Source organism: Gorilla gorilla, chromosome 1, assembly GCF_029281585.2.
Source record: "Gorilla gorilla gorilla isolate KB3781 chromosome 1, NHGRI_mGorGor1-v2.1_pri, whole genome shotgun sequence".
NCBI lineage: Eukaryota > Metazoa > Chordata > Mammalia > Primates > Hominidae > Gorilla > Gorilla gorilla.
The window spans coordinates 49,675,326-49,784,569 of record NC_073224.2 but is presented as its reverse complement, the minus strand read 5'-3'; the positions used below and the strand labels follow the sequence as shown (position 1 = coordinate 49,784,569).

General features: G+C 43.2%; 3 protein-coding genes and 1 non-coding gene across 17 annotated transcripts; 1 reads left to right on the top strand and 3 right to left on the bottom strand.

Annotated features, from left to right (window-relative positions):
- Window positions 1-48,766: 48,766 nt before the first annotated feature.
- C1H1orf116 (chromosome 1 C1orf116 homolog) lies at window positions 48,767-60,841 on the bottom strand. 2 transcript variants are annotated; one of them, XM_004028299.5, is made up of 4 exons: window positions 60,664-60,841; window positions 55,585-55,770; window positions 52,967-53,144; window positions 48,767-51,575 (listed from the first exon to the last, which is right to left on the bottom strand). In XM_004028299.5, exons 2-4 carry the CDS (start codon window positions 55,687-55,689, stop codon window positions 50,050-50,052), a joined length of 1,809 nt encoding a protein of 602 aa, XP_004028348.5. In that variant the 5' UTR covers window positions 55,690-55,770; window positions 60,664-60,841; the 3' UTR covers window positions 48,767-50,049. The 2 variants fall into 2 exon arrangements, with proteins under 2 accessions (XP_004028348.5, XP_018885414.4); XM_019029869.4 differs by lacking the exon at window positions 55,585-55,770.
- A 1,667-nt stretch (window positions 60,842-62,508) lies between these two features.
- On the top strand, window positions 62,509-108,942 carry PFKFB2 (6-phosphofructo-2-kinase/fructose-2,6-biphosphatase 2). 11 transcript variants are annotated; one of them, XM_055370237.2, is made up of 17 exons: window positions 62,509-62,557; window positions 63,031-63,165; window positions 70,244-70,287; window positions 82,777-82,878; window positions 89,891-90,016; window positions 90,558-90,654; window positions 91,081-91,147; window positions 91,285-91,359; window positions 91,711-91,767; window positions 92,988-93,112; window positions 95,465-95,672; window positions 96,125-96,271; window positions 97,406-97,510; window positions 98,253-98,382; window positions 99,161-99,223; window positions 99,482-99,546; window positions 106,927-108,942. In XM_055370237.2, exons 4-17 carry the CDS (start codon window positions 82,794-82,796, stop codon window positions 106,990-106,992), a joined length of 1,416 nt encoding a protein of 471 aa, XP_055226212.1. In that variant the 5' UTR covers window positions 62,509-62,557; window positions 63,031-63,165; window positions 70,244-70,287; window positions 82,777-82,793; the 3' UTR covers window positions 106,993-108,942. The 11 variants fall into 11 exon arrangements, with proteins under 11 accessions (XP_055226212.1, XP_055226187.1, XP_055226191.1 ...); XM_055370212.2 differs by lacking the exon at window positions 106,927-108,942 and adding an exon at window positions 100,177-105,790; XM_055370216.2 differs by lacking the exons at window positions 63,031-63,165; window positions 106,927-108,942 and adding an exon at window positions 100,177-105,790 and having other exon boundaries at window positions 62,525-62,557.
- On the bottom strand, window positions 66,769-66,875 carry LOC115932424 (small nucleolar RNA U13). The gene has a single exon (XR_004068707.1). It is a non-coding gene; the product is annotated as a small nucleolar RNA U13 (small nucleolar RNA).
- YOD1 (YOD1 deubiquitinase) lies at window positions 74,757-81,234 on the bottom strand. Of its 3 annotated transcripts, none has more exons than XM_019029915.4 (4): window positions 81,116-81,234; window positions 80,258-80,396; window positions 78,764-78,923; window positions 74,757-77,795 (listed from the first exon to the last, which is right to left on the bottom strand). In XM_019029915.4, the coding sequence occupies exons 2-4, from the start codon at window positions 80,306-80,308 to the stop codon at window positions 77,092-77,094; spliced, it is 915 nt and encodes a 304-aa protein (XP_018885460.1). In that variant the 5' UTR covers window positions 80,309-80,396; window positions 81,116-81,234; the 3' UTR covers window positions 74,757-77,091. The 3 variants fall into 3 exon arrangements, with proteins under 3 accessions (XP_018885460.1, XP_055226233.1, XP_018885455.1); XM_055370258.2 differs by lacking the exon at window positions 81,116-81,234 and adding an exon at window positions 80,934-81,106; XM_019029910.4 differs by lacking the exons at window positions 80,258-80,396; window positions 81,116-81,234 and having other exon boundaries at window positions 78,764-79,284.
- Window positions 108,943-109,244: the final 302 nt, after the last annotated feature.

Here is a 109,244-nt window from a genome sequence, read left to right as displayed (position 1 = left end):
GACGGTTTTCTTCTATTCAAGTGTCCCCTCCCTCCCTCGCTTCCTTTTCCTTTCCATTATTTTGGCATTTGAAAGATAAAAAATTCATCAATTTGTCTAGGGACACTTCTGAATTAAATTTATATTCTTAAGTAAACATTTGTCAAATTTTCACTATTTTGTAAATGTTGCTGCCATTTGCATCCTTAAGGTCATATTTTTCTGTTTTACCTACTTCTGAACACTTTGAAGACTTTTTGATTACAGAAACCAAAAATTATAGTAAAGTATAATTAATTGTAATGCACTGGTCCAGTTTCCAGGGCACTTTCTCAGAGCCATGAAGTCCCTTCTCTGAAGCTTTATGGAGGAGAAAACTCCATACTGGCTGCTTCTCTTGGGGGTACAATTGAATTTGCTTATCCAGCACAAAGCCCCAGGGGCTCCCTTACATATATATATGACACTATAACCTGATTTTAGGCCCTAGACTCTGGAGTCAGGCTTTGACCAGACATCATATCTGGGAAGAGCTTTGTCTATTCCCTGTCCTCCAGCTCCCACCTCCAATCCCCCAGTTTGCAAATGACTTTTTTTGTTAAACATACACACATGAGAGTAAAAACCAGTAAACAGAAAGCTAACCCAAGAAAGAAAAGCTACTTGTGCTGTAAAACAGTCCATATGGATCTCTTTCTTCTCCAAAATGTGCTTTCTAATGTGTAATGAAGAGCAGTGGACAGAGGTGCTTTAGGTTCCCACGTGGCTCACCCAATCCTGTCCCTTTCCTTGGTAGTCAAGACTTATCCTCCTTATATGTTGTGGTAGCTTTCTGCTCGCTCGACCCACTTTGTAAGCTTTTTCTACCCTTGTTGGCTGCTGGAAAGGCACATTTTCCCTCCTAGCTCAGGTAGAATACCAAGTATTGAAGAAAACATTATTTAAAAACATCTGCCTTCGTACAAGTCCTCGATTACTTACTTAGAAACTCACAAAGGAAGGTGAACTATTAGACTTGTCAGTCCTCCAAATGACAACGGAAGACAGTATTTGTATAGCACAAATAATCATTTTATAATGGCATTTAGCAAGCTTTTATAACCTCAACCACCATTTACCTGATAGCAAAGCTTGCCGTTCAAAAATATTCAACCCCTAAACACAGGAGGCACTCCAAAGGCAGTTAGTTGAGTGCTGAGACAGTTTAAGTTCATGTACAGACTATTGGCAAAAGCACAGAGTAAAGAATCCCAGGAGATTATTTCATAGATGGGAGCATATTAGCCTAAGACTTTAGCTGTAGCTCATTCTAGAATGTTGGTATGAATTGCTGTTGGAAAACATGATCAGCACCTCTTAGCATAATCTTTCTGGAGTGACTTGAGTCTGGAAATGGAAATGAATATGTTTCTTACTGGTTAAGATTATTTGGTTAGGATGCTATTTTGAATACACATTCTCCTGTGATAATGAATCTCTGGTCCTTGCAGGATGGAGGGGCCCCAAAAAAGTTAACTTGCCACTGAGGAGGCTATTGGTCTCTGTCTCCTCAAAGAATGGTGCTAATTGCTGGGGCTCAGTGTTCATCTCTGTTGCTGGTAGGCTGAATGTTTGATAGCAACAGTAACTAACTCAGCGTTGATTAGTGGGAGCCTATACTGCTTGCTGGGCCCATGCATAGCCTCTATCCTTCTGACAATGCACCTTCCTTAATGTGTCCACTGCATTAGCACCAGGGAGGCCGATGGCTGAAGCTGGCTGATGTCAGAAAGCCAATCCATTCTGTCAACTTGGCAGTTAGTGGTTCTTCCATGGTGGATTCTCTCTGCTGAGCTTTAGCACATGATACAAAGATCTTCACACTTCCTGCCCGCTCCCTTGTCCCTCCATGTTCCACTACCCCCACCTTTCACTCTGTATGTATTCTAACATCAGGCCATTTTTCCTTTCACACAAAATAGATGACCAGGTGCACTGTCCAAGCTCTGTCCCTTGGATGGACTTTCTCCTGACTCTGTCTTTTAAGATCATTCCTTGTAGTACACCTGCTATCCACTTTCGAGTTGAACCAAACCAACTCATCTATAAACCAAGCTTGGGTTTTTCACCTGTCTGCCATTAGCTATCAAGTATGCTCTTCTGTGGCCCTTATGAGCCTGGGGAGGGGCACTTGTGCAACAGTGGTAGTTATTATGAGGGTCCGGGCTGGCTGCTTATGCAGCTTGCTGTGCTTTCAGGTTCTTGTGCTTGATCCCAGCTAAAGCACTTATAAGTCATGATGAATTGCCTGACCTTATGACTTGGTGGGTGTAATAACTCTTAGCTCATGATGGGTAGTTCCAGATGCATACTCATTTGGTATCCTGTGTTCAGGTACTGTGTCTCAACTAGGACTCAGTATCACACCAGGAGTTATTTTTCAAAAGGCACCTGATGCTCCTCTGCAGATGCCATGGCCTTGCAAAAGAGTCTTAGGGGACCACGTGACTAGGTAGTGATTTTTCCACTAGGGCTTGCCATAAGCTCTGCACAGCATCTTTTCCCACCACCTAGACCTCTAACACTAGTGAGTGCAGGGCTGCCTACAGCTAAGCCTGGACCTGCTGCAGAGGCTTTTCCTGCTCTGGGCCCCACTCAAAGCTAGAAGCCTTTCATGCCGCTAGGTGTATGGGCCACAGCAGTATTTCCAGCTGTGGAATATGCTGCCTCCAGAACCAAAGAGGTCTATCAGATGTGTTGCTTCCTTCACTGTGGTAGGAGGTGCAAGGTGTAATGCCTTGTCTTTTACTTTGGATGGGGTTTCTTGGCAGGCTCTTTATCACTGGACTCCTAAAAATATTACCATGTGACAGGTCCCTGAATCTTCACAGGTTCGCCTCCATCCTCTGATCCACAAGTCTTACGAAGGCCTCCAAAATATAGCCACTTCTTGTTCATGTAGCCTAACATGAAAGCATCAAATAATGGGTCAATGTGACATTTTTTAGGATATCTAGATGATGTTGATTCCTTTGGACTATATTATGACAGACGACAGGGAACTTAACATAGCCCTGGGGCGAAACTATAAATATGTATTGTTATTTGCCTGTATAGATGCGGATGGTTTCTAACTCTCTTCTCTGAAGGGAATAGCAAAGAATGCATTCACCAAATCAAGGCTGCATGCCATGTACCTGAGGCTTTGCCAATCTGCTTGTAGCAGGTAGACAGACACAGTGGCTGAAAATGGGGTTACTCTTTGGTTGAGTGTGTGGTTCTTTACTGTCATCCTGCAGGGTCCACTTGGTTTCTGCAGGGGACAACTATTGAATTAAATTGAGATATCATGGGAACTGCCATTCTTGTATCCTTTCGATTCTTATGGGTGATACTAATATACAGAATTACCCCCAACACACGATATTGTTTTATATTCGCTATCTTGGCTGGGGATGGGGCAGTTTCAGATGCTTCACTTGGTCCTACTGTGATAGTTCTGAGCCCACAGGCCTAGGATCCAATGATCCAAGTAGCAAGTATATGAATCCCAATTACGCATTCAGAGACTGGAGAAATTACCACTGGGTGTAAGCTGGACCTTGGCCAGGACTTTACTTATTACCTCGCTCCCACATGCCCCACTAGTTAGAACAGTAGCCATGAGGATGCTTTGATTCTCTGGGCAACATGCCAGCTTGGTACAGTTATCTGGGTAAACGATCCTGGGTCCCTTTGGGAAGGGCTTATGGAATCTTTACTTTGTATGTTTGCTGGGGTGTTGCAGGGTTCTTTCTCCCAGAGACCTGACTGAGTTAAAGTCTGAAAACTGGTTCAGATCCAGAAAAGGCCAAAGGATCATGACATTGTATTGGGGCTACTGCTTTCAGACTCCTCGTTATCCATCCTTGACTTCTTCTAGTGGTCTAAACTAAGAAACACTCTTGTTGGTTGAGTATCTATTTTGCCTCTAGGGGAACAGTGTTCCTTTAATCATCTCCGTAACTCTGTGGGTCAGGCCTTCTTGGCTGCCAATCCAACCCCATTGCTCATTGTAATAACTTCATCCACCTGGCTTCTGCAGTTAAGTGCCACCACCTGGCTTCTTTAGCTCTGGGCCTATCATCACCATTGGTATTATTGAGTCAAATTCTCTACCTGGTTGGGTGCGGTGGCTCATGCCTGTAATCCCAGCACTTTGGTAGGCCGAGAGGGGCGGATTGCCTGAGGTCAGGAGTTCAAGACCAGTCTGGCCAATGTGGTAAAACCCCATCTCTACTAAAAATACAAAAAAAATTAGCCAGGCATGGTGGCGTGCACCTGTAATCCCAGCTACTCAGGAGGCTGAGGCAGGGGAATCACTTGAACCAGAGAGGTGGAGGTTGCAGTGAGCTGAGATTGCACCACTGCACTCCAGCCTGGGTGACAGAGCAAGACTCTGTCTCAAAAAAAAAAAAAAAAAAAAATTCTCTACCTACCTTTCTAATCATCAATCCTGGCTTACCGAGGAGATTCCCAACTGATCTTTTCAGTCATGCTATTGTCCTTCTCACTAGATCATTCCTTTTGGGTTTTGTAAATGGTATAGTCTCTGGCCCTTCTCATAGAACGGAATCATCTGGTAGGCCTTCCAGCCTCATGGTGTGTCCACTCTAGCATGCTGACTTCCCTGAGATTTTTTATTTCTATGTCTACTCTCTGCTGGGGTAGTGCTGGCATTTCAATCACATCAAGCTTGGGCCATCACTTCCTCCCTGCTTTCAGGAGCCATTTGAGCAGGAAGGCCACATCACCTCCTGGGGTCCTTGCTAGGATGTCAAATCCTGTATCTCTGGAGAGTGATCCCAAATCAGTAAACTCTTCCCTGTCCTACCTGATGCTCCCAGCTGCTTGATCCAGCATCTTCAGGATCCAGTCCTGCATGAACTCCTCTGACTTTTGCTGGTGTAGGCTGGCTAGGACTAGCAGCTCATTTGAGGTCTTTTCTTCCATTATCAGACCCAGCACATACTCAATTGGGTTATGCTATGACATACCCCTAGTTATAAACCTAGTTACAAGGAGCAGAGATGGTGGAGAGAGGCCTGTGTATTGTCTTCAAGTAAGGTGGGGGAGGGAGAGTTGGGAAGGGAGAGAGTAGTTAGCTCTTAATAGGAACAGGTGGGCAAATCCTGCAGGATCAGAAGATTTAAAAGAATCTGGGAGTACAACATTTGGGCTTCGTCTGCTCAGATGTTCCCACGCAAGTTCCAGAGTCCGAGTGCCCTCCAAATGTCTCCATTATCTTTAGACTTAAGCCTGTAAGTGTCCATGAAATAGAAAGGGCAGAGCCAACCTCTCTTTATAGAGAGATTGTTGTGTGCCTTGCCCAACTTGCCTGAAATCACACAGAAGCCAGTAACAAGGGGGTACTCAAGGACCATTTTCCTACCAAATACTGAAAGAAGCAAATCTCCAGATTTGCTGCAATGGGACAGGCTCCATAATGATGAAGAATTTCATCTTGATTTAAGTTTAAGTTATAAATAAGTGCGTTTAAGCACTACATTGACAAAATTGCTTAATTTAAGAAGGCAAAATATCTTACTATCTTCAGAGATCATTACCCTTAATCTTTCACTCACTTTTTAAAATGGATCCTACACAAGAATGCCCTAGGAAATGATGAAGTTCCACTCTATATTTCAAAAGCTGACACATAGGATCCCCAGTGTTCCTGGGGTCATCTCCTTCCTAACTGTTCAATTCATGGAGCTGAGCTTCATATTGAAAGAGAGAAGAGAAAGGGATCTTGCAGTTCCACCTACTTTGGCATGGGAGTTTTCCTCTGTAAAAGGAAGACCTTCCTTTCTCTTTAACAAATCTTTATCAGGCACCCACAGACTACAATGCTAGGAATGTTAGGGAGTGTAGTAAGACATATATACACGGTTACTGTCCTCAAAAAATTTAGTACTTAATTGGGAAGGAATAGGAAAACTCAAATATCAAAGCAGGTCTCACATATTCAAAAAAATAAAATCTCCAAAGAGTGAGAGAAATTAATGGCCCAAAGACATTAGGAAAGGGTTCTCACGGAATCGTAAATTCTCATAGAATCACAAAGTAGGAGACCTTAGAAGTGACCTAATTCAAGTCTCTACTGAATACACAGTATCTTCAGAGACTTCTTTTAAAAGTAGGCATTCAGTCTTAGTTTGGTTATCTCCAGGGACAGGGAACTCACTCAAGTTAATTTCATTTTCAAATATTTCTAATTTTTAGGAAATTCTAATTGAGAAAAATCTAATTTCTTTTAATTCCTGCCTATTGGCACTACTTACATCTTCTGAAAGGAGAAATACAGGATTAAATCTACTCCCGCTTCTCTCAGTAGCCTTTGAAATAGTTCTCCAGAGTCTTCTGTTTGTTCACCTTGTTAAATCAAGTTTAGCCTAAAGCTGCCTCCTTACATATTTTAAGTTTGGCCTAAGGGTTTCTCTGTACATTGTGAACTCTAACAAGTGGAAGTGTAAACAGACAGTAGCCTACACTTGTGCTAATTACTGATTTTGGCCAATTAAATGTAGCCAACTGTTTGAACCGCGTTCAAATAAGGCAAACGCTGAGCTGTAACCAATCCAGTTGTTTCTGTAACTCACTTCCGTTTCCTTGTATGTCACTTTTCCTTTTCTGTCCATAAACCTTCCACCATGTGGCTGTGCTGGAATCTCTGAGCCTATTCTGGCTCAGGAGGTTGCTCGATTCACAAATCGTTCATTGCTCAATGAAACTCCTTCAAATTTAATTCAGCTAAAGTTTTTATTTTATCAACCTAAACATTTCTCATACCTTTGAACTAAAATCATAGAATATCATTGATGCAAATAGCCATCCTTTATTACATTTTCTATTTTCTGCCAATGCCCATGCCTGCCATGATCTCATTTAGGCATTACAATGACCCCGTAAGTCAGACGGTATTACTATCCCTATCATATGGATAAGAATTCTGGAGCCTCAGGGAAGTTCAGCCTCCTCTCACCATCTGAGTTGTTCCTTCTAGATGAATTTGTCAATGTGTCTTGAAAGCATCTGGGAACTGAGCCTGTAGGTAATGGTTTTTTGAGCAGAATGGTGGCGGTAGACAAAATGTACTGGAAGGAAAACATTTGGAAAAATGAAAACCTTTTAAGAAACAGTGAAAATAACCAAAGGTGATAAGGTTGGGATGGCAGTGATAAGTAGCACAAGGTCAGGTTGATTACTCTAGTGTTGGGGAGCAAGCAGATGGTGGGGTAGAGAATGAGAAAAGATAGGGGGATTAATTTAATGAGTCTTCAAGTATTTATCAAGAAGGTACTATGCACCAGGCACTTTGCTGGGTGCTGGAAAGGGATAGTGAACAAAGCAGACACATCCCTTGATTGATAGTCTGCTGGGGGAGAGGAACATTAAGCCAATTAGCATAGCAAGAACTATATACAATATAAGTGATTTAGAAGTATTGGCAGGTATTAGGAAGGGAAAGAATAGGGCTCTAAGGAAGCAATCTGGGATCATTCTGGAATAGGAGAATGTGCTATGTGACCTTAAGGTTAGTTGGCCATTCTGATGGTGAGAAACCCATCTCCCAGTTCTAAGTGATACACTCCAAGTTTGGCCAACTGTCCAGCACTCACCAGCTTCTGACTGGACTCAGAGTGAGAATCTGGTTTTAGATGGCGCCTGACTTGAAGCACCCTCTAGTGTTAAGGAAAGGAAGGTAACAGCCTGAAAGAGAGGGAATTGGGGAAAGACAAAAGAAATGAAATTGAGACTTGTTTTGGGAACAGGTGGGCTGAGGAGAAGCCCCAGAGGCCTGTGTTAACAGTGTTGGAGTTGGGCTTTACAGAGTGTGTCCCTGCACCCCAGCTGAGAAAGCAATGATGAGCCAGGAATAATTCCACTGATCTACGTGGTTTTACTCATTTACTCTTATGAGAAATTACTAGTAGAACCCTATACTACAGGTCTGGAAACTGTGACACAGAGGCTAAATAATTTCTCTAAGGTCACATAGCATGTAAGGGGGTAAAGAACAGAGCCAAGAACCAGTGTCACTATGAAAAATGGCCCTGGCAGATCTCTCTATCCCAGTGCAGGTTTGAGATGATTTAGATGTGCTTAGCTGAGCTTTTCTTTTGCAACAGCTTGCCTGGGGGCTGATAAAGAAATTCAAACAGGTGTGATAAGCTGTGCTACCTGTTGCTGGGCTGATGCTGTAGACAAATCCTAACGTCTCAATGGAGTAGCACCGCAGACTTTATTTCTCACTCACATGAAGTCCCATGAGGCGGGGGAAAAGGGCTCTCCAAACCACCTCTCAGGGACCAAGCTTCCTCTGTCTTGTGGCACTGCCCTCTCAACACTTGGCCTCCAAATTTACTGAGTCAGGGAAGGAAGGGAGGGAGGAGGTACACTGGCTTCATCCCAGAATTGTCACACCAAACTTCCACTGTTAATTAGCCTGAATTAGTCACATGGACCCAACTTAACTGCAAAGGATGGTGGGGAAATGGAGAGACATGGATTATTAGGAGAGCACTAAGGGTTCCCTAAAATGGGGCTGACTCCAGAGCCCAGCAGCAGACCAGCAGAGGCAAGGAAAAAGTGGATGAGCATAAGCAGTGGTTCATTCCCTCCCCCACCCTGGAAAGCAAGATAACACTCGTCGGACTGTGGGAGAACACAGCCTGTCCTTGCCTTGGGTCAGCCTGTTTTAGCTTTTCCACTTCGCCCCTGTCCCAGGGAAAAAGGAGGAAAGTTGGGAAAAGGGTCACTCCACAGAGCAATGAGAAGTTGCACTTAGTTTCTGAAAGGAGAAGAAAAAATAATCTTTCATCTCTTGGATGTGTGGGGAGACAGTGACTGGGGAGAGACCAGAGACACTTGAGCCCCTGGAAGTTCAGTCTGAAAATCTAATCCCTGAGGAATTTGCTGTCCTTCCTCCTTGTGGGGTATGGCTCCTGTGGTCCCCACTTTCTGGTGTTTATGCCCCTGTGTAGTCCCTTTCTTGGGTGTTGGTGAGACCTGTGACTTACATTTAACCAGTAGAATACAGCAAAGGTGATGAGAAGTCACTTCTGTGGTTAAATACAGAATGAGAAGATTGTAACGCCCATCTCTTGCAAGGAGATTCTGTCCCTTGCTGGCTTTGTTGAAGCTGGCTGTCATGTTGTGAGCTGCTCAGTGGAGAGAGTCATGTGGCAAGGAATGGAGGGCAGACTTTGGCCCACAGGCAACAAGAAACTGAGGCTTTCAGTCTGGTCACCCACTAGGACCTGAATCCTACCAATCATCACGTGAACTTGGAAGTGGATTTTTCCCCAGTTGAGCTCTCAGATGCAAACCCAGACCTGGCTGACACCTTGACTGAAGGCTTGCAGAGGACCCAAAGCTGTGCCAGGACTGTTGACCAAAAGAAAGCAGGAGAGAAATGTGTGTTGTCCTAGGCTGCTGACTCTATGGTAGTCTTGGTATGCAGCAATAGATAAGTAATGCATGGGGGTCAGAAAGTGTGAGAGGGAAGCACATTGGTTTCCTAGGGCTGTCATAACTAAGCACTATAAACTGGGTGGCTTAAAACAGCAGAAATCTATTCTCACAGCTCTGGAGCTAGAAGTCTGAAATCAAGGTACTGGCAAGGCCATGGTTCCTCTGAAGCATCTAGGGGAGGGTCCATCCTTGCCTCTTCCACCATCTGGTATCTCCAGGCATTCCTTGGCTTATGGCAACATCACTCCAGTCTCTGCCCCTGGCTTCACATGGCCATCTTCCCCGTGTGTCTCTGTCTTCTCCTTTTCTTATAAGGATATCATATGGATTAAGGGCCTGCCGTACTCCATGTCACCTTATCTTAATTACGTCTTCAATGATCCTATTTCCAAATAAGGTCATTCTGAGGGACTAAGGGTTAGGACTTCATCGTATCTTTTTTGGGACATTTCAACCCATAACAAGAAAAAAAAATAGAGAGAAGAGCTGACAATTGAAGAATCATCTGGAAAACAAGCACCTTCTTGATGGGCCAGGTAAACATATCCAAGCAGCCTGCACATTCAGCGCAAGGATGAGGGTCTTTTCAGGTGAGGATCTCAGAAACTGCAGGGAGCGGACCCTTCCCTTCTCTCCAGGAGCTGCTTGAAATTTGTGAACAGAAGCCTAACTTCACCAGCTGAGAGAATACCCATCCAGAGAATGGCTTCCCCACAGCTGCCAAAAGGGTTGTGTGGCCTGCCTCATGGCAGGGGGTGGCCAGATGATCCTGTATTCTAAGTCCTTGCATTCTAAGGTACTCTCATTCCATAGTTTGGTGCTGTATTTGGAAGCCTGTCCTGGGTTAATGAATGGACCCTTTTCTCTGTCTCAGATACTGGAAGGGCCCAAAAGCTACAATACGTTTTCCACTATGGGCAGCTGCTGCCACCTTGTGCCAGAAAGACTCCATGGCTAGAGTGACCAGGGACCTCAGATCAGGACACTATGAAGGGGCACTTCTAATAATTGTTCTGGGGCAGCAGGTGTAAATCGGGATTGTCCCAGGCAAACATATGGTCACCCCTGGGGAATGCAAGGGAACAACAGGATTTGCAAGGATTTTCCCAAGAATAAATCTGAGTTTTCCAAAATGTTCTACTTTTCTACATTTACTCTCAGCATGAAGCTTCCTATGTCACCTATGGTGGCCATCACACCTCATGCGAGGTTAACAATACATGAAAGAGTTCTGAATTCCTCTGGCACAAAGAAGAATGAATTTCCAACTATGCCTACTAAGAGAAAAAAGTCTCTTTCTACATTGCTTTTGAACACAACGTACCCCAAACACATGTAAAGCTTTGTTCTGACTTTAAGGATGCATTTTAAATCAATAAAGGAACAAAAAGCCCAGAAAAGGCCTAACTCTCTCTCTCTCTCTCTCTCTCTTTGTGTGTGTGTGTGTGTGTTTGGTGCTTTCAAAATTGACATATTACTCAGATATGGAAAAATAAAAGTAAAATTTTTGTCTTATAATTGTTTAGTGTGGGTGTTAATTTCTGTTGGTAGCAGGGATGAGGTGACATTGCCAAGATATTTTAAATGTACCAATTAATAGAAAGTTAATCTCCATTGCTCAGATCTGTTTTAGGTAAAGCAGCTAATTCAAAGCTCAGACTCTAGACAGCTTGAAGGGATCTCTCCTACCCCTTCTCAAGATGGTGTCTGGGTGCAGTGGTATTGCTCAGATGTCCTTGATTCTCCCTACCCTCTGCTGAAATGCCCCTCATTCTTCTTGGTGATGAAGATGCCACTGGTTTGATCTGGTCCATGGGCATCATAGTGGCATCTGCCCCCCACTATGCACACACATGGGTCCTTGCCATTGCCTCTGGTGACAAGAGCTCCATACTCTGAGCTTCCTTAGGAACTTGGGTCTTTTCTGCTCTCCCAGCTATCATGCATCTCAGTGGGGTGCCGGAAAACTCTAGATTGCTTTCTCTCCAATATGCTGTTGTGTGTGGACCCTTGAAGTCTGCCCTCAGCATGTGCCTGTATTTGCTAGTTCCCCTTTCTTGGATCATGTTGGATGCAGCATCCCCTGCGGTGGAGGGTTTCTCCACAAAGTCTATGGTTTCCCCAAGCTCTGCCCAGTCTGTGAAGGACAGCAGCTCCTGAAGTTCTTAGACTGTCCCAAATTTATCTTGGGGGTGGTTTTATCCAAGATGCACCATCCTGCCCTATAACACCTCTTGTTAATGTTCCATCCTGGGGTGAGAAAGGGAGCCAGAACATTTCAGGTCACCCTTTGCCCCCTTTTTCCCCCTCACCCACCCAGATCCTAATCCCAGCATTAGAAGGAACTTCTTCCTTCCTCAATGGTGAGGGCTTCACTAACATCATATTTCATGTTCTTCTCTGATCAATGGTCAATAATCTGTTCTGTGATTAGTTCTCTAGCTAGCTGAAAATCCTCTCACTTTTTTTTTTCAACGTTCTCAAGATAGCCTAGAAAATGAAATAGGAGCTCCCCTATATTTGATGGTTCTCCCCTCCCCACGAAGCTCTGGATGCCATCAGTTCAACATTTGGGGGTCACAGGTTAATCAGAGTCTAGGATTTACCAGGTTAATATCTGAAAACATATTATTATTTTACAGTGAGAATTGTGTATTTGATAAATGTCATCAGATAATATTAAAGGAAAAATAGTCTTAGCTAGCAATTTAGAAGATAAATTGCTCTGATTAATTGCTAAAAAAATTCCAGATGGATTAAACAATTGAAGAAAAACCAAATTATTTTTAAAAACTAGCAGAAAATGGAAGTAAATATGTATCCTATCTCTAAAGGAGTAATTTTCTAAGTTTTAAAATAATATAAGAAAGAACATAGGAAAAGAGAAATTAAAATACTTTTTAAAAATTTGCCCCTCAACAATATATAAAAAGGAAAACAAAAGACTTGGAAAATATTTCCAGCACATATGAGTCAAGGAATGTTACATGGTTATATAACAGAAACTGTTATTCATTGCAGATTAAACTGATGCCTTAAGAAAGCAATTTGTCATCTGAGCACGGTGGCTCACGCCTGTAATCCCAGCACTTTGGGAGACCCAAGCAGGTGGATCATGAGGTCAGGAGTTTGAGACCAGCCTGAACAACATGGTGAAACCCTGTCTCTACTAAAAATACAAAAATTAGCCGGGCGTGGTGGCGCACGCCTGTAATCCCAGCTACTCAGGAGGCTGAGGCAGGAGAATCACTTGAACCCTGGAAGTGGAGGTTGCAGTGAGCCGAGATCGCGCCACTGCACTCCAGCCTGGGCGACGGAGTGAGACTCCATCTCAAATACAATACAATACAATACAATACAATACAATACAATACAATACAATACAATACAATACAATACAATACAATAGAAAAGAAAGCAATTTGTCAATATAATCCAAGAATCTCACTATTTGGAATTTATCCTAAGGAAATAATTTTAAAATAGGCACAAGTTAGCTATGCTTTTTATAATCACATTCATGTGACATTGTGATGATCATTAGACACATTTGACTCTCCCACCAGACAATGGGACATTGTGTTTTTTTCACCTCTGAATCAGCATGCTTAGTCTGGAGTCTGGCATAATTGTAGGTGGCAAATAAATGTTGCAGAATAATTATTTTGTTGTAGTATTTATATTATACTTAACTATTGAAACAATCTTAATTTTCAACAATAGGAGAATGACTAAATAAAATAGTGTTGTCACTTGATGGAGATATTGTCAACTAAAATAATAATGAGTTCTCAGACATGGAAAACATTTTATATAATTGTAGCAAGTACGAATCTTAGAGTACATACTCAGTTGCAGCAAAAACGTAACTTTCTTTGATTTTCTATAGTAACATTTACATTCCTTTTCAAGCCCCGTTTTGACTAGTGGTCCACCCCGGTGTGTGTCCTGTTATGCTGATTCTGGGTAATCTCAGGCAATTCAAAGTCCTGTTGCCATGCCCTATTCCCAACTGCTTGCATTTTCCCTGGGGTAGTACCTAGTAGTTTGTCATTACCTGCTCCGATGGGCATCCACCAGGATGGGATGTCTATTGACTTCTTTCTCTTTGACCGTTGATCCATGCAGGACCTGGATTGTCCTCCGTTCCCTAATACAGAAGTTTTTGAGGCCAGCCTCTGACTTAGCCACATTCCATCTGCATCATCACATCACCCTGGCACTGTGGGGAGTTCTGAGAGGTTGTCTTGGGTCCTCAGGTCCTAGCTAGGTCACCTGTAGCCTTTGCTGCTCTCATATGGTGCTAAGTAGAAGGACCTCTGTGACACATGTCATTTCCCTAGGCTCTTTTCATGGTGGGAGTTTAGGCCATATCCATGGGGTTCTGGGGGTGCAGGCCGGGTGGGGAATGGACCCCAGGATATGCTCTTGCTCTTCTTTCTGATTCTCTGCAGCTCTGCCCTAGTTGGCAACTTTATCAAGGCTTTAGGGGTGAGGAAAGCTGGCTCTGACTGTCCATTTACTTCCAGATGCCTTTGTCTTTGGCCTGAATCTCAACTGTGAAATTCATAACCCAACATTTGACTGCTTTAATATTTGGTTCTGTTGTGACAACCCTTCAGAGACAGTCTAGGCAGAGCTAAGATGTGAAACACAACAGCAGAAGCCAAAATAAAAATGGAAGCCTTGATTAATGTATCAAAATATTAGTCTACTATAAAATGCAAAAATAAACAGAACCTCAGAACTTTGTTATAACTGTGTGAACGTTAGGTATACGTATGGGCAAATACATGCAACAGGGAAAATCTTAAGCTAATTGTGTTAATCAAGAGAGAACGTGGATTTTTTTTCTTTAGCAAATTTCCTTCATATTAGTTATGTGTAAATACCAGCCATGTTGTTTGTGAAAAAGCTTAATCTATTTTACCTCCAATAATATAGCACCTTCTTAGCCCCCTTATTTCCCGTCTAATCTCCCATCAATCCCTGATGTGGCTTTTTCCTTCTAGTAAGGCCACTTCCCTTACCCACAACCTGCTTACACCATCTTCCAAGACTTTGTTTAACCCAGTGGTTCTCAAACTTTAGCTACATCAGAATCCCCTGGAGCATTTGTTGAAATACAAATGGCTGGGCCCTGCCACCAGTTTTTCTGATTCAGTAGGTCTGGGATGGAGCCCAAGAATTTGCATTTCTAACAAGTTCCCAGGTGATGCCAATGTTGCCAGTTCAGGGACCACACTTTGCAAACCACTGGCTTAGCCACACCTTTTACCTGAAATGTTCCTTCTATTTGCCTTCTTCTTTCCTCTCTCCCTTGCTTTTATAAACACGTCATGATAACCTAACATGCATAACCGGCTTGAAGCACACCTTGAGGAGCTTTGGATAGTATTAACCGATTTATTCACGTATTTCATCCTACCTTTTTCTCAACAAAGTCTCAGAACTCTGATTATTTACTCTGCACCACCCCTACTACATATATAATACAGTCAGTGCTGTATTATTTTGGATTTATTAATGCATACCTTTGCAATTATTTCATGCAATTTTTCTCTCCCTAATCAGCCCTTTGAGGCTCAAACAGGCTATCGTTCTTTTCCTCCGTAGCAGGCACAGAACCAATGTTTGCTGATGGGGCTCACTGAAGGACGGGCATATCATTTATTAATAGAGCACTGGCTACAAAACCTGTCCCATCCAGCTGCTCTGCTCCACCCTTACTAGTCTTATGGAGTTTCCCCTCACCCTGTCCTTGTCGGGCAGTTTGCCTGTTCTCCTTTTGCAGTGAGTGAGTACCTCTCCCAATATATCCAAACCAATTCCCAGAGACAGCTGTACAGAGATAGGTGCAAACTACCATTTTAAAATGCATTTCATTATAAAAGTAATAATATCATTTCACAGTTGTATATTCAAAAATACACAAAAACCAAAGAAGTAAATTTAAATGTACCCATAACTCCACCACATCAACACACACAGTTTTAATATCTCAAGGTTTATGTCTCACACATATTTTCCCACTAAATTAGACCAATCTGTAAGTACTGTTTTTCAACCCATGTTTTTTCATTTCCCAATATATCAAAGCTTATTTACTGATGTCATTAACCTTCTTTAATATCACTTTTAGTGGTTACAAAGCATTACATCATATACAGAGACTATAAGTTATTTAACAAACTCCTTAGTGGTTAATAACCGATCACTTGCTAATATAAATAATAATTCAGTGAATATCCTTATTCATTCCTCTTTGTATACCTGCCAGTGTTTTTCCCAAAATCACATTTCAATGGCTTTGATGCATATTGAAAAATTGCCAGCCAAAAACTTTACACTGCTCTCAGAGGTATATATAAAAGGCCTCGGCAAACCCTCACACGGTGCTCTCAAACTGTGGGACCTTGCCAATCTTATCAGTGAAGATGGCGTCTTCTTTTAATCTGAATATATTTCATCACTTGGGGAATGAATTTCAAATGACTGTTAATCATTTGTATTTCTTCCTCTGTGAATTGCCTGTTTTGGGTCATCTGCTTGGTTTTCTATTTTTTGTTTTTGTGACAGCAGACTAAGTTATATATTTCAATATGATCACCAAGACACAAGAGATAAATGACCCAGAGTGAGATGAGAGGCAGATGTGCAGAAAATTCTACAAAGAGAGCCAGTGAGGTGACTCTCTGCACTGAGGATGAGAGAGGGTGGTGGGTGGAGATGGGAGGTGGTAAGGCAGATTTCTTTGCAGAGAGCTGTGCTGAGACTGGCCTCCCTACCCCATTGAAGGAGGGGTGGTGCTTGCCCCTTGCCTCAAGTCTAGTGAGATGGGCTTCAGTTGACTGCTTAGAGAGTGTGTGTTCCCTGCCGCTAGGACAATAGCTGACTCCCCACTATGGTCATTAGGGAGGAGATGAGGCAGGTTACCTAGCTGCTTTGGGAGTAGAGTGAGCCAACCAGAGTTGCTGTTACTCTGAGATTGGCCTGCATCTCAGATTCTATCCAGGCAGAGAAAGTGAGCTTCCTGTGGACCAGAAGTGGAGGTGACTGATTCAGGAAGGGGAAACACACTGGAGCCATTTTCAATCCCACCCCAAACAACTTCTGCAGTAGGCAGTAGGAACGCCCCCAAAGATGTTCCCATCCCAATTCCTGGAACCTGTTGATATGTTACCTTACCTGGCAAAAAAGACTTCCCAGATGTGATTAAGAATCTTGAGATGGGGATATTGTCCTATTATTGGGGTGGTCCTGATGTACTCACAAAGGTCCTTAAATGTGGAAGAAGGAGGTAGAAGGATCAGAGAAGATTTTCCCATAACTTTATTTTATAAATATTATATGATATATACTTACAAATTTCTGCTATCATATTGTATTTTACAAGAACTTTGTCTTGTTTTCTAAATCTCCCTTTAAAAACATGTAACATTCTATTCTTGATTCATAGTTGCAGTATCTCCATATGTTTCCAAGGATATTAATTATAGATTTTTAAAAAATTATACAGTTTTCTTATAATTCCTGCATCATCTCTATTTTCTCTGAGTTCCTTCTTCTGGATTCTTTATTTTGATCTCTGGCTTTCATTTTGGAGGCTTTCCGCAAATGTCTAGTGTTCCTAGTATGTGTGTTCGTATTTCGGACCAAGGCACCTAAATTTTGCTTGGGTTGTGCATATATGCAGAACTTGTCAATTAGCAGGCTTCACTGTTGGGCTTTTGGTTTTGGTGCTTTGGCATTTTTTCAGCAAGAACCCAAGCCATTTCATCAGAGGAAACCCCCAAATTTAGTACCAGCAGTCATTTTCTCTGGGGTTAATTGGTTTCCCTAGAGAAGCTTCCAAAATCTTCCAATATCCTGCCTGGGGGTGTTTCAGAGGTTGGGCGTTGGGGGTGTCTGAGCCTCTCTGCTAACATTTTTGAAACCAAATGGAGAAAGAAGCTGGAGATTTCACTATTCAGTGTAGACTACCCACGAATCCTCCAGTTCTCAGCTGAGGCCAATGTTTCTGAGTTTGGAGTTTGAAGTTTATCTGTTGTAAATTCCCCTTGGGTAGAAAACGACTTCCTCCTGAGGTGAAAGGGAGGTAATCTTAGTGCACAGACTCGTAGTCAGTGGTCTTATTTTAAGCTGTGTCCCTCATGCTCACCTCTGCGTACCATGGTCCTCTAATCCCAGAGCCTTCCATGGCTTTAGCAGCTCAAACGCTTGCTTCTCACTGAATTCCTCTCCCTGCAGGCCTGGGTTTCCACATCTCCGCCCTGCTTGGTCAGTTACCCCTCATTTCACCTGCTTCTCATTTTCCAGTATTTGCCAGTTCTCCTTTTGCAGTGAGTGAGAACCTTTCCCATCTCTCATCTGCTATCATCCGCTTTTCTGTTTCCTCTGTCCTTGTGAATTTCTCCCTTTTTTATAAAAAATTTTGGGACTTTTTAATGGGATTTGAGGACAAAGTAAAGATAAAATATTGTATCTAATACACCATGTTTAAGTAGAACTTGAGATTTTTCTAGATAAGAACAGTTTTATTATTATCTTGCCATGCCATGGCTAGTGATGAAGAATTCTTGCTGTCTCTCTAGGCCAGTGTTGGGGCTCATACACCAATACCCCAAAATGCGGTGCTTTGGCGTGCTGGACTAAAGAGGCAGCCTCAACGCGTCTTTGACCTTCCACCTCGCCTCATCTTCTGTCTCTCCCAAAGCGCAGAATCAAGTTGTTCTCTGAAGTCTCTTTATCTACCTAAAAGCCAAACCTGCCAAAGAACACGTCTACCTTCCCTGAGTTTTTATGAACTTAACTCATATAGTAGGAAAAAAACCCAAAGTCTGTTGATACTTGGATAGATGTTTGTCGCAAACAACAGTTTCTTTCGAGGGCCCAAAAGACTTTGTCCTGGGCTACTGTATCTTCTTCAAGTCCATTCATTTTCCCTTAAAAATCATTTTTTACTGTCTCTCAAAATACCACGTTTCCTCCATCTCTCCTTCCCCTGTGAAGAAAGGTTATATAAACATCTGTACCTCAGTGGGTTATTGGGTAATCATTCTCCTGCCATTCCCGCATGCTATGCAGCTTGAAATAAAGTTGTGTATACCTTTTCTCCTGTTAATCTACCATTTGTCAGTTGATTTTCAGTGAACCTTCAGAAGGCAAAGGAGAAATTCCCCTTCACCCCTGCACCAGCAATCATTGTTAGCTGTGGGGTTTGCTCCTGGGATCCAAGAGCATGTGCTTTCCTAGACATTAGAGGAGGCAGGGTCCCAGGTTATCACCTTCTGCAGAAATGGTACTTAGCTGCCACACTTTATAGTTGCAGGTTGTTCTAGAATTTAGTAAATAAAATAATTCACTTCTGGTCATTTATTTAATCTCAGGATTAGCCTTTGTTTTGTGAGTCTTTGAGAAGATTTAGTAATATACTTAGGGCACTTAAAAAGAAGACTAGGGAATCATTGTCCAATAAGTCACTTGCATTCAAAAACACACTGATGAGCAGTTAAATTTTATTTCCTAATCCAAACATTCAGTTTAACCTCATTTACAAATAAGTTAATAACTGGTATATTCGTTTGCCTAAGTTGCCATAACAAAGCACCACCAACTGGATAGCTTAAACAATGGAAATGTATTTTCTCACAGTTCTGGAGGCTGGAAATCCAAAATCAAGCTGTCGGCAGGGCTCTGTTTCTTCTGAAGATGTCAGGGAAGGATCTGTTCCAGGCCCTTCTCCTAGCTCTGGTGGTTCCTTGGTTAGTGGCAGCTAACTCCAACCTTCACGTGAGATTCTCCCGATATGCATAGCTACCTGTTCAATGGGTGTTCTTTTTTTTTTTTTTTAATAAGAGCATCAGTTATATTGGATAGGTGTCCAGCCTATTCCAATATGATCTCATCTTAACTAATTACATCTCCAGTTACCCTATTTCCAAGTAAGGTCACATTCTGAGGTACTGGGTGTTAGGACTTCAGTATATGAATTTCAGGCATGCACAATTCAATGTATAACAAGTAGAAATGTTGAAATTTTAAAAAAGAACATCTGGCTAATAGAAAATAGCATGCACCCTGGAGACCAACTGGATTGGAATTCTGGATATGACACTTATTATGTGTGTTTAAGCAAGTTGCCTAACTTCTCTGTGCCTTGGTTTTCTCACCTATTCAGGAAGAAAAGCGGTATTCCTCCTGAAAGGTTGTTTTGAGGATTAGCTGAAATAATCAATTAAAAGCATCTCCAGAGCACCTGGCACACAATCACTGTGCAGCAATTGTTGCTATCATTATTTTTCTACCTAACTTTGGAAGAGTATCTGAGTGTTTCTCCCCTACATAACTATTGTTTACTAGGGGTCTCCAAGTATTTATAATTATGCACCTCATGACCTAAAAATTTCTGAATATGCATGTGCTTTGTGTATGTACACAGAGATATACACACATACATATATATACACTTTCTACTTTCCTAATGTATTACATGCATTAGAATATACATACAAAGCAAATAAAAAGAATGAGATAAATGGAATTTTGGACATTTTCTCCCATCACTCCAGTGGCTCTTTCTGTGAACCCCAGTGGGTTGACCACTCTTGACAAGGATAGAGAGGCCAGCACCTATCTGTGTGATCTCTGCTCTAGTTAGACACCAAGTGATGACTGGTCAGCTTCCCCACAGTCCATGCAATCTCAACCCAGTTCACTCTACAGAGGCAAGCCCAGCAGCCTGGGCCATGATCTCTGGATGTCCTGATAAACTCAAAGCTCCCAATTTTTTTTTTTTTTTTTCCTGCAGTGGCGCCGTCTCAGCTCACTGCAACCTCTGCCTCCCAGGTTCAAGTGATTCTCCTGCTTCAGGATCCCGAGTAGCTGGGACTTGACAGGTGAGTGCCACCATGCCCGACTAATTTTTTGTATTTTTAGTAGAGATGGACTTTCACCATGTTGGCCAGGCTGGTCTTGAACTGCTGACCTCAGGTGATCCGCCCGCCTTGGCCTCCCAAAGTGTTGAGATTACAGGCGTGAGCCACAGCGCCAGGCCTTTCTTCTCCTTTTTCATTTTCATTTTATTTTTTTTCTTCAACTTTTATTTTAAGTTCTGGGGTACGTGTGCAGGATGTACAGCTTTGTTACATAGGTAAACATGTACCATGGTGGTTTGCTGTACAGATAAACCCATCACCTAGCTATTAAGCCCAGCATCCATTAGCTATTCTTCTTGATAGGCTTCGACAGGCCCCAGTAAGTGTTGTTCCCCTCCATGTGTCCATGGTGTTCTCATCGTTTAGCTCCCACTTATAAATGAGAACATACAGTGTTTGGTTTTCTGTTCCTGCATTAGTTTGCTGAGGATAACTCAAGCCCCCAACTCTAACGGACTGTAGCTTTGGCATAACAGTGGGTAGGACTTTGTCCTGGGTCACATTTTCCCAAAGTCTTAAGGATAATATTAGACTGCTTGAATCCTGCTTTTTGCTGCACACCTTCCTCCTGGAGCCCTGGAATGTCTTGCTCCAGTAGGTATTATTAACTCACAAGACCTGCTGCATAGCTGTCACCTGGGGCACCACTGTTTTTCTGAGTGAGGGCCACTGTTTCCTGGGTCCCATGTTTTCCTTGCCTTGCCTCTCACCCATATTTGCTGTAGCACATTGTTAATGATTTACTAACCAAAGAAGTTTTGATAAATACATTTCTCCAGTCTTTGCATTTCTAAAAATATCTTTATGACTAAAACAAGGTTGACCTAATGGACATATATTAAATATTTTACTTCACTAAAAACAAAAGAAACAAACAAAAAAACCACACACTCTTTTAAAGAAAAACTCCAAATTTTCAAGAATTGACCACCATCATATGCCATAAATCAACTTTCAACAAATTTCAAAGAATCAGTATCAAACACATCTCGTTATCTATTGCAAAACAATTATGTTAAAATTCAATAACAAAAACCTATTTTTAAATAGTGACATATTTGGGAGTTTTAAAAAAGACCTCTAGATATATCGAGGATTAAAATATAAATAATAATATAAATTAGAAAAGTATTTAAATTAAAAAAATACTGTTTCAAAACTGAAGTAGAAATTTGTGGGAAATTTATAACTTTATATTGCTTGTATTAGAAGAGGAGAAAGGCTGAACATTAAGTAATTAAGTTGGATTAAGTATCCAAATAAATGGTGGCTCATGCTTGTAATCCCAGCACTTTGGGAGGCTGAGGTGGGCGGATCATGAGGTCAGGAGTTCGAGACTAGTTTGGGCAACACAGTGAAACCCCGTCTCTACTAAAAATACAAAAATTAGCTGGGCGTGGTGGTGGGCTCCTGTAATCCCAGCTGCTCAGGAGGCTGAGGCAGGAGAATCGCTTGAACTTGGCAGGCAGAGGTTGCAGTGAGCCGAGATTGTGTCACTGCACTCCAGCCTGGGCGACAGAGCTAGACTCTGTCATAAAAAAAAAAAAAAAAAAGTATCCAAATAAAGATGTTAGAAAAAGAATCACAGAGGAAACCCAAGGGAAGGAGAAGAATGAAAATATGCGACAATGCTATAAAAAATGTCTTAGATAAGATATGTAAGACAAGAACAACATTTATGGAATAGAAAAAAATGTAAAATGAGAGACCCAACAACATCAAAGTAATTAATAAAACTTTGACAAAATCATTCAAATAAGGAAAGCAAAGGTACCCACAAAAAGTGTCAGGAATGAAAAAAGGGGCTAACTAATGAGATAAAAGATAATAGGGGAATGTTATAAATAACTTTACACCAGTAAACTTGTATTCTTAGGTGAAATGGAGAAACTTCTAGGAAAAAAACCTGGCAACAATTGCTTCTATGTGAAATAGAAAACTGGAATGGTTTTATAGCTACTAAAGACGTTGAATCATAAGGAAAACCCTGTGCCCAAGCAATTATACAAGTGAGTTCTACCAGGTGTTCAAGAGACAGAGGTAGAAACTCCAAATTTACTCAAATTCTTACAGAAGATAGTGGGAGGGGTAATATTCCCAAATTTATTTTATGAGGCTAATGGAACATGGATCCCTAAACTGTACAAAGGCTGTCTGAAAAAGAAAAATTACAGATCAGTCACGTTCATGAATATAGAAGAAAAAAAAAGAACCTAAAACATTCTGGATATAATCCAGCCATGTTTTAAAAAATTAATATATGAGCTGGGCAGGGTGGCTCACACTTGTAATCCTAGCACTTTGGGAGGCTGAGGTGGGAGGATTGCCTAAGCTCAGGAGTTCAAGACCAACCTGGGAAACATGGTGAAACCCCATCTCTAAAGAAAATACAAAAATTAGCCGAGTGTGGTGGTGCACACCCATAGTCCCAACTACTCAGGAGGCTGAGGTGGGAGGATCGTATGAGCCTGGGAGGTTGAGGCTGCTGTGAGGTATATTTGCACCACTGCACTCCAGCCTGCATGACAAAGCGAGACCCTGTCTCAAAACAAAATTAATATATAGGTCTATTCTTGAAAGTTATATTGAAAACTGTATTAGTGTAATTTATCCCATTAAGAGATTTAAAGAGATAATCATCTCAGTAGGTTTATAAAAAGCATTAGGTGACATTTAACATTTATTTATTGTTAATAAAAAGCAACTTCTTAGTAAACTAGACGTAGAAAGTAATTTCCTTGACCTCAGCAAGGAACTCTGCTTTTAAAAATCTACAGTGAAACATCAAAAGTATTCTCATTAAAGTCAGGAACAAAATAAAAATTGCAGTGGAGGCTTTAGCCAGCTCAACAAAGCAAGAAAAATAAGAGAAACGGTATAAGAATTAAAAAGGATAAGATAAAACTCCCATTATTTGCCAATGATGTGAATACCCACATAAGAGACCACAAATGATCTACAGATTTATTATTAGAATTGTTAAGGTAGTTTAGCAAAGCCCACAAATATAAAATCAATATACAAATGTTAATTTCGTTTCTACACCAAAAATAAGCAGAAAAATACCATTTTAAAGTTTTTTAATTATAAAGAAAATGGTATCTAGGAATGACTCTACCAAGAGATATGCAGGTCTTTCACATGGAAAACAATACAAATTTTGGAAATTTATTAGTGAATCTTTCTAAATAAATAGAAAGACATAATATATTTGTGGGAAAGGAAGATCAATTTGGTGAATATGTATGTTTTCTCTGTCTTAGTTCTACAACATTACAGAAATTCCATTCAAAAGCTTAACATGGTTTTCTATGGAATGAGACAAGCTTACTGTGAAGTATGCTTAGAGGAGCAAAGGGCCAAGAACATCCAAAACCCTCCTGAGGAAGAACAAGATTGGTGGTGACTGTAGGACAGCATGTTCTCTATGACATCAAGATTATTGTAAAATTGGCCGGGCGCAGTGGCTCATGCCTGTAATCCCAACACTTTTGGAGGCCAAGTCGGGTGGATCACCTGAGGCCAGGGGTTCAAGACCAGCCTGGCCAACATGGTGAGACCCTGTCTCTACTAAAAATGCAAAATTTAGCCAGGCGCGGTGGTGCGCACCTGCAGTCCACGCTACTCAGGAAGCTGAGGAAGGAGAATCACCTGAATCCGGGAGGTAGAAGTTGCAGTGAGCCGAGATTATGCCACTGCACTACAGCCTGGGTGACAGAGCAAGACTCCATCTCAAAAAAAAAAAAAAAAGATTATTGTAAAACTAGAATAATTAAGACAATGCGATATTAGAAGAGGGTGGAAAAATGAACAATGGAAAGGATAAGAGAGCCCAGAAACAGCCCACATCACATATGGATGGAAACTGTATATGAGAGGGGTGACATTGATGATATTTTTGCCCACAGAGGAAAAAAAATTAAGTCCCTAATCCACACCATACACAAACACAAAATTCAGGCCCCTTCCATCATGTGAAGACAAAGTGAGAAGGGACCATCTATGAACAAGGAAATGAGCCCTCAACCCACACTAAATCTGCTGACATCTTGATGTTGAACTTCACAGAGCTGTAAGAGGTACATTTTATTGTTTATAAGCTAAAAAAAAATCCAGATGAATTAAGAACTCAAATATAAAAGACAATAAAATTAAACATTTAGAAGAAAATATGGAAGAAGTTTATGGCTTCAAGGCAAAGAAAGTTTTCTTTAAAAGGATAAGACACAAATCACAAACTAAAGGAAAAGTTGGATACATTTTAATACGTTAATACATTGTATATTTTTGAGTACATTGAATAGTTTTATACTGATTCTGAAAGTATACCATGAAGAGAAGGGGAAGAAAAGCCACAAATTGGGAGAATATGTTTGTAACACATACAACTGACAAAGGATTTAGATCCAGAGTATAAGAAAAATACCCACAAATCAATAAGAAAAATAAAAATAAACCAAGAAGAAGATTGGTAAAAGACATCTCACATTTCACTGAAGAAGAAACCTAAATGACCCAGGATCATAGGAAAAGATGGTCAGTGAAAAGAATAATCAGGAGAACACCAGTTTAAAAACCACAGTGAAGTTAATGCAGGAACAGAACACCAAACACTGTATGTTCTCACTGACAAATGGGAGCTGAACGCAGAGTACATGTGGACACAAAAAAGTGAACAATAGACACCCGGGTCTGCTTGAGGGTGCAGCATGGGAAGGAGGCGAGGATCCAGAACTACCTATCAGGTGCTATGCTTATTATCTGGGTGATGAAATAATCTGTATACCAAACTCCCTTGACACGCAATTTACTCACATGACAAACTTGCACGTATACCCCCTGAACCTAAAATAAAAGTTGGAAAGAAAAAAAAAAAGCAGATTTAAAAATAAAATAAAATAAAAAACAAGAAAACAATTCTTTAAAATGCTACTTAATTCCTTAAAATAAACAATTGTTTAGAAAAATATAGCAGAAGATAACATGGAGCTTGGTGTATATTTTTGAAGGGTTAATGAAAAGAATATATGCAAATTTCCATTTAACCCTGTATTGATCATGTATAAATCTACTGTTGTATAGGGATTCAAATCACGAAAAGGATCCTATTGAGGCTATATCTAACTAGATGGAAGAACAGAGTGTTGGCCATAAAAGTTAAAAACTTGCTAATGTATTTCTTTATCTCCTTCAGTAAAGTGTATAAAATATTCAAGAATGTATCCAAACCTTGCACGGACTTGCTTATGTTTCTGGTTTTACCACTTATTAGAGTGTAATTTGGGTAATAGGCAATATAAGGAAAGGACCACAATAGTAAAATCAGAAGATTCAAATTCTGGTCTGAGATCTGCATATTGTTTGTCTAACCTTTGGTAGTAACACCACACTCCGTGCCTCAACTGCAAAGTTGTAAAGAAGTAACTACCTTATTTAATTCATGAGGCTTTCTGAAGATCTAGTAAGATAATACAGGTAAAAATAAATAAATTAGCAAACAAATACCACAATGACAGAATATTGCATACTATTACATTAGCCAAGATTTTAAGAAATTTGATAATGTCTCCAGTTGGAGATTTAGAGAAACAAAAACTCTTAAACACTAAGGTTAGAAGTGACTAAGAATGAGACTTTGAGAAACAATTCCGCATTCACTAAGAAAGTTTAAAATGTGTTTATTTTATGACCTAGCAATCCCGCCTCTGAAGAAGCTCTTTTTTTTTTCTTTTTTGAGATGGGGTCTCACTCTGTCACCCAGGCTGGAGTGCAGTGGCACTATCTTGGCTCACTGCAACCTTCACTTCCCAGGCTCAAGCAATCCTTCACCTCAGCCCCTCCGAATAGCTGGGACTACAGGAACATACCACCATGCCTGGCTAATTTTTTTTTTTTTTGGTATACTTTGGTAAAGACAGGGTTTTGACATGTTGCCTGGGCTGGTCACAAACCCCTGAGCTCAGGCGTTCCACATGCCTAGATCTCCAAAAGTGTTGGGATTACAGGCATGAGCCACTGTGCTCAGCCTAAAGAAGTGCTTGATCCTCTATACCAGATGACCTGTAGAAGAATATTCGCAGAAGCATTGTGTATAACAGCCCAAAACTGGAGATAAACTGATGTCCATCAATCATAGAATGCATTTTTAAAATGTGGTATATACTTAAAATGGGTAAACAATAGTCACAGGCATCCACGTGAATGGATCTCAGTGGGTAAACAATAGTCACAGGCATCCACATGAGTGGCTCTCAAAACAACATTTGAACCCTCTTATGTTGCTGGTGGGAATGTAAAATGTTGTAGCCCTTTGGAAAACAGTCTGGCAAGTCCTCAAAAAGTTACACATAGAGTTAATAATTGGCCCAGCAATTCTATTTCTAGGTATTCTCCAAGAGAATCAAAATATATATTCATGCAAGAGACTGTAATGTTCATAGCAGCATTATTCATAATAGTTCAAGAGAGAAAACAACTCAATTGTCCATTAGCTGAAGAATGGATAAACAAAAATATAGTATATCCATATAATGGAGTATTATTTGGCTATAAAAATGAAGTACTGATACATACTCAGTATGACTGAACCTTGAAAACAAGCCAAGTGAAAGAAGCCAGACACAAGAAGCTACACATTGCATGGTTCCATTTACAGTCATATATTGCTTAACCGTGGGTATATGTTCTAAGAATTGTGTTCGTAGGCAATTTCATCATTATGTGAACATCATAGAGTGCACTTACACAGCCTAAATGGTATAGCTTACTACATACCTAGGTTGCATGGTATAGCCTATTACTCTGAGGCTACAAACCTGTACAGCATGTTACTGTACTGAGTACTGTAGGCAACTGTAACACAATGGTAAATATTTGTATATCTAAACATAGAAAAGGTGTAGTAAAAATACAGTATTAAAATCTTATGGGACCAATGTTGTGTATGTGGTCCATTGTTGACCAAAATGTTGTTATATGGGTACATGACCACATGCAAAATGTCCAGAATAAGCAAGTCCATAGACCCAGGAAGTAGATCAGTGGTTGTCAGGAGTTAGGCTGAGTGGGAGTTAGGGAGTGACTGTTAATAAGTTTCTATTTGGGGGTAATGAAAGTATTCTGGAATTAAATGGTGGTGATGGCTGCACGATTTTGTGAATATACCAAAAACCATTGAGTTGTATGCTTTAAAACAGTGAATTTGGGGCTGGTGGTGGCTCACGCCTGTAATCCCAGCACTTTGGGAGGCTGAGGTGGGCAGATCACAAGGTCAAGAAATCAAGACCATCCTGGCCAACATGGTGAAACCCTGTCTCTACTAAAAATACAAAAATTAGCTGTGTATGGTGGCGCGTGCCTATAGTCCCAGCTATTCAGGAGGCTGAGGCAGGAGAATCACTCGAACCCAGGAGGTGGAGGTTGCAGTGAGCCAATATCGCGCCACTGCACTCCAGCCTGGTGACAGAGCAAGACTCCGCCTCAAAAAACAAACAAACAAAAAAACAAAAAGGTGAATTTGATGTTATGTAAATTACATCTTAATAAAACTGTTATTTATAAACAATGTTGAGTGAAAAAACATGACACAAAATAATACACAAAGCGTGGTTTCATTTATATAAAGATCAAAAATAGAGAAAATCTAAACAATGCAGGGCTAGCTACATATGTGAATGAGTATAAAGAAAATCGAGGGAATAAATAACACAAAATTTGGGATAGTGGTTACCTTAGGAGGAGGGAGAGATGTGGTCAGGAAGGGCCACAGGAGAGTCACAAAGATGGCACAGGATCTGCTAATATTCTATCTTACGCTTGGTGGTGGATGGATCAACCAGTTTTCGTGGCGTTTTCTAACAGTACATATTATTCTTTAAAGTGAGTTTAAACTCTCTCTCTCTCCCTACACACACACACACACACACACACACACACACACACACACACACACACACGATGTATATATACAGTGAGTCTATCATCTATCTATTTGGATATACACATACTTATTTATGTGTATATTTCTTAATTTCTAAAAATTAAATCTCCTTCTTCATTTGGGTTTCTGTTCTTTGTTCATCCGTTGTCACTCCTCCATCGGTTTCATTCCTTTCAAGCATTTGTTGACCTCTCCTGTCTGCTGATAACCTCTTTACTGGTCTCTTCATTGCTTGGAGTTGATATATTTTAATCCTGTTTATTATTTGGAGGGAATCTTTGAAGGGAGAGGAGAAAATGTGTACAGCAAATCCATCATTTTAAATCAGAAATTAGGTTATCTTTCAAATAAAATTAATAAGAAAAAGAACCAAGGCTTATTGAATACTAACTAAGGGCGGTTCTAAGAACTTTGCATGTCTTATTCTGTTAATCTTCACAACAACCCTATGAGGTAAGAGCTTTTATTTTTTCCTGTTTTACAGATGAGGAAACTAAGAGACTGAGATGGAAATAATTTGTCCAAGATATCAGAGATAAGCAGGTGGTGGAACCGGAGTGTGAATACAGTCAGTCTCAATCTAGGAAATATGCTCTTAACCATCAGGTGACATATGTATGTGGAGAGAGTCATTCAGCCCAAAGGTCCTACAAGCAATGGTGGTAGGTGAAAGAGCATAAAACCTGTACCCAACTGAAGAGTGAAAAATCAGCTCAGAATGAAGATATAAAGAGCAGCCCTGCTGTTAATCAAGCTGGAAGGACAGACACAGATAAAGCCAGCTGCAACATTAACAGAAAACATTGTTTCTCCTAAAGTCACGCAGCAGCTGCAAAATGTCATGAAGCCTCCCTTTTTGAGTGATGACTACTGCTGTCTTAGCAATGACGCTTGTAGGCCCACTTTGCTCAAATGGGTCCTATTATTGGGGATATCCAATTGCTAAACTGCCCTAGCTTCGTGACAGCATCCAATCCCTAGTAATTTCCATATATACTAATCCTGTGTCAGAAATGGCAATGAATTCAGAACGGATCCCCACTTCCCTGAGACTCTCCTCAAAAACCTACAGCAGGACACCAAACCTTACATGAGATGTGTCCCTGCCTTACTCCTGCTGAGCATCATTCTACCGTTCCTTTGGAATGCCATCCCTTGCTGCATTGAGGCAATATATCTGATTTTGTTGGATTTGAGGTGTGTGCCTGGTGGTCTTATCTCAGGAGCACTGGGCTGGTGGAAGAGATGGTGATTGTTATCAGATGGCGTGATGGTGACAGTGAGGGGGAGGCAGACCCAGGGCTTGAGGAGGACAGAGGACAGGTGAGCATTTCCTCACCCAAGACAGGCCAGACATGCTCCCTGAACTGTTGCCTGTGCTGGGTGTTTGCCATCAGCCATTTTTCCCTCTGATTTTGTCACTTCCAATATAGGTATGTGCATTAATGTAGGTATGTGCATTCTTAGAAATTCATTCCTTTGGCTTACACTAACGACTTTTCTTACACAAAAGACCTCAATGAACCTTGGGAGAGAAGGCAGTCCTTGGGGAGGAGAAAGATTGAGACTGGGAAGGCACATGTAGCTGCTTTGTATTTTACCCTCTGGTTGGCCTTAGTACCCTCTTTTTGCTTGGTGTCTGGGCACTGAATCCTTCTAGGAATCTTCTCAGTTTTAGGCACTGGTTTTAATCCTGCCTGAGGCAGTTGCAACAACCTTTTCTGAGCTAAAAATCTCCACCCCCTTACCTAGGAAGCACCTGCAACTTTAGTCAGATGGAACTTCCGGGTGTCTCACCTGGGAGAGAGAGCTATGTAGCCCTTAGGAGGAATTCAGTGTTGTTAACCTAGTGCAGCAGAATTGTGAGCGGGGCTGAGCCTCTGCCTCAGCCTCAACTCCATTGGGGCTGTGGACAGGAGGGAAAATTGGGAGTGGGGAACTCAGCCTTGCTTGTTGGAGCACTATTTTCTAGTTAAAGAGTTCTCAGGGCTTTGATGGCCACGGATGAGTCACTATGGATATAAGGTTTATTTTTATTATTATTATTATTCATATTATTATTAATGCTCTTTTACATTGGTATTGTGTTTTTAGCTTTTCTGAGAACCTTCATCTTGATTTTCTTTGTCTCCTGTGAGGTCTACATAACAGGAGTGATGATTTCCCCATCTCATAGTCGAGGAAACCAAAGCCCAGGGAAGTTATGGGATTTGCCCACATTGGTGACAAAGTGAAAGTCCAAACCAAAGTATCTTGACCCTAGCAATGAGTAAGTCCAATTTCTCACACCAGAAGAGGAGAGTGTTGAATAGTGAGTGTTGGGAATCCATCTGATCCTAGTATGTTTGAACTGTGAATATGGCCAAAGTTTAGACCATTGGGTCTTAGTGGGTGGAACTAGAGGAACTGGAAACTGGTTCTTGTTTCTCCATCTATCACACAGAACCTACCTATTAATCCCATCCCCAGAAGCCACCCAGCCCCAAAGAAGCAAATGGAGCAATGCCTGGGCTCAGGTTATGTAAGCAGAGGCTGGGCTGCTGCCAGCCCTTTGGGCAGGAAGGGGTGGAGGAGGGCCTTGCCTCTGCCCTTCAAAGGGTGAGTGTGAGACAAGAATGTGGAGAGGCCACTCTCAGCCAGGCCAGGTGGGTCTTGGCCTTGGAGCCAGCTCTGAACTGACAGGTTCAAACCAATCTGTGGCTTAGCCTGCACTTCAGAATGGGGTGGTGGTTGAAGGTTTATTTGTTTTGGCCTCATCCCCACACCAAACCAGAATGTCCCATTGAGAAGGCATAGAGTGGATAAGACAGGATGCAGTGGGTCAGGACCAGCGTGCATCAGGAAGTCAGGAAGAGAGGGTGCTCAGAACTGGAGGCTGCTTCTGCCCATTGGAGCACAGGCCCCTGAAGTCATTTTCAGGCCCACACTCTGGAGTCTTTATCGGGAGAGTTTCAGGCATCAGTTTCCTGTAACTCCATTCTGTTCTCCTGCATCACCCTTGCTCTTTCATTTTTCTTCACACAGCAGCCAGAGTGAGCCTCCAAAAACACAGACCTGATCATGTCACTCCCAGGCCTAAGATCCCTAACGGCACCCCACTGTGCATCAAATCTGGATTCCTCAGCAAGGCCAGCAAGGCTCGAAGCAGCCCGCCTTCAGCCCCACCTTGCCCCCTCTCCTGGCTGCTTGTTAAGTTCCAGTTTCTGAACAGGGCCCTCTGTTCTCTCACCCAGGACTTTTGCACCCTGCTGTTTCCACTGCCTGCCATTCCCATTGTCCCCTTCCTTAAGCTCTTTCCCCTCTCTATTCTCACTTAGGTTATTCAGATCCCGAGATCTGAGCTCAGGATCTTCTGCAGAGAAATCTACTCTGACACGGTAGCCTGCATTAGGTTCCCTCATGGGCTCTCAGAGTACACCATGCTTTCCCTATATTGCATGTATCACAAGTGTAATTTACAATTACTGTTGTTACTGTCTGTCTCATTTGCTGGACTGAATGTTCTATGAGGACAGAAGCATTTTGTAGTTCTTTTTTTTTTTTTTTGAGACGGAGTCTCGCTCTGTCATCAGGCTGGAGTGCAGTGGCGCGATCTCGGCTCATGCAACCTCTGCCTCCCGGGTTCAAGCGATTCTCCTCCCTCAGCCTCCCAAGTAGCTGGGGCTACAGGTGTGCGCCACAACGCCCAGCTAATTTTTTGTATTTTTAGTAGAGACGAGGTTTCACCATGTTGGCCAGGATTGTCTCTATCTCTTGATCTCGTGATCTGCCCACCTTCGCCTCCCAAAGTGCTGGGATTACAGGCATGAGCCACTGTACCCAGCTTGTAGTTTTATTCACTATAATATCTTCAGTACTGTGGATGAGTGAGTCAATTTGATTCAATTTAATAACTAACACTCGGATTCAGCAAAGACTTGCTGGGCACCTACTATGTGTCCAGCATGGTACACTTCCATATGAACTCTTAATTAATTTAATTTCCACAAATTTGATGCTAGAGTTTGGAGTCCCAGGGCTAAAGTTATCACATTAGATTATGAGGATTAGATGAGCTCACATATGTTGAAAAGCATAGGCCTGGCACAAGTAGGTAATCAACAAATATTTATTCAATGGACAAATATGTTAACAAAGCAACCTTCTGATAAAGAAGTTAAATAATTTCTTTTCTTTCTTTCTTTCTTTCTTTTTCTTTTGAGACAGAGTCTTGTTCTGTCACCCAGGCTGGAGTGCAGTGGCGCAATCTCAGCTCACTGTAACCTCTGCCTCCTGGGTTCAAGTGATTCTCATGCCTCAGCCTCCTGAGTAACTGGGATTACAGGTGTGTGCCACTATGCCCAGCTAATTTTTGTATTTTCAGTAGAGACCGGGCTTCACCATGTTAGCCAGGCTGGTCTCAAATTCCTAGCCTCAAGTGACCCACCCACCTCGGCCCCCCAAAGTGCTGGCATTACAGATGTGAGCCACCATGCCTGGTCAAATAATTTCTTTTAAAGCTGAAAAACATAGGATTCCCCAAATCACATAGGTTATAAGCGCTAGACCTGGGATTTGAACCCAGGCCTAGAGGTGTGAGTCCAGATCTCATCCCGTTACCACTGAGCTCTCCTGGCCTGATGGGGAACTCAAAGAGGTAAAAGACCTTGGTTTGTTTTCAAGGAACAGGCCGTACCGTTGAAGAAGATAGGCACATAGGAAACAACCTGAAGACATAGTTTCCTCTGATTTCATGCCAAGGAAATTGATATGGACAGTGAGTGAAATTGGAAATCAGAGAAGAGAGAGATCCAAGGAGTAGTGAGGGAAGCCTCCAGGGAAAGAGAGGTGGGAAAGGACATTCCCGGAGGATGAGATGACAGAAGCAAGAACAGAAAGGAGCAAGTCAGTACGGATGGGTACGCCACCTACTGGACGATGCATGTTCCGAGTTAGGAGGAGAGGAAGCCTGGGGAGGAGAGGTGGTGCCAGGAGCCACAGGACCTGCATGGCAAAGAGAGATGCCATTGGGCTTGGCAATGGGAAATCATTCCAGATTTCTGACCAAGGGAGCAGTCTGGTGTGAGTAAAGTTCAGGGAAGATCAGCCTGCGAGTGTTGTGTGGGATAAACTGTAAGAAGGAGGAAAGAAAAGGAAGGCAGGGGAAGTGAAGAGGGAGGAAGAATAGAAGAATGGAGGGAAAGAATAGTAGCATTTGTTGTCCACCTTGCAGGTCCTTTCCAAAAGACAGCTTGTTTAATCTTCTCAACTACACTGCATGGTATGTATTATTATCCCAGTTTTGCAGATAAAGAAGCTGGAGTTAAAAGAGTTGATTAACTCGCCCAGGGTTACTTACCTAGATAGAAACCAGAACTAATGCTTGAGTGTTTTGCCTCCAGATCCAGCAACCTTTCCTCTATATTTCAAGATACAGCTGGCAGGGAGCCTAGTTAGGAAGTACCCTGCAGCAGCAGGGAAGTCATAGGGTGGTGGATTTGGGTACAGAGACTTTCCTGAGCTAAAGTAAGTATGCCCACCTCCAGGGCCCAGCTCTAAAAGCCCGATGGTGGGCACGTTGAGGTAGGCTTTGCTCTAACAAGTCCAGCAATGAAGTCAGGAGCAGTGAAGGGTCCATCCTAGGAAAAGTGTCCAGTGTGGAGCCACGTGGAGAGGAGAATCCAAAGCAGAGTCTCAGGAGATGCAGTTAGAGCCGGGGAAGCAGCCTGGGCGGGAAGTCAGGGCAGCTAGGTTTTAGCCCTGGAAGTACCACTCTGGGACTTTGGGTCAGTCACTTAGCCTCCAGGAACCTCAGTCTCCTCATCTGTAAAATAACATTTAAAATCTAATCTTCCTTATCTTTTTCGTTTTGAGACCCAAATGAGATTGTGACTATGGAGGTGGTTTTTTTACTCAGGAGTTCTGGGCTTGTGGAAGAGATGGTGATTGCTATCAGGTGGCAGGATGGTGACAGTGAGGGGCAGGCGGACCCAGGGATGGAGGAGGACAGAGGACAGGCAGACATTTCCCCACCCAGGACAGGCCAGATGTGCTCCCTGAGCTGTTGCCTGTGCTGGGTGTTTGCCATCAGCCATTTCTCCCTCTGACTTTATCACTTCCAATTAATTCGTTGCTCACTTACGAAGTTCCCACTCTCCTTAAATCACTGAGATGAGCAATTCTTATTCCAATCTTCTGAATACCCTTCCTTTTACCTTTCCTCTTCACTGAATATCCAAAGAGCTAGTGAGATAAATCCATTGTGCCTTTGGCAAAAAGTGAGTTACCAATATCCAAATATGAAGACATATTAAAATTCTTTCACATTTCCCCCAGCCCCCAGCCTATTTCTCTTCTCCACCGAATTCATCATCTGTGACACATTTGTGTCATCAATTATAGGTGTAGCTCATCCGATTCAGTTGTAGAAAGAAGAAAAAGGCACAAAAATGTTTATGCTGCCGGTTAAGTTAATGTGAAGCATTTTACATGTTGTGGGGGAGGGAGTACATGCTATGCATTGGCCAACATAATGGCTCATAAATTTACTTATTGCAGAAAATGCATTAGTGGGTATAGCTATTTTCATTTATTTGTACCAAAGTCTCTAAAGAAAAATAAAAGAGCCAGTGTATTGCTCAAGTGCATGTGCCATTCTTACAAAACACAATGACCCCAAGGTGTCTGGATGTACCAAATCCATCCTAGGCATAAATGCCATCTAAGGCAATAGTGCTCACAGGTGTCTTTGGGACATGTGTCCCTACAGATGAGCTGGGGATGTTCACCTTCCACCTCACTGTCTGTTGCCTGTGCACACTTGTTCAGCTCTGAACACTTAGGAAATACTATGAGTTTCTCTGGAGATCAGGGCCAGAGAGGCCAGTGTGGGGCGGATCCTAGACAGAAGATTAGGCCCATGATATGGGGGAAGATAGAGGGGAGGCAGAGAGGTTGAAACACTGAGGGCTGAGAGAGAGGTGGGAGAGCAGCCCACATGGAAAGACAGCCCCAGGGGAAGATCAAAAGGGACGTTACCCTGGGCCCAGAGAGGAGGGTTTTACTTTGTTGAAAATGAAACACACTCCAGGAGAGCATTCTAAATACCCTTGACTCTCCCATTACTGTAGCCGAGTTGCGTACTGTCAGTTTGTTTGGGATATTCTCTATTCCTTGAAGGTGGGGACTCTGGGAGATGACAGAAAAGCTGAGTTCTCCCAGGGCAGCCAGACATTTGGACAAGTGGCTTATGAGTAAAGCCACTCCTTACCCTTGTATGCTAGGAATTCGCTCTTGGATTAATCCCACATGAATTTACTGAATTCCTGAGCAGAGAACAATGAACCCAGTCATTTGTGATGAAGCCACAGAAGGGATCACTGGGACTCCTGCCAGCCAAGTCTATCTGGGGCTGGACTTGAGTGATGAATTGGGGCTCGGAAGACTTCTGTTTCATGGATTCTGCATTTGTTTTGTTTGTTTATGAGTGTATCAGTCCGTTTTCATGCTGCTGATAAAGACATACCCAAGACTGGGCAATTTTCAAAAGAAAGAGGTTTATTGGACTCACAGTTCCATGTGGCTTGGGTGGTCTCTCAATCATGGTGGAAGGTGAAAGGCACATCTCACTTGGTGGCAGACAAGAGAAGAGAATGAGGAAGAAGTGAAAGAAGAAACCCTTTAAAAAACCATCAGATCTTATGATACTTATTTACTACCATGAGTACAGTATGGGGGAAACTGCCCCCATGATTCAGTTATCTCCCACTGGGTCCCTCCCACAACATGTGAGAATTATGGGAGTACAATTCAAGATGAGATTTGAGTGGGGACAGGGAGTCAAACTATATCAAGGGGCTTTGCCTTTTTAAATAGTTTTCTATATAATTCTCTGGAAATAATTCTCTGGAAATTCTAGCCTTAGCTCAGCTAAACCAATGAGGAAATAGGTATAGTCTACACTTGGTCTGGGGCCCCTAGAGGGCAGGATGGGCAGAGGCCAGGCATGAAAGTGATGGTAGCCATCCCAGAGTACCAGAACAGAGGTCAGGTGAGGAGCTGGGACCATTAGCCCTGGCTGGCCTGGAGTCTTTTGCTACACCTCCTGGGTTTGTACCTCCATGCTTTGGATGTTTATACCTCCATGCTTTGTACCTCTGGATGCTTTGTCCAATGGTTGGCAACAGCCCAGAGGGTTGGAACTGGACATAACAGAATGCTGAGTGGTCGTCAAGGACCCCCAGACTCTCTCTGCCTTCAGCGAGACCATCCCTCTCCCAGGCAACACAAGGCTTCCCTATCTCCCATCTGGGATTGGCCACCTTGTCTAAATCCAGGCACATGTGCTGAGTCCTGATGCCTCTGTATCCAGAAGGAAGCTGGGCACAGGGCAGTGCTGAGGCAAAGGAAGGGGGCTGGTGCTGACACCAAAGGGGCAGGGAAAGGAGCACATTCATTTGTTCCTATACGACTGAGAGATTTCCCCTGTGGCCCTCCTTCCTATATCCTTGGCCCCTGCGGTGGCAGTTCTTCCCTAACTCCTCTTGACTATACTTGACTTTAGCCCCTAAATATTCCTCTGCACCCCGTTAATAAAATCCAAATTGCCCGAACAATGGCTGATAATCTGCAATACAGTTTCTCCCTCTTCCCAGAGCCATTCTTGACCAATTACTCCTGAAACTAGCTGAACTTGGCTGACCCCCTCTCCTGCTAAAGCCTAGTAGGAAATTCTTCTCTCCTGCCCCAAGTGAGAAGGGAATAAAGGCTCTGCCAACAGTGCTCTGGAAGATTTTCTTCTGCAACGGACTCTGCTGACATGGTGGGTGCAGCATTGCTGTGAGGGTCCATGACTGGCCCTGCTGGCTTCCTTGGGATAACATGGCCCAATCCTGGAGATTGTTCTATCTATCCCAAGAAAAATATCCAGGGGGAGAGGTTGGGTGGAAAACATGAAGAGAGAGAAAGGGGAGATCCTTCTGGAACTCTTAGAGGGATCTGAAAGATGTCAGGGAGGGCAATTCTAGAATCGTGGGAGATGGTCCTGCAGTACCACATCCAGGAGCTGCCCAGGATCCTCTCGCAGCTTCCCACCGCTGTGTCCTCACCAGCCTTCTTCAGCCATCCATACGGAGGTGGCTTCATCTTCAGCATATTGTGCCCGTGTCTCAAGCCAGCGCGCCTTACTCAATGCCACCATTTTTCTGTAGAGCTGCCCAACATCTGTGTCATTTTCTCTCCTACCTTCTACCTTGGTAAGGCATCTGAAAAAACAAAGGGTTCCCTATTAACTACTGCTTCCTGTTCTTGCTTTCCCTGAATGGAATCCAAGCTTATCTGCACAGAGGAAGAGTGTGCCAAGGCCAAGGTCCTATCAAAGGGACTCTGTTCCCTGAGTTACACATTGGTCCTTTGTTACCTCCCTGCCTGGATGCTTCCAGAGGTGGGAGGCCTCCTAGAGCCTCCAGTTTTCGGTTTGAGGCCTCTGAGTGCAATGGTTCAGGAAAAAGGAAAGGCCCAATTAATGGGCAAGAAAAAACCCAGGGACAGGTTGATGTGATGCATTTGCTCCGGGCTTCCTGCCCGGGAATGAAGGATTTTACATTTTCCTTCCTCCCTTGTACACTGAAGCCTGTTGAAGAATGCTTTCCCCCTGCTTCCCAGATTAAGCACACCATCCTTCAAAATGGAGTTCAACATCCTTTGCTTTCCATCAGCTTCCTTTGATCAGCTCCTTCAGCACTCTATTCCTCATCCCCTCAGTGATTATGCAGCCATCTGCAGTGCGTTCATTTGCCCTCGTCTTTCCGTGGCGTTTCTTCTGCGTGCTCACCTCTGGCACTGGAATGCTTTCCAAGGGCGCAATGCCTGTCTTCTCCATTTGACTGAGAGCTCCCTTCTTTTCTACTCAAAGCCTGAATACACAGCACACCCTGTTCTTTAAATGTTTGCTGCACAGTGATTCTAGCCAAGCCTCTCCCAAGGGTAGTGTTTGAAAGGTCTCTCTGCAGGAGATATTAACTCAGCAAAAGGAAGAGAAGTTAGAAAGTTAGAGAGGCAACTCCCACTTTCTCTCTCTCTCTTTTCTTTTCTCTCTCACTTTCAGGATTGGAATAAGTAGCATGCTATTTCACATATATATATGTCACCTATAGTTCTGCCTTGGCTATAGTAAATGATAGAAAATGAGTTTGGTTGGATTCCTCCAAGCCCCGAAGGCTATTGCCTGTTGCAGTAAGGAGGAAGGGTTTTTGAACCTAATTAACCACCTCCTCTCCTGACATCCCAACTCCTGTTACTGAGAAGTGAACACGTGGGAGGAAGAGTTTACCCTCGGCCTGTATACTGCTGTCCAAGCCCCAGACTAGTTTAACACTGACTCCACCGAGGAAGGACAGCCTGTGCCCAAATGCAGGCCCCTCTACATTCCTTTGTGTCCTTTCTCCATTTCCCATGTTTTCTACTAGGTACAAAACTCCCACATATCCTCAGCATTTCACAGAGTGTGCCTTCTACCTCCCATCCTGATTGAAACACACCTCCCCAGCCCTCCCACCCCACCTATGTCAAGGGGCTGGGCTGACACTGGAAGGCAGTGTCAGCTCTCCCTACCCCAGGCCATTCCAGAACATGCCTTTTCTGCCCCTGTAAGTGTAGCAGTGCTCCTCAGTGCTTTGAGAGAGTATCCTAGAGTTCCTTTTGAGCATCCTTCAGGTATTGCCAGCTCTCTCAAGTATTGTCTGGATACTGGAGTGGTTCTCACAGGTTCGGGGAATTAGCAAGGATGCAGCAAGAGCTGTAGGTTAGCTTAATCAGGCAAAAACTGGGGCAATTGTTCAGAGCAATTACTTTCTGTTGGGGATGTTTTCATATAGTAGCTGTAGAATGGTGGATGAGGCAGCCCTGGTTGAAGGACCAGGGACTGAGATAACTTTGCACTCCTCTGAACCTGAATCAACTCAACCTTCCTTTTTCTGAACCTGCACTTTCCTGAAGAACACATAGGTGTCTTTGACCTCACTGGGGCTCTCAGCATCACCACATATTTTTTCTGTCATTGTTCCAAATTAACTTTATTTCTCATCCCTTCCCACAATGGCTCTTCTGTACCTTCTCTTATTAAGCTCCTTACCCTACCCTACTCTCCTTGCTTTCACACTGCCTCCAAATTAAAAGGGAAGATGCAATCTATTAGGAGGGAACTTCCTCCATTTCCCACCCTTTTCCCACAAAGGTTTGTTTTTTGGGTTTTTTTTTGTTTGTTTTTTTACATCTCTCCATCCTTTCCTTCCTTTTGTCTTTTTGTTTTAATTTTTTTCTTTTTTTTTTTTTGAGATGGAGTCTCACTCTTTCACCCAGGCTGCAGTGCAGTTGTACATCTCAGCTCACTGAAACCTCTAGTCCCTGGGTTCAGGCAATTCTCCTGTCTCAGCCTCCCCAGTAGCTGGGATTACAGGTGTGCGCTACCATGCCGAGCTAATTTTTGTGTTTTTAGTATAGACGGGATTTTGCCATGTTGGCCGGACTGGTCTCAAACTCCTGACCTCAGGTGATCTGCCCGCCTCAGCCTCCCAAAGTGCTGGGATTACAGGCATGAGTCACTGCGCCCGGCCCATCCTTTCCTTCTTCTCCCCTGACCTGGAAAAGTTGCTGACCCTCTTTCCCCAGAAGAATTTATTCTTGTTCATTAGATCTTGTCTCTTCTACTTTTCCTTAGGAGCCTTCCTCTATATGATCACTTTTCCTATATATTTAACTTTTTCTCTATGGATGCTTTCCTTCTAACATATAGTCATGCTCGAATCTATTCCATCTTAAAGCAAACAGTAAAAAAAACCCTTCTGTACTCTTGATCACATTTTTTTATTCAATTTCCCTAGCTTTCTTCCCTAGCTAAGCTATAAAGGGAGGGAAGTAGATTTAACTACACTCACTTCCATTGACTCTACAACTGGCTAAAGTTGGTTTTCACACTCGGTTCTTCCCTGAAATTGTTTTTGCTGAAATTATTAGTGACCTCTTAATTTCAAAATCCAATAGAAATGTTTTAGTGCCATCATATTTGATGTGTCTGGAGTACTTGGTATTGTTGACCAGGTTCTTTTCTAGAAACTCTTTTTTCCCCTTAGCTTTCAAAATCTCTCTCTGAATAGTGGTGAGTACTATGCAGAGAATTCAAGAGTGGTACTTCATAGTACCACATAGGAAAGATCAAGTGTCATCTTTAGCTTGACCATTCAGCAAAGGCCTCTCAGAAAATCTGAAATTTAATCTAAAACGTAAAGGATGAGAAGGAGCTAGCTACGTAAAGACGAGGAGAAAAGAACTCCAGGAGAAGGAACAGCCAAGGTAGAGTGCCAGAGCTGGGACAAGCTTGATGCATTTAAAGGAGAACATGAAGACAGATCTGAGAAGGGGGCACAGGAGAGAGCCCTGAGGCCCAAGAGGATGAGAAGGCAAAAGATCCTGAGGAGGAGTACACAGTACCCAGGAGTCAGTGTTTCAAAATGAAGGGAGTCGTCAATTGTGTCAAATGTGCAGAGAAATAAAGTAAATGCGAGTAAAGCAGACTACTGGATCTGCCAACATGGATGCCATTGGTAACTCTGACAACATGGTCTTGGGGGCATGGAGGGGAAAGATGCTTGGTTGAAGCAGGAGGAGGAGTGAGGTTCAGGTGAGAAAGGAGAGGTTGTGTTTATTTCAAGGAACATTTCCAGAGGGGAGCAGAGAGATGGCTAGGGTGCTAGAGCAGTGCTGTCCAACACCACAGCCACTTGCCTAATTAAAAAATGTAAGTTTATGTTAATTAAAATTAAATAAAATTAGACATTTAGTTCTTTGTCACACTAGCCAAATATCAAGTGCTTGAGGGCCACATGTGAGGAGCAGCTACTCAATTGGGCAGAGCAGATAGAGCATAGTTTTATCATTGCTGAAATTTCTGATGGACAACTCTGCTCTAGAAGATGTGGGGTTAAGGAAGGTTTTAATTTTGTTGTTGTTGTTATTGTTAATTTTTTAATTTGAGAGATACTAGACAGAACAGTGATCAAGTAGAAATTGGAGGTGCAGTTTTCTCATTGGACTTCTCTTTATTTACCTCCCTTTAGATGTCAGTGTGCCCCAGAGATCCATCCATGAGCTCTGTTCTTCTTATTCTACCCATCCTCCCTAGACAGCCTTATCCATGCTCATGATCAACTGTCACCTACATTTACTGGCTCTGTTATCGCTTCTCCCCCATGAACTGCAGACCCGCAGTCTACCTGCCAGGGGCCATGTCAACTTAGAAGTCCCACAGCAACCTCAAACTCCGTATGCCCCAAACCAAACCTCCCTTCTTCCTGGTCCTACCCCTATAGCACATTCATGAATTCTGTCTACTTGTTCAGACCAGCAATGTGGGCATCATTTTGAGCTCCTCTTTCTCCTTTAGTCTTTACATCCAGTCAGTCACTAAGCTGCTGGTTGGTTTGTGGGCACATTTAGAATTGTGCACCACCTCCATCTTCACTGATTTATTTAAATTCTCACTTGGACTGTTGGGAGCATTGTGGATTAGCTAGCAGAAGACTCACATCCACCCCCTTCTCCCAGGCTGGCCTCTATTAGAGAGGACAAGACAGGCTTTCTTACAGCTAGAGATGGCTTGTGACGTAATTCTGGTCAATGAGACAGAAAAGAAAGTCTGTTCAGAAGTTTCTGGGAAAGACTTTGCTTTCTTATTTAAAAAGCAGATACGGATGCTCCCAGTATTTTTTCCCTTCTTAATCCTTTGAATGTCAGCAATATGACTGGAGCCACCATCTTGCAATTGCAGAAGGAAGGCAAAGAGAATTCCTGTGCCTCTGCCCTGAACAATGCCCATAGCCACCTACCCTCATATTTCCCAGTATGGGAGAAAAAGATAAATCCCCTTTTATTTAAGCCACAGAGGGTTCTGTTACTTGCAGCCAAAAGCATCTTTGACTGATAAAGGCTTCTAGCTGGTTTCTTTGTTGTAGTATCATTGCAGTATGTTCCATTCTCCACAGCCTTGGCCAGAGCCTTTACAAAATGCAATTTTGACCTTGCTACTTCCCTGCTTTAAATCTTCCATTGACTCTCCACTGCTCACAGGATAGAGATCAGACTGTTTTGCATGGCACATAGACCCTCCACAGTCTCCTGTTGCCTGCTCCTCTGGCCTCATCCCTGGGCACTGTACATCACAGACAGTTCTCCAGATACACCACACTTCTTTGTGCTTTCTTGGCACATGCTGTTTCCTCTGTCTGGAACACCTCTTCTTTCCAGGTCTTTCCCCTCCTCTTTTAGAGCCCTACCTTCTATGGTTCTATATCTTTATATCTTGAATATAATCATACATTATTGTCTCTTTCTCTTGCTAGACTATGAGCTCCTTCATTTTCTGGATATGTCTTATTTATCTTTGTTTTCCTAATATTGGATAGAGGGTTTGAACTCAGGAAACTGAGAAATGAATGAGTGTGCTGAACCAGGGGCCGTGATTCTGTCTCTAGTTTTACTTCTTGTAACCCCATGAGCTCTCTGAAACTCATGTTCCTCATGTGTAAAACACAGGTAATTCTATCTTTGTTGTTTGAGGTGCCAGTGAAATTATTTTTATATGGCAGATTTGTAATAGCAAAACAGCACTGGCCTTGGTGAGAGGTCAACCCAAGTTCAAATCCATGACTCTAATAATTACTAACTTATGAACTTGGGCAAGTTGAGTAAACTGTCTGTGTCTTGGTTCCCTAATTGACAGAGAGTTAGATAGAAATGCGTGGGGCTGTTATGAAGCTTACTTGAGATACTGAATATGAGAATTCTTGGTTCATAAGAGGGACTCAATAAATGTTTAGTTGAAGTGGACATGAAAAGAGGGGATCTTCAGTCTTGATAAGATCCTACTTGGGATGCCCAGTTCCTGGACAAGAGCTGTGGTCCCCATGCTGCTGGGCAGCCAAAGCCCAAAACTGTGCCTGCCTCCTTTCACTATGCAGACAGTAGGCACCATGCCAGCAGCTCCATGCAGAGCTGCACTGGGTCTCCGTCCCTAGGCTGGAGGAATAAGAAGAGTCATGACCATCTGCACAGCACTCAAAAGATTTCCCGATGCGTCCATAAATATATATCTCATGTACGTCTCGAGCATTCAGCAAAGGCTTCTCAGAAAATCTGAAATTTAATCTGAGACTTAAAGGGTGAGAAGGAACTAGCTATGTAAAGATGAGGAGCGGAGAACTCCAGCAGAAGGAACAGCCAAGGTAGAGTCTCAGAGCTGGGACCGGCTTGATGCTTTTAATAAGAGAACACGAAGACAGATCCTTCAGGAGCCCCTGCCTAAAAGATGGGGGCAGGAGAGTCACTCAAAGAGGAGATGACAAATATTTCCTCAGATCCAAGCAACTGAACAGAGCCGGGAACTAATCCAAAGCAGGCCTTCACAGAGTCCTGCCTACCCACTAAAGCAGAGTGTGGCAGGGTTGGTGTGAGCTGGAGGAGGTGTTGATGTTGCAAGTCAACTTGTGCTGCAGCCTCAGTCCTACTTTCAGGCATGAAGGCCCAGGAGGTAGAGAGCGCTGTACTCTCAACATGTCCAAACACAGACCCATGCAGGGGACCCCCAGATCTGAGCCTCTCGCCATGGTCTATGTCTCAGTGAGTGGTATTAGTATCCATCCAATCACTAAGGAATGAAACCAAAACATGACTCATGACCTCACCCTCTTCCTCACCCTCAGTAATAGGTCCACCAAATCATGTCAGTGATGAACATCTTCAGACCTTCTTTCTTTTCTTCTTTCTGCCACCACCACAGCTGCACAGTGCCCCACTGCCTCCCTTCCAGACTACAGCAGTAGCTTTCTAACTGTTCCCTTCACACCCATCCCAGCCTGTCTCGGTCCCCTCCCAACCCAGCCACCAGAATGATCTTTCCATCTGTAGAGATGTACAGAGTTTGGCGCAGCAACTCTCTTCATGTAAGAGGAATTTTTTGAAAAGTCTCTGGGGGTTGACGCTCAGATCCTAAGAGCCCTCAAGTGTCAGGTGGAGGTGAGAAGGATTTGCTGGTTGTGCTATAAGTTGGAAAAGAAAAGGAAAGGGTGGAAGGGGAGGTGATGTGAGGCCATGTGGTTGTGATAGGTCCCTCAGCATCCCCCACACTGACCTTCAGTAAAAAACTCAGAAAATAACAAAACGCTTAACGAAACCTGATTTCCCATGGGAATCAGTGAAAGGCCTGGGCTTTGGGTCTAGACCAATAGTGAGCGGAGACAGAGACGGTGGCTTGGGGATGGCAGAGTGTGGATTGGGAAGGAGGCAGGTGTGGGGAGGCTCCGAAGCAGCACACACAGATGCAGATAGGACAGAACTGTAGGAGGCTCTTAAAACTGGAGGAGGGCTTTGACTGTTTCAGTTCTGAGGAATCTAGGTGCAGGCTAAGATTAACCAGTCCTGATGGGGGTCCCAGTTGGCATCTGAATTACACGTCTATATGATAATAATATGAATAGACACCATTTATTCAGCAGTGTGCTATGGTTTTTTTTTATATGTAGTATCTCATTTGATTCTATTTTCATAACAACTGCAAGGGGTAAGTATTATTATTGCCTTACTTTACGAGGTTCCATCCTGTTATAATCTAAGTTCGTTTTTTCTCCATTTTTAAGATAAACAATAACTGTAGGGCAGCATAAAGTTCCCTGAACCACACAACAAAGAAAGTTAAAAGATGCAAAAGGTAATCACCGAAAAGGAAACTGAAGTGCAGAGACCCTGGCAGCCTGGCTCCTGAGCCTATGCTCTTGGCCACTGTATGTTCTCAATCTCTCTTCCCTCCCCTCCTCTTCCCTCCTTTCCTATCTTCTTCCATCTATCCACTCATCCATCCATCCATCCATTCATCCATTAAGCCTCCATCCATCTATCCAACTATATTTCTGACCATATCTCTCTCTATATATGCATAGTTGGAGGTAGATATAGATATAGATATCTAAGTTGACATGCCAGAGGCCATGTCAGCTTAGAAGTCCCACAGCAACCTCAAACTCAGCATGCCCCAAACCGAACCTCCCTTCTTCCCGGTCCTACATGTATATATATATACATATATATATATATGTGTGTGTGTTTATTTCTGACCATAGATATAGATAGGTAGATAGAAAGAAAGGAAGAAACATATGTATCTCCAACTATAGAGATAATTCCTCTTTAGGTGGGAGGTTGAATTACAGAACCTAAAAGTTTCCTTTCCGTTCTCAAGTTCTCCGAGGTTTAGTTTATTTTAGACTATATTTTGATTATTTTTGGCAGGTGTTGATCTTCCTAACTTGTTTGGATTTACCGAAACATACCTTTCAGGGCTAGCATGGATCTAGGAGAAAGACCAAGTCCCTCATGTTGAGAGTGAGAAGAAGTGATCCACTAAATCTCACCTGGTCCAGGCCTCTGCCTGTTTCACATTATTTTGAATTCTGGATACGTGGCAAGTGGTGATAAGGACAACAATCCAACTAGGTAATGGGTAAGAGAGAATGACAGCCTGGAATTAGAGTGTAATCTGTTTTTACCACATGTGTATGCTAACAGTCAGTGATGATTGTGACAGTGGTCATGACCACTGACCATGACCAGCAATTCACAGGTCCCTATACCTGAAGAGATTTAGAGACCTCATCCAATGCACTTCTTGCCTCCTGATAACTAATGCCTGATTCATTTCAGAGATGAACAAATTTAAAAGAACATGCTATTTAAAAGAAAAAAAAGGAATTTTAAAACCTTTTCTAGCTTTTATTTATTTCTGAGGAGTTCCCTCCTGTTATATGCTTATTTTTTTACCTTCATTTTAAAAATAAATAACTGTAGAACAGCATATAGTTCTCTGAACCACACAGCAAAAGAAAGTAAAAGGAAGCAAAAAGAAGCTTGCTCTATGGTCATGGGCAGTAGGAGACTGATGATACAGGAGAAGTTGGATTTGAGGATATGAAAGCTGGAAACAGCTGGTTCAGGCTGCACCAGAACACACACATTACACCCATGCCAATTGCTGTCTTTTCAAACTCCAGGAAGCCTGGCGTGGGTGAAGTTGAGTCACCTGGAGGCTGTGCCGAAGCCTGGTTGTGCCATAAGTTTTGTGTGCAGCGGGCTCTATCTTTCTCTCAGAAGTGAGTTGGGTGAGCCCTTGGTATCCAACCCTCCCTACAGTCACCTCCTTTGAGAAGAAAAAAATAAGACCCAGAAGGTAGTATTATCATTTATTGAGTAGCTACACTGTGTCCAGAACTAAGCTTTACATGTTTTATATCACTTATTTATCTCAACAATCTTGAAAGGATGGTATTATTTTCCCCGTCTTATAGGTGAAGACTCTGAGGTTCAGAAAGTTAAAGTGATATCGCCAGGGTTCCTGACTGGTAAGTGATGGAGGCTGAATTTGAGCCAGATCTATATGCTCCATCATCACTCTCCTGGGGAAAAGAGCCTAGATGTGTTCTATCTGCATTCCTGCTTAGATTCTGCATGACTTCTCCTGTCCATCCCCTTGGCCCCCTCTCCTCTAGTCCATGAGATTACAGCTTTGCACACTGACAGGAGGGTCCTTCTTAGCCTACACATACAACCAGGTGTCAAAGGATGGAAGGGTTCATCTCACACACTCACAGACCATGTAGACTATTCAATCTACACCTCCAGCTCGAACTCAGAACATTGACGGGAACCTGCTCTTCAATCTTTCACCTCCCCTTTCTCCATGAAACGAACGTCAACATTCACACAGCAGCCCATCCCCAGCCTACAGAGCGGCCCCTGCCAGATCATGCTTCCCACTGTGGAAGAAGGCACGTATGAGTGAGTGGGCTCATCGGTTGACCTCTGTGTGAGATGGCACGTGGTCCTACCCTGCAGAGTCAGAGCACAGAATTCCAAGTGTAGCACAGGTGTGGCAATTCAGAAGAGCAGCTGTCAACACATCTGAGGGCACAGACCCCCCTATCATGCCAGGCTTGGAGAGGCCACTCCTGTATTTGGCAGGTGGCTTGTGCCCAGTGGCATCAAGGCTATGGCAGGGTATAGCAGAGATCTAAGGCCAAGTGGAAGTAGAGCTGTTGCTTTGATTTTGAAAATCAAATGAATGGCCTTTACAAACTCCCACCCACAATTCTTTGAAAAGGGCTGAGTAACTCTGACCCTACTCTTACCTCCCTCCCCATCAATTCAAGCTGAATGAAGAGAAATCCTGTGTGGATACATAGATACAATGACCTCAGCTCTGTCTAGCACCACTTTCAGGGAGGCGGATGTCCTCACTGGGCCCTCTTGCATCTCTTCAAAATGGGAATGACCAAGTTTGGATTTATTATTCTATTCTTGAATCCCAAAGACCATCCTTAGAGCAAAATATGCTCCTTGAAGGATGAGGATGTGGAGAAGCACGGTATCTTTAAAAAACAAGGGAAGGGAGTCTCAGATTAAGAAAACTGGAGAAATGGGTATGTCAGTAGGATGAGGATGCCTAGTGGCAGGTGCAGGATGTCTGTGACTTTGTCGTGTGTGGGAGAAATGACCTTTCTCAGGATGTGGGAATATAATAGGCTGTACTTCTGATGACCTTGACCATCCTAATCACACTTGTGTGGTGCCAGGGCCCCAGGTTCCACCCAAGTTTTACTTTATAGCTATTCCCAAGTTTCCCTATTAATCAAGAAAATTAATGAATAAGGAATAAGGTGATCATTCTTCAGGTTATGGGTTGAAATAGACACAGAAATCAACTCAGTTGAATATAGCATGCGGAATCAGTCCTCCAGAAGGCAGCTTTCTCTCTTTCTGGGGGTGTATAATAAGACATAACTTGGCCGGTTGTGGGAGTCCTCATCAGCCGTGACAGACCAAGTCCTCACCCATGGCCAGGAATGAGGCACAGGCTTTTGGATGTGCATGTATGAGCAAACGTACATAGAAACCGCCACACCCACACCCCACATACCATGACAGGGTGGAGTATTTGTTGTCCTTATGTTAACCTTGTCACCATTTTCAGAAATTCTGGGCTTTGATGGTGCTGCGTCCATCAGGACACAGTCCAGAAATTCTCAGCAGCCTTAAAAGGCACCTTTCCAACAACATTCCCTTCATCTGCCCCTCACGTCTGGGCATCCTGGACTCCAAGCAGTTCACAGCCATAAGTAAGATTTACTTCCTAAGGGGAAGCAGGAGTCATGTCTGGCCATGTCTCACCTCCAAGCTTGTATTTGCAAGCCCACACCACCCACCCATAATACCCTCTTTCGGCATTTGCTCAAGCTGCACAACTTGGTCAGGGAATTTGAGGGGAGAGGTGTTCTGGTTAATGATGAGTTACCATATAGCTATCTTCCAAAGATAAAATTAAAAGCCACAGCAATAACTATTAGTTTGAACAATATTTAATCTCTGATGCTTCAGAAGGCACTTTGAGATCCCGAAGGGCCTTAGGGTTGAGTCTTTGATGGTGACTATGGCTCCTTACGGTGCTGTGCGGATGTACAAGAGCACTGGCTAAGGAGAGGTGGCAGCATGCAACAAGGGTAAGAACCTCAGCTCTTTCCCTAAATGGCAGGCTGACCCGGGGTTAGTCACTTCCCTTCCCCAGCAGCACTGTGTCAGAGCTTCTCTGAGGCCCCTCTTACCTCTGATATTCTATTAAGACTGGCAGAGGATGTATTGTGTGGGTTTTCTATCACTGGAACTGAGAAAAATTTAAAACTACCTGCATCAGCACAGAGAAGATCTGAAACGGTTCTTGGGTGTTTATAAAGCCCGTGGGCTGGGCTCCCATCTTGATGTCAGCCCAGCCCTGGGGTCAGTGCAGACTGAGATACGGAGCAGGAAAGCAGGAAGAACGGGAGTAGCAGAGTCAGGGACCACAGCACAGTTGGTGATTGAATTTATCAAGCCTGTGGAGAAAGACTCTCCCTGGTGGAGGTAGTGGCATAAATATGTGGTCACTTATCCTGCCTTCTCAGACCAACAAGAGCTGTTCTGCTATCAATCAACCGAGAGATTGGGTTACAGGGACGTATCCTGTCTCTGGGACTGGTGATACTGAGAGGGCAGTGGGTGAAGAGATAACAAATCAGCTTCTCTTAGCCCAGGCCTTGTCTAGAAGGCTGGAACTGAGAGAGGGATCTGGCAAGGTATGAGCCAGTCTCCATCCACTGTAGGGATTCCAGGAGGCCCATATTTCATGTGACCCTGCATTTGCTGGATGTAACTTTTTTTCAAGTCATTGACACATCCATTGTCTCATTTGACTTTTCGTCTCAGGCATGGCCAGCCCCTTCACTCAGCTCTCGCTAGGCTGGACTCTACCCAATGTAAGAAAACATCTAACAAGAGCAAAATTCTGAACAGTGACTCATTGTGTTATATAAATAGCTTCAGTGATGTATCCAGCGGCCACCCCTCCACACACACACCAAACACACACACACACACACACACACACACACACACACCCTCTTGTGGAGATCACCTTCAGAATGATCCACATGGGAACTCAATGGCACAACACTGAATATAAATGTATGCTTGGACTCAAATCTCTCCCTCCCGTTCATCTTGAGCCCTGAGTTGCGTGGTGGCAAAGGCTCCCAAGTGGTGCATGTGTCTCTTCTTGTTCAGCCAGGACAGGGTCTGTACTGGTCGCAGAGTCTACTCCTTCAACAGTCCCAGCTTCTTCAGGGCCTCCCTTCTGTGTTCATTGGGGACACCCTTTGGGGAGATCTTGACACTGACACAGGGGGGCCGAGGAAGCTTGTCACGGCTCTGTCCTTGGTAGGACAGGCGCTTGGAGCTCTGCTCCTGCTCCAGGTCAGCCAGCTTGCCTACCTGGATACCTGCAAAATCTTTCCCCGTGCCCAAGGAGGCCGGGCGGGGCCGAGAATTACGTAAGACACTGGGCGAGATCTTGTCCAAGAAGGAGCCCTTTCCCAGAGAAGTGCTGGTTTTGGGGCTGGCATCTTTCTCAGTTGAAAGGTAGCTGCTCAGTCCCACGCCTGAGCGCTCCAGAGTGTTGGACTTGAAGTTCATCTGTCTCAGGCCAGGGGTGTTGCTCTCCTGGAGAGTCAGCCCTGACTCTGGCTTTGGTGGAGTCAGGGCACTGTTTGCCCTCGGGGCCTTAGGGATAGGAATTGGCATAGATTTGCTAGCTGCAACATTGCCTGGAGCTGGAGACTTCATTGGCAAAGGTCCCTGAGCTGGACCTGGAGCTGGAGCCGGAGCTTGAGCCAGAGCCTTCCCAGCAGCAGGAATAGCTGCTGAGGCCTGGGCTGGAGCTGCAGGCTGAGCCAGATCTGGAGCTGGGGACAGACGCTGCGCCCGTGTCTCCTTGGGTCTGATGGAGCTGGTGGGCTTACTTAAGTGGAGTCCAGGCTCATCTTGATCCTGGGGTAGCCCCAGCTTCTCTAGAGCTTCTTTACGTGCTTTTCTCTGCTCTTGCAGTGAACAGGAGATCAGGCCAGAATCTCCAGGGGCAGCCTCAGTGTGGCGGGACAGCCAGTGCTGGGGGTCACTGTGGAAACTGCTTCGGCTGCTCTTCAGAACAATATTAGGTGGCAGCTTCCGGGGCTTAGGGGTTGTGAGGGGAGCTAGTCGGCTGTTTGGGTCCTCCCCTGATGGGAGGGGAGCATCTTCAGCTCTTGCATTCTGAGGCAACCCTGCAGGAGGAGGCTGGGGTTGTTGTGTGTACCCGGTTGAGCCTGTTTCCTTGGCTTTTTGGGACATGGCTTCTGAAGGAGTCTGCTCTCTTTCCCGGGAGCTGGATGGTGTGTGGAGCTGGGGTGTGTGGCCCTGCTGTCCTGGCCCCTCGGGCAGGCTGGCTTCCCTACACTGCTCTGGCTGGGTGTCCCGGAAAGCTTCTGGCGGAGGGATGAGCACCACGTCCAAGTCAAGGGCAGCCTCCTGGGGGCTGGCAGGTGCCTGCCTGGGTTGGCTGCTCTGGCTGACCTGTTCTTTCTCAGGCTCTGACACAAGCCTCCCCGGTTCTCCAGGGGTGTGACTGCTAGCCTGGGTGGTGCTTTTCCTGAAGTTCTGGCTTCTGGCAATGTGGATATTCCTAGGGAGGCTGTAGGAGCCAGACCTGAGGCCTAGGCCCTGGGGCTCAGGAGGATGGGATAAGCTGGACTCAATTACTGTCCTCGGCGCTCGTCCTTGCTGAGCGATGGTCTCCTCTGGACCTCCTGTGAGGGTCAGACAGAACATAAAAGAGTGGACAGAGGTGAGGGCCCTGCTGCAGAGGGGAAAGCAATGACTTCCTGAACTCTGATCCCAAACTAGCAATGAATGGGTTTTATTTTGTCTTGTTTTCTTTGCTTTTACAAGAGCAGCACTTTTGTCTGGATATCATTTAGACTAATTGATCAGTAATAGCAGATCCAGGGCCAGGCGCAGTGTCTCATGCCTGTAATCCCAGCACTTCGGGAGGCCAAAGCAAGTGGATCATTTGAGCCCAAGAGTTCGAGACCAACCAGGGCAACATAAGAGACCCCCATTTCTACAAATAATAATAGCAGATCTTTTTTTGACTGAGAATTAATTTTTCATGATGGGCGGCAAGAGAGTGACCCCTGATTGCTCTAAGTTATTGACTCGACCTCTCCCCAGTTTTCTGCAGAGGCACCAGGGTTGGAGATAAATTTGGGACAGTTCCTTCTAGCTATTTTGGGCCTCCCAGATAACTGAGCCCAATGCAAGCCTCTGAATAAGTGATTTGCTCTTGATTCAACCAGGCTTCTGCCTTCTACTTGCACTTTCTAAGAGCATGTGGATAATTCTGTAATAGCCATAGTGTCCGCACACCAGAAAGTGACTCCTTTCTTTCCAGTGAGCTAGGCAGGTACATCAGGCCCCCTGGGCCAGTGAATCAGCCTCATGGAGCAGGAAAGCTCTATGTCCCCATTTATAGCTCTAGCTCCAGGGAAGGTCTAACTAATTGTTAATAAATATTTGCTAAATGAAACAACACAAAACTGCAGCCTCAATACCAGCGGGACTGTCCTCAGGAGTAAAAGGCTTCTTACACCCTGGGACATGTGGCCCCACACTCATGGCCACACTTGTGTGTTGTTTTGTTCCCCTTCTGCTGAGCCTGTACACCACTGGCTTTCCACGCTCTCTAACGAGGGCCTCGAGGTGCTTCCCACTGCAGCTGGGGAGCCCTTCCTTCTCCTTATCTCTCCTACCCTTGTCCTCTGTGTCACCCAGATTAGCTCTCTAGACTGACTCAGTCTCTCCAGAGCCAACCACCCAGCCCTCCCTGACTCCCTCCCCAGCCTCTGCGGTCATATCTCTTTAGAATTTTTCCACAGGAGAATGGGAGCTGGTCAAACCCCTTTCCCTTCTAGGGCTCTGATACTTCATAGACAGACATAGGAAGCTGGCTTGCCAGGGGTCCCTCCTTCCCTCCAGGGACAAGGCTCTGTTCTAGTCAGGAGAGTGGTGAGGAGTGTGGCTACACCTTCTTCTGCCTGTGACCCTTGGGGTAGAGGGCAGGCGAGGTAGAAAGTGGCCGGAGGGGACATATTGATTTTCTGGGTTTTGCTGGGGTTCTACCCCAGAGGGTCTGCCTTACCCCGGGGAGTGGGTTGGGTTATGGGCAGTGCTCGGAAACCTCTGGGAGTTGTGCCTGGCTCAGACTCGTCAGTGGACAGTCCGCTGTCAGCCTCCGTGTCCAGTGAGCCAATGGTCTCCTCCAGGAAGAGCAGACACTCCTTCTCTTCAGCGGACAGGAAGTCGTAGCTGCTATCACTCTGTTGGGGTTGGGGTTGGGGTTGGGGGCGGGGGCGGGGGCGGGGAGGCAGGGGGAGGGCGAGAGGAAGAACAGGAGAGGGAGAGAGAGCTGTGAGAAAGCGCTCCCTCCACAGAAACTGGCGGGGCCTGAGAACCACCCTGAAGAGAGGAAGGAATGCTGAAGAGCTGGAAACCTTTCCCTCCTGCTACTCTGCAAAGCTGCTGGAGTTGCCTCCTGAAACTGTAGGCACCAGGGAGGGCAGAGTCTGTCAGGAGGCTGGCCCACTAGCGCCTAGCTCTAGAGCTGGGCAGGCACATGGCAGGGGCCTTTCTTTTGCTCAGTCCTGGCTTGGATGCTTAGGGGCACAGATTAGAAGCAGTCCCAAGTTTCAATGTTTGACAGCCTTTGTCAAACATCTCTCTTTGAGCACCTCTGATTTAGCTCCAAGTAAGAAGTGCAACATAACAATTTGACCTGAAACTTCAGTGGTATTGCTTTTAACTTTTAAAAGTACTTCTGCATACTTGATCTGGTATGTCAAGGACAGTATGAGGAAAAGCAGGAAATGCAGCCAGCTATGAGCTGCCAGGCCAGTAGGAACTGTGGCATGACTGGCCACAGATAAATGTACTAAATGATTTGTACTTGACTTTGAAATGCATTCCATATGGGAATTTTTCCCCTTGTACATTTACTTTCTTGATGACATTTGGCTCTGGCTAATGTTCAAGTAAGTGTGCATTTCTAAAGCAAATATTAACTTAAAGGGGGAGGTCGGTGGAGAAACTGGATAGTATGGGAGGAGGGAAAAGCAGCTTAGTATTAAATATTAGGTAGATCTTAAAGTAGATCATATTCATTATGAGAGAGTACATAGAGGTTTTTGGAAGAAAATGATAATGGTCATCTCAGACAGTTACTGTCTATGTTGTATGGGGCTAGAAGTTTGCTGGAATAGTTGCTCTTCCACAGAGGAGGTTGAAGGGAAAACAAAAGCGCAAATTGGAATATAAGAATTTTGGGCCAAGTCTCTTCTTGGCATCTCCACCCCTTTTCCTAATATTTGGGACACTTCAGAGTTGTATATTCTTCAGGCCCACTCAGATGGCCAGGAAAGATTTTGAGACAGCTCTAAAAATATCCTGGAGGGAGGGGAGAGGATTGCAGAATAACCCTTCCAGTTGCCTCTGGAACTTCCTTTCGCATGTGAGCCTACATGTGAAAGGAGGCCCCAAATATAGCCCCTGGAAGCTCTGAAGCTGACTCCAAGAATTTCTCGAAGAAAAATATCTTTATTGTCCTCTTCCTCCTAAAATAGCCTTGCCAAGGATAAGCTGACTCTGAGTTTCTCCTTCATGAATGATTCACTTTGAAAACCTTTAATCCGTGTCACATTCTGTGTCCAATGCTATGTGACTATTCACGTTGGCCTCAGCCTAAAAGACATAGAAAGATGTCTCCACAGCCCCATTATCTAGGGTCAAAATGAAATTTGTATGATTGTCTGCACTTTGGATTTGTGCATGTGTGTTTCTTTCTCTACTCTATTTTTACATATCAAAATCCATTGGTTGTCTCAAACATCTTGACATTCAGTAGACACCCTTAAATTTTCAAATACCTCTATAGGATACAATGCAAAAAAGCATAAATTCTCCAGGATTCTTATGTATGTGACAAGCATGAACAACAAATGTTTGCGTCTGGATGCAGCACAGATTTACTCTTTCACACCAGCCTCACAACAACTGAGATTTAAATTCATGCCCAGAAAAATTACAGTTTATTAAATGCCACTCACAAGTAGCTAAACACAGTGACTTTGGAAGATTCTCAGTCTCTGCTCCTAGAAAGGCTGATTCTTTTCTATGTAGAGGCATATGCTAGGTGCTTTACCTGTATCTCATTTACTCCCCACAAATTGAATTGGGTATGAACACTAACTATCCCATTTGAAAACTGAGGAGGCTAAAGCTTAGAGAAATTAAGTAATTTGCCCAAGGTCATACAGCTTATAAGTAGAGAACTCAGATCTGTTTGGTTCCAGAACCTAGGCTCCTAATTACCTATTTTCTTTGATCTTTGTAAGAGACTAAAGTAATGCTGCTCATTGCAGAGAACTTCAATAATCCATGTGCTACAAGAATCTATGTTCTGGTTTCCACCATGACCTCAGATTACAGGCCTACTCTCTCTGCTCAACCCAACCCCCAACCTAATGAAAATCGGCGGGAAAAGTCTCATTTGCCCAATTGCTCTCTAAGGTCGTCCCATCCTATTCTCTATAGAGCCAGGGCTGACTCAGGCAGAAAGCACCCCCTGGTGTTGTGATTCACTCCCCAACAATGAAAGAGAAGGTGCAGTGAGCCAGGATGGGTGGCAGGAAAGGATAGGGCAGGGCAGGGCAGGGCAGGTGTGCAGAGAGCAGACAAGGTTGCGGGAGGGAGAGTATTACGTACAGATCCAGAGCGGGTGGAGGTGCTGCTCATCATGCTGTCACAGCTGCCGACACGGGTCACGGGTTCTGAGCCAGGCCCCGCTGGCCACAGCTCCCTCTCGGGCATCGCCCAAAACAAGGCGCAGGGATGGCAAAGGGGGATCCCAGAGGGGAAGCGAGGGGAAGTGAACAATGTCCCAAGCCGGGCCTGAAAAGAGAAGAATCAAAGCCACACGTGAGCCGAGGCTTCGGCAAGGCTCTGCCCAGGCCCTGGGCGGCATGGCAGGAAGGACACCAAGCAAGCAGAGAGCTGGAAGGGGGGCATGAACAGCCACTGCCCGACACCCCCGGCCTGCATGGAAGGACCCTGAAGCTGGCTTAAATACATGCAGAAGGACAGACTTAGTTGGTAGAGAGGCAGTCTAGTCAGAAAGAAGCTTCTACTACTTCTCTTACATTTTTCTCTGAACCAAGGAGCTTAATCTACATTTTCATTACTATAAGCAATAAATATTACAGAGGTCAATACCTTGGGTTCTGGAGTTAGTTGGGTCTGGGCTCAAATCCCAGTTTAGCCATTTACAGTTATGTGACTTGGGGCAAATTACTCTGAGTCTGTTTTTCCTCATTAAATAATGTTAGTATAAGGATTAAATGAGAGAACAGTTAGCACAGTTTAGTTGGTAGTAAATACCCTAAGACCTCATGAGTCAATAATTAACTATTATTGTTCTTGTAACAAGAAAAAGACAAGATCTATCTAGGATCAAACTAAATTGAAACAAGAGAAACAGGATCTCAGAAAAGAAGGGTTCTGGTTTGATGGGAGACTGTAGACTTGAGAGAAGAAACAGGTCCCTTAATAATACCTACCTCATGGGGTTATTGTAAGAACATGTAAAACACTTTGCACAGCACAAATTGTCACCTGCTATCACAGTCAATATCATCAACATCATCACAGCCACCACTACGATACCCATCTTTAACTCCCTAGCCTGGAGGCATAAACAGGGCACCTGCAGTGGTTGACACAAACCTATTTTCTTTCTAGTGAATCTCTTTCTTTCTAGTGCCTCTGTTGTTGCACATATTCCCAATGAGATTCCCTAGCCTATGTCAAATGAACAAGAGAAATGTCCCATGTAGCTTCCTCCCAACTCTAATTCCTTATGGAAAAAAAGTTTCAATGTCATTGTAACAATAGTAGTAGCAAAGGAAGGCAGTGCCATCTTCCCTCTGAAAGTCCCAAGGATTTTGATGTGGCTGTTTGTGGGAAATACTCCACTGGAGATGGCAGGCCAGAAGTGATTCTGCTATGTTAAAATGAAATTCTAAAAGAATTAAGATGAAAAGACAGTTCCAAGATCAAACAGAGAGTTGGAGGAGAGCCAGAATTAGAATAAAGTTTGTCTGATTCTAAATCCATATTTTCCTTATAATGCCATCCTATATTTTCTTTCATCTTTCCAACCCTCCCAACACTAGGTAAAATGTCCTAGAAGAAAACGTGATCTATTTGAGATCTGGAGGCTTGGGCTTTGGATGCCAGGGCAGATGTCCACTTGGCCTCTGGTAATAATTGCTTCCAGTGCCAAAGTCAAGTTTGGGCTGGGTTGGGTGAGTCAGCTTTCCATCCCTATAGAGCTGGCAAGTATGGAGCCCCAAGGAGCTCCTCTTCTGCTTGGGAGGAGTCTCTTAAAAGGGGCAGGTAGGGAGGGGCAGAACACTGGGGGGAAAACAGGAGAGATCCCTAGTGAGCCAGACATCTGGTTCATAGGGGTCCAGATCCTCCTAGGAGATAAGGAGGGGACTGGAGGGGCAGAGACACCAAAGAAGCCCAGTGATAAATAAATGTGGGGTGAGGAAGCTCTTAGGGTTTCTTCATGAGGTTAGCTCCCCACTACCCAGAAGCTCAAAGAAACAGGAACATGAGAAATCATGTGGATGAAGTTCAGTCATCTCAGCTACCCACTCCATGAATGATGCCCAAGTTCAGGGAGGACTAACCCATTCCTAACATTGTGTAGGGTTGAGGCCACTATAGCAAAGGAGCTCCATCTCTGTGAGTCTAGGCACACAGAAAACACTCAAAAAATGCCGAATGAATGAACTTGCCATCTGTTCTAGGGTCTATTAGGTTGAGCTTTTGGAAGGCTTCTTCTTGGTTTCTAACCTATTACTGTGAGCTTTTTCTTAAATATTTAATTTCCTGGATAATATGTGGCTCAGTGAAATTTGGGCAATGTTTTCAGTTAAACTAACATTTATGAGCACCTAATAATAGGCGCTGGTGTTACAAAACTGTATAAGACAAAGGCATTGTTGTCAAAAAGTCAGTGTAGATCTAAGGGTCTAGTTTTGGGCTCCAATTTTCTTCTCTGTAAAATCAGGGCAGTAAATATTTAAACTAACTCACTGTAATTAACATCATATTCTCTATGAATGGGTGAGCAGATGCTGCCTCTTACTTTCAGAGAAAATTACTACCCTTGTGCTTCTAAGTATGCTTTAGACTTTACAGAAGTTTTCTAGTCTCTCTTTCCTACCAGGGAAGCTTATCACACTTTTGTTTCAGAACCTAGGATGTCTTCAAGTAGCTGGAAGAGATAAAAGTGGTAGGAAAAGCACTGCTTCACAAGAACACAGCATGCCATAGCTTGCAAAGTACTCTCAGATATGCTAATTCGATCTTCAGCATAAACTGGAAACATAGGCAGGATGTGACGTTTTCTTCATTTTACGGGTGAGAAAGTTATGGCTCTTACCACTAGCCCTTCCTAAGGGAAACAGGGAATGACCTATACATGCATATACAGGGCAGCCCTCCACAGGGCATTTCAGGGACTATCTGGATGCAAGAGGGGCATGCCCCCGAGAATGGTTACTAGCCACCCCTGTCTAAAATACTAAAAGCCTTAAAACCCCCTTCTCCTTCTACTTCATACCTTAAACCCTGCAAATTATCTGCTTCAGCTTTATACTTCCAGACCAGTGTATTGCCCCGACAGCAGATATTTCCACAGTAAAGAAATGACACCAACTGCCAAGGAAGATCATGTCTTTAGGGATTACATAATCCCTGCACAGAGGAATCTGAACCTGAAACCAAAGCTGAGTGAGGTGCTGTCACCTCATCTCCATACTTAGTTTTCTGACCTAAAGAATCTGAATGGTGAAAGCTGCATTTCCTTTCACCGACTTCATAACCTTGAACCTTGGGGCTCTTTCAGGGCAGCCATCGAAACCCTGATAAGAAGACTGAGAAACAAACAAAACACTCAAGGTGAGAGTTTGGTATCTTTTAACCCTTGACCTCTTTGGGAACTTAACAGGAGGAGGGACTGGGTTAAGAAATATGCAGCACCTATAGTCAGGGCCACCCATCCAAAGACACATTAAATATTAACTACTCCACTGACTAAAATACTAAATACTGCCAAGCCTTGGAGGAGAGGAAATAAAGAACAGTTCAAGTTCTGGCATCTGGAGACGGTGGGGTGGGGAGAGAGCTCCAGCTCCATTCCAGGTTGGCTTGTCTGTACCTTCTAATCAGACCCAGGTCCCTCTCATCCTCCTCCTACGAACCCCCAACATGTCCTCCAAGAGCTTTGCCTCTCTGCCTACTAGTCAAAGAGGTTTCCTGTCTTTCAATCCAGGTGTCTTTGTTTCTTGTTGACTACCCAGAAATGTGCCTTGGGCTGGAAAATATCCTAAGAAAAATAGCAGAAAGACTAAAACTTGCACAATTTGCATATCCGTCTCCATGAACACATGGGCAAGTTTCTGTGTGTGTTTAGGCAACATTATCATCTTCCCTTTCACCAGTGTGTTTGAGGGAAGGACCAGGTAGAAATACCCTCTGGATAGGAGAGCTTTGTTAGACACTGCCAGTGGTCTTTATTCCTAAATTCACCATCTAGGGCAGCCCTCAGTCTGTGAGTGTGGGGTGTTGGCTCTGTGGTGTGAGGTGAGCTCAAGCCTAAATCTCCAGTTGCCAGGACTGGAAAACCCATATATTCACTCAGGGCTGCGTGTGCCAGCACTGAGGGCTTCCCACTTCCCTCTTCTCTGCAGCAGGAGGAAAAGAGTCAAAGTTAGGGACCAAAGGGTTAAACCCCCCAAGATGGATAATGGAGAGGCAACTTGCTACTCTGACTCGACTCCTACATTTGCCTTCCTTCTGCAGGTAAATCTGCCACACAAACTGCCAACTGGGACACCTGCAGGAAAACAAACAAAGCCACCACCCTGGTCTGCTTCTCTGTCTGTGGACTCTGCCACACTACCTTGGCCTGAGCCCCACTTGGAACTCTAACTAGACTTGACATGCAGCCACGAAATATTCATGTGGGTGAGGCTCGGCACAGCCAGGTAGCTTTCTGTTTGCCAGTCTCTGCGTCTATTAACAGGCAGAGTCAGAAAGTTAATTGAGTAGAACCCAAATAAACTTGACTTTGCAGCTAGATTATCCATGGGTTTTCCAAAGATGAGCTGGTAGCTGGAGTTGAAGTTTTCTCCACGTGCCCAAACCTCATATCCCTTTACAAACAACCTAGTACAGCTCATGCCTAACACACCTGTACACAGAGAGCTCCATTATCACACGAGCATGATCAAACACACACACACACTGCACCCATTATTTAAATAAAGATCGACACCGAGTTGGTAAAGCCACGGGAGAATTTCCTGTTACAGTCGCTATGGAAAACCAAGATACTCTCCCCCATTTTGACTCCCTCTATTTCAACTGTTCTTTTCTAAAATCACAACTCAATTTCAATTGTTCAGAGATGGAAATTTCCAAAACAAATCTATTTTCTTTTTCTTGTTGTTTGCACAATATGCCTATCCAACCTAAAGGGATAAATGAAAAAGAAGGTGCCTCCCAGCCCCAGTCTCCACAAAAATACTACAATCTCAAGTTGCTACCAACCTGATCTGATCCCAGAATGGACTCAGAGAATTGAGGAATAGAGAGGAAATCTCCCTAGCTGGGGTATAGAGGGACACCTCCCCTCCCCTGTAGCTCTGATTTCCCATGAAACCCCTTCCTCTTGCTATAGGATAAGCAATAGTTGGTTAGTGATTAACTCACCTCCACTGGGTTGGGAGCTGAAGAGAGAAAAGAAATACCCTTTTGTTTCAAAGGGCAGAGATGGAGACAGAGGCTGCTTCCCCTGCCTCCTACTGTTTTCTTCTCCTTTTGAGCTCCTCCTGACTTACCTAGACAGGTAAATGCTTCATCTGTGCTGCCTGGCCCCCACCCTGCCACTGACTCAGCCAATCCTAGCCTCCCCTCCCTACCTCTCATTCCAGCTGTTTCCTCAGGGAGGGAATGGGAGGGGAATGAGCAGGGTGGTGCTGTTCCCTCTTAGCCAATCATCTCCTACCCTCCTCTTTCCTGTTTAGAGCTAATAAAGAGCTCTTTAAAAAAGGAGGGCTGGAAGAAGGAGGAGCTGGTTTGGGCTGAGACTGGAAGGACAGGTGGCAGGGAGGGAGTAGGCAGAGATAGTATATATATTTAATGTTGATATAAAGGAACTCAGACAGTCCTCTGGGCAGTGTGCTTTTCCATAGGTCTATGTGAAACACGTTTTTCATCTAGAACTACCTTCTTCCGCTTGGAGCTTAGTTTTCCCCTGAATTCTCTAAGCTAAACTCATTTGTGTTCAGTTTTGCTGCTAGCTTTTCTAGATGTTGAAAGTCACTTTCTTCCCCAAGCCTACTCCTAGCTCACAAGCCTAGCAATTCCATTCATGTCCACTGAGGAAGGTGTCCCCAGGCTAGGGATGCTGTAGTTGGGCCAGTCTCGCCCCAGTGTTTGCCAACAATCTCCTTGGCCTAATTTATTTCTGGGGGAAATAAAACCATTCATCCCCTAAGAGGTCCGTGTCCTGATGAAAGAGTGACTGGACAGCTTGACAGGAGAGAGCATGCACTCTGTCATTTGGTCCTCTGCTCTCTTTTGGCTGTTCACGGAAGGTGGCAATACATATTATGAAATAAAAACAAAACAAACTACCAACCAGTTTAGCAACTCTTGTCTCCTTTCATGGACTGATACTTGGCATTCGTAGGGAGAAGAGAGTAGGTAGAAGAATCTACTATTTTTGGGAAGAAATTTCCCACCAGGTACAGAGACCACTCTTAACAGATATGATTTTTGCCTGGAAGCTGGTTTTTCCTACAGGTAGATTATCCTTGATAGGTATCAGGATTTGAGGTATTCCACTTACTAGCATTAAAAGGTCAGGGAGAAAATTTAAAATCAATGTACACAATAATTGCCAAAATGTATTAAGCTCTTGCTATTTGCTAGGTATTGTGCTGAGCATTTTCATGTATCTTTTAATTTAGTCTTTAACTTTAAAAAGTAGGCATTTGTTAATATCTAAATTTTACAGGGAGGTTAAAAATCTTTTTCAAGGCCATGTAGCTAGGAAGTGGCAGGGCAGAGATTTTAATTCAGGCAGTATAACATCAAGGTTGCTATGAATCAGCATAATGCCTATCCGCCTCTATTTTGGAAAGAATCTCAAGTGGGAATCATGAAATACACAGATAATTTGAAAGTGTAATTCTAGCAATTAGATTCGTCCTTTTCTGTTTCATTTCCTACTTAAAGCTATTAATATGTTTTATAACAAGACGACACATGGCTTTCATCTTTTCTCTTTCTGTGATCATGGTTGGATAGGAAATAAAAAGGGCAGTGATCCTGGGGCCAAGGTAAAGATGAAGTGGAGCAGGACTAATGGATAGGAAGGAGGTTGGAGGAAGCCTGGGATAACCCAGTACCCTATCAGCAGCCTATGGATATCACAGCTGAATGAGCACTTCGGGCTATGACCTCTCTCCCTGGTGTGTCATTCAAACATATATGATGTCATAATACTAACAAAACAGGAAGGGCATCTCCAAATCAGCAGTTCAGTGCAACCAGAGTCACACCCACGGATGAAGTCAATGAAGTTGATCCAGCTCCATAGGTGTGTGATTTGAACATTTGCTAAAAAAGTGAATTGACTTATGAGAATTAACTTCCAAGAGGATAGTAGGCAACAGTCTTATTTGTGAACAGACACAGTTTTTCAGTTATAATAAAATTAGGATAACTAGGAGGAACCCCTATCTTTTACCAGGTAGAAGCAGGGATATAGACAAAAATCATCTTTCTCTTCCTCCCTTTCCTCTCAAAAACGTTTTCTTTTAGTAAATTATGAAATATTTCAGATACACTGACATAACAAACATAACCGTACCTAACATCCAGTTCAGGAAATAAAACATAAACATCACAGTCGAAGTTACTTACAAGCCTTGAGCCTCCCCTCCCCGCAAACACATATATATCCTAGCTGAAATAAATCACTATTTCAAATTTTCTTTTTCCCATTCTCCATGTACTTAAATGTTTTCCCTGGAATTCATATTGTTTTTGCTTTGTTTTATTTTTGCTTAGAAATATACCAAGTCTCTAACATTCCAAGAGAGTTGGAAAGGAGGCCTGGACTACAGAAAAGGGAGGATTTCCAAAGTCAGTCAAAAGCCTGAAAGAATAAGACTTCCTGGTTGATATAGGTCATCATTTGAGGGGGTATGTGTGTCATTGCTCTTAGTATGTAAATGCCTGTTTGATGACCAGACTCTGTGGAAACTAATTACAGCCCAGCTCACCTGACTCATCTGTTCTCTCCTTCTCCATTCTTGCATGCTGTTGTGGTCATCTCTTTGACTGTCAGAGGCTAGTTTATGATTTCCTTTCTCAGTACAACCTCCCCACTTAGGCACCTCCCCTCCCCCTAAGTGCACTTGCAAGCTGTGTTAGTCCATTTGCATTGCTATAAAGGAATACCTGAGACCTAGTAATTTATAAAGAAAAGAGGTTTGGCTGGCATGGTGGCTCATGCCTGTAATTCCAGCACTTAGGATGGCCAAGGCAGGGGGATTGCTTGAGCTCAGGAGTTGGAGACCAGCCTGGGCAACATGGCAAAACCCTGTCTCTACTAAAAGTACAAAAATTAGCCAGGTATGGCAGTGCGCACCTGTAGTCCCAGGTGCTCGTGCGGTGAGGCGAAAGGATGGCTTGAGACCGGGAGATGAAGGCTGCAGTGAGCCATGATTATGCCACTGCACTCCAGCCTTGGTGACAGAGCAAGACCCTGTCTTAAAAACAAACAAACAAACAAACAAACAAAAAAAGAAAAGAGGTTTGTTTTGCTCATGATTCTACAGGCTGTACAGGCATGGTGCTAGCATCTGCTAAGCTTCTGGTAAGAGTCTCAGGAAGCTTACAATCATAACAGCAGGCAAAGGGAGAGCAGGCAGTGTCACACGGTGAGACAGGGAGCAAGAGAGAGGAAGGAGGTGCTAACATGCGTACTCAGTATACATTTATTAATATTTATTTTATTTGCTATAATGACTCATTATTAACAATAGACAGGGCCATGGAACATACACTTATCACATAGTACGTTAGTCTGTTTGCATTGGTGTAAAGGAATACCTGAGACCTAGTAATTGATATGGAAAAGGGGTTTGGCTGGGCATGATCTCATGTGAGAACTTAGAACTTACTCATTATAAAAGGACAGCACCAAGACATTCATGAGGGATCTGCCCCCATGACCCAAACGCCTCCCACTAAGTCCACCTCCAACTTTGGAGGTCACGTTTCAACATGAGATTTGGAGGGGACAGAACATTCACACTATATCACATGGCAAAAACTCTAAGCATGGCAGACTGAATAGACTGTAACCACTTGTCTCCTACCTGCTGGTGTCTTGGTTCCCAGAAATGTCACGTTTAATGGTTGACTCCACATGTCAGCATTTCCTGCTCTTGCTTTTGATTTGGTGTTACTGGATTCCTTTGAGTCACTAACATCTTTATGTTGATCACATAACAGGCAGATTAGTACCACTATAAATTCATGAGTAACAACCTCAAATGGGTACTTTATACTTGAGGCAATTACTACTTTTCTCTAGGAAGCTGGATTTCCCATTTTCTGAGACCACTCTTTTTCTCTCTCCATAAACTGTCTACCTCTCTTTCACTCCATTTTCATATAACAACTTTGTCACCAATTTTGAAAGCTTCAGTATGACAACAGTAGTCAAGAGGCAGGAATGCCACATTCCCATCCCCAAATTTACAAACCTAACTTCCTTTGCACCCATTTTCTTCTTTTTCCCTGTTGGTACAACAACAACAAAAACCATGTTTTTCCTATAAAATCCTGTCATCCATTATGTGTGCTCTGAATCTCATTTCACCAACTCTATCCCTGTAACCTTCTCTCCTGCATCATCATTTTGACCTTTCTCCTAAAATAATTCCCATCAGCTTTTTAAAATCTGCTGTCAGTTACCACACATCCAACTGCTTGTTAACTAATTTGTTAAAAATTACTTGAAAGTTAGCAGCTCACTAACTTCCGAAATGTTGTTGCTATTATTTACCCCACTATCTCTTTGTCCTTGAGTGTAATTCCATTACTATCATTTTACTGAAGTTTTGGGAGAGTGGAGGTTAGTGAATATGTTCAACTTGTTATCTTTAACCAGACATCCCTATTTACTCTTCAACTCATTTCTATCTGGCTACTTTCTCCTTGACTCCCCTAAAACAGCTCATGCTAAGGTCATCAATGAACTCCAGTTTGCCAAATCCTATAGACTGAATTCTTCTCTATCTTGTCTTTCTATAACATCCAACACAGCTGGCCACTTTCAGCTTTTTTAAAAAACTATTTTCTCTTGAATTCCATGACATAAAGTTCTCTTGCTTCTCTAATCTCTCCTGAACCCTCAGTTATCCTTGGTGGCTCTTTCTTCAACTAACTTTTAAATGCTAGTTCTTCTTCCCTTACCTGGCTCCTTAAATGTTGGGAGTTACTTGCAGCTTGGTGCTGAGTCTTCCTCCCTATATACACTCTCTCTACCTTCTCTCTTCCATCCACACAGCTTTTATCTATAGGTCAACAAGTCCAAAATTTAGGTCTTTGTCTTTAGATATATCTTTTGAACTTCAGACCTGTAGATGCCTACATGATCTCTGCTTTCACATGATTCACAAACATCTCAAACTTAACATGTCTTAACTCTTTTCTTCTCTATTCTCTCCAAATACTTCCCCCCTTCATCTTCCGTGAATCAGTAAATGTCACTTTTTCCTACCAGTTGATTGAGTAAATATTATTCCACATCACCAAGTCTTGGAGATCCTATCTCCAAATTATATCTTACATCTATCCTCTTCTCTTGACATCTACCTGGCCCAAGCCATCATCCACTTATTAGCTGTTTGTCCTTGAGGCAGTTTAAACTTTATAATTCTCAGTAATCATATCTATAAAATAGAGATGATAATAATAGCACATAACTTATAGAGTTATTGTGAAGATTACATGAGATAATACATGAAGAGTGCTGAGTATACTGTGAGCACTCAATAAATGCTAACTATGATAATGCTCACCGTCATCACTTCCATATGTTACTGTAGTAGCCTCCTCCTCACTGGTACTCCACTTCCACTCCGCCCTCTTCAATCTCTTCTCCACAGGGCAGTTACAGTAAATTTTGAGGAACATCAATCTGATGCCTTCCTTAAAATGCTTGAATATCCTCCCAATGATCTTAGGATAACTTTATTCCTTTACAGGAATAAACTTCATTGACTTTATTCATTCACATGTTCATTCATTCAACTATATATCGAATGTCTATTGTAGATCCAGCCCCTTATTAGGTGTTAGGAATACAACAATAACAAAAGTCACAACGAGTTCTGCCCTTGTGGAGTTTACAAAGTAATTATGGGCACAAACATAAAATAAGCAAATAAAGCCTGTTAAATATGAATTCGAGGAAATGCTTAATATAGCTTATAGATGCTGCAAATCTGGATCCTTGCCTGCTTCTAATACTTTATTTCATGTCCCCTTCTCCTGTTTATCATACTGTGACCAGACTGGTCTGAAAAATATTTCATTTCCTTCTGCAACATCATGTTTGCAAATGCTGTACCCTCTATTTGAAATGATTTTATTTTTCAACTGATTAGTTCTTATTCATGCTTCAGATTTCAGCTTAAATGTCACCTTCTCAAAGTCTTTCCCAGATTCACCAATTTTAATTCAATTCTCCCACCCAATTATTCTTTTCATAGCATCTGTATTTATTTTTCACATCAGACAGGTAATGTGCTGATGTCATAACAAGGTTTGAGAGAGTCATCACATCCCACATATAAGTGCAAAACCCCAATCATCACACTTATGAACTACAAAAGGATCTCATAGCACTTGTATTTTTATTTCTTTGTAGTGTTGTTTTTTCTTTCCCTCCAAATTATACCCACCACCTAGGGAAGTTCCTGGCATGACATTAGCATTCAGAAATGTTTATTAAATGAATTAATATTATTGAAATCTTGAGGTATTTGACACCATATTTTGCAATAAGTAAAAGCTCAATGAGGATTTGTTAAACCATTTAACAATTTTCCGAGATAAATTATTACCTTAGCTTTTCCTAGCCAAATTCAAGATCATTTTCTTGATCTTCATTGTAAGAGTAAGAAAAACAAGGCTAGATCTTTGGATGTTAAAGGATGAACCTAATGAGAGGGTAACTTTGGCAGTATGTCAACATAATGCAAAATCTGCTCCTTAGTTTTGTAGGTTTAAAAACTCAAATTGATCAATGTACTCCATAATATTAACACTCTAGGAGAGGTAATTCAATCCAATAAAATTCATTAGAGAAAGAGTTATCAACCCCAATACAAAATAGTTAAGTCATAGTGGAAGAAAGTTTGGAATTCCAGTAACTGTAAAATTTTGTCCATAATTAGGAATAGTAATTTTATGAAATGTCCTACATAACAGACTCTAAAAATAGATTCTTATTCCATAAAAAGGACATTTCTATTTAATTCAATATAAATATCCGACAGAATGGAAATGAACTGTGTTAGAAAAATATTTATGGTTACTTGATAAAGTGACTTTTCCTATTGGACAGTTCTAAATAAACCCTGACAAATTCTTACGAAACCCTTCTTTCCTCCATTGTTGACAGAAAAATTATTACATCATTTGTTTCATACCTGATATTTCCAAGATTACATCTTTAAAAAAAAAAAACCCACGCTTTTATGGTAGTTGTTTCTTGATTATCTTAGGAAAGGTGCTGCTGAGGACTTCTACTTCCAGGAATGCTGGACTGGGTAATTCAGACAAACTCTCCTGCTGTTTGCAGTGTAGAGCCAAAAAGATAGTGAAGAATTTGGCAGGCACTAAGGACACAGGCCTGGATCAAGGTGAGGATAGGTCTGGTGTGTTGTGTCCAACATTTGAGGCCAGCCACTTTTCCTCTGGAGACATTTGTCAGTTCCAAAATGGGTGGCTGAGATGCTGAGAGGCTGAGTGGTACTTCTGACAGCTTAAGAGAACAAGGAGAACAGTCATCAGAGTTCAGGGTCCACCAATTAATGTGCTCTAGTGAGCCACACTCACTGCAGGTTGGGACCTCAGAGAGCTGCACCATAGGAGTGAGCATGAACTCTTCCAACACTGGCGTGGGGACTAGCTGTGTTGGACTTATAAGTTATGGTGATGTCTATACACTCAATGAGATAGGTAAGGGTTATTGGGAATAATTTTGTCTACATTTTGTACTTAACTTCGGTATTGATTTCAAACCTGACTCCTGAGTCAGGAGCAACTCCAAACAACTCCAGATTAATAGCTTTTCGGCTTATTGCAATGATTCAACAGGGCCATCTTTAGGGTTTTAGAACATGGCCAAGTCATTATGACATCTGCTCCAATATCTCAAGATTCACTAATGAAGTCCTCCAAGTGAATACAGAGAAATGCCACAGGAATAAGATCAGAAAACTTCACTTCGTGTATGGAAGGAATTCTAGGAGGTCAGAAGGGCAGAGAAGTTAAAAGAGTGGCAGCTACTAAAGCAAAGAGAGAGAAGGCTATTCATTCTTTGAGAGCTATTAATAGTTTCTTAGGAATTCTTGAATTCATTTTATGAGGAAATCACAAAAGTTTCAGTGGGCTTAGGGGAATATGTTTGTGTCTTGTTTTCGTCTGGTAAACATCCTCAAAATTTATAAACAAAATAGACACAAAGACAATCCAAGTCAAAACAAAATAGAAAATATATTTGAAATGCCTGCTTTTCTGTTCTTGAATGTCTCATTCAGGCTTAGAGATATAAGATAAGCATAGATACTTACCATCCAGTAAGTATACACTTTGCCAAACGCATGTCCTGCTTTGTAGCCTTCGCCACATAACTAAGAGCACAAGCCACTCTTTTTCTAAGCTCTAATGAGATGGTAAAAAGGACAGAAAAAAACTACGTTTTACTTTTTGTAGTTATAACTAGCATTTAAAACAGGTTTTTTTTTTTTTTTTTTTGGAGACAAGAGTCTCGCTCTGTCGCCTAGGCTGGAGTGCAGTGGCGCGATCTCGGCTCACTGCAAGCTCCGCCTCCCAGGTTCACGCCATTCTCCTGCCTCAACCTCCCGAGTAGCTGGGACTACAGGCGCCCGCCACCACGCCCGGCTAATTTTTTGTATTTTTAGTAGAGACAGGGTTTCACCGTGTTAGCCAGGATGGTCTCGATCTCCTGACCTCGTGATCCGCCCTGCCTCGGCCTCCCAAAGAGCTGGGATTACAGGCGTGAGCCACCGCACCTGGCCAGATTTTTTTTTTTTTTTAATTATACTTTAAGTTCTGGGATACATGTGCAGAACGTGCAGTTTTGTTACATAGGTATACATGTGCCATGGTGGTTTGCTGCACCCATCAACCCGTCATCTACATTAGGTATTTCTCCTAATGCTATCCCTCCTCTTACACCCCACCCCACTGACAGGCCCCAATGTGTGATGTTCCCTTCCCTGTGCCCATGTGTTCTCATTGTTCAACTCCCACTTATGAGTGAGAACATGCAGTGTTTGGTTTTCTGTTCCTGTGTTAGTTTGCTGAGAATGATGGTTTCCAGCTTCATCCATGTCCCTGCAAAGGATGTGAACTCATTCTTTTCTATGGCTGCATAGTATTCCATGGTGTATATGTGCCACATTTCTTTATCCAATCTATCATTGATGGGCGTTTGGGTTGGTTCCAAGTCTTTGCTATTGTGAACAGTGCTGCAATAAACATATGTGTGCATGTGTCTTTATAGCAGAATGATTTAAATCCTTTTGGTATATACTCAGTAATGGGATTGTTGGGTCAAATGGTATTTCTAGTTCTAGATCCTTGAGGAATCGCCACACTGTCTTCCACAATGGTTGAACTAATTTACACTCCCAACAGTGTAACACGTGCCTATTTCTCCACATTCTCTCTAGCATCTGTAAAACAGATTTTAAGATGATAGGGACCTAATGACTTCTAGCACTATTTCTCATGCAAAAGACTACCTCCATTACTAATGTATTTTGATAGCTTTCATTTTCATTCTTGTTAGGTTTTTAATGTAAGTTTACTTTGCAACATTATCTATTCTTTTTTAGTCTGAGTTCTTTCCTCTAGGGCCTCAGAGAATAAATCTAATTCATCTTTTATACACGTCCCAAAATTTGAAGTTAGCTAACATGTCAATCTCTTCTTTTCCCCCTCATTTCTTCAGCCTCCACGACGGCCATCAAATCTGTTTTTCACCACATTTTACAGGTAAAACCCACATCCAAACCTCCAATGCAACATGACCAACATTAAGACTATTGCGGCCAGGCGCAGTGGCTCACGTCTGTAATTCCACCACTTGGGGAGGCTGAGGCGGGCGGTTCACAAGGTCAGGAGATCAAGACCATCCTGGCTAACGTGGTGAAACCCCATTCCTACTAAAAATACGAAAAATTAGCTGGGCATGGTGGTGGGCGCCTGTAGTCCCAGCTACTTGGGAGGCTGAGGCCAGAGAATGGTGTGAACCCGGCAGGCGGAGCTTGCAGTGAGCCGAGATCACCCCACTACGCTGCAGCCTGGGCGACACAGCAACACTCTGTCTCAAAAAAAAAAAAAAAAAAAAAAAAAAAGACTATTGCTTCCTTTTTCCTGCTCTTTCAAGTATTAAAATGCATCTATTTTTACAACCTAAGCCATAGTACTCTGTTCGGATCAGAATTAGAATTAAGTACCATTGCTTCGTCTTTTGTCAAACCAACTATAAAGCCAGGTTTTCCCTCATGCTGAACTCACATAATGGATTGTTTGGAATTCAAGGGCAGGACTTCACATTTAGGAATATTCAACGTTAGGATTTTTTGGCTTGTTGAGATTTTTGAATTGTCATTCATTGTTCTACAAATCTTCTCTGGATTTACATTATCTGTAAGCTTAATAACTGTAAGTGGTGAGTGAAAATGAATTGCATGAGGCTAAGGACATAAAACTGGTATAAGCCATAAGAGATCTCTCGCAAGTTGATTAATGGTTCATTTAAACCACCATGGTGATAGCCACGATTCCCAAACTTTTTTTTTTTTTTTTAATCATACATCAGAATCGCCTGGTGGGCTTACTAAAATTGATTGTTGGGTCTCACCAATTTCTGATGTCCTTCTGAGCACTTGCATTTCTAACAAGTTCCCAGGTAATGTGATGACCAACTTTGGGAAGCATTACTTTATGGGCACAATTAATTATTCAATAAGCTTCCATCACACAACCCAACCGATTCTTTATGAACCTTGTAATGTGAAGTTTGGCTTGACTTATTCTTATGTTGGATGTACGCTGACCCCCAGAGATATATTTTATGCTGCTGTACAAATTGATTAGATATTATTATACTTCCACGTCCAAAATTTTAAAGCTTTCAATGAGAAAGAATGGGTTAGTTTAGTTTAGTTAGGGAACCTGAACTCTGGCCAATTGTAATAGCCACAGGGTTGCTTCAAATACATGTTTAAATGTTGACATTGCCAAAGATGAAATAAACCCTCCCACAGTGATGTTGCTGTTTTCAAACAGATCTAAGTTCACAAAGATTGCAGTCTACTAGAAAATAAATATTAAGCCTTTCCACACTGACAACTTGTCAGCAACAAATATTGAATTACAAGTTGTAGGATTGGATTTAGAAAAAAATTTAGTCAATGAATGGGAATTTCAACCTTTCGTTGTTAAGGAGAAATACCTTAGTTTCTCCTGTCTCATTCATTGAGTCTGCCTAAAGGGTGATATTTGGCAGATTTTGGTACCTTAGTTAAAGATTCGGTAAGTTTTTGATAATATGTATATTGAGTAAAATAGCCGTTCAGTGGCCATCTGCCCTGATCCCAAAATATACTCAAACAACGTTTTCACTTCATTTATTCCTTTGAAACAAGTCACTTAATACAGCATTTAGATATTTAAAGTCATACACCTCATAAATAAAATCAATGCATCTTAATGACAATGGCAAAATCACATAAGAGTTGTAGAAAATGAAGTTAGACATCTTCCAGGTAGCAGCAGTGCATTACTTCAAAAAATGCTGGCAAATAGGCAAAACATTTTTAAAACAAGAAAACACTGTCCATCTGCATTAAGAAAAAATATTTTCTTATGCTGTTTTGCCCATCCCTACTTTTTCAAGTCATATTCTAAGCTCTAATTTGACAGTCTTTACTTGTGGTTTTCTTTTTGCGTTAGGAACCTCTGTCTCTACTGCATTAATACAGAAACTATAGGAATATTGTTGTTCTCTAACCCTTTTCACAAGCTGTTCATATTCATTCTGTATTTAGGCTGAATTCAAATTTTTTTCAAGGAAAAATACTATTCTGCTAAGTACATATTTCCTGTAAACAGATGGAGTCCTGAATGGCACCAATGTGACTGGAAAACTGACAAAAATTAGGTCCCCTGGTCCTTTAAGTAACTTACGGGCTAATTACATAGCCTATACCAGTTTATAAAGTAGACTCATGTAATCATATTAGAAATTCTGAGCCTAAGATGATCCTTTCTGTTTACCTACAACTTTATCAAATTATATCTTCACCATTCCTAAACTCCTATATGTTGGTTAGTACTTTTAAAAACATATGTATAAAAGGGCATCATGGCAAAATGCTTATAATTCATGGTTTCATACTTTAATGATAAGCTTTTTCACCTATGGCCATGCTACATTCTATGACAAGAAATGGGGAAGAAGGGTTGAGTTGACACAAAGGCATTGCTTTAAAAATGTTTGGAAAAGCATAATTCATGACTAGGAATGCATCTATTTGACAATCTCTTCATCAGTGGTACTTTGTCCTCTTGGCCCTTTTCTCCCTTCACTCTACCATGAGGGGGTTACCAACCTCCTTTAAATGTGTATGAATCAAGACCTAAATCAGCACCCTACAATTCAACATCAATAATAATTTTAAGTCAAATATTCAAAGCACTGTAAGCAAAATGCTAGATAATTTTGAGAAAAATAAACACTCTCCCACAACCAGGGACACTTAATATTCTTTTTATGTTGAATGAAATGTGCTGAAATACTGTAACATAAGAAAACAGCTTTAGTTAATAAACTAGCTTATTCAAATCAAGTGTTTCACTTTGGACTTAAAATGATGCCACTTGTATATGACACGTTTAAGGCCTCTGACTCAAAAATCAGCTTCCTTATAAGTCTGCTTGGAAACAAGTTTTAAGGATCGAATCTTTTAGAAATTATCAGTCATCTTTGCACTACAAGGACAAATTTGAATACTGCATTGTATAATAATACAAGGTATTCACATTATAATAATAAGTAACATTTTTAATGCTAGGGCACAGACCATGCTCCTAATAGTTACTGAAATTGAGTTCTACTGTTATCAAAACACCAGAATGTTGTGCCAATAGATACACTCTACACTGATGGCAATCTTTGATTAAGAAGAGCTGATGGTTAGTAGCTCAAGAATTGTACTTTAATGTCCTTAATTAGATCCCTAGAGGGCCAACATGTAAACTTTTATTCCATATATATTTTTTAAAGTGCTGCAAACAAATGTGTCTCCACACATGAAAGAACATAATTCTTACTATGTTTAGGAAGGCCACCTGATTTGTCAAAAAAAAGAAAAAAAAATCACTCTTGCTTAATCTTGCATACTTCCCATTCCATTTTTTTTTCCAAAAAGATGTAAGAAAACTATGTTTAGCTTAGGGCAACCTGCAACACCCACGTTTTAATCCCTCCACAGAAGGAATAAACTAGAGAAGCAAGTTAGGCATGGGCATTTAGGGACACAGACAAATTAGATAGATAACATAATGTTAGTTAATTCCTCATTATTTTGCTGGGACTTCATGGAATAATCAAGCGGCATGACTACATTAGTTGTTAAAAACAGGGTCAAACTGACCAGCAGTCAAGCCTCAAGGGTACCACTTGACTATGCTAATTTCATGGGAAACAATGAAGAAATCAACCATGAACCATTAGCAAAAGATGGAACACACTAATGTCTTCACTTGGGTAACACATCACAAAATTTCCAGGTATGTTAAATTTTAGCTTCTGAAATCACTTTATTCAGGAGTGAATCTTCATAGTACTACATCTGACCTTTAATCCAAAGAAGAGTAAGAGAAAGGAAGAAGGGTGGGGTGGGAAAGTGAGGGTCTTTATTCACTTTGCTACTAATATAAATTGTCATTTTAATTTTTAAAAAAATTCCTCTATGGCAGGCAAAAACCCAAGGAATAGGAAAGATTTCATTCTGCTCTAGTACAAAACCTAAGACATTTAATCCTCCTGAAAGTTGTAAGTCCATAGATTTTCAAAATTCCCAAGATGAGAATTTACTCCCTTTAATAACTAATTCCAAGAGTTTAATAAGCACAGTAAAAAATAAAAACAAACAAACAAACAAAAAGCAAACCCCTGTAAATTCTGTGAGGCTTAAAAGCTTGAGTTTAGAATGAGCAAAGGTTTAGGTTTTTAATCCTCAATAATTAAATCAGATGGTCCACAAATAAAGCTTCACCTTGAATTTTCCAGGATCAGAACACTAAAGTACTAGTGCTAAATTTCAGCAGACTAAAGAGTCATTTTTGAAAGGAATTTGACAGAGTATCAGTGTCCAACCGGTAAATGGACAACCTAGATAACAGATAAAATAGAATGAAATAAGATCCCCTGAATAAATACTTGACACTTAATATGTAAACAAAGCCCTTACAATGAAGGGGTTTAATTCTGTAAAATATCAGTGTTCTATTCCTTTCCATTTGTTAAATTTACCCATTGTAGAAAATATATACTGAATTTTAAAGTGACAGAAACTTATGTTGGAACATATCAAAACATATGACAGAAACATATCAAAACATGCCTGGCACAGTATAAATTACTCAATAAATATTTGTTGCATGAATAAACTTCTAGATCTAAAGCTGTAGTAAGCAAATGTCAACTCTGTGTCCTGAAGTAGCAAAGAAAGGAAGGCAAGCTTTCTGAGTAATGATGCATAAAGCTCAATTTGATAATTGTTATCTAGTGGTATATTCTTAATTTACAGTTTTAAATTTAGTATTTTCTGGGAGAAGTAAAAAAGATACAAAACCAAAACCATCCAGACCAGATGAGAGTCAGGTGTGGAGAGATTTTTCAATCCCATTAATTTGAACACATTATGATTGCCAAACATTAAGTATCATAAGCTCATCAGTGCTATTTTTAAGGCTCAGTAAAATAGAAAACTAAACACTTTTAAGTTATGCTGACCATAACAGCTTATATTGTCTAAAATAACTATGCACACAAAAGGTACTCAAGAAATGTCATCTGACGATTTCAAACAAACTTTGTGAATTGTTCCTTAAAAGTTCTTTTCTCTTATACTGTTCAAATGTTCCTTAATTTTATATGGCCACCTTCACCAAGTGAAAGTGCTAAAAATAAATGTCAATTTTAAAACATTTGCTAGGAAGATATGCTGAAAAAGATCCAAGTGCTTTAAAGTATACCACTGAATTTCTAAGTGAGATACTTAATAAAAAATGAGACCAAAATAACAAAACTTCACAACATTAAGCCTCTTCACATTATGTGAGATAATACATAACAAATTATAATTTAGCATCCCTGATCAGAATAATTAAGAAAAGAGGTAGAAAACTTTTATCTGGAAGATCTTGTAGTGAAGCTAAGTTTTAGAGGGTGTGCCTTGCGGATTAGTCCACTAAGCAAATGGCTACACATCTAGTACTAGGAAGAAGCAGAATTCTGAGAAAGCTGCATAAGGCAAGGATTTACAATTTTTTCTATTTTGGAAGTGAAACTAGTTCATTCAACAGTATTACTCCAATTACTTTAAAACTTCAAAAATCAAAGTAAAAGACTGCAGATAAGCAAAGTGCTAATTTGCAGAAATGTGAAATTATTTAAAATAACTTTAGTGGAGGGATAAGGCTAGCACAAAAGCAAACACTCTTTAGGTGTGCAAAAAATCTTACAAAAACCAACCCAAAGCAGAGCATTATTACTTGAAAAAAATTTTTTGGAGGAAGTGCTCTTAACAAAAAGCTGAGAAAATTAAATCCTCCCGATAAACTTTACGCAAATGAAGAAAAAACTGAGGACTCGAATTTCAAGGAATTTCAATTGAAAAAGTACCCTGCTTAACTTTAAAATGTTATCCAATGTGACAAAGACCAATACATGAATTGCATTAAAATGCGAGGCCATCGGTCTTTTAAAGCTTCAGGAAGCTGCTCAGGCACCTTTTCCCTCATACATTCTACGTTTTATATGCTAGAGATCTTAAACAGGGCACAATCAGTTCCTGTTTTGTGATAACATTCTCAAGGATGAGACTCATCCCTGTAAAAATTGCTTGTGATGTACTTATCAGTGGTTAAGCACACATTTATAATGTCTACCAAATTGCAATATAAAATCAGTTTGGACAATTCTGAGTATCTTCATTTGATGAATCAATTCATAATTTAGAAACTTAACTCATTCAGAGTTTTTAAAAAAGACTCAGTTACTGGAGACACTGTGGTAAATGTCCAGTGGACTCACAGGAGGCCTTCCACATTACCCAAAATGTGATGCTTTCTTCTACAAGTTAAAGCTGCTGGGTGCTAGTTTATAACACTCAATCTCAATCGTATGCCCAGTGGACTCACAGGAGGCCTTCCACATTACCCAAAATGTGATGCTTTCTTCTACAAGTTAAAGCTGCTGGGTGCTAGTTTATAATACTCAATCTCAACCTTCAGGTCAGTGTCAGTAGGTGGCAAGGATCACCTATTCTGTCACTCCAGCAGAAACAGGCATGTATGTACAGTTTACCACTGTAGACACACATCTGTAAACTTGCACACTAATTTTAATCTTAACAAGGAATTTCAGTGTCTTAGTGGTTTTAAGTTAAAAGGATGGTTCAAGCATTGTATCCTTTGTTCTTTACGGTTACGATAGCTTATTGGAAAACCCAGAGCCTTCTGGATGTGTGAGGTAGTAGGCTTCAACCCTCATTCATGCATAGGTCACACTTCTCCAAAGTTGGTATGGCCTGTCTCCTTGGCATGTTCCCTTGCTTCTGCTTGTCCAGTTAATCCTTTCTGACATACCATGCATCTCAGGGTGAAGCGGTTGACATCAGTAAACTGTCTCCTTCTTCTAGCTTCATCTGCTAATTCCAGTGCTTGTACAAGAACAATATCATCATTAGAGGAGAAAATGGTCAGAGGAGGTGTATCTGGATCAGGGAAGTTATGCTGAAGTGGATCATAGTGGATGCCATCATAAATAAGCAGAACCCTTTTGGTATATCCTGCATCTTCCCCAAAACGATCAATTCTTACTGTCTGTGTATCCACTACACATATTTCACATTGGTAAAACTTGGACAAAATCGATATCTCTATTGCTCCTCCCCAAGTGTCATCCCTTTTGATCCAGTCACAGTACTCTTGATTTGTTTTTCCCAGTATTGCCTCACTATAGAAGTCTGGATCGCTTGCTACAATTTGTGCTATGAGGCGTCTCATCTCAGGGGCACAAGCTGGATTCAAGACTCCTCCTTCGACGACATAGTACACACTGGTAAAGAGGCAAGAGTTGTCTGCTGGGACCACGGTTCTGGTAAGCACAGGCAAAGTTTCCCTGACGTAACTAGAAGCACCACGTTTAGTAAATGCAGGTGAACTTCTGGGCCTGGTTTGGTCTTCTTCAATGATCAGCATGTCACCTGTTAAAAATAAAACAAATCCCGATCTGCAAAGAAATTACAGAAGAAACCGAGTGTTCTCTAGCCAAGTCTGTAAATTACAAACTGAAGGAGTTAAAGCAAAAACTGGGGTTACTAAGGAGAATACAGTTTTGCAAGTAAGTTACCAGTAACAATCTTTGTTCACTGAATTTTCATAAAGATGAAAAAAGAACAAAAAACACTTGAGGTTGCATCCCAATTTAGTGAAGGGGTCTGGAGTAAACAACTTCAAGCTTACCTAAAAAGATACATTTCAAAAACAAAATTTCCTTTCCTTATACAGTATTTTACAGAAGGTGCTCACTACAGAGTAGGCCGCTAGGGGGTTCTCCTTCTCCGGAAACTTATCTACTCTATTGAGTGTTTACAACATCCTTGATACAGCAACTGAAAGCTTTTAATTATAAACACTGATGTTCAAGTTTTGATATGGCACAGAAATAACTGCTGCTGGTTAGAAATTGAAAGAGCTTTCAGTGGGTGTTTAAAAGCTAACTCGAAAATGAGTATGCCTGTCAAACGAAGTATCTACGAAGGGGACTGCAAAAATGAATCAAGAAAAAAAAAATCCTGCACTCTTGAGATCTCATCGGTGATATAGGGAAAAAGAGACATAAGGACAGAGAAAATAGGCCCTACTTCTTTATATTTTTGTGGACGCCGAGGAAAAACAAAATGGGATAGTTTCAAAGCCGACCAGAAAGCGGAATGGGGAAGGGGGTCTTCAAGGCTTTGGGTTCCCTTTCAACCCTGTGTCAAGACAAGGAGTTGCTAGACACTTGCCCTGGCCCCCATCAGAGCTCTCTGTTCTTTGATCTATCCTCGCCCCTGGCCTCAAAGCCCCCCCGCGGACTCACAGCCACCTTGCCTTGACTGGTGTTCTGTTCTCTCTCACGCCCCTCGCCATCCTCCCGGGACTTTCCCTGGCCCCAGCCCTGATTCCTTACCAGATTGGATGGGCAAGTCTTCCAGAATGGTATCCCCATTGCTGAGATCCAGGCACTCGGGAGGGTATCCGACGAGGATTCGCTGACCGCCGGGGGCGATCCCGGTGATGGCGGCAATTTGGCCCTGGAGTTCCCGCACCCGGGTCCGGCTGGACAGCCCCTGCAAAACATGGGTGCCATCCTTGGCCTTGCAGCGGAGCCGCCACATCGTGTCGGTCCGGCTGCCCACAGGCCAGGCACCCTCGGGGCCAGCTTTGGTCCCGGCAGCCTGTTGGGAGACGCCGCCGGGGAAACCAGGCGCCGGGTGGACTCCAAAATGGCGACCTTTAGCGGGGCCAAACATCGCGAGAAGTTGCGGGTGGTTGCAGTTCTCGCGACGCTTCGGTGCGGCTTCTGCCTTAGCACCTTAGCAAGCGTGAACTCTTTTAAAGTGACAACTGATTTTTCCCGCACCCTCAGAACGAAGATGTCAACCTCCGTATTCCTAAAGGACAACGGGTCTTGCTACCTATAGAGCGAGTGAGGTGCCCTCCGCGTGGGTAGCATATATGCTCAAGAAAAGAGGGCGGGGGAAGGAGTTCCTGAATGAAGGTCTGGAGATTGGAATGTGACCTTGCACTTAGTGAGGTCGGAAATTATTAAATTGGGGCTTCCACACTACACCCAGACTATACCAGGAGAAACAGAATCATAGTTCACAACGCAAACGAATGCCAGGAATGGTCAGTGAGTCAAAGGACCAGTCAAAAACAATCATACTTGTGACTAGACTCGTGGCTGCATTAAACATTGACTCATTGGGGTTCCAGGGGCCAAAAGACTGGCCTTTCTGCCTCCCTGGGACTGTGCTTGAAAACGTCTATTTGCCACATCGGAAAGCACAGTATGAGGTCAGCATCTGGGCCCAGGGCAGCTGCCTCATTCAGGTGGTGGCAGTGTAAGGAGTCATGTAACGCGTGTCATCAGATTCCAGTTCAGTTCCTGGGCATAAAAATATGAAGACTTCATTCCTGCCTTCATTGTAACAAGTATTCATTGCAGTTGGGAGACAGGGTGGGGTGTGAGACACACAGCCACTGAATTTCAAAGCAACGTGATAATGCTAGATTATCTGTACCTTTTCAAACGTGTATGCCTAGAACCTAGGACTGTGCCTCGCAAATAAAAAGTGTTCAACAAATACTGGTTGAATGAATAAAGACAGAGTTGTATAGACATAGAGAGGGCAACTAGAGCACTCTGGGAGTTGTAAAAAGCCTCAAAGAGGAGATAACTGTTTGAACTTTTGGAAGAATTGGTTTAATTCCCAGGCGAAGGAGGAATAAAGACATCCCTGAATTTATATCTCTCTTTTCCAAGAAATCCATACTCATTGTTCTTTATCCAGCCGGGATCCAGACAGCAAGTCCCACTTGCCGAGAGTGGGTTTATCAAGCATCAAACGGGCCCGCTGGAGCAACTATGAAAAGTGTAGTTCACTTGGTGCAAACTCACCTCCACTGTAAAAGACTTTGCTTCTGAATAAATTATATGTAATGTTTCCATCTTTTCACATCTTTCATGACTCAATTTTTTTTTGCTGGTGCAATTTTCCTCCTTGGTTCTTCAAGACGACTACAACGGATGATACAGCCTGGATTAGGGGGTAGGTAGGAGGGAAGGTAGGAGTGGTTAGAAGTCCACCGGGGTGGCCGGGCGCAGTGGCTCACACGTGTAATCCCAGCACTTTGGGAGGCCGAGGCGGGTGAATCACCCGAGGTCAGAAGTTCGAGACCAGCCTCATCAATATGGAGAAACCCCGTCTTTACTAAAAATACAAAATTAGCTGGGCGTGGTGGCGCATGCCTGTAATTCTAGATACTGGGAGGCAGGAGAATCGCTTGAACACGGGAGGCAAAAGTTGCGGTGCCAAGGTCGTGCCATTGCACTTCAGCCTGGGCAACAAGAGCAAAACTCCATCTCAAAAAACAAAAACCAAACCAAACCAAAACAAAAAAAAAACTCCAATGGGGTGTATGGCTGGGTCCAGAGAAGCTTCTGGTTCAACGATGAGAGTGGTTGATTTTCTTAGGTTACAGCGTCTGACCTGTGGGGTATGTATACACCCTAAGGCATAATTAGCTCAAGTGTTGTGGTAGTTTATTCTAGCAAAAACATCTTTAAAGCTTACGTTCCCATTTATGGATCTAATGAGGTTCTGCTGGGATTCAGGAATGAGAGCGTTAATCTTTGCAGCATTTTCTCGTCACCCGGCACACCCCCTCTCAAGACGTCTACCGAATAGTCTACTCTCGCGAGAGTCAGAAAAAAGTCAAGCTTTTTATTAACACCGCCCCCAGCCCTATTAGTTACCAAGCAACAGTGCCACCAGGCTCCTCGGCGCTGGGAAACTCGGGAGCTTGTGATCTCTCTGGTTCCGACTTCCAGCCGCCTTCCCGAGCCAGTTAGGCGATTGCGACCCTGCCCCGCCCCCTGGGTCCTGCAGGCGCCCGATTGGTGGATGATTCTCTCCAGGTGAGGGCCTGCGCGCGAGGGGGCGGGGCCAGACGGGCTCATACGATTTGCCGGCGACTGTAGCGCCGGCCCGGCCACAAGCTGTCGGCTCGATTCGGTCGCGTTACAGGGGAGGCGCCGGGGCCAAGGCAGGGAGGGATCTTAGGAGAGATCGTAGGGTGAGCCACAGCTGCGCAGCCCCGGGTAGGGTCTAGCGGGGCGGGATGTGGGGGCTGCGTGCCCCCGGATGAAGTGCGGGGCGAGGTGCTGGTCCCCAGGCATGGCAGGCAGCGCCGACGTTCTGGGACCGGGAGCCACAGCCTGTGTTTGGGTTGGAGGATTTGTGTGGTCAGTAAAGGAATCGTGTAAGGCTCTTGAAGGCGCAGGATCTTCCGTCCTCACCAGCCCCCTGTTGTCTGAATTGGGGGCATGAGCTCAGGACTTTCCCACTCCAGTTTGAATCAGGGCTTACCCCTCTTCCTGAGGTGACCTTGGGGAAGTCATTTACCACCTCAGCGCTCCGGCGTTCTTTAGACTGAGTCCCGAGGTTAACTAGGGAGAGGGTGCGGAGCAGGGCTTGAGAATGCACTAGAGGAGAAATGACGACGTGCTAGGGCTGTCTTGGGGTCCAGTTACTGTTTTTCCTTCAGGGAATATGTTCGAGATTTTCCCACGTCCCTCACTTTTTTCTTTTCTTTCTTTCTTTTTCATTTTTCATTTTCATTTTTTTTTTTTTTTTTTTTGACAGAGTCTCGCTCTGTCGCTAGGCTGGAGTGCAGTGGCGCGATCTTGGCTCACTGCAACCTCCGCCTCCCGGGTTCAAGCGATTCTCCTGCCTCAGCCTCCCGAGTAGCTGGGACTACAGGCGCGCACCATCACGCCCGGCTAATTTTTGTATTTTTAGTAGAGACGGGGTTTCACCATGTTGGCCAGGATGGTCTCTATCTCTTGACCTCTTGATCCGCCCGCCTCAGCCTCCCCAAGTGTTGGAATTCCAGGAGTGAGCCACCGTGCCCAGCCTCACTGTTTGCAAAACTGAGTCCTACCGTTAGATTGGAGTTAATTTCCTGGTAATGAACTTCGTCTATACATAACCCACCCCACCCCAACTGCTGCCACTACTCTGCCCAGATTCTTAAAACTAGAATCTGAGGTCATGAAACCTTGAGCAGGATACTTAATTCGATGAATCTCAAATTTTCAATCTGTAAAATGAGAAGAAATAATGGTGGCAAAATCTGCCTAATTACAAGATTATTGTTAGGACTGAAGAAGATAACGTCTGTAAATGTAGACTCGTAAGTCAGAAGATAAATGTAAGGTTCTAGTGCAACTCTTTTTATAGGTGAGGAAACAGAGGGCTAGAGAAGTAGCTGCTAACTGGGAGAAACAGGACTGAACTTGTCTCTTGGCCCGGGGTGTTTTTACTTATACCACACGGATCCAATGCATTGACTTTTTTTTAAGTTATGTCTTCTTTCTTCCCCTTCCCTTTTTTACATTCTACTTCTCTGTTTCAGACATCTGAAGAGCTGCCATGTCTGGGGCATCTTCCTCAGAACAGAACAACAACAGCTATGAAACCAAAACCCCAAATCTTCGAATGTCAGAGAAGAAATGTTGTGAGTTCTGGCAGAGAGGAGGGACTGCTCTCTCTCAGCATTTTATCTTGGGAATATAGTTATAATCCTGGACTCTGCTGCTTGGTGGGAGTGATAAATAATTATTTGACATAGAAATTTAATGCAAAGTCTCCAGGGTGGAATGTCCTGTCTAAAACAAGTAGACTTAGTGAAATGTCTGTTCTTGGGGCTTGACTACTGGTGTAGTCCAGCAGTTTCTTACTGCTTTCTTAAACTGAATCTCTGTCTCCTGGGATGTTTGCACACTGGCTTGCTGATGGAAGTTAGAACTAACATTATTGTACACACAATGAGTAAGGCACAGTTGCAGGTGCAGGAATTACTTGGAGCTGGTAATGTTACCAGCTTTATCTGTTGGGCTAAGTTTTGGGAGAGTGCTGCTCTTTGTAGAAATTGCAGATAGCAGCCAGTGCTGCTTGGTTTCCTTCCTACAGGCCTGAGGGGAATGAGCCCTGACACTTGGCTTCTCACAGTGTCTTGGGCATCTTACTTTCTCACAGGTTTAGCCTTTGTACTTTGTAAACTATTTTCCCTATAGGTTCATTTTTTTGAGGACAGCTTTCACATGAGCATTTTCATTTCTATGCCTGTCTTTTAGATAGAAGCAGCAGGAGGGTTTGCGAGGAGATGAAGCATCATTTCCTGTCCCCGTGCATCTGTATTTCTGAGCATCATAGGCTGCATAGCTTCCCAAAATATCTGGGACTCTGTTCCCCACATATTTTGGGGAACTTCAAGGAATGCTAACTCTTGCCTCTGCTTCTGGATGGCACCATTCCTGCAGAATCCTGTCAGTCAGTTCTTCTCACTTCAGTGGTTATATATATATATATATATATATATATATATATATATAACCAGTTAGTCAAGGAATATATATATCTCAGCAGGTGGAAACAGCCAACCAGCATGAGACCAGGAATTATCTCATGTTCAAAGCTTTTCCCAGAGCCTCGACCTTGATGTCATGCCCTTGTCAGTTTCATGATTGACAATGATAATCTCTCTTCACCTAGCACCCATGGAGCCTGCTGGACAGAAGCAGCTGGCTGGATGTGATACTGGGGTTGGCAGAGTTAGGGTCTACAATTAGGGTCTCTTTTCTCTGCCAGGGCAAGAAGCCAGGTGTTAAGGGCAGAATACCCCATGAGAGATAACTAGTATAGCATGATGTTTGAGTATAGCCTCTGGAGTCAGACTGCCTGAGTTTGAATCCCGGGTTTATGACTTCTTAGCTCTTGAACAAGTTGCTTGTTCTCTCCGTGCCTCAGTTTACTCCTTTTAAAAGTGGGAATACTAACAGTGTCTTCCCCCAAGAGTGATGTGAGGATTAAATGACTAAATGTAGGAAGGCGCTTAGAAGAGTGTTGGGCATATATCTAATGTGTGTTATTTTTCACAGGTGACTCAATCTGCCTGTTGTATTTATTCCTGAAATGTTTATATTGAATCATACTCAAATGCTGTATTGGAAGCTCACTATTTAAAAGAGGGCTGTGAATACTTATTTTTTCAGTAAAAAATGTTTTCTTCTCTTATTTGACAATATTGTAACCCAGATTTGGGGATCTAGGATGCACCTCTTACAGGGAGGTACACTAATGTTACTAGGGTGCTTGATCCAAAAGAGAGCTGGGGCTGGGGGGCAGGATCGATAATTGTTGGAGTCTCTGACTACACGATGCCCTGTGTCAGTCCTTCTAGCTTTGCTTTTTTCTCCATGGCAGGAATCTCTTCTACCTGCTTTCCTAACTCTTCTGTAGTTCCTTTGCCTTGAGGGCTTTCAAGTCAGGGAAGCAGTAATCCCTGGTTTCTTTCCTGTCTTCTAGACTCTAATTCCTGCTCTGGGCTCTAATCTCTTTTTTTCCATACTCTAGTTTCTCTAAATGCCTTTTTCTTCTCTAAGAAGAAGAAGGTGTCCTAAAGCCACTGTGATTTATTTACCCTATTCTCTCCTCACGTCACAGTCGGGCTGTGAGACTGTTGCAGACATAGTCAAAGGAGAAAATAAAGTTATGAGTATATGTGTTAACTTACTTCCTTTTCCTCTGCTATAGAGCTGTACTTTGGAGCTGGTTCATCTGGCAGCTTAGTGTTCACATCAGCGGCTGCTTTATTAATAGCTTAACCCTTGTTCCCTTGCTGCTCATTACACCTGTGTTGGCTAACTTTGACTCCGGGAAGTGACTGGGCTTGAGGATTTCAGGGCTGAAGAATGACTTTAGGGAGCCAAAACCTCCGAAGGAGCATTACTGGGACTTCAACTGCTCCAGGGATGGGCGAAGAGGGGCTACTGGCCGAGGTGCCTTTACGGTGCTCAGAGGACTGGTTTCAGGGCTTATGAAAGCAGAAATGGAGGGCCGGGCGTGGTGTCTCACGCCTGTAATCCCAGCACTTTGGGAGGCCGAGGAGGGCGGATCATGAGGTCAGGAGATCAAGACCATCCTGGCTAACACGGTGAAACCCCGTCTCTACTAAAAATACAAAAAAAAAAAAAAAAAAAAAAAAAAAAAACTAGCCGGGCATGGTGGCGGGCGCCTGTAGTCCCAGCTACTCGGGAGGCTGAGGCAGGAGAATGGCGTGAACCCGGGAGGCGGAGCTTGCAGTGAGCCGAGATCGCGCCACTGCACTCCAGCCTGGGTGACAAAGTGAGACTCCATCTCAGGGGGGGGGGAAAAAAAGCAGAAATGGAGAAATCTATATGCTTTTTTTTTCTTTTTAATTTTTTTTTTTTTGAGTAGTTCTGGAACAGACAAATTCTTCCATGTACCTTTCCCTAAATACAAAAGCAATGTATGTTCATAAAAAATTCAAACTACAGAAAGGATTTCGAAAGCGAAAAGTAAAAAACTCCTGTTTCTTCCAAGTTTGATTCTTTTAGACATCTTATTCTGGTATATCCTATTAATAAAGGTAGGTTCATATTGTTCATATTCTGTTCAGCTGCCATTTCCTTTTTTATTTTTTTAAACAAGTTACTGTCTTGTGGACATCCTTTTAATGTTGATAAATGCAGATTTACCTCATTCTGCATTGTATGGATATGCCAGCTTTCCACGGATAGGCATTTAAATTGTTTCCAGTTTTTCATCATCACAAAGAGTGCTGCAGTGACCATTCTTACACGTACACCTTTGCACATTTGTGACAGCAACTTTTCCTACAGAAATAATAGAAAAGATAGACACATTGGAAATGTTCATCAGTATTACTAATTTGCTCTCCTAAGAAGTTCTATATTGTAAGCTGTTTTCAATATTTTAAGATATTTGATGGAAATTGGGCAGCATCAACTATAGCCATAGTGGTTAACTGAAACATCAGCTTTCTTAGTGTTTGGCCGTAGTTATATGAACTTGGTTATTTCATGCCTGTCAACTGGCAGGAGATAATCAGCAGTTCTGACTTCTGATGAATAAAGATAAAATGTCACTAATGAAACATGCTTTATGGGCAGCATATTTCTAAATATTAGGCCTCTTTAGAGCCAATAAAAGAAGACGACCTGGGTCCTGAAAAGGCTGGGAAACATTGCTCTCCTAGACCATCCTTCAGGATTAGAATGGAGAGCAAGTTGTGTTTACCGTGAGGGTACCTTTGTCAAGTGCTGACATGAGGCACAGGAGCTGGCAGCTGGGACTGAATGGGCAGTCATGAGATCAGGAGACTGGTCAGAACCCTGACCTTGACTGTCTATTGTGGGACCATGGGCAAAGCTCTTAATTTCTCCAGGCTTGAGTTTTTCCATTTACACGAGGGAAGTTATCAAGTCCTCATTTTTTTTGTAAATCTTTTTTTTAAAATACATTTATTTATTTATTTTGAGACTGGGTTATGAGACTGGCTAATTTTTATATTTTTAGTAGAGATAATGTTTCACCATGTTGCCAAGGCTGGTCTCAAACTCCTGGGTTCAGGCGATCCACCCACCTTGGCCTCCCAAAGTGAGGATTACAGGCATAAGCCACTGCGCCCAGCCTCAAGTCTTCATTTTATCTAAGCAAGTTTATGAAAGGAAAATGAGTTTAAATTTGAGAAAAGGAGTTGAACCTGGCTTAAAGAAGGTGGAAGAGAATTTCAGGATTGAAACAGTTTTCCATTGTCTATCAAGAGATGGGTTACATTGTCTCTGAAATTAATCAGGTGGCAGTGGCAGGTGGTTTTGTTTTTTAACAGGCAGGACAGAATGTTCCTACTTTTGCCAGTGTGGTAATTTGAGATAGGAAGTGTGGTTTAGTTTTGTACTCCAGAAAATGAGAAGCCCTGGTTGTAGCAGGTGTGCTTAAGTGTATTCTGGACAGATGCGAGAGGTGCGTTACTGGAGGGCTCTTGGGAGGTCCCAGTGGATGCAGTTTTTTTTGTTGTTGTTGTTCTTAGCATTCTCTGTCCACATGGGTAAACAAGAGCAGCTGGTTCCCTGGTTGCCTTCAGAGCAGCTCCCAAGTATCAGTTCATTTTAAACTTTAGGGAGGGTAATAGGACCTTCGGGGGAAGTGCCTAATGGGCTGGAAGGTGCGGACAAAGCAGGCCTAGAAGTGCAGGTAATGAGCCAAATCATGGGGGATTGAGAGCAGGCATTGAGCCGAGCTGGAGAAAGTGAAGACTCAGGGGATTTTACTACTTAAACCTGAGACAGCTGATCCCATGCAGAGGCTATCTGCTTGTTAGGGGCCAGTGATCAGGGATTAATGCCAGCTGAGGCTTCAGGGTACAGTTTGCTTGCCTTTAAGCTCCCTATTTGAACACAGATGAAGATCACTTATGTTGCTCCTTTACCTACCTTGGAGGGGCTCCTGCTGAGACTCGGGAATTTTCCATGTGTGCAGTGGATAAAGGACTAAAAGCCAAGCCCTCTAACCCCAGGTCTGGGCCTCCATTTCTCCCTCCTCACCACTAGGGTCACTCTGAGTACTTCTTGCCAAACACCCTTAGGAAACTTTTCCTTCCGAGGGTGGTTCTCTACCTGGGCCCCTCCTCCCACTTCTCCATTGAGATCTTTCTACATTTATTTCTCAAAAAATGAAAGTCATATTTCCCATCCAAGCACCTCCATTTTACAGAACTGTTTCTTAATCTTACAAGGTCCCTTAGTACCAGGCAGAGGGGCAGCCGCAACTTGCAGGGCACCTTCTGGGAAGCAGTGGTGGGAAGTGGGAGGTGAAGGTGTTTCTTCCTTTTTCCCCTATCCTGTGCAGGGCCTTCCCTCATTGGAGCCGGCAGAGCCTGAGCTATCCCAGATGACCTCAGTGTGGTTTTTGGCCCCGGGACAGTGGCCGGCAGCAGTTCAGGTCCTTCTCCCGCCTCTCCTCTGCAGCAAGATGGGCCGGGAGGAGCCAGCTCCTGTGAGCAAAGTGATGAGGAACCTCTTTTTATGGAGAAAAGCTGCAAGGAAGCACAAGATCTGTGTTCTTGTGCCAGCTGTACCCTTGACTCATTATGTGTCCCTAGACAAGTCACCTGTCCCCTGAACATGTAGTTTGCCCTGCCTGTCCAGTGAGACTTATCTCTGCAAATGAGCATTCCTGAAGTAAGTTAATTTACTAAGGAAGGGTAGACTGAGGACTGTTAATGCTTCTCAATTGTCTTGCTTTTACGTGGGCCATGGTGGCAGATTGGCCCTGATGCCCTTTGTGGGCTGGCTCTACCCTGAAGCTTCCTGAGGTCTATTCAGAATGTGTATCAAGTAAGCTTTGCCAACTCAATCTCACTATGGTTTAGAAATTCTGGCTTAAAGAGGAGCTCATGACCTGAGTGAAAAGGCCAAAACAGCTTGAGGCAGGGCTTTTTGCAGTGGGCAAGCTAATTCTTGCCCATGGTTCTGAAGGGATGAGTGGGATCCTGGAGACAGAAACTCTGTTGGACCTATTATAGGAGCCAGCTCAGTTCTGCACTGGTAGAATCTCCAAGCATTAGACCTTCCTTCACAGCTCTGTCATTTTTATATTTCTAGGCATTCTTATGTTAAGGATGATGTCATCATTACTTTTCTTTCTTTCTGTCTTTTTTTGAGACGAAGTCTTGCTCTGTCGCCCAGGCTGGAGTGCAGTGACAGGATCATGGCTCACTGCAACCTTGAACTCCTGAGCTCAAGCAATCCTCCTGAGTAGCTGGGACTATAGGTGCACACTCCCACATCTGGCTAAGTTAAATATATATATATATATATATATATATATATATATATATATATAAAATATCTTAAATATATATATTTTATATATATCTTTATATATATATATATTTTAAGAGAGAAGGGTCTCTCTATGTTGCCCAGGCTTATCTTGAACTCCTGGCCTCAAGTGATCCTCCCACCTCAGTCTCCCAAATTGATGGGATTACAGGCATGAGCTGTCATGTCTGGCTGCAGCATGGTTATTTTCTTTCTTATCCTTGCTACTTTTTTCCTCTTTCCACCTTGGGTACTGCGGTGAAGACCTCAGACATGTGGGAAAGGCGTATCTTGGTTTGGGCATTTTCTGGAAGCCTGCATAACCTTTTAACTCTATTTCAGGAGGCCTGCCTGATATCTCCTTATTTGTCTTCCCAGACTTGCTGAACCTTTGCTCCACAGGTTTATGAAGATAAAATGAGATTATGACTATGAAGTTCGTAGCTCAGTGTATAAACCTTACTAGACCCCAGCGGGGCTGGGTGCCTCACGCCTGTAATCCCAGCACTTTGGGAGGCTGAGGTGGGTGGATCATGAGGTCAAGAAATTGAGACCGTCCTGGCCAACATGGTGAAACCCCATCTCTACTGAAAATACAAAAATTAGCTGGGCATGGTGGCGGGCCCCTGTAGTCCCAGGTATTCGGAAGGCTGAGGCGGGAGAATCGCTTGAACCTGGGAGGCGGAGGTTGCAATGAGCTGAGATCACGCCACTGTACTCCAGCCTGGCGACAGAGTGAGACTCCGTCTCAAAAAAACAAACACCAAAAAATCTTACTAGGACTCTAGTCATTTCGTTTTATTTTGTTTCATTTCCTTCTAGCATGGGCCTCCTACATGACCAACTCCCCGACTCTGATCGTTATGATTGGTTTGCCAGCCCGGGGTAAAACCTACGTGTCCAAGAAACTAACACGCTACCTCAACTGGATTGGAGTCCCCACCAAAGGTAAGTGTGGCTCATTCTCTTGGAAAGACAATTATTAGTTCCTGGGCCTCACAGGTCTCTGGGAGACTTATTCTTCCTGGCATCAATGCTATAGGGTGCTTTTAGCAGAAATAGCAGTTGCTTTCTGGTTTACTGGAGTTATTCTCTATTCCCAGACTTGTCTCCTCCTGGCGTGGGTGGATTGGCCTAGTTTTGAGGGAATGCCTTTGATAGGACTGTTAAGATTTAGATGAGCATAGGGCTGTACCTTTTCAGAAGCCTTACATGGACATCATCTTATATAACCCTAGCAGTGTCTCTGTGAAATAGACAGAGTGGCTGAGGAAATTGAAACCTCAGACAGCTTAAGACTTGTCCAAGGTCTAGAAAGTGAGGGCTTGAACCCAACTCTTTTGACTCTTAATCTGATATTGTTCCCAACCTACCATGCTGCCGCTTTTTTCATCCCCTTGGTCACTCCGACATTAGGCCAAGAAACAAGTCCCATTTGGTGGGGCCATCATATTATTTTGCTGCTGAAGGATTTGGGTGTCTTCTACAGTGTTTAATCTTGGGGTGTATCGGCGTGAAGCGGTCAAGTCCTATAAGTCCTATGACTTCTTTCGGCATGACAATGAGGAGGCCATGAAGATCCGCAAGTGAGTCTTGTTTAAGGCCTGATCTCCAGGTCAGCTCTTTCTTGGCCGTCATGAGACTTGGTGTGACAGGGCTTGGTTTCATCTCAGTAAATATCTTATGGGGAAGTTAAATGGAAATTATCTGATGGGCAAGTGACCTTGGGCTTGGGTGGTCAGAAGAACAGGGCTCAGGGTGATTGATACCTGTGTGCTTGTAGGAGAAGTCTAAAGAGGGCTAAGATCTGTTCATTGGGGCAGGGGCAGGAAGGGGTTATAGGATGGTGTGAAAACCCTCAGTGAGAAAGTTGAAAGATCTAGTTAGAGAAAGGTTTTGAACAGTGGGAAACTAAGTGGGCAGGGATGTGACTTCTGTAGCCACCCGAATGTTTGTGTCTCTGACTGTTTGAGCTTAGCTCTCCTTGCTGGTTTCATTTGCTCTTATGGCAGACAGTGTGCTCTGGTGGCGCTGGAAGATGTTAAGGCGTATCTCACTGAGGAGAATGGTCAGATTGCGGTAAGCTTTATCTGCTGCTTCTTCTTTCTGGTCCCCACCCTTGCAGCAGCCTGGCTACCCAGCCCCACCTTGAGTCTGCCGTGGTGGGGCTCCGTTTCTCTGTTCCTGCTCATTTACCTTGTGTACTTTCTTCACAGGTGTTTGATGCCACCAATACAACCCGGGAGAGGAGGGACATGATTTTGAACTTTGCTGAACAGAATTCCTTCAAGGTAGGATCTGACTCCATGCTGGAGGAAAAGGGATGAGTAGAGGTGGGGAGTCAGGCTACAGGCATGGATCTCTCACTCTAGTGGGTGAGGACAGGATGGGATATCTGAATCTCTTTTCTCAGAGCATTCCCCCAGTCCTTGAGTGTTTTCATTCAGGTCCTTTCTCAGACCGTTAGCCTGTATGTTTGAGGCCCAGGGGCTGTGGTAAGAGCTATGAGGAGGACTTGAGGGCCACTATCATGAAGAAAATCCTGGGAGATGTGGTGGCTGGGTGGGGTAGATAAGCATGTGCTCTTAATTAACAGCCTGGCATTTTTGACTTGCTTATCACTGCCTTCTCTCCATGGCCAGGTATTCTTTGTGGAATCCGTCTGTGATGATCCTGATGTCATTGCTGCCAATATTCTGGTTGGTGACACCCCTACATATCATCTCCTCTTCACCTTTTGTGCTGTGTGTGTTGTGGGGGGTGTGTGTGTGTGTGTGTGCGCGCGTGTGTGTGTGTTGTTGGGGAGGGGTGTTTTCGTAATGAAAGAGAGAAATAGACATGTTTAACATCACAAAGAGATCTTTTCTATCTGCCAGAGGCCCATCTGGTACTTCTACACTCTTCTCTTGGGAGAGGAAACTGAGGCTTTAAGGAATCAAGTAAGAATTAGCTGTTGAATTGAAACCAGGGTTTAGGTTGTAGGATTCTTGGCCCTGTGCTCAGGGTATTATCTGGATGTTGAGACCTAGATGTTGGAATAGATCAGCCGGGCACGGTGGCTCATGCTTGTAGGCTCAGTACTTTGGGAGGCCAAGGCAAGTGGATTGCTTGAACCCAGGAGGATCACCTTAGCCTGGGAGGTTGAGGCCACAGTGAGCCGTGATTGTGCCACTGCAGTCCAGTCTTGGTGACAGAGTGAGAACATGTCCAGGGAGGTTGAGGCTGCAGTGAGCCATGATTGTGCCACTGCAGTCCAGTCTTGGTAACAGAGTGAGAACATGTCTCAAAAAAAAAAAAAAAAAAGAATAGATCAGACTCTTCATTTCAGGACTTACCTACAGGAAGGTTATCTCCCCAGCAATTGTCCAAAGTTCTAGTCAGTGTTCTATACATTGAGCTCCTTATTCCCTGTGGGGTCACAATGTAAGCCAGTCCCCATTGGATGGGTTGTGCTCTGCTGGACTGAGTAGATATCTGTACATGGTCTTATGCAGGTGCTCTCCCAGCCGTAGGAACTTGGGATCATCTGAGGAAGAGGCATCTGGTCCCAAGTCAGGCACTGGGGTCATGCACCCTATTCTGAGTGGTAATAGGGAAACATTGGAGCCTGTTCTGTTTTCTCAGGAAAGTACATAAAGGGATTGGGGCCCAGGAGCAGCTTTGGCTGCGTGACTGCCTCTGTCCTTCAGCCAAGTGCAGGCACATGACTCCCCAGTTGTCTTAACTTTTTTGGTTGCCAGGGTCACAGGACGGGACGGGGCGGGGTGGGGCGGGGGGTACTCAATGAGTGGAGTGCCAATGTTCCAGTGAAAGGCGACATTTATGGACTTCTTTTTCTTTTTTTTAGCAGTGGCTATTTGTAGGAGGACTGTTACGGGCAGACCTCTGATGAGGCCTTTACTGGTTCCTATAATTTCAGGAGGTTAAGGTGTCAAGCCCTGACTATCCTGAAAGGAACAGAGAGAACGTGATGGAGGACTTCCTGAAGAGAATTGAATGCTACAAAGTTACCTACCGACCTCTTGACCCAGACAACTATGACAAGTAAGGTTTAAGGCCATGGTTTGAAGGGCCCAAGGCAAAGGTCTCATCTGGGAAAATAACCTTTCTCCCTGAGTTCTCTAACTTCCTTCTGATAATCTAGATCTACAGTGTTAACATCATCCCAGAGAAATAAGGTATGGATTTGTGGCTTTTATGTGGATTGCATCTTGTACATGAAAAATTGAAGTGGTTGGTTTTGTTTTGTTTTGAGACAGGGTCTCACTCTGTCACCCAGGCTGTAGTGCAGTGGCAAAATCAGGGCCCACTGCAACTGCTGCCCCCGGGGCTCAGGTGATCCTCCCACCTCAGCCTCCTGAGTAGCTGGGACCACAGGTGTGCGGCACCATGCCCAGCAATTTTTTTTTTTTTTTTAGTAAAGATAGAGTTTCCCCATGTTGGCCAGGCTAGTCTTGAACTCCTGAGCTCAAGTAATCCACCCGCCTCAGCCTCCCAAAGTGCTGGGATTACAGGTATGAGTCACTGCGCCTGGCTGGAAGTGTTTTTTGTTATCAATTTTTTTCTCTCCAGTCTCTAGAGCATGATTTCCTCAATCTCAGTATTATTGGCACTTTGAACTGGGTAATTCTTTGTTGTAGGACCTGTCCTGTGCATTGTAGGATGTTCAGCAGCTTCCCTGGGCTTTGCCCACTAGATGCCAGTAACACCTCCAAGCTGTGACAACCAAAATGTCTCCAGACATGGCACATGTTCCCCGGGGGGCACAGTCATCCCTGGTTGAGAATCACTGCTCCATATCTGAATGGGGGTGTTGTAGGATACCCTTTGGAGATGTGTCATCAGTTTTTAAAGTTTATATATATTATATGATATTTTACATATATTAATGCTTGTGTGTATATCATGCATATTATAGCATAACGTATATATTACATATTGCATATTTTTTATATCTATCTCTCTATCTCTCTCTATATATATATAACATGCAAAGCCCTCAAGAACATGCCTGACTCAGAGAAATGTCTGATCAATGCCAGCTGTTGTTACTATGGAAGCATTTGTTGGCAGTATGGTGTAGACTATAGATTAACTTGTCATGTGTGAGGTATATGAGCCATAACAAAACCAAGTCTATGTTGAAGAAAGATGGTGTACACATGGAAATCTGCAAGAATGTGGCCTCATGAAAGAGCATGCATTCAGGGCAGTTAACAGCTCTATTCATATAATACAGACCTGCAGCCAAGCAAATGGCACATTTAATGTGCATGGCACACTTAATACAGTGGTCTGTTTAATGTTTTGAGCCTTTCAGTTCCTTCAAGTGGGTTTCCCAGAATCCCCTTAATTCAGAGGCTGAAAACCACCTCTAGATATGGCATAAAAGTATTCTTCAGTTGGAACAAAGTCCCACCTAGAAAAACATACAGAAGATCTACATATATATACATGTGTATGTTTGTATATGTTATCTCTGGTAGTAGGGTGATGCGTGATTTGCATCCTTCCATCATTTTTTCTGATTTTTTAATTTAAAATAAGCACTTATGACTTTTTTTTTGAGATGGAGTCTCTCGCTCTTGTTGCCCAGGTTGGAGTGCAGTGGCACGATCTCGGCTCACTGCAACCTCCCCCTTCCGGGGTTCAAGCAATTCTCCTGCCTCAGCCTCCTGAGTAGCTGGGATTACAGGCACCCGCCACCAGGCCCGGCTAATTTTTGTATTTTTAGTAGAGATGGGGTTTCACCATGTTGGCCAGGCTGTTCTCAAACTCCTGATCTCCTGATCTACCCACCTTGGCCTCCCAAAGTGCTAGGATTATAGGCATGAGCCACCGCGTCCAGCCACACTTACGACTTTTATAAAGAGAACAATCTCATGTTGGCCTCAAAGCAAGCAATGTCTGAAAGTGTCTTTGAGAGAAGCATGATTAGGTAGATGCAGGGAGTATATAGACATTTCTGTCTGTGCTTCTGCTGCCTCTTCCCTTCCCCTCATTGCTCGTCATGCCATATTCTGGCCAGGTCTTAACTGCCTCAAAAGGGGCCTATTCTTCTCACCAAATTTTGGGCTTAGCAAAATCTTCAGGTCACCTAGTCTAGCCCCTGATGGGAAGGCTGAATTCTGTTTATCCTATTTATCTACATTACATGTCACACTACAGGCACTGAGGAAATGGTACAAACTTACTAGAAGTTCAGGAAATTGTACTTCATCTTGGTTTTAAGGAGTAATTAATCTCCTACCATTTGGTTCCATAAACGTGGGTGTGACAGAGGAGGGGAGGAAGAGCAGCTGTGAGCCTGCAAGTCCCTATAGAAATCCTTTTCCCTCTGATTCTTATTCTCAGATTTTCTTACCTAGGGAATTTTTTTTTCCTTTCCTGTCCCAGGGATCTTTCTTTCATCAAGGTGATAAACGTGGGCCAGCGATTTTTAGTCAACAGAGTCCAGGACTACATCCAGAGCAAGATAGTCTACTACCTCATGAATATCCACGTCCAGCCTCGCACCATTTACCTTTGCCGGCATGGAGAAAGCGAGTTCAATCTCTTGGGGAAGATTGGGGGTGACTCTGGCCTCTCGGTGCGGGGAAAGCAGGTGAGTAATTAGTCAGCACACTGGATTTTCTAGGCTTAGAGTTAGAAGGGTATGGCTGAGGTCATCTATTTTATCTCCTTACTTAAATCCCATTTGGACGTAGGCTGTGGTTTCATAGTCAGGCAAGTGCTCAAGGTGTGTTCTTGCTCACTGCGTCTAGCTCTGTATTGAAGTGTAGCTAACTTTGACCCATTTCTGCTGTGATCATTCAACCATCAGATATTCATTGGGCACAACTTGTGTACTTAGCAGTGTACAGGGTGCTCCAGTTAAAGTTCATTTCCTTTTGGGTTTATATTAACTACGTAGCACCTTATGGATTTTGACCATGGCTGTGCACGTTGTCCATTACAGGCCAAGTTAGCAGGCTTTGTGTATGTGTGTGTTGAGTGTGTGTGTGTGTGTGTCTGTGTGTTTTCTTTTTACCGTTAATTTTCATTTTTAAACCCCAGTTTGCCCAAGCTCTAAGGAAATTTCTGGAGGAACAGGAAATAACAGACCTCAAAGTGTGGACAAGCCAGTTGAAGAGGACCATACAGACTGCTGAATCTCTCGGGGTGCCCTATGAGCAGTGGAAGATTCTGAATGAGATTGATGCTGTGAGTAGGAAGCTCTGAAGGCCCAGAAAAGCCAACAAGAGTCTCGTATTCAGGCAGGAGCTCTCAGAAGTCACTATTTAGACAGTTTTATCTAGGAAACTAGAACCAACAAGTAAAAACTCTGAGGAAGCTGACTCTATGGCCAGCTCGGGGGCTCAGGGAGGACAATTGCACCCCTAATCAGGGGTTTCCTGCCTGATTCAGTACCTGTGCCAATCATGGGACCCAAACCAATTTTTGAGCCAGCCTTTCTGGCACCTGGGGAAAGTAGGGCTAACAAGGAATCATTTTGTTCCTTTGTATATTTGCCTCCTGGGAAAAATAAATAGCTAACAACCCACTTCTTTGCTTTCTGCTTAGATCATTTGGTCAGCTATTCAGGAAAAGTTTTTCCCAAAATTTCTCTTGGCTTTCTCTCTTCTTGAGTACAAAAGTAGACATTTCTTTCTTTCTTTCTTTCTTTCTTTCTTTTTTGTGAGACGGAGTCTCGCTCTGTGGCCCAGGCTGGAGTGCGGTGGCATGATCTTGGCTCACTGCAACCTCCACCTCCCGGGTTCAAGCAATTCTCTCCCTCAGCCTCCCGAGTAGCTGGGATTATAGGCACCTGCCACCACGCCTGGCTAATTTTTGTAGTTTTAGGGGAGACGGGGTTTCACCATCTTGGCCAGGCTGGTCTTGAACTCCTGACCTTGTGATCCACCCGCCTTGGCCACCCAAAGTGTTGGGATTACAGGCATGAGCCACTGTGCCCGGCCGACATTTCTTTTTCTTTCCTTCCTTCTACCCTTTTATTTTTCATGCAAGGTCTCCAGTCCCTTCAGTTTCCCTCCTTCTCTGCTTCCTGTTCCTTTTAGCCTCTTGACTTTCTTGACCTGTAAGTTCCCCCCAGTAGTAGGAGAATGTGGTAGCTTGAGCTAGAGAAGTTGCCTCTTTCCGGCAGTGGTCCTCACCCGGTGAGTCACAGACACTCTGTGACACTCTGGTCACAGGCAGCTGCAATACATGAAAGGACCCAGCACAGTGCCTGGCACGTACTAAGAAACTAGCATTCTTCAATGTCATCTTCCTTATTTGGGATGGGGCTGGTGTGGTACAGTCTATCTCTTCAAGCCAGCTTCAAGTGGCTTTTTGCAGGGTGTGTGTGAAGAGATGACCTATGCAGAGATTGAGAAGCGGTACCCAGAAGAGTTTGCACTTCGAGATCAAGAGAAGTATCTGTATCGATATCCTGGTGGGGAGGTAAGACGCCCCTGTCATGTAAAGTGACTGCCTAGACCCTTGCTGAGTGTTTAGCTTTAATTTGGGGGAAGGATTGAATGTGATTTGGAGGGTCTAGGCATCATTTATCGTCCTTCCCTTGGGTCACTTTGGTTTCATTCAGCTTAGACAATCGAATGCCTCATTAATTGTTAAGATTCCCAGGGATAAGGGTGACAAGGCATCCTCTGTTCAGTATGTTTTAGAATCAACACAATCATTTTTACTTCTTATTTTCCTTGTACTCTCTCAATCCCACCCCCACATAAGTAAGTGGAGTCACCAAGTAAATATATGGGATAGGAATTATTTCCCTAGTGTTTTAGGCTATTTCCTTGTCTAAGTGGCTTCCATACTCTAGGGATGTGTGAGGCAAAACTAAATAAAACTGAATGGCAGAGGTACAGGAAACCCCTAGAAGTCTCTTGTCTCACTGCCTGTATTAATCTGTGGGAAGAAAAAACACACACACACAGGTTGAACTCACACTTCCTCTTCTTAACCTGTAGTTTTCTTGGTCTAAATATTGCTTTTGAAAGATCTGAGTTTTCTCAAGAGATACCAGGGCTGGGGGCAGTTAGCAGGTGATGTAAACTCACTGAGCCTCCAGGAGGAAAGCCAGCTGAGGAAGAAGAAGTGGCCCTTAGTCTCCAAGGTCCAGCCACTGACTTGGCTGCCAGCTTGCACCTGGGCTCCTGCCAGCCTGCCCCATTTCCCTCCACAGTCATACCAGGACCTCGTGCAGCGGCTAGAGCCTGTCATCATGGAGCTGGAACGTCAGGGCAATGTCCTCGTCATCTCCCACCAGGCTGTCATGCGCTGCCTCCTGGCCTACTTCTTGGATAAGGGCGCAGGTGCCTTTGAGGGAGGGGCTGGGAGACACATCCAGTGGGAGAGGGCTGGACTTGCAGTGGCACCAGGATTCCTGGGAAACAGACCTCCCTGTCTCCGCTCAAATTAGAGTACTTTCTCCAGACAGCAGTGTGGGGCTCCCAGCAGCCACTGAGTCAATGACTTGCTGAGTTCACTCTGCTGCTATGAAAGCTTCCAATGGAGAGTGGCTGCCGCTGGTGCTCCTTGATCCTGCCTGGCTCAAGGGCCAGTGTCATGCTGACACTCCTGGCAGCATCAGGACAGTGGTTGAATATTCCCAGCCTGCCATGCTGCCTACTAGGAGGGTGGTATCTTAGGAGCAGCAGTTGTTTCTGGGTAAGGGCAGTAAGAAGGTGCCATTGCCTTCTTCCATACTTCGCTTCCCGATCTTCGGGAGCTCCTGGGAAGTCTGCATTGTGGATGCTGAGCTCAGCATCCTGAGCTGCTGGGAAGCTGTTGTGGTCAGACCTTATTGGCCTTTGCTGTACCCAGGTGACCCCCTTCCATTGGGCTCTCTGGCTACAATACTTCCTGTTTTTGCCTGCATGGAAGGATCTAAGATGGCCTTATTTCCTTCCTTAGCCACTCAGAAGGTTGGGTGGCTTTGTGGTCTGGGGTTTAAGGGAGGAGTTGTACAACTCTAAGAGGTGGTCAAAATAAGGGAAACTCATTATGAGCTCTGTAGATTCTTTCTTCCACTAACTTGACCTTACTCCATAATACTAAGAGACTTCCCTCGCCTGGTCTTTCTGTTTTCAGATGAGCTACCATACTTGAGATGCCCTCTCCATACCATCTTCAAACTTACTCCTGTGGCCTATGGTAACTATGCACATAGGGGCTGGCGGGAGCTGGGAATTGAGGAAGGTCAGAATTTTCTCTGAAGTTTGTCTAGAGTTCAGCTTCATTATCCCTATATACCAGGGAAGCTCCATCAGTGCCTTCTGTTTTGAAAGGGATGTATGCATGACTGTGTGTATTGCAGAATGCGTACATTCCTTTGTGGTATACTTTCCCATAACTAAGGAATTTTCCATTGAACCTTTTTCTTTAAGTCCTCTCTTTCCTCTGTTTTCTCAGGGTGCAAAGTGGAAACAATTAAACTTAACGTGGAGGCTGTGAACACGCACCGTGACAAGCCAACTGTAAGTATTTTCCCATGATGAACACACCAGTTTCCCTGCCACCTTGAGTCTTTGAAGCTTTGACATCAAGAGTCTGGGGTTTCTTTTATGTACAAAAGGGAAACAGATTCAGAACTTACGTCCAAACGTAGTTTGCTACGTCTGAAACTGATGTTGGAATTATTTTTTTTTTAAATTAGTACCCCTTTCATGAGTCTTAACCTTGAATGTTGGCTCCTGGAAATCCAATTAAATATGGAAAGTGTTTGGCTGAAGTGAAATGCAAATTACTACCCCCCTCCAACCCCAAGTGTCCCTTTAGAAAGCAGAGTCCAGAGGAGCCTATAAGGTGGGGGTCAAGAGGTGTAGGTTTGTTCCTAGGTCTGTCCCTGGTAATCTGTGTGGTCTTCAATAAGCCCCTTCCTTTCTTTGGGTCTTTTTCCTGCTTTGGAATGTTATGCTCAAGGAGCTTCTCCCTTTTAGCCCCCTGATGCTAGGAGGCCAGGCCATGGGCCATGCCCTGTGAGGGACCCTGTGTGCAGAGGAGCAGGAGTGAGGGAAGCTGTTGTGGTTACAAGCGCATTATTAACCTGTATGAGTGAGCTTTTGGCTTGGCTTTCATTTGTATGGTGTCACTCCATTTCCAATCAGAACAACTTCCCCAAGAACCAAACCCCTGTAAGGATGAGAAGGAACAGCTTTACGCCTCTGTCCAGTTCGAATACAATAAGGCGTCCAAGAAATTACAGTGTTGGGAGCCGGCCCCTCAAGCCCCTCAGCCCTCTCCGTGCCCAGGACATGCAAGAAGGGGCCGACTAGCCGAAGACCCAAGTCAGCATTCCGGTGGTGTAACTGTGTGTTTCCCTCCAGCCCTGGCCTCCTGCCCTTGTCACTAATCACCAAGGAGTCATTAACTTCCTCCCTCTACGCCCACCCCTGACACTTCACCATTAATCTTAACACAGAACATGAGGTTATGTGTTTATAGGACAACTTAAGCTGTTCTTCAGTTTGAAACATCTTTTCACCCAGGGGCAAGTTAGCAAATTGAGTCTTTTAGGACAGATTCTCAGATGGGATGATCTGGAGGAGGAGGAAAAAGATACACTCCCTTGGGGCTGAGCATGCCCCACACTCTTGGATCTTCTCTCTGTTCCCTGGTGTCTTCACTAATGTCCTCATGTTGGTGAAGTGTTGGGGGATGGAGGGCGGGTGAGCAGTCGGGGGACAAAAAGTCTATTTTTCCCTCACTTTTGTCTCTTCAATGTGTGTTTTCCTTACACTCCTTACTTGACTGCTTTCTTCCCCCACTTTCATGTCCCCTCTGGATTGTCCAGTGTAATGCATGGCATTGTGGTGTCTGTCTAGGAAGGAAGGGGTGATTGACAAGAGACAAGTCTGGCCCAGTTGATGCTTTCTGCAGTGGGTCTAAATGGATCTGGACTGGAGGAGTCTTTCCTTTCCTTTCTCCCTTCCTCTCCAGCCAGGTCCTGCAAGGGCCAGCCCAGGCTACAGAACATCCACAGAATATTCTGGAGTTTGCAAGTAGACATAGGGTGAGAGTTCTTGCCTCCTTTCATGAGAAACAGTCCTAAGTCTTCGATGCCCTGGGGGAATCTGGCTCTGAGCATGTGGGAAATGTCTTGGTTTTTATTTTTAATTTAGAGTCAGGCCTGGGTCTTTTGAGGTCTGCAGAGTGGGGTTTAGGAGAGTAGGGTGGGCTCTAGCTCTTGCAGGGCTCTTAGAGAGCAGTCATGTCTTTTCTCCCATGGCTCTCAGGTTCTTTGCCAATCACAGCAACTTTTCCTGCCAAAGCCAGTATCCTCTGGGGCTGTTTAGAAGGGCAGTTAGATTCAGGAGTCACCACTGATGTTTGAGTTGCTCAAGGCAAGAGGCAGAGAAGAGTTCACTAAAACTGCTTATTTTTGAATAATTTCAGCACACTGTCCTTAAGAAGAAAGAAACATCAAAACAAAATAGTTTTTACATGACCATTTTTTTTCCCCAAATGTGGAAAAGCTTGATGATGAATTTAATCTCTCTCATTGGAGTATTCTTTTGTTCATAAAGAGAAACTATCTCATCTTGATGTCTAGAGAAGTCCTTGGAACCCTGTGGGATCTAGCTCGTAACTGTTTGTATTTCTCTATTCACTTCTGTCATTTCATTTTCTTTGTAGGGTTAAACAGAAAATCTTTAGGGAAGAAATTCTTAGCCCCTTGATGACCATGATGGCTTATTCTCTTTCCCAATTTTGCATGCAAAATGTACGAATATATGTATGTTTTTCTGAGAGGCAAGTTTAGGGTTCTCATGGGATTTTAAAAAGAGATAGGTGACTCCCCACCTTAAAGTTATCTGCTGGTCTTTTAGAGGTAACCAGTGAGAAGGAGTTAGCTATTTTCCAAGGGTGTTTTCATTTGGTAATGGAAGACTTTTTGCTGTGGTTCTCATCCAGGAGTATTCCTTAGAATCCCCTTTAGAATTGTTGAATCATAAACATGCCTGTGTCCACCTTATGCTTAATACTGACTCAGAATCTCTGGGATCTGGGTCTGGACATGCATGTATTTAAGTAGCTTCCCGGATGATTCTGATTCATAGCTCGGGTTAAGAACTCCACCTTAGGAAGTTAGGTGGAAAAATACTGGATAGTAGTTTCTCAGACAAAAGTGTCAGCCTAGGAATTCTGAATTCCTCATAGTCCTGAAAGGACAGTTCTTTGGGTTTGATGTTTGAGCAGATCATATGTTAAATGATATAACCCCCGGAAGGCAGGCTGCTGTGTTTCAGAGGGTTATTCTAGGTTCTAGTCCCATCTTTAACCCTTTACTTTGCTGAGTGATGTGGAACAAATCACTGAATTAAATAATTGTCTCTAGATAGCAGCTGGGGATTTTAAGCACCCTGGAGAGAGGTGCAGACCCTGCAGGATGATAAAGGTTGTCATCACTGGCAACTGACTCCTGACCCCGAGTCCTTTACTCGTATGTCCCAAGTAGGATACCATAGCCAGCTTCTAAGGGCTGCTTACCTAGATTCTTCTCAAAATTGTGTCCAAGATGTTAAGTAACCTGCTATTCCTGTTTAGTGGTTACATAACATGTACTTAGTGTCTTTGTGGTGCTTTGGGCTGGTGGGGGCAGGGATAGGGGAAAGATAAACAGAAGTAGAAGAAAAGGTCCTTGTCCAGAGGAAGATTATTTTAAGAGACAGGACATGTAATTTATAACAAATGGACATTTGCAATATAGCAACAGTCTGAGTCTAGAAGTGTTCAACCATCACATCGCTTCTCCTGACTTTTCTGTTGTCCTATGGCTATGAGACTACAAGGGTTGGGGGATGGGGATGCCCCCACCACCACCAGTGTGAGAATGAGATATGGTTGGGGAGGCGTGTTTGGCACTTTTACAAGGTTGCATTGTCCACATTTGCTTGGATGGTGGCATCTGTAGCCCAAATGGGCATTCAGTCTTTTCTTCTGCTGTGAGGTGAGGGTAATTCAGAACTAATGAATGAGAATAGGGAGCACTTTGATCCACAGACTTTGGATTAACACTGTACCCACTCTTAGCAAAAGGGGACTTCTCTAACAAGCTAGCATTGTGTTAACCTGTCATTAACCCAGCATTAGAGACAGGTCACTGGGATGTTCATTCTGGCTCTCAGCCTGCCATTATTTCCCCACTCGCACCTGTGCTAGTTTGCTTTCTCCAGAAGAGGAGCTGAGGTGGTCTTATCCTCAGATAGGACATGAGAAATTGGAATTTGGCAAGCAAGGGCTTCAGCATCCTTTAGTCTCTAAAGCAAGATCCCTTCAGAGAAGTCTAGCAGGAAGAAGCCAGGAGAATGTAGAATGGAAAAGAGCTCTTACTCCAAATTTTAGAGAAGTTTCAGCTCTACTTCTCATCTTTTCTCTCCTGGTCTTACTTGAATGCATGTTGGTAATCTGTATACATTACTATGACTGTGTCTATCACAAGTCCTACAAAATAAAAATGGACTTAAAAGTACTCTCTGCTGAGGCTGTAAGTTTTGTTTTGTGAGAAATAGGTAAAGACATTAGCATTTAATCTACTGGAATAAGCTGGTTGCTGTGGCTTATACCTGTAGTCCCAGATACTTGGGAGGCTGAGGCAGGAGAATCACTTGAGACCAGCCTGGGCAATATAGTGAGACCTCACCTCTAAAAAAGTTTTTTATAAATTTACTTGTCTAAAGTGGGGAAAGGGAAATTATTCTGTTTTCTTATTCTTGCTTCAAGACTATGACAGATTTGAAAGAGAATTTTAAAGCAGATTTAGAGAACCTGCTTCTCTTCTTATCTCCTAATCCCTAAATTGTAATTTAGCTCTTATCTGTATTGTTGTTTTGTTTTGGTAAAGGGATGATTTTTACACTGAGTTTTAAAGTAGAATAAGAAAAGCTTCTAAAAACTTGCATTGTGCTAGGGATCTGCCCTATATCTTTGCCTCTGGTGTTTCGTTGTTGTTGTTATTGTTTGTTTGTTTCCAAAGAAGTTGGAGTTAAGGACACAATATATTTGTACCCCTAGACTGAATGGGTGAGTATTCCATATGAGGATCTGGGTAATCCTCTTTGCAACCCACATTTGGTCTTCAGAGACACTGGCATTTTGAAGAAACATATGATATAGCTGTTTGGAAATAAATTCATCTATGTTACTTTTTTTTTTCGTTTTTTTTTTTTTTTTGTGAGCAGATCTTAATTGACAGAAACTCATTGGTGGTTGGAGTGGCCAATGGGCAAGGGAAAAAGTATCCAGTAATCAGAAGAATTGTATCTGGGTTATGTAATCTTATGCACATTCCATTGTCTTTGCCAAGCCCAGAAGCCATGTTGTGTTCATTGTTAAGAAATTTGATAGATTTACCCAGCTTTTCTATGTATTTTGACTGATTGAAAATATGTAACAACTGAGTCAGGTTGCAACACTGGTGGGGTAGAATCGACTTTCCCTGAAGGTGACACAGATATCAGAAGTGTGTCCAGGGATTTAATTTAGACCCATACTGTCCAGGAGACTGTCTCTAGTTGGATCTCTGTGCTGACTGACTGACAGACAGACTTTAGTGTCTGTGTGCTGACTGACAGACTCTAGTAGTGTCTATATGTTGACCAACTGATAGACTAGTAGGATCTGTGTGCTGATTGACTCTAGTAGGATCTGTTTGTCACTGACAGACTGTAGTAGTGTCTGTGCGCTGACTGATAGATAGACTATAGTAAAATTTGGGTGTTGCCTGACTAACGGTCTAGGGTCTGTAAGCTGACAGTCTGCCTGCTTTCTGATTGTATCCATTGAAGTGTATGTACATTATGGTAATTCTCTGTCTATTAAATGTGTCTAACAAAGAAAGGAATTAAGCACTCCACATGTTTTCTTTATAGGGGAGTTCTGTACACTATGATTTTAAATAGATATTTCTTATATAGTAGTGGCCAAATTCTCATTATTTTGTACAAGATAAAGGTTATGCATCACTTTTATGGTATTTTGTGAACTCAGCTAAGGGAATGCCTGTTCAGAGCCTGGAGTTGTTACCTTTACTTGAAGTCATCTCATCCAGTCCCCTGCTTTAGGGCAGGACTTCAGTTCCACTGTTCGTTTCTGAAGCTTCTGTGTCCCCAGCTTACCCTGTTCTGGAATGTTGTATTCCATTGGACAGGGCTGCTATTTTTAGTCAGCCATGCATTTGGATTTTACGTTTAATCTAGTAAGTAAAAATTAGAAGAAAATTTGGCATTTAAAAATTGATTTTAAGGGTTGGCAAAAGTATTTTTTCCAGTAAGCCTTTCACTGGATATCTGTGACCAATGTTTACCTACGCAATGTTTTTGTATCTGAATTGCTTATGTACGTTTTTTATTATATTGACCTAACAAGAAGATCAACTTATGCTGGTATGGTGATGGTTTTGCTATGGCAAAATCAAAGGGCTGATCATATATGGTGCCCTTTGGGAAGGGGGATGGTGTGGGGCTGAGCACCTCTGGGTTGAATGGGAATGGGTCAGATTGGGAAGCCTAGGAATAGAGAGTTCTACTGTAGATTTCCTAGGCACTGCTCTGTTGAAATAGGAACATAAGTCTTTAGCAACATTCTGATTTAATCGGGTGACACTGATAACAAAGTATGCCACTCAGATCCATTTAAAGTGTGCATAACTGTATTTGAAATGTGTTTTTGTGTGCGTGTGTGTAGAATGGGTAAATAAAATTGTTGAGTAACATGAACCTATCAGAAGGCTTCTGGGTTTTTTGTTTAGTATTTTCAGTTGTGTTTCCCATCCCTTCCCCACCCCTAAAACTTTGCCTCATGCTGCACAAGGATTCAGACTCAGACAAGCCAACAGAAGTTCGCACTGTAATTGAAGACCATGGTGTAGCCATGGCTCTCTTCTGCCACCTTCTGGGGAAGATAGGAAGAACATTATGGAAAGCACATGAACTTCAATAGTTGTGTGTTCCTGTTGGCACTTATGCAAGAATTAAGAAACAATTACATTTCACTGCACTGTGCAGTAATTCCCATTAGCAACATGTAACTCATATTATGTATTATAAAGAAAACTTTTGGAGATTTTTTAGCACTTAGTGGACTGTTGTTCCTAAAATGTGATTTGCCCATTTCTAAAGAGATTATGGTCAAGGGTATAAAACAGCATTTAATTTTTTTTGAGACAGGAAATACAGATGGGATTGTTTTACCATTCTCATGCCTTATTCCTTGTTACCTTAACAAAGACCAGAAGCTCATTAGAAATGCAGAATCCCAGGCCCCATCCCCGACCTCCGGAGTCAGAATCCTCATTTTACCAGGATGACCAGGTGATTCATATGCACATTTAACATTTGAGAAGCACTGTTCTAGGGGAAAAATTTCCCACAGGGTAAAATGTTAGATGCCAGTTAATGGGAAGAAGTTGATCTGCTCTGATGACTGGTTTCAGAATGGACTCGTATAACTAAAATAGTAGGGACCCTCCTCAGAAGCCAAGTAGCCCCTGACTACAGTGTCACTTTATTGGCATGGTCTTTTGGCTGACATAGCCTACACGATTTCCTTCTACCAGAGGGATCCTGACTGCTCCTGCTTCATATCTTGGGTATGTAGCTTATGGTCCAGGTCTGAAAGGAGTGCCTGGTCCAATATGGTCACGAGGTCAGCTCCTCAGGGAAAGAAGACCATGACTACGCCATTCGGGTAGTCAAGGTGTGTGTGTAGGCACGCCAGTGTGTTCATGCATGTGTATGGATGTGGGGATGGGGAGGTTGAGGGAGGAGGGAAGGTAGGGGAAGGATTCTGTTCTACTTTTATGTTCGCTGCTTGGCGGTGCTGTAATAGCTTTGTGTCTCTTCCTCTCTGGCTCGTAGGCAGCAGAGACCACACTGGCTGTGCGCAGACGCCCCTCCGCAGCGTCCCTCATGTTGCCTTGCTAATGATGTGGATGTTCAGGCCTCACCTCTCCAAACGACTGGGATCTACTGAAAAGCTTGGGCTGTCAGCTTCACAGAGGCTAGAACAGGAAGTTAAGTGGGAACTGGACTTTGGGGGCCACCAAAACGAGGCCTGGAGAAACGCCACCATATTTCCTTCCCTCCTGCCTAATGGGAATATCAGTTACACTGAAAAATTTAACTTCCCTGTGCCTCAAAACATTTAGCAACCTGAACCAGTGACTTTTTGTCATCTCTGTGCTGAGTTTGGTCCAAGTTGGTCAATCTCATTCTGTATAGGCATTTAACATCCTACCTGTGACTGTCTGCATCCTTTGCTGGCTCTTTTTTGCCCAAAGTGCAAATGCACTTCTTCAGATTTACTTTTCAAGTGAGAAGGTAAGAGCTGGTCTCTGCCACTGTTCCAGGCGAGCAGGCTAGAGTCTAATATACATATGCTAGCGGTTACCATTTGCCACATTGGAAGCAAGAGACAAATCACCAGGTGAATGGAGGGTCTTCTGAGAAATTCAGTCCCTAAAACATCTTTTCTGCCTTGATAGAAGAACAGTGTCAGTGGCAACCTTTTCATTTAGAGAAGTTTTTCTTGTTCCAGGCCCTTCAGGACAGGATCTGACTGCAAGACTCCCCAAAATGGATACCCATCTTCTAAGTTCCCTTTTGTAGCTACTGTACTTTTGACTTGATGCATGTGCGTCTCATGCATCAAGATGGGGCTGATGTGGTTCTCCTGGGTGGTTGGGAATGTGGGCTAGACAGAAAAGTAGAGTGCCATTTATATCACGTGAGTAAGTCAAGAAAGCTCCTTGAGAATCAGCCCGATCAGGGAGTGTTTTGGCTTCAGAACAGGTGGAAGGAGACACGCCCCTCTGTGGGCTCTGTCACCATGATACAGTCCTTGAGAGAGCTGTGGCTGTGACTTGGAGGGCAGTAGTCTCCTGATACCTGCCTCTTGGCCACTGGTCACTATTGTGGTCACTGGTCTCTCATATAAAAGTTAGGGTGGCAGGGTCATGGACCAGCGCCTCAGTGCATTAGTCATTCGCTTTTCCTTACAGACAAATCAGATAACTCTTCCCCAGTGATTGTCAAATGTATGAATGTATCTCTGTAAATGTGGTTTTGACATGTCACTGTTATTGAAGGAGAGTATGGAATCCCCACAGGATATTATATCTTGCAAGGAAAGTCTATTTTTTTAAAGAATAGTATGTTTTTAGCTTTACTTTTCTTTCTTTTCCTTTTCACTCAAATGCTCACTTGCTGGGCAAAAGGGTGAGTAGCAAGAAAAATAACGATATGTAGCTTTTCTCAAATGGTTCTTTTATACTGTGGATGATACAGGACTCTGTTACCTAAGATGTGATAAGCTGGGCTGCAGGCGGTTCAGCGTCCAGCAACTAGGAGCTGCTTTTCTACGTACAAAGCTGCCTTCAGGAAGGCTCCGTACCCTGTAGCAGATGATTTTCATCTGGCTGCCTACTGCATGCTGTACTATAATGATTTTGTTGTGATATGGATTTCTCTCTGCATCAAAAACTGTCTTTTGATGATCAGACAATGTTTATATTTAGTTATTTATTCTATCCATGTAAGGCATTTTTGAGTTTTCATGTCACTGTTTGCATGTATTTAATCAGAATGTAATATAATTTATGTTGTCAGGTTTTTTTTGTTTGTTTGTTTGTTTGGGTTTTTTTGTAGAAATTTAGGTAGTTAGAGCTTTTAAGTCTAATGTCATATTAACTTAAGTTAAATTTCCAGAATGTAGGTATCTGTCTTCTGTAAAAGGAAAATAACGATGTTAAGGGACAGTGAATTTTTTTTGAATACTTTGTTTCTCATTGATTTTTATTGTAAGTGTAAACCAAGAGATGCATTTCTCTGGAGAAATGTTTATCTCCTGGATTAATAAAATCATGCTAAAATATGCGAGTAATATGTATTGCTTTTGTAATAAGAACATACAATAAAATTATTTTTAATTAAAAATGCAATTAATTTTTAAGATAACACACGAAAAGATAACATTTGGTACATTATATGTATGCAAAATATTAATAACATTGTCTAAAATGTGTTTGAAACTAGCTTCTTTAAGATGATTTTCAAATTATTAGATTATATGTATATTTCCAACTAGTGATTTTAACCAGTTCGAGTTTCATCAGCATTTCAAAATGATATCAGTAAGATTGTGACTACCATGCATTACTGACATCCTAGAGTTTCAT

Excerpts from the sequence above, each read along its gene's own strand:
- YOD1 (XM_019029910.4), bottom strand. The coding sequence starts at position 79,106 with ATGTTTGGCCCCGCTAAAGGTCGCCATTTTGGAGTCCACCCGGCGCCT. Across the intron at positions 77,796-78,763 it reads AGACTTGCCCATCCAATCTG|GTGACATGCTGATCATTGAA; the intron begins GTAAGGAATCAG and ends TATTTTTAACAG.
- PFKFB2 (XM_063708961.1), top strand. The coding sequence starts at position 82,794 with ATGTCTGGGGCATCTTCCTCAGAACAGAACAACAACAGCTATGAAACC. Across the intron at positions 91,360-91,710 it reads CTGAACAGAATTCCTTCAAG|GTATTCTTTGTGGAATCCGT; the intron begins GTAGGATCTGAC and ends CTCCATGGCCAG. Across the intron at positions 97,511-98,252 it reads ATCGATATCCTGGTGGGGAG|TCATACCAGGACCTCGTGCA; the intron begins GTAAGACGCCCC and ends TTCCCTCCACAG.
- C1H1orf116 (XM_004028299.5), bottom strand. The coding sequence starts at position 55,689 with ATGCCCGAGAGGGAGCTGTGGCCAGCGGGGCCTGGCTCAGAACCCGTG. Across the intron at positions 53,145-55,584 it reads CCTCCACCCGCTCTGGATCT|AGTGATAGCAGCTACGACTT; the intron begins GTACGTAATACT and ends CAACCCCAACAG. Across the intron at positions 51,576-52,966 it reads AACCCAACCCACTCCCCGGG|GAGGTCCAGAGGAGACCATC; the intron begins GTAAGGCAGACC and ends TGACCCTCACAG.